This window comes from Aptenodytes patagonicus, chromosome 4 (assembly GCF_965638725.1).
Source record: "Aptenodytes patagonicus chromosome 4, bAptPat1.pri.cur, whole genome shotgun sequence".
Lineage (NCBI taxonomy): Eukaryota > Metazoa > Chordata > Aves > Sphenisciformes > Spheniscidae > Aptenodytes > Aptenodytes patagonicus.
This window is the reverse complement of record NC_134952.1, coordinates 70,108,485-70,252,663: the sequence shown is the minus strand read 5'-3', so window position 1 is coordinate 70,252,663 and position 144,179 is coordinate 70,108,485. Positions and strand designations below refer to the sequence as shown.

Here is a 144,179-nt window from a genome sequence, read left to right as displayed (position 1 = left end):
ACCAGCACAGGTTTTGCCGTCTAGTAAAGCCTTCTGCTAACCTTCCAGCTCTCGTCTGGAAGAACAGCTTTGCATTTACCATTTCTCACACTGCACATCACCCTTCTCCTTAGCCCACCCTGCAAACTTTGCTCTGCTTAGAATCAGAATTTAACAGAAAGACTTCTAAAATACCTAGTACTCATTACTAAAACCATGTACCCTAAACCAAGACCAAAATCAGTTGAGCACAGAAAATGCATAAACAGGTAAAATGAAATGCAGCACTTCCTCCACTGTCTAGCTAAGAATGGAATCTGCATGAGATGTTATTCCAATATAGATATTCTTGATTTTTCCCTCTAATCAGCAGAAGTATACAATTGAGATGAGAAAAGAGCTACCCACTGCTAAACAACAAGACAGACACATGCATAACTCATACGCCTTAGGAAACAGCTGGGAAAATTAATCTGGAGAATGAAGAAGAGAGATGATTTCAGCTATCTAGAAAAGAGTAACTTCTGAGTCTGAAGACTACTGTAACATGCAGTTTTCCAAAGGATGATTTTATTTTTCCAAAAAACAGCATTTCAGTTAGCAGTACTAGCTAATTGATCCTATAAATTTACATCACAAACCAAATCACCTTCACCTTTCATCAAAAACTATTTGATTTTTTTTCTTGAATTTGAATACCAAAAAATACAGATTTTTTCAATCTTGCATTGTAATTTCAGAGTGGAATTTTTTTTATAAAGTGTAATTTTATTAAGTTATAGGAATAGTCCAGCATAGAAGGCACTATAGGAATAAACAAAAATTACATTACTTCAAAAATATGCAAGTTATGAGTTGTATACAATATTCAGTTACAAGTATGAAGTTCTCACTGGTGAATCTCTCTTAGAAGCATACATATAAGAATGTTCATAGATCCTAAGAGACTCTGAAAGTTATGTGCCCTTACCTGTTTTCTAACTGCAACAGAACTTGAGAGTGCTGAAAGTAACTGACGGTGAGGTGTAATTTCACCGTACACTTTTCTTTCACATAAAATTTTCTGAGTTTAAATGTCTTTATTTTGTGTAGTGGAAAGTACAGTACACAATAAACCTAAGAAATTTCAATAGAAGTAGAAAAAAAGTCCAGAGAAATATAAGATAGTTACATATTAAGATTCTCTGAGAGCTGTACCACTGTGCATTTTTAACAAGACCCATATAGACCTTGAAGAATCACTTATAGACCATTTTCCCCCTCTTCTTCAAAATTAGTTGTAAGTAAAAGTAACAGTGAAGACACAGAGGAACATAACCTACCCTCCACAAAGCACTGTGTGAAACCATTTGGGACTCTAGTCCAACACATTACTGTTACAACTGTGTCTTTTCAGAAGATGTGTAAGCATGTATATATGTGAGTATGTGGATGTGCATTCTCACGTGCATCTATACATTTACCTAAGTATAGACATTTGCTTTACCAGTCAGAGATTTATGGCAGTGCACAGGTTTTTAACACAGATCCAAGACAGGCCCCGTCAGTGCTCTGTTGAACTCTTCTTGTTTATGCTTCAAGAAGGAGTAGTTTGTCCAGAGAAAACAGACTAGGTTTGATGATAACAGGGAAAACCAGGCATTTGAGAAAACATCCATGTGTTAGGATCACAGGGATGGATATTAAGCATTTGCTGAGGAAAATTAACATAAGTTAGATTTTTATCATCATGCCATCTATACTATGGTAGAGCCCAAACACTCCGTTTGAATTCCAAACAATCAGAAAAAAAAAATCCTTGCCATGCAGCCAGAGAGTCTGAAAGACTCCATTGGGTAAAAAGCCAGGCAACGCTTTCACACCCTGAAGTAAAAAGAAAACCCCCGCAAAAGAAGGTTGGTTTTGTTTGGTGACACACACCCCCAAGATACAGCATGTTCTGGGGAACAAAAATAGGCTTTGTCATTTCTTTTAAAAAATAAATTCAGATGGTTATTTTTTTCTCCTGTCTTCAGGAGTGCCTATGCACTTTTTGCCAGGACCCTAACTTGTAGATTGGAAAGGTAAAATGCTTTCACCTTAGGCAGAGGCAAATATGAATAAGATGTTCTATAATATCACGACAGCTGCAAAATTAAAATTACCCAACTAGTCTCATGAAGATTAATTTCCTTTGCTTCCAGGTTGTGAAATGGTGATTTCCTCTTCTTCTAAGAATATTCAGTGTTTTGATAAGCATAAGCAGATCCGCAGTATTTTGGAACTTCATGCATCTCAATTTTCTCCCACAAGAAGTGACACATTCCTCAAGTTTGTGAGAGCTGGAAAAAACTTCTAATCTAAAATGAAGAGCCAATTTAATGAGAAAGAATCACCAAATTAATCATCACATCTCTAATGGTTTCCCCATACACATTTGCCCTGAGTTGTCCAGTACTGTCAGTCCCCACAGTCAGCATGTGCTTTGAGAGACACATGCATGTACATTGCAGTAAACGTGGACCAGAGCATCCATTAGTAATTAACGAGGGATGAGCAAAGCAACTGGTAACAGTTAAAGCAAGCGTTCACGGACTGCTTTGAATGGGTTGCTCTGCATTCTTTTGCAATGAACAGGGAAAGCTGTGATTGGCTCCATATGACTGGCAAAGGTGATGATAACATGACTTATGAGCAACCTGCAAAAAAAGTATTTATCTAGTGATATATTATGTGTACATAACCAAAGATGCTCCTCTAGAGGCACATCACACGGTAGTTAAACACATAGTTTAGTGAGGCGATTATAAAATCACCTCGATACTCATGTAAGGAAAGAACTTTTGCAGCCACAAGGCAATCGCAGATAGCAGAACTGTGAAGAAAGTAGTGTTTACTCACTTCCCACCTTTGAAAACAAATCTCTCTTAATCTCAGACCTTGCAACCAGCGCAACATGCCAAACTAATTATGCAGGTATCATACTTAAAGAAAATGATAGAACTTTCAAGTCAAAAGGAACAATCGTGTTTGCGTCCTGCTGCGTGCCACGTTACCACAAAGCTCTCCTCTTGGCTACTTCTGATCTTTTCCAATCTACTGTAGTCTGGATTCTCTCTTAGTAGTTGCACTTTTGGTTGTTTCCTCTTTCAAGTTACTTTCCAGATGTTGCTTACCCATTTTTTCCCTGCCACACTGCATCCTTTGCCTGAACTTCTACACCATTCCCTTCTGTATTTCCCCCTGCTATTCAACTCGCAATCTAAGTCAAGATTTTGAAACCTGTTGTAAATTACATTAATTGGCAGTTCTTTCCTGCAGCTGTGTGCATTTCTTAAGACCACATACTTACAGGGCTTGGGGGGGTGTCTTTTTTACCTTCTTTGGACAAATTTTATACTGAACCAAATTGCATCTGGTTCCAACACCAGCTGAAGAGTCATGCTGGTACCTTTCAGGGGTCCTAGCAGGGTCAGGTTTATAATCATTTTGTACAGTATTCAAGTGGAAGAGAGATCCACTGGAAACTTAAAAGGAAAACTGCTTCATGCATAACATGCTTGAATACTTCATGCTATCATGGGTAGCTCACCAATTATTCCCTACTTGCTAAATGCAAAAATACATTAATGAATACAGAGCTTTAAAAAATGTGAGTCATGAGGTTGTCTGGAAAAGAAGTGAGGCTGCATGAGCATGGGCAAAGAGTTTTATTAGCCCTGCAGGAAAGTTTCTCTTTTTATTTAGAATCAACTCAACCTACATAGTTTAGAAAATAATTATTTAGAAAATAATTTAGGTTACCTTAAAATTACAGTATTAATTTCCACAGTTCCCTTTTTAATATGGCCTCATAAATTAAGAACAGAATCCTGAAAATATTAAAAAAAAATATGATTAAAACTTAGAAGTCAGACCACAGCATTGTAGCAGGCCAAAATAAAATCCCCAATCTGTTCAATATCTTTGAGTTCTAACAAAATCATTCGGGAAAAGATACTCTGTTTCTTTATATTTGCCCTACAAAATCAGTAAGAAAGTAACTGAGAAGAGAAAATTAGAGGATAACACTTTTCAGCTTAGATATTATAGTGACGTTTTCCATTTAAAACTGGGAAAAAACCCTAACTGTTGAAAAATGATAAAGTGCCATCAAAAGATTTTCATTTATACATACACCTGAACCAGAAAGCTCAAAACCACTGTGGCAGAATGTCTGTAACTAGTAAGGTTGACTGTAGAAGGCACGTTTACTCTGACCTCTAATTCATTTTCCCCAGTAAAGTTGACCAGTCTAAAATCTAGATTGCAAGTCCAAGAGACATCTATAGTCATGCAGGGAAACTAGAATTGCCTCCACCTGCTCTTTATGTCCCACATATTTTCCAAGAATGTATTCCCAGAGTAAAAATGGTTGCAGCCTTCTGTCCTATATCCCCAAACCTGAAATAGCTGAAGACAAGGAAGTAAAAGATATGGAGAAGCTAAGAGTCATACAGATAGAAGCAGAGAATAAACCTGGTGATGGACATATCTGAGGTCCCAGGCCCAAGGTAGCCTACTGTACTCAGTGATCGGTGAAGCAAATGAAGCCTTGCTCGTTGCAAGATCTGTGCCCCCTGTCCCTGCTTCCCTTCCCCTCCACTGTGTAGTACTCTGGGTCTCTCCTATAGCTTTTCTCTTCTTTCATTCATCACTTTCCCTCTTCTGATCTCTTCCCTGAACTTCTTATTCTCCTAAACATTTCAGAACATTTTCCATAGCATTTTTAAAGCTTTCTTTCCTATCCCTCTCACCCACGTAACTGGAGATACGTCACAGCTCCCACACCAACTTCCATTAGTAGCTGGTTGAACAGCAGCACATGCTACAGCTGACTTGGAGGTACGGATGTGCTGCCTGGCCTGTCAGTACATGTTTGCTGACTGATCAACCACTGGAACAAATAATACAAATGACCGTCGAGCTCAAACAAATGCTCTTCCTTCAATGAGAGCACTAATGGTGGTCTCCATCCAGTTACCATTTGCCACAGAGATTGTAGGAACATAGTATCCTTCAAACCTCTATCCTTATATCACATTTGTTAAATTGTGGAAATAGCGAAAAACATAGTATGTATAAATTGTTGTCTCCATGCATAGAAAAATACATTTCGTATACACCCTGGCTGCATTTCACATTCTGTTGGTCTTTACTATACATTTGAAGGTAAACAGGCTGACAAGTAGCTTTCTTTTCATGGCCAGTAGAAGAATGATGCCACTTACTCCAATTCTTACAGCTCTTTGAACTGTGAGACTCTATTGGCAATCTTTTCACAACTTTTACATGACAGTATACTAACCAATTTATACTTGAATACTAAAACGCATCCAAAATAAAAATAAGTTAATCTCAATTGTTTTTATCTGTTTTAACAACAGATTTTATTCACATTTCCTCCAAGAATATGTATTATAAAATTAGGCCAACCAATGCACTATCAAAATGATTACCTATGTCATTGATTTAAATTTTCCTACACACTTTTTCTTTCACTTGCTGTGCTACCAGGTTTCTAAAACAAAGTTCCTGAAAACAAGGAGCTTGGACAGGGTCTTCAGTTTAAATTGACAAATGCTTGAATGCAATGAAGTTCCACTGTTTTACACCAGCAGATCTAAGAGATGTGGTGCACAAAATATTGTGCTTTAAAAAGTAATGCTGTTACAATTAAATTAACATGTAATAATACAGAAATGATATGGCATTTTTAGGATTACATACAAAACCCTGACAAGAGCGACTTATCTGAGGCTTCTCATTGCCTCAACGTGGCTTTACAGTGATTCACCAGCCTCCTAGCCAATCTATAATAAATTAGAGAGCTTCGGTTGCATCCAGTGTTCAAAAACACTTGGGTTCAATTATCATCAAATCTACAAATAAAAAAGATAAATATTTTTATTTTTTAAAAGAACTTGCATTATCGATTAGACTGTGTGGTTTAAATCAGCTTTGGAATTTGGACAAACAAATAAGAAGCGTTCTACATAGCCAGCTGCGCATCAAAAGTAATTTTGCAACACAGAAATTTTCTGGCCAGACCTGCCTTTTAGACAGTTATAGATCCCAGTGGAGGCATGGGAAGACCAGAGTTCAAATTCAGTTTACTATGGCAGTTCTCCCAGCTCTGAATCTTAGCCATGTGACTGGCAATGCTTACTGTCACCACCGGGGAGTCTTAAAAGGGAAAAGTGGTAGCTCCGACATTCAAAGAAAAAGCAAGTACTACCATACATAACTCACATAAGAGCAGAATGTTTCTCAGTAGAATTTCAAGCTATTTCTTAGCATTGTGCAGGTATCTCATCGTTGCTTGAGAATGACAGCAGACATAGAATAAATATTATTACACAGGAAAGTGCATTTATCAGTTTATCTGCCTCACTGAGCATACCCTGAATAAACTAGATACACCATGAGGAAAAGGTAAGATACTACGACTACGTCTGCATTAGCAAGCAGTGTGGTACAATAGAAGTGGGTCTACTGAAGTAACTAACATTGAAGTAGCATTTACTGTACTGACAGCATCGAGAACCTGACATCCCTGCATATATATGCCTTTTGAGGGTTTCTGTTTCAGAATTGCTCTAGTTTGGGGTTGTAGATGGAACACCAGTAGAGTCTGAAGTATATTAGGTGCGCTCCTGGAGCACAAATTTCGCTTGAAAGGAATCCAAGTTTTTGTCTTCTGGGACTTCTTCACTCTGATACAAACCAAAAATGCAGCAAGTGGAGACCACTGTGAGGTTTGTTTCAAAAGCATGCTCATGATCTGAACTGTAATATACATGTACCTGAGGTTGAAAAGCATGAAAAAGCGTTCCAGGGTAAACAAACCAGCACCTATTACGATAATTCTCAAATCGTCGATGTATATCATCATAGTAACATACCCATGCAGTGGGTTGAATACTTCTGTGCCTATCTTAATGTCAATGCAATATTTGGCATTTGCTTGAATAAGTGGCATTTTAAATTGTTTTTTGGTGAACTTTTCAAGTCCTTTTTTCCCCAAATTCAACATTATTCAACCAGTTCTACCAGTTGCTGTTCTTTTGTATTTTTTACATTAATTATAATTTAGGGAGACTTCTTTCTTCTCTTAGCTTCTTTCAGTGAATTATTTATGCTGTATTCACCATCACGAACTTAAACATATAGACTACATGTTTATATCAATATAACTTGAATATTGGTAACTGATCTGGAGTCAAATAAGAAAAGGGAGCCCTGGCATTGCAACCTACTAGTGGTTAGATTTACCCTTATAATATATTACCTATATACCTATACACCAATAAGCAACTGTAACACAGAGGTTAGCTATAGAGAATTTTAAGGGACCAGGCAAAGATGTAGCACCTCGCCGTAACTGGAGAGTATCACAGATGAGGAATGACAATGAATCTAAATTCAGGATACTGCCATTATACTGTGCTGGCTGTTTGTGAATCAGCCAGTCTATACTAAATAAAGCAAGAGTGTCTAAATCTGGCCAGTGCACAATAAAAGCCAAGATGAGTATAAATGCTATTGTCATAGAAGCTTGTTGAGAAAGCAAAATACAGCGTAATAATGCAAATGGAGTAATGTGATTTGTGAGGAAAAACTGCACAATTCCGTAGTTGATTTCTATTTACATTTTTGAGGGAGCTAAGTATACAGCTTTCTATGCCAAAACCACACCAAATACAAGCAGATTGACAAGATACTTATTTTGTAGCAGTTTTTGGGAGCAGTCACCAGTACTGACCCAGTACGGACCCAAACAACCTCTATTTAGATTCCTCGGTTTTACTCATTCATAGAACTGGAAGTAATGACCTCTTCTCAGCTTTAGCATAATGGTGGTTAAGCATTTAATCCGAACCTCTGGCAAGCTAGTAAGCATAGTTAATCACAAATTGGAGGAACTGATGTATTCATAGGCTGACCCTGCAATAAGAAACATCATATACTACCTCTTCTGTCACTTTTGAAAATCTACAAACTCATAACTGCAAAATCATAAACTATAATAGATTACTGTTAATGAACAAGACAGATGCTTTCCATCCAACAAATTATTGAGACTTTGTACAGGTCTTTTCATAGTCAAATTTATCTAGATACTTTAAAAACAAATGGAAATAATGTCATTTGGCAGCCAATTTGTACAGCATACGAATAGACTTGGAAAACTCTCCCTGCAACAATCTTCAGCTTTGCAATTTTTTAATAACTCAACATCCTTCTCAACAACAATACAAATGCTATTGACACAGCTCCTTGTAAAAAAGTGTCTCCAACTCTGCATTGTAGAGTCAGTGACAGCTATGACAATACGGCTTTGGTATTTAAAGGTGTTTTCGCTATCAAGAGAAAAAAATGTTAAGCTGAACAGAATGTTTCAAGGATGTCAGAGAATACAGGAATTTTTCATCTTTAGGTCACTCTTCACCTCCAGCCAGGCCATCGCTGGCTGGTGTGACAGTGACTCCCATAGAACAGATTGGTGTTTTAACAGTAACTAGCAGATAACCAACCATATCAATAAAATTATTGCTATAGTTGCCAGCGTTTGTGAAAAAGCCAGCCAAGAGTTCAAAGACTGCATGGCATAAAAAACTCCCAGAGATTATATTTCTTCAAATGACTTTTATAATATATTTTAAATCTACACTGCTGACGGCTCTTACAGTTTAAGTATAAGAACATTTAAACTTGTTTCAACAAGCTAACTCCAGGACGAGAAACAATTCTGCTGAGGTATCAGCGAGCATGGTATTTGGTTAATTATCCTGCCAAAAAGCAGAGTGATTAACCTAGCTAAGTGCCAAATATGGGGAACATTGTACAAACACTGCTACGTGTATTGAACCTGTTCTGTACAATCACCAGATTACAGGGCTGTCAGTCTGCTACATGCAGAGCCTAAATTCATATGCAAAACAATGGAAAAGCTGATCTACACAAGATACATGCACAGAATAAAATAATGAATTTTGGCAGGACATAATTGTAATTGCTGAGTCAAAACTGTAGTCATATTTCTTAAAACAATTTAAGAGATATTTCTGACACATAACTTATACACAAAATCATAATTAGGCTATTGTTCCCTATGCACTACTGTTGCTTATTTTTAAAACCATTGCAAAATTTCTTTTCAAAGAGAAAAGTAGTGTGCCATTTTTACCCCTCAGATCGAGAAAGTTCACAAATCCTGAAGTTCTGAAAAAATATTACAAACATTTCAAATGGTTTCTTTGCATATTGAAAATGAAATTTTCAACATTCCCAAATTGTAAAAGTTAGAAGGCAGTAGGTTCATAAGCAAGGTTACTTCAAGTGCTTCACAACTCTAGCTATTTGGGTTCCATGCAGTACAAATTTTTATCTGTGGCGAGATTATATTTCAATGATACAACTTGGCAACTGCACTGGAAAAAGCTATAAAGATGAGAAGGTACGTCACAAGGTCATAGTCCTCAGAAAGAATAGGACTGTTACTCTACCACAGGTAGTCACCTACCAATCTGATGGCAAAATAAAGCATTTCTATCATTTTTAACATATAAAAAATGTCCCGCTAAGGAAAATGCAACTGAATTTTTTTTTTTTTTTTCATTTCTCATTAAGGAATTTTCTATAAGGAAAACATTACTGATAGAGAAACCAAATTTTTCATTCAGAAGACATAAAAAGAAGAGTAGGTCATTCTCCACATACTTTAAATTCTATTTTCAGTGGGCAAAATATAGCTTATGTATAGTGTACTTAATACTCTTTCGGATTAGGAAAATCCCTACTTGGAATCAGCTCTTCATAGTTCAGTGGCAACAGTCAAACTGAGCCTCCATGTGACCAAACAGGCTCACCAAGGTATTCATAAAGGAAAAAAGGACAAACTTGTTAAAAAGTTAGCGAAGTTAAAAGGAGGGGAACATATTTTGATTCATTCCCCTGGTTGCACCACAGCCAAAGGGACTGCTGTCCTCATGGGGAGAGTGAAAAGACACCATTTTATAAAAGCCCAGAGGGCTAGAAGTGGATAACAACCAAAAGTGATGGCTTGAAGCCATCAGTACATTGCCTTCATTTACAAAAAGAACTTCAATATGTGCTTGAAATGCTTTGTTTTAATTTGTTAGCTGTTCTGCAACGATCTCTTGATAATACAGAATGTTTCCACAATAAATGTTGGCCAGAACAAGTTTACTCTAGAGTTTTACTCTATCATTGAACGTTTACAAAATAAAATAAATTTAAATAAGTAAGGTTGGCCAGATTCAAACCACAAATCAGAAAACCACCAAGTAGGACCATCCTCCCTGCCAAAGCTTAATGTGACCTTATGGGATAACTGTAAGAGGTTAGAGTTGGTTTTTATGTAGCTTCATGTAATATTTGGCAAACCTAAGGGGCTGGGCCAGGACTCCTGATTCTTAAACAAACATTTGATGTAATTTTTTTTCACTTTTTCATCATAATAACACTCTGCATTCTGCCCTCCTATGACCTCAGCCCCTTTTCCCCAGGGTGGGTTGGATTTAGAACCTCCTTCTTCACTTACGAGTGCCATTTGAATCAGTCCCTTCCAGATGTGTTTCACCTCCACCCACAACAGGCCCTGCAGGTCCAGCAAAGTGCAAAGAGGGAAAGGACCGCAGGGAGAAGGAGCCGTGCCCTGGCAGCACATCAGTTGGCTTGCAACTTCTCACTGAGTTTATTATTCATAGCACTGGTGGGAGGGCAGGGGGCAGGGTGACTCACACAACATCTTGTCTAAATTGAAAACCAACACCAATCCACGCCCCCGCAACCGAGAAGCAGAGCTGCGGTGGGTCACTGTGGTCAGTTTTGCTTCCAGTGGATGTCTGGGCCCCAGGGACTTGCTGCTTCAGGCTAAGCAGGTCACTCGCTGTCATTAGAATGAGAGAAAACGGCAAGTTTATCTTTTCTTCCAACCCCTTCAAAGAATCAATCTCCACTGCCTGTTCTCTCTGAAGGAAGCTGGAAATAGTGAGAGTCAATGTGAAGTCTCTCGAATTATCTTTTAATTTGTATGAAACATATAGAGAACTGTATTTAAAAAAACAGCATTCCAATTCAGTGCTACTCTAATAATATGTAAAATTAAAAAAACACCTTATGAGAATTGATCCAACTAGAAAAAGGAATGTTATTTAGCCTGAACTCCACAATATTTCAAATGCAAGCGAACAAGAAAATTATGGTCCTAACTATAGATTGAAAGAGTAATGTGGTAAGGCAGAAATAAAGTGGCACTTTCTTTCAGGTACTGCCATAGAAAAAACAATAGTTTAACTGTATTGAATTTAACAGTAAAGCATTTGCCTAACTAAGAGTTAACACAATGTTCCAATCATGTTTTAAATTAAAAACTCCAGTGTTTTTGCCACCCTCAGAGAACTTCACTGCCTCAAGATATGTGTGTATCTTCAACAGCGATTATAAGACTTTTTTAACTTGTCCCACTGTCCTGGCTTTCTCTCACTGTTTAACAATTCTGTATAATCTTGTCTTCAGTTTGCCCCCCAGTGTAATTTTTGATGACCAAATACCTAATCCTGTTGACAGCACAACCTACCCTGAAGAGGGGTAAGGGCAAAGTCAAGAACTACACAACCCTGGCACCTGGAATAGGTGCTCCCAGCTGGATGGAGAACTGGGATGGGGATCTATCAGCACTAGTCCAGGGCTGCCAGGGAACCTGCTTAGTTGAGGAGTGATAGGAAGTTCCCAGGATACCCGAGGTTGTTTCAGTCACCTGGAGTGAAGCAAAGGCAATGAGGACAATAGGAAGTGGTCCTGTCTATATGCTGCTGCAACTTCTACCTCCCAAGAGCTCCTTCCTGCCTGGGATCCAACAGGGAGGAGATACTCCACGTTTCCTGCTCAAGAGTGCCACAGTGGCCTCAAGTGGTAAGTAAGGAAAACTTCAAGCAGAAACCTGCAAGTCTTCCTGTGGCAGAGCCAAATCCTAAATTGAAGGAATGTGTGACAAAGCTGCCAAAAGTGTGACACTTGGCAGCTCTCCCAGCTGCCTTCTACTACTTCCCTTCTAGCCCCTGAAGCATCTCGGATGTAAGGGGCACTCTTAAGTAGCTGCTGGCCCTTTCCCACTGCAACTGCTTGGAAGAGGACTCTTGGCTTCTTCAGGCGTCACTGGGTTAAGGTAGAGAATGTGGCTCCTGGGCCCTCTGCCCAATTCCTATTCAGATGGTGGAAAGCAGCAGAGGAGATGGCTGGCTCTTTCTGAATTGAGGAAAGCTTCTAACAAAATTAGGCTCCTTTCTTCACAAAGCTACACAGAAGAAAATAAAGCATCAGCCAAAAATCTCTGCCCTTGCTTTCTCCCAAACCTTGTGTCAATTGGAGTTAACTCCCACTGAACTATATACCAGCTAAGGACAGGGATATCTCACTCCCTTCACATCTGTTTCACAAACCAGCATCCACCCTGAGGTACTGACTGTGCCTTCACAACCTTATTTCAGTACCTTCAATCCTGACACCTTGGAAGTGAGATATGTAGGCTTTAGCTGTTTTCCCTGTAGGTAGCACACTCACTCTTCACCCAAGTCACAAAAGCCATAATTAGAGAAAAATCTCTCCCACCTCACCCTTGCTTATAAACTGTTTCCATCTGGCTAAAATTAAGTTAAAATTCTTTTTTCTCAGCTTAGATTGGTATTTCTAATATTTAATTTCCAGAGGGGGGAAAAACCAGCAAATTACCGAAGTGTTTCATATTATGTTACGCTCTCCATTGAACTGAACATCTCACCGACTCCCTTCCATGTAAGGATAATTGTGTTTTATCCACTAACATTAAAAAAGAGTAAGTATATGCCATCTTTTACCCCCAAAGTAGAGCACTGTACAAATATGCAGGTATTCAATCAACACAGCTAGCTACAAACAAATGGAAAATGACTATTTACACACACAAAAGACACCTCACAGAGGAGCAGAATAAAAATGGAAATATATCATATCTAAGTTATCAAAAGGATAATTTAATTATTAAAAATATAATTTTAGTTGGCACAGATACATACACACAATATTTATAAAATGTTCGAAATGTGTGGGCAATGTCTTCATATCTTACTAATACCATGAGGGGGCACAGGCACGCGATTACTGATCCAGAGAAAAAAAAAAATCACTGCACTATTTCATGTTAACTCTTGCAGTTCTTCGGAACATCCCATCCTGCTACCGATCTGACATTACTCCATTGAATTTGAGATATCTGACATATGAAATAGCACACCATAACAAACGGTAGCTCTTTATTTTGTAATTTTTTATAGACCAGAAGATACAGCTTGGTCTAGGGATTTAGGTTCTTGTCCCTGCTGAGTCATTGGCTAATTGTATGAAATCAGCAAAGTCTATTAATCCCTGTAGTAATCCCTAGTAGTAAAAACTACCTTTTGTGACCTCTGAGGGAAATGTAAGATATCGTTATTGCTGAGGTGACCTGAGGAATTTACAAATAAGTTTAAAATTGACAGAACTATGTTAGGGAAACAACTTCTATATTTCTAAACAATAGACAGATATTTATATAGAAGATATAGATTAGATATATTGAGACCCAAATCCATTCTTTGAGTAGCCTATTATTACAAAGACCATTCAGAAAGCTGGTAGGCCAAAGTAAGACCATTTGTTTTACCTGACAGATGTCTTTGACAAATGGGCACTTCACAGATACAATTTAAATGTATTTCAGTATGGAATTTTTAATTGCACCTTGTCAATGTATTTTTAATAGAAGTTGTCTTAACAGGGAAATGTACAGAATCTAGTTTAGTATGGAAGACAGTCATTTATCTGCTGGAAAGTCCATTGAAGAGTAACTATGGAAAACCACACATCTTCCCTTTTCTAGAATTTTGGGTCTCCATTTGGGTCTGAATGCCAGAAACCAAAGGTTTCTATTCCTGTTATCCCTAAAGAAGTAATCATACAAAGAAATTGTACAGAATTTTCATATTCCTCACAGTTCTGTAAATGCAGCCACTTTCCATCTTACCAAATTCAGAGATTTCATGCAAAAGTTAAGGCTGCTGTTTTCCAAAAGACTATCTCCCAATTAGCGACACAAGTTCCTTTGGAGCATAACTCTGCTGAAATACTCAAGCTCTATTTGTCTGCTTCTGCATCTCAGGAGCCATTCCTTTTTGAGAGGGATTTCAAAATGGAAAATTGGCCTTCTCAGTCAAGATCTGACCATTGGCCCTCCATACAGTGTTCAGAGCCTAGCAGAAAGCTGCCTCACTGGAACCTGAAATTGGAAACTGGAAATAGGGAATCACTTTGCTTATGCATCTATTTCTTTTCTTCCCTTAGTATTCTTTGAAATACTTAGTTAAAAATTATCATCTGCTTATAAATTCAGTATATTTTTTAAGGGTAGGGTTGGGTTTTTTCTTTCAGAAATGGAATTTACTCCCTTTTATAAAAATTTATAAATTTTTTGAGGGAATGGGATACTGAGGAGTAATGCTCTAATATAAAGTGAAGACTACACCGGCCTGTACTCAGGTCTCTCATGAATTGGTGTTTAAAGTTCAGTGGCCTCCAATGCAAACTTTATTGCATGGGTGAAAAGCAGCATATCAGCATACAGTAAAGATGCTTCCCATGAATTCAGTTTGTTTCAGAACCTTGAAAAACACCATAGCTGAGATTGCTACTTACACCACAAATCACCTAGGCATGGCAACCCCAAAAGAGTATGAAAGCACTGGTTATCGTTACACAGCCTGCTATTGTATCACAGCACATGAAAGACAGGGACAGAGAACAGTAATTTTTTACAAGTGTGCAGAACGTTCAAATCTGTTTGAACACAGGGATTTTGTAGAACAGGATCAGAGAATTAAAACTGCTATTCTACACACCCCAAACAAAAGTAGCTCAGCGACACAGTGGTACCATAATTGCATCAGGGGCCCTGTCAGAAAATTATTGAATAGCTGAAGCATTAGGTATTTTAAAATTTATTATATTTTGTGACCAAACTGGCAACTGCAGAGGGGTTGGGACTATATTACAGCGTAATAAAAACCTCGTAAAACATTTAAACAAACTCACACATCTGCAGAGAGATGGGAGGTATTATGTAATGTAAGTAATTGCTAAAGTCACCTCTCACCCTACTAGCTGCTGCAGGAGCAATGTTCAGTATAAAGTGCCTCTGTGGTTTCTCACTCTCTGTCTCGCTGACCCCCCACCCCCAACACACACACACACACACACACACAGTCTCTCTCTCTCTCATGCATGGATGTTATTTACAAAAGTGACACCCTGGTTTTGGGGGTGGTTTGGTGCTTTTTTTTTTAAAAAAAAAAAGGCCAAAAATAAAAAATTAACAAACCTGGAATGATTTTAGTTTCAAACAAACAAGTGTAGAGGCAAAGGAGATCCAAATCTCATTTTATCTTACTCCCCATAGTAAGGAAGTCTTGGATACAGGTCTTTCCTTTAACTTGTATCTAACATCCTCCAGAGGATTTCACTGGATTCAATAAAGAATATTCCGTGGACAAATTCTTGACCTACATCCTAGGCTGGCATTCCTATTGTGTTTGTTCTTAGAAAATTTAACTACAGCTCTACAGCATTCCTTTTGCAGAATGCCAGAAAGCTTATGTCTCAATTATATGCAAATGTAGATGATAATGTGTGAGGTAGGATCCACAATCTCACTCAAGGGACTATCTCAAAACCAGTCCAACAATCAACAGTCCTCCGTCCAAACCACAAAAGACAATGAGAGATGAGTGCTTGGAATGATTTAAAAAATTATGGCCGCCAAATTGTTTGAAGGCAGTCAGGAATGTATACTGAGGACTCATTAGAGTTCCTCCCTGGCTGCTCTCTTCACTGCAGCATATTCAGACCAGCTCCCAGAAGGCCCTTAATGAAATATTAAGTTACTGAGCTGGAAAAAACAAATATCTTCAAAGTTTCATTTCTTTCATTCTTGATTTCATACTGACCTACTCTGAGACATGACACAACATGGGATATGGAACACTCTGCAATGCAAAACAGCATAACCACCACCTTTCCTACTATTGAAAATATGGTTATTTTTGCCAGCTGGAAGCTGAGCAGAAGCTTTGTAAAACTCTGAAATCCTTTGTAGCCTGGTGGTTTATGTGAACAGATATTATCTTAGAATACTGAAAACTTCCATGCACTTTGTTGTTAATTCACTTCTTTTCTCTCCAGCTTTTATCTTCTAACTTAAAAATCACATTTTCACTTATAAAGGTGCAGACCAACAGCACCAACAGCCCAAACTCTGTAAGCAGTAAAGCCACTCTGTAAGTGGCATTATATGCTTATTCCTCCTCTCCTAGCAACATCTCGTTAGTAAGAGTATTCTAGCACAGGATAAAGAGAAGGGGATGAATGCCTGAAAAATTCTACATGCAATGGTGATTTCTAGGCTGCTAAGTTGTTCCTGAAGAATAATTCAAACATAGCAATCTCTTCCCAACTTGGAAAACATTCTTCAGAGCTATCATGAGATAAAACAAGGCATGTATTAAAAACGCTGCTGAAGACATCTAAACTCTAAATAACTTACCTATGTCTCTCCCAGCTACCAAATCAACTTGAATAATATACGAAAGGATAAACTTACACAGTACCTCTTGTTTACCAATCTACTATAAAATCATTTTGTGATCATGGATTGAAGGAATTCTGAACTTTTTAATTATATTTTGAAAGAGAGCTTGAAAGAGGAGTTCCAGGCTTTATCAGCTTATCTAATGAAACCAGATTAGCCCTTCTTTTGAGACTCTTCCTCTTAAATCCCCAATAGTTTGTTCTTTCCAAAGTCAAGTGAGCTCTGTGCTTCACTGAACAGCTCCCCATTACACCGTATAGTGTAATGGAGACACCTGGGTGCAATTGTGTTTGAGTATGAGGGGCATTCACAACATCTACGTTTGGGAGTTCTGACTGAAGACTTTTCTGCCTGTGATTGCTAAAGCTCAATTTCTCCTTCAGTGATTTTGAAAGATCAATGTACACTTCAAAATTAGAGTATAAGACCCCATAAAATAAACTTCTGGTCTTACAATTTTGGGAGCTAGCCTAGCTGGACTCTGTAGGGAATGTATCATCTCTGCTCAATCCTTTAGGCAGATCATTGCCAGTATGGTTCCCACAAGAATTTAAAACAGTTCTGGACTAGTCATAGCTTCACCAGTTTATAAAGGCATTCAGGGAACCAGTATGCTGGTTTGGGAGTACAAAAGCTTAGCAGTACTGTTGCCATCACGCCTTCTTTCCTGATCACCTCTTGGTATGGCTGCTAAGAGAGTGATTTATGTCAATATTTTACGATTGTCTCTCAGCAGTCCAGCAATTCCAAATTAAGCTTCTGTCCAAGATGAAGGCTACACGTACAAAACAATAGCTGTAAATTACCTTTGTCGACATTAAAAGATTTGAAATGCCAGTGATTAATTAGATACTTTCTAGGGTTCATATAATTTTTCTGTACTGAATATTTTAAATACATCATTGTTAGTCTTCTAATGTACAGGACAAAACAAGTCATATAGACATATATACATGCACATATATGCAGCCCAGTACCCTACCTGAAAGCAGTCATGGTGAATGTTTATGAAAAAAAAAAAACCAAACAGGCAAGCGTAAGTGATACTTCTCAGACACACTCTCCCATGTCTAGTCATGTGTGACTTAGAGAGTTTCTGGACTATTCATGTCATCCTCCTTCCCTTTCTAAAGGACCATTGAAAACAATTTGCAGCTCATATACTACTTATAGTTCTATAGAACAACTTACAGTGATCTATTTCCTGACTGGAAATAGGAGATTTATAGTTCATTATCATATATATAAAATCAAGGTCAACAGAAAATACAATACAAAAATTCCCCCTGAATTCAACGGAGATCATGAATGTATTATGGTCCTGTAAAGGAGAGAGGTTTGAATTAAATAAATAGAAAATAATTATGAGAAGTATAGTTCAAAACTTTTAACTCACAGCAATTTAATTTAAAACCTGACGTCAGCTGAGAAGTCTTGTGTTAGCTTCAGTGTGAGACGGATCAGGCTCTAAAGATTTGGGTAGCTGATGCACAACACAACTATTGCATCTCAATTAATTCTATAGTAACGTATGTTCAAGTTATCTCAAAGAATTGCTAACATTCCTAATAGACAACAATCACAGTGTTTTCTTATCTGTGGATAAACTGGTATTTTTTATTTCATTAAAATTAAGTTAAAGTAATAAGTCATTGACTTCCACTTTCTGTTGGAAAGGCCACTTTTTAAAACTTTCAGTGCAAGCTCAGTAAGTTCTTCATATTCCACATAAGTAAAATGGCATCTTTAGTAAAGCCTCTAATGGAACTGTTCATATATTTTTCTAATGTAGAAATAAGCTGCTTACATGAATTTTTCTTTTCATTTTTCATTATTGTTTCATGTTTTATCCCACTTCCTGACTCAGACCTGAATACTTAGTTTAAAAATCTTTCTCACAAGTTGCCAGTTAGAGCACACTTCAAAACATTTGCAGAATTTTTTCTACCTGCTGTCAAGTACCACATATAGACATATGATGCAAATGCCCACTCATTAGAAAGATGCACCAAATGCCATCAAAGAAACCTTTTTTTCAGCTCTAAGTTAACATTTTCTCAAAAGTGCAAAAGTACAAATAATTTGATGTTCGAGTACATTCTAAAATATGATTAACATTTATCAACAAAAGCATGTGTTCATTTTTCTAAGACAGAGTATCAATGAGTTGCGTCTTAGAGCAATGCATACTCCAATGTTTCATAGTGGCACAGTATACATTGTCACCATTTGTGTATTGAAAAATGTATAAATAGCATTTGTAATGCTAAAGTCAATCATGAAACAGCATCAGAACTGCTAGGAAAAAAATCTGAAAAGTAATGTGACATCAAAAATAAAAACATAGATATTCAAGGAAAATACATTTTACCTTAAAGGGTTTAATCTCCTTTAAGTGAGAGATTTTGCACCCTATTAAGATTGCAGAATTCCTAGCTTCTGAGCACAGACTATGTGTAGATTTCTTTCAAACTAAATAACATAAGCTACATACAGAAAATTGGTCAGCAATGGTTTTTATTGTGCATTCAAGAGCAAAGAGAGACTATGCACAAATATCAGTGTCTTACTATTAAAGTAAATGCCATTTACAAAACTGTATTTTACTAATTGTAGAAATCACACAATGTAGCTTAAAAGACATTTTACAGTATTCTTGGAGGAAATAAATCACCCTTCTCAGCAACCAGTCTTGTTCCACTGATGTGCAATAAGCAGCACAACGATGTGTGACTGTTGTACCTGATCTCCTTGGCTGCTGCAAATTATAGTAATTCTGTTGTAGTCAATGGAACCACTTCAATCAATATAATTATACGAGTATAAACCTGGTATCAACTGTGAGAAGATTAGTCTAGCTTAATGCTTCTTCAAGTAGGTATAAATTGATATTATCTAAATTAGTATATATAATATTAATATACTTCTATAGGCATATATAAGATAGAAATGAGGACTGGAGTTGATGACTTAAAAGGTGTCTCCAATCCTGTATCTCTATCATTACCCAAAAAAAAAAAGTTTCTATGACTATGATTGTCAAATGAAATTCTAAATTAATATTTAATGATGTTGGTTTATTGTGAGTTAGCAAAAATGACAAACATTAGGAACAAAATGAATTATGAATTCTAATTTAGATTCCCTCTACTCGGTTGAGAACCAGACAATTGGAGGGATTCTACAAAATATCTTTGAAATTATATTAAAATGGAAAACGTTATTCCTCCACAGGGTATGGAAGGAGGATAAGTACTCCATAGAATAATATATTAGTCTATTAAATTACAGCTTGAAAAAATGCTGTAGAATATTAGATATTTCTATTAAAGTTTGTTGGTTTTTTTAAAAAATCTCTTTCTGCCTTCTTATTGCTAAGCAGTAGAAACATTAGAAATTCTAGACTTAATGGCAGTATGTCAGCTTATATTAGTTGAGGACATGCCCTGTTGGGAGAAAATGAGTTCTGGTAGCATCACCAGCTCAGTCTCGCAGTTTCAACAACTGTTCATTACTCCAGTTAATCCAGACCCCAAATTCTGAACTGTTAGAGAACAGCACTTCACACAACTGAAGAAAGGAAGCAAATCTAGTTTTAAATAGAAAGTATTCAATCTCACTCCACCTACCACCAGTAATTGGAGCTGTTTTCAGCAGCTGGTGACTGTTGTGTTTGTATGCCACACCACCTCTCTTTTCACCAGCAACAAGTCTTAGCAGAATTTGTGAAGAGGTGATGCAGGGACCTCTCTGGTACACGCATAGGAGAACATCTGTCTAGCTTTTATACCTGCGTAAAGTATGCCACAGTAGTGTCCAGCAGCTTATCAGCAGACCTAATGTCTGCTGAGTATGTAAAGAAATTAACATTTAAAAATTCTCCAGCTATGAGTAATATTACTCCTCTATAAGATGAGAGCTTGACTAAAGCTTTGGAACAATCATGTTGAAAGTGGGAATGAGAAAAGTTTACATCTGCAGAAGCTCACCCAAATACCAATTATACGTAAAACTTTATTGATATTAAATAAACTTGCGAATGAAGAAGATGTAAGTCCATGTTCTGAATTCTTCATTCATATCAATTAGACTAAGTAGTATTGACACACCAAATTCTGTGTGAGTGATGCAGCTAAATCCCCACTGATTCAAGCGTATAATCTCAGTCAGCTGGGTCTTCTGCAGCAAGAAAGTATTTCTTAATTATTGAGAGACTTCTTGTATTTGTACATAAAAGAGCCAGGACAGATGATAAGTTGGTAAGTTCAAGCTTATTTAGCCCATATGGTCCAAGAAAAAACCTATCTGCATCAAAAACTCATATAGCAAGGGACTTAAAAGACTCTTACTTGGTGATTACATGGCTAACTGTATTCCCCCAGCCCTTTAGAAGCACAAGAAATCCAGGAAAAGAGGGTGGAGAAAGCTGAAAAGAAGTTGTCAGTTGCTCAGGAACAGTTTATGCCAATTAGAAAGAAAAATCAGAATTATTTCAAAAAAAAAAGGGAGTATAAGTGAAAGTCACAATCTGTGCTTAATCCATTTGTGTGGGATTTCACATCGAGGAATGTATTGTTTACCTTTCAGGAGAAGCAGACATCATTACAGTAATCTCAGAAATATATGAACTCTATTAAAACACATTTTAATAGCATGACCCATAAATTACCACTCCAATTCACGGCACAGTTTTGTACAGAGTCACATTATGATGGGGCTTTCCTTTTTCCCTTTTAACATATCTTTCTCCTACAAATAGGAGACCATCCCCAAGATCCATCCTTGAGAAGGATCTTCTGTGTTTAGTCTTCCACTCATTTATAGATGAGGTCTCACCTGCCACTGTAGTAACATCACCTTTCCTCAGGGCTCTAAACCAAAAAAGGGTCAAGAAAATTCAAATTGTTCTCCCTTTCCCAGCTCACCAGAGCTTGTAAGACAATGACATTGAGCCTGAGTCACAATAAACATAAAGATGCAACATCACAGAGCTTTCATAGAGAAACAGAGCTCACAGAGTATCACAGAAGGTACTCACTGAAACAGCTCCCAAAACTTTGTTGTTTTGTCACCTAGTGAAAACGACAATCCCAAGCTGGCTATCTCAGTTCCCTTGGCAATGTTTGGTGAGAGACAGGCACTTCAGAAAGGAGTCCTCATAGGGAGCAAGTTGAGCTTGGAGCTGTGTAAGACTTGTCTACAGCAAATGCCTTGGAGATGGATTTGCTTTTATTTGCTTTTCTCCTGGAACTAGAGCATGTTTACACGATGCTAACGGAAATCCAGCCAGTAAATCTATAACACCAGTATCTGTGCTGTGGTTTTCAGCACTGGTAGCTTCAGGATTGGCGTGCAGACAGAACCAGCCTAGAGTTTGAGACGGTGGTGTAGATATGCTCTTAAACACCTAACTCCGGGCTACAGTAAGGAGCACTCCTTGAGAAGGACCCTGCCCTGGGGTTTGACTGGACAGTGGAATTCCCTCTCCTTTCACCCTCACCCACGCGCAAGGCCAGAGTTCCCTAACCTTTCTGATCCAGAGTGATTTGAATCTACATCTGTCACTTGTGTGGCAGGTCAGAGAGGATACAAGAATGAGGAAAGCAAAGGAAGGAAAACAGTTTATTGATTTTTCATGTTAAACTGATGCACTTGAAGGAAACATTCATTGGGCCAGCATAGGGAAGAGAACACAGTTTTTCCCCATTCCTAGAGACATGCCCAAACAACCAGACTAGAGTATTTTTCTTTGCTTTTTCATAAACACACACCTGTGACTCGTAATAATTGCTAATGAAAATCAGATGTGGGTGATCCCATAGATAACCAGAGGAAATGAACCGGTGAAAATACAGGTCCTATGTTTTTTTGATACAGCCAGATAACAGAGTGGGCATTCTGGAGATCAGAAAAGTGTATTAGGAAATAGGATGGCTCTTAGATAGCATTTAAGCCTCTAAATTGACTTTGTGATCTAGGCCAGAGCTTTCACAGAGATATGGGAATAACTTCAGTTCCTGGGGCTTCATAGGGCTCAGATGAGCCCAGTGAAAAATCGTTGCAGGTTTTCTGGTACATGTATCTCTTGGAATTTTGCTCACCTAAACTACATTCCAAAAGATGGAGAAATTGATCCACTGTTGTTATACCTACTTTATATAGCATTTCTGCCAAGTTCTAAATTATCACCGAAGAAGAGATAGCTTTAACTAAAGTATCTGAAGGGCCATTAGAAATCTAGCAAAACAGAGCATTTTTCTGGCATTCTTAGGTTCACCTCCCATGCACGGTAAGCACACCGAGACAAAATCCTCTGATCAAATGAACAAAATTGATTTGCCACTAATAGAAATTCTGTTTTTTCCTATCTTCTGAAGCCAAAAGAGCATTGTCTCCTCTCCTCAAGAAAGACTGTTGTAAACTACACTGGTAATAGCCTGGCCTTCAGAGTATCTTACGTTAAATATGTTAATATTACTTCTCATACTACTTTTATAATCAATTATATTTTTGTATTGCAGAAGTTATTTTATTTTTCTCTTGGCTTCTGATTTCCCATATGTAACTTTCTGTAAGTGATATATAGCTTCATATGTGCTATGCACGTTCAACTAATGGAACAACAGGTGACTCCCTCTTTTTCTGTCATTAGATTAAAACTGATTAGGCATTTCATGTCAGGAAAGAAGTTGAGATGGTGCAATTTACCAGCACCAATCCCTTGTCTCACTCAGTTTCTCATCATAGTCCCTTCCTCACCTTATATCAGGATCAGGGAGATAGCAGGTATAAGAAAAGGCAGGCTTTGTTAGCTTTCTGCCACACAGAGAGTATCTTTCCCATGAAAACTCCTACTGTTGTGGTTTAACCTGGTAGGCAGCTAAACAACCACACAGCCATTCGCTCACTCCCCGCCCCCAGTGGGATGGGGGAGGGAATCGGGGGGGAAAAAAAAAGTACAGTTCATGGGTTGAGATAAAGACAGTTTAATAGGACAGAAAAGGAAGGGAAAATAATAATAATAATAATGATAAAAGAATATACAAAATAAGTGATGCACAATGCAACTGCTCATCACCCACGGATCAATACCCAGCCAGTCCCCGGGCAGCGGTCACCACCCCCCCGGCCAACTCCCCCCAGTTTCTATGCTGAGCATGACATCACACGGTAAGGAATGTCCCTTGGGCCAGTTGGGGTCAGCTGTCCTGGCTGTGCCCCCTCCCAGCTTCTTGTGCACCTCCAGCCTTCTCAGTCGGTAGAGCATGGGAAGCTGAGAAGTCCTTGACTAGTGTAAGCACTGCTTAGCAACAACTAAAACATCGGTGTGTTACCAACATTGTTCTCATCCTAAATCCAAAACACAGCACTGTACCAGCTACTAGGAGGAAAATTAACTCTATCCCAGCCGAAACCAGGACAAAGCCTCCTCACCAGAATGGAAAATATAGTCTTTGGTTTTGGTAGAGATTGATTTCTACAAGCTTTGACAAGACTGTCCATAAATGTCAAACCTATAATGTTCTGCACATTTCATACTCTCTGAACATTTTGACTTCAGAAAATCTGATGCCATTCTATGACCTGTACTCCTTATTTCCAGAGCAATAAAAAGAACTTTCTACTTGATAGCCATCTCTGCCACATGGAGTAAGTCTTGAGCGAAGGCTAGAAATTAGGTCTCTGATATGTCAATACAATATATTAAATACAGATTAATGAGACTGACCTTAGTCTTTAAGTTAAATAATTGATGCACTTGCAACAGTCCTTTAAGACGGTTCTGACAAATATCGTGTGCATTATTTAATATTAATTTTAGTTGTACTACTGACTTTCGTGAAACGGATTCTGCTAAACATGTATGAGTAAAAAAACCACAAACTGTCATTATTTAGATTAGTATGCCAAGACTCAGCAACTGTAAGCATAAGCTGAAGCATTCAGTATCACAATGCCTTCTGCATGGTCCTGCAAAGTTCTTTGGAATAATTAGACACAAAATAATCTCACAAATCCTGAAGCTGTAATTTGTAGTTAGAAGCAAAGTCCTACAGAAAAAGGAGCCTGCTTGATTTCCCCTCTCTATAATAAAATGAGGAAATGGTAAGTGTGTGTTTGGGGAAGATTGAAAAACAAAAGTCTGCTGAGTTTCTTTAACAGTCACAAATGTATTTCAACAACTATTTTACTTTCTATTATTTTATATTACAATATAAATAACCTGAAAAATACTATGTTTGGAGACTTAATGAAGAAACCACGGTAGAAAATGCAGTTCATCATCAAACATAATTTTCGTTACACACATCTCTTCTATCTTCTTACATATCAGCCAGCACATCCCTTTACTATTATTTACACAGAATTCTTTGAGAACAATAGAGCACAATGATACCATGTTGTCTCATCCACTCAGAGTTATTAAAAACGTTTACATTACAGCAGTTTTTAAAAAAACAAGTTTTGGTCCTAACCCTTTGAGTGGAGGTGTCCTCAAGCACACTATCACTGACAAAACCCCCTGATTTTGAAAGCTATTTTTTCAGCATTAGTGAAGTGTAGCCTAACAGTGCCTTTACTGTAGTCTTGCATGAAAGTAATCACTTTTCTGTACTTTTCCTATGACAAATTTATTTTTCCTATATGCTTTTACTGGCTGGTGCAGTTGGCATGGCTTGACTGACAATGAGCCAGAAAGATGTGAGTGTAGGGAAAACTCACAGCTCTCAGCTGTTGCCACAGCAGAGGGTAAGAGCATAGCAGAAGTGATGCATTCAAGCACAGCCCTGTGAGTTAGCATTACCTGCCTGCCAGCTTGTGAACACTACTGGCAATGCATGTAAAATGCAGGTTATTCAGACCCTTGTAAACTAAGAGAAGGTGTTGGAAACTAACTGCATAGAAAAATGTAACAAAATGTTGTGAGTATTCATCAACTGTAGGAGCAAGTGAGTGCTGTTATTTGATCCCAGGATTTTAAGAGGTGAAGTAAGTCGATTTGCAAACTAAAACCTGAATCATGCTTAAAACAAAAACTTTTGTTAAGGATGTTAACAACACATCTCATGTTTTACTGTGTATTGTTACCAGAAGAGAATTATAGCCCTATTAGGACACCAATCTCATGTATTATCATTTGGAACACCATCTTTGAATCATGATGCTATAGTTGAGTCTTACGGAGAACATCTTAATAATTCCACCTACCTACTCTGAAGGTGACACAATGCCAAAGGAAATATCAAAGTTGGTGGTACTGAATAATAGTCATATGACAACAACTCATTCTAAACCTCCAGAGTCCCAGTTCACTACTTGCTGGGCATTAGTGATTTGAAAGTATCACTACCTACATTTTTGAGTTTTAAGATGACATTCAAAGAAATTTTGTGAGTTTTCATTTGTGCATATGAAGCAGAAATTATAAAATATTTCTCTACTAAACCCGCTCCTCTGTTTTCTAAACAAATCCTAGTTATGCACTTGCCTTCATAACAGTAACTTAGAAAAACCTCAGGAGTACTGAAAACACACATTAAAGAATTATTCTCATACTTCATAAAGAAGGGGAGAAAATCCCATTGTCAGATGAAACAAAAAGTAGTTTTGCATCAATGAAGTTGAATAAGAATACATCCATTATTTTTATGATTTAAGAAAGCCCCGCAGATGTGATAATGACACAGGGCCACGTTATAGGAGACAGCACAAGCAAGGTAAGCTAACTATCCAGTCCAACAAATGCCCATAAAGTTGAAGTCTCTTTCTTTTTACTTCAGTGGAGCTCAGTAAGCTATAAAATCCAGGAGAAAAAGAAAAAGCTTACTGTAACCAGAAGAAGATATAATTCAAGAAGAATTTATCTCAGTAAATGCTAAAGTAGACATGGACAGAAGAATACACACATTAAGATCAAAAGCACTTTCTTTCTGGAATCAGTGATGACAAACCAAGATGAATATGACACTATCTGACTAGCCTAGGTTTAGTTGTAAGCAGTGCTGGCCAAAACCTGCATTTAATACAGTATATTTAAGATCCAGTAATGTATGTGGTTGAAAAGGAATGGCAGGAAGGAATATAAAGGGATCTTCCACAAATACAGTCAAGTAGATACCAAAGCTAGAAGTGGAAAAGCTTTAGAAACTACACTACTTGTGATATTTTTGAGAAGTGGGAAATGACAAGTAAGTTCTGTGGCAAGGAGTTTATTTTAATGGAACAGCAGTAAAAGAAATGACACAGTGGAAGCATTTTGTGTGGTCCTGTTCATATTTTCACTGGATGGACAGAGTGCTGATTCCACCATAAGCTTTTATTAACAGCCAAATCCGACAAAATGTGATTTTAAGCTAAAATATATACATATATAAATTGTTTATTATTTAAATTTCAAAACAAGCATAGCATTCAGACTAAGAACTAAGCTCTTGCCAATTTTATAGAACATAACACTATGAAGGTTATATTATCAGTCTAAACATTTTCTCAGTGTACTGTGATGAGAAAACAGTTAGGGTCTTCCCCCCCCCCATTTCTTAAACGTACTCCTCCCTCAAAAAGTTTGCTTTTTGGGGTTAGAGAAATGCAATGCTTAATTCTCAAAGCACAATGTTTCTACTCTCAGTTGGCTTCACATTCTAAGCAAATTTTGCCAACAGCCAAATGTTCAAGAACTTAAACCACAGAAGAATGTACGAATGGCAGCATCAAGTAAAACCACAAGGTCCATTTAGTTCAACAACCTGTCCCTGATAGGAGCCCCTGGGAAGTATCCACCAGGTCCTTAGATATTTTCAAGCACTTTCTAGTGCTTTGGAGGGTGCCCTGAACAGCATCCCCTCCACTTCCTTGTTTTTCCATCTTTGATACTTTGAACCTAACACCCCTTCCTTTGATCACATTTGTTGTCCCTGATAGTCACTTCATTTCTCCAAGCTTTTGTTTCCCTAATCCCTTCCTCCTTTTCCAAGCAAAAGTTCTTTGGTCTTGCTAGGGCATGACACCATTCTGTTCCTAAAAAGCAACTGGTATAGCCTAATGCCAGCAAGCAAATGCCTAGGGAAGAGTGTAAGAGGACAAGCATGTAATGGTATTTCACCCAGTACTACAGAAATCTCCAACAATTTATGGCCTGTCTCTTTTGTATTTCATGAACTTCAATGGATTTTTCTCCCACGAATTTGTTCAGTCATGTTTAGAAACTATGCAAGCTTTAAATGTCTACTACCTGCTGCAGTCAGGAGTTACACAGCTTAAATACAGCTTTGAGAACAATATTATTTATTTTGAACTTCTCATCTGCTGACATAACTTGATATCCTCTCATTCTTGTACTGAAAAAGACATCGGGGGGAAAAATAAAATCAATCCCTACTCGCTCCATGGTATTCATTATTTTAATCAGTTAATTTGACAGTGCTCAGTTTTTAGCAGACTGCTTTTTAACAGGTGTGAGAAACAAGAAATTACATTCAATGGACAGATTATCTTGAGGTAGCACTCCTCTATCCCAACTCACCCATCCAGATGGTAATAGGAGCTAACATGAAATAGATGGGGAAAGACTTCCTATGCCTTAATTATCTTCTAGGGTGAACTGACATCTTTTTTTTTGGCTGCTTTCATTTTGGTTTGAGTGCTTCAGGACCACCACAGCACAAAAAGGCTCCGTATGATCAGATTTGTCTTTGTCAAGTACTTCCTTGCCTTCAGCAGAGCTTTTGGGTTTAGGAGGTTCAGAGTTTAGAAACTCCTGATAGCCCTAATGTGCAGTATTAAGTCTTGTATTTGAAGGCCAGATAGATAAAGTACGTGAGGTTTGTACTTTGAGACAATAAAGATGGTTGGAACACCTATCTAGCAAAGAGAACCTTGCATGACAGAAGATACTGGCTTTTTAACAGTTCTGAATAGATTGGGTAGGTCACAGCCATACACCAGGAATCAAGAACCATCAATTAGCCCAAAAAGGCCTGCAGTAATGAAGGTAAGCCTGGGTTGAAACCCAGTGAAAAGCAGGGCGGGGGGGAGGCAGGGGGGTGGAAAGAAGAAAGAAAAGTTTAATAATGACACAGCTTGAAAAACAGGAGTGTGAATAAGTCTGGCTCACACAAGTAGTTAAGGAGAACGGGGCAGGAGGAGTGTACTTTGCTTCTTTTATTACCATATGGACTGCACGCTAGGGAAGCAGATTCACAGCATGGTGCTACAGACAGTGGTAGGTTAAAACTGTCTAAGAGAGGTAGCTCTGTGACAGTGCTACTCTAGCACAAATCCCTGGTGTAAGCTATAAACAAGTATAAAAGAACCAAGATATTTCCAATACAAATGCCCCTGACAGACTGTACCTATATAGAAAGCGACTTCAACTAGTCTGGGAAAGCAAATAAATTATTTTAAAAACTCTTTGACTCTATAAACCCCAAATAAAAATAGCTCTTCTACTGTACAGAAGCTTAGCTAGTTACTACAGAGAACAAATTTTAAACCAAATGGGAAGGTCCACATGAAGTGACAAAGCATATTGCCCAGAAGACGATAGTTGGTGAAACGTGAAACATTAGCCAGGGTTAATTCCCTCACAAATCTCTTCTGAGTCTCTCAAAACTTAGCCAAATTGCAACTCTTTTAGCTGAAATTTCCCATACCAGCTGTCTGCCTCAGGCTGAATTTATTTTGGAAAACTCCAGCCAAAACTATTCAGCCATTTCAGAGAAATACTCTCACAATCTTTTATTTGGAAACTTTCAGCACTCTAATGCTTTACAGTAGTTTCTGAAATTAGATGGGAAAGGAGAGAGAATAGAAGATACACCTATAACCATTTATGAAAGTGTGCCCAATTTTGGCCAAGTCTAAAAATGTGCACACCCCACAGAACAATCCTGAACATGATCTGGCGTGAAGCTATAGGGCAAAGTCAACCTTTTTGCTGTAATAGCTGCTTCCAGGTATTGTATCCTTGAGCTGGGTTGACTATTATAACCAAAAGCAGAAATATCTCTCCCCTCTGCTCTCAATAATCTCATCATCTTGCTACTTCAGCTGACAGGCAGAATATGTATTATGCAATACAGGGAGGAAGCACATGGTTTTAGTTGGGACTAGCTGGGAAAGGAAGGAAAATCTTCAGGATTGGGGGGGGAATGGGAAGATCAGGGGATTTGGGGGGAAAACTGAGGAAACAGGTATTGGGTGAGAAAAATTATGACTAAACAGGATACAAAATGCTGCAACAGTGAATCTGGGAAAGGGACAGAGTCAGATGAGCGCTCTGGGGAAGGAGAATGGGAGCAAGGGGATAACTAAAGGCTAGGGGGGGAAAGCAGTCAGACTTGGAGATGAGTCTGGGACCAGTTTGAAGTCTGGGGAGGAAACAAGCACTGCAAATGGATGAAGCAGGGTCCAGAGATGACGACTTCTAGAGCAAGAAATTTAGGGCTGCCACCAGAAGCCAGAGAAATGGACTAAGTGAATGCAAGCTTTTTTCCCCCAATATAAGTGAATTACATTGTTTTTAATTCAAAGATATTTTTTCTTTTTTTTTTTTTTTAAACAGTCAAACTCTTTAGTGCAATAGAATGGATGATGCAAGCAAACCTCTGCCTTCAGCAACATCTGAGAACACTAAGTACTTTAGAAGATCTGAACCAGGGGTTTCAGAGTAAATCCTCCAAGAAAGAGACAATTAGTGATTATCTATGAAAATATTCAAGTGACTTTGCTAGAATCATTGTGTGAGAAGCTAAATATGGAGTCTAACTTTCCAGAACAGCAATCCATCTTAATCAAAAAACCATGTCCTCCCTTTCTGCAAGACTTCACCTCATTCACGCTATACTTTTCAAATTTCCAGATGAGCCAGAGGTAACAGACTCTTTTCACTATGCTATTTTGATTCATTCCTAAAACATGGGGGGAAACGTGGGGAAAAAAGAATACATAATTAAAGACTGCATCATAATTTATGGGAACAAGAGGATTGCACAAACAATGTAGATAATCCTAATTTTTCACAACACAGATAAACCTAATTGTCATTGCAACCTTTGCAAGATACTTGTATCAATCTTTTTTTCATTTAATATGCAAGACCTAACTGTCTCCTCACTTACACTGTTCCACTGGTTTAGTGAGGTTGCCCTTGCTTTATGTTAACACGAGAGCACAATTAATTCTTTTATCTGGAAGAAATGAAAACTACAGTATCTGGAGGAAAGTAGTCTAAACAGATATTTGATGGGAATGATATACTCAGAAAATAGTATTTCTGAGAGATCCAGGGATGACACAAACACTTTGTTGGTAAATACCAAAGACAAATCATGTGTTGTTTCTTCAGGTAAACCCAGATAAACTATCTCCTTTCAGAAGTACCACTACTTGATAACAAGCTTTCATAAAATAAAAAAAAAAAGAAAAAAAAAATCGCAGACAGGGAAGAATCAAAAGCAAATTGCTACTGGAGGTAGAAAAGGGAGGTTAGGGAAGAAGGCAAAAACTAATAGAAAAAATAATTTTTGGATTACCTACATCACTGCTTTATTGTGGGGTTTTAAAAAACCCACATTGAATAAAAGTATGAAAATACAGTAGGATTGGGTATGTAGGATACAGCAAGAAGATGTGGTACATGTTCTTCCACTGAGGTTCACATGTCTACATACTAGGAAGACATAGAATAACTTCACACTTAGTTGACAAGCAACACAAAATATTCTTTCCTGGTTTTTCAATACATTGAAGGATAGAAAATCAAACATAATGAAGGTGTACATAACTCATATTGAAAGATTAGCTAGCTCTGTTAGAAGATTAACAATGGCCCGTAAGCATTTCCACACATTAAGATTTTGGTTTAAATCTTTGCCCCTTTAAACTACCGATCACATTGGTGGCTTTCCAATGGAAAAATGTACCTTTAGGAAGTGCTGTAATTCTCCACTGTCACCTGCCAAATAAGGGAAATAATATCTGCAATGGACAGAAAAGAAAGGATAGCATTTGAAACATTTAAGACTAGTCTTAATTAAAAGCAGGAGAATAAGCTTGAATACTGAGTACAAGCTATCACAAGATCCTGGCCTAGCAGTAGGTATTACATTAAACATGATTTTAGGTTTAAAGACAAAAAAGTTTTAAAAATCAAAAATCACACCAAACAGAACATGAGGATTAATGTAAAGACAATTGAAGGATTAGATTGTGTGGGCTTATTTGTTCCTAAGAATAGAAATTCTCTTCAGAGATGTGTGGTCCAAGATGAAAGATTCAACCCTGAAGCACCAGAATGAACACCTATTTATTTTCAATGACAGCAGGACAGCAACCTGAAGCAGTTGTATAGAAAAACAAACAAATAATACCTTTGTGAAAGAGCAGTAAGAGTTTGTAGTTCACCTTTTACTTGAAATCTCTAATCAGTTTAAAAAGAGTGAGAAACACATTTTTAAAGGAAATGCACAAAGGCAGAAAACAAGACAATTCCTTTCATGAGGTGTTCTCTAATTAAAATGCCTAGACATTACTTTTTCATAAATTCATTACTTGTCATAATAGTGCTTGTTCTAGGGTGAATGAGAATCAATTTTACAGACTGCTTTCTCCTCTGCTCCTTCAGATTACAGATTATATGAAACTCTGGTACAAAAATATGGTAAATATTGAAATGAAACAGCCATTAGCTATTTTGTTTGGTCAATTCTGTAAGCTAGATATTGTCCCCCAGGCAATAGTACAATCTTATACTCAAGAAACCTAGGTAACTCCTTTTGTTAAATATTCCTTTTAGTTTAGTAGCACCTTCAGTTAGAAGGACATGAGTTTTTCATTACAAATCTCATTTTTCTTGAATTGATTAATTAGCTAAATTTATAGTAGCTTTAAGTTTTTTTACTCAAGTTATAAACATTATTTCTTCTGGGGGTTGTTTCCCTTAATTACTAAAGAATAAATTGATGAAAACAATTAAATTGTTCTTACTAGCTTGGTTTCAGTAACCAAAATCAATTCAAGGAATTGCATGAAATTCTATATAGTTCTCTCTGTGAGCTTTTTACTGATATGTAACATCAGGCTCTCTGTAGAGCCTAAACCCAGTGCTTTTCCTTCTCAGCTTGTTAGTTCAACTGCCAAACTTCAGTTCAAACAAGTAGCAGTGAAAAATTTAAGCACTACTAATGCTAGAAACACACCTCCTAGCTCTATATGCAGCAACAGCAAGACTACTGCATCCATGCCCACCCTCACCTGTAAGCAAAGTCACTCATCACAACCCATCCCACCAGCAGTTACTACCCTTCAAGTATGCCAATTACATGAGTGAATCATCCCATACATCGGAGATCAATTCCTAACTCAGTCAAAAACGAATGATAGTTTATATAAATTGTGTTTGTAAATCAGCTTGTCTTGCCTGGGGGGGGGGCAGGGACAGGATGAACAAATAAAACCCACCGCCCTGTTAGCTCAGTTGCCAGATCTAAGACATCATTGGGCTTTCCTGAAGATGGGGGAAGATAACCAGTCAACAGTGTGATGATGTCTTCATCTTCTGTCAACACTAGAACTGAATCTATAGCCATAAACTGTCTCAAAACTTAAGTGTTGCTGAGCTCTGATGCTCTCGTCTTACACAAGGAATTTTTATCTTCGAATTTTAAAAGATTTCAACACATTACGTGTACAATGCTACATTGCATGTGTCTGGAATTTACCCCTAAAAGAGTTTTGTATGTTGAAAGAAGCATTTGAGAAAGGAATTTTCAAAACCGCTCCAGGTTGGCCTGTTTTTATCTACATAACTGGGAAGTCACTGATCTCATTTAATTTACTTGAGTTAAGGTATTAAATATTGGCTTAACTGTTCCCTACTATAATTAACAGTGGTAATTCACTTCAGTGAGATCAGAGTTCAGATATTTAATGCTTTCAGTGATCCCAAACTTACTTTCTCATTTCATATATAATTATGTCTGGATTATATCCTCTAGCAGCATCCAGTATTAGCATCATTTTCATTACTTGGGTTTCTTTTCCCTTTTCCATTAAACTAAACCACGCTAATACTGTTGACTGGCTGCAAGAAATGTTTATTCTTTGGTGCAAATGGAGAAACTGTCACAGGTAATTGTTAGGTTGACGTAAAACAGCTTGTTGAAATGTCAGCCTGGAACTACAGCAAATTTGTCACGTGAAGGATTACTTAAAATTTACTTCAATGAACAATGTTTAATGATGGTTTATAGAGTTTTATAAAAGCACCTTAACACCTTTCTGATCTAAAACAGAACACTTAAGTATTCCAAACCAACAGCAGACCACCCAATACCTTTGCCTGGAAGCCTCAGCAATCCTGTCTTTGGAGGGCAGTGTACATACTCTTAATACTATGAACATTTTAATTGCATTTAGATTATTATCTCATGCTCCAGCAAAAACCTATTGCATTTAATTAAAGAAGTAAAATAATGCAGTAGTTAAACATTAAACAAACAGCTATTTTTATGTATACATGCAAAGGAATGCAAAGCATTCTTGTAATCAATCGATCAGTGTTTAATAACCATTTACATATAATGACAAAATTTAGGAATAAGAGCCCAAAGGTTACCACTGATTAAACAAGTCAGGCTCTCGAAGCATAGCATTCTAGTGCATGTTATAGCCATGTACTCTTCAGAGCCCCAAACCTGCATTTCCCCCATGTAGGCAAGCATGTGCTGGTGTCAATCTGGGGTCACTCCAACGATCCCAAAGAATTCTGATGCATTCTACTTAAGCTGCAGAGCTGGATGGTAAATTCAAGAAAAATATCCACTAAAAATGATCTCCATAATTCATTCACATACCAAAACACAGTAACAGCAATGATGACCAATTATTCTTTCAGTTAGCCATGGCATAGCAACAAACTCTCAGTTTTTGTATTACTAATCCAGATCCAGCCTGAAAATAGGAGTTAGAGAAAAACCCACTGGTCATTTTGAAACAAAGACACATATTTATGGTTGACAATGTCTAAAGTTTACTACACTAGCTTCTGACTCTCCTTCTTTCTTTATAGGACGTAATGTGAGTCAGCTGTAATGACTAGGTCTAGTCTTGTCACCCTGACTTACTGCAAGTGGCGCTCTGCTCTGTAGCTAGCCCAACTTACTTCACAAGGTGGTGGTATAAATTGCCTGAGTACCTGTTTCACTTGCAGTTCTTGACTCAAGACAATTACAATTATTGCTGGCTATTGCTTTGTGAGCAGTGTGGATTTTTCAAGCAATGGCCTGCTGCCTAGAGATGCAGCTCACTTTGTATTAGGTGAAGCAATGATTTGCCTTCCCAATAACCGGTAGCTCTCCATGGTCCTTCAGTCTCTTCAATCACTTCATTTATTACACACAAGTTCATGCATTTTTGCTAATCAGTACTGGCGATCTGGACGTCTGGCTCTCTCTCTAGTGTATAAACAGATTTCAAGCCTAAATCATGTTTCAGTTACTTGTCTTAAACTATTATAACACATATGAAGAAAACAAGTCCCAAGAGTAAGACTCACTTCAGTTCTTGATCTCTCATACTTCATTCATGTCAAATTAAGCCTTTGATTCTCAGAAAACCACCTACATGCCAACTGTTGAGTAAAAACCTAGTCTGATAGTCTTCATGTTGGGTTATCAGTAACTTGAGCTTGAATCAGAGTTCCAAACATCCCACAGCCTAGTAGCATGCCTATTTGTGAAGACTAGGGCAACTACAGAAGTAGGCAGCAATCAATGCTTTAAGCAGGTCATTCATGTCTAAGTAACTGAGGGTCTGGGCGAGAGCCATCTGAAGTCTAATGTACAGAGTAGCTATACAAAAAAAAAAATTAAAAGTCAATAGAAGTCCAATACTCTACATTTACACCAAAGTGTGGAAAATGGCATGTACACAGATCATCGAGCCAGACTGCAAACTAGTATCGATCTCATGTCAAGTATCCCATATAAAATGTAAGGTAGCTTATCTCTCTTTCACTAAACAGTATGCTATGCCTTTTTGGTAAGGTAAGAGCAAGCACCAAGGCAGCAACTGAAGAGCTTCAGTTGTGCACCTATAGACACAGTGTTGGCAAAAGTATTTCCCCTACGGATTGAACTACAACAGCAAAACCCAAAATATAGTTTAAAAACTTTAAAATGAAATCACATACTGAAATTGCATCACTGCAAAATTTGTCTTTAAAACAGTATCATTATCTGAAAATCTGCTTCACAGTGAAAGAGAAGATAGACAAAGGAGATACAGCTTCAACTTCCAGCTCTGCCAGAGACTCCCTATGCAAGCTTAAGCAAAACATAAATGTTTTGCTGTTCTCCATTTTAGAAACCAGGAGCAGCAAATACCTCTTTTCTCCCTCTCCTGTCATCTGCCTTTTTTGTTTACACTGCAGTACTGAGAAGACACACAGACATGACTTAGTCAAAACACAGTTACTCTCATTCATTTCAACAGGAGTTCCTCAAGATCCTGGTCATTCAGTTACCTCCCTCTTCTTGGCGTCTACAAAGAGAATTAAGCCAAGGTTTAATTTAAAGAAAGGCTTTTTCACTTACGCTAGGAATCGAATTTCTGTTCTGCGAGGCAGAAAGGCCTAGTGTGGTATCTTCCAAAAAAAGTTTTAAAAACCCTGAATTACTGCTATTTGAAGTGATGATTCAGATCACTGCCAAGTCATGATTTCTTAGAACAAATACATCTTCCATTTTGTCTCTCATTTATTTCAATATTACCTTAATCTTATACTACTCAATATTTATCAGATGTTTCTCATACAAAGAAAAAGAGAAAGACTACTTTGCAACGACATCTTAGATGACAAAACAAAAGGTATTGAAAACACAATACAGTAATCAAGGTTTGTAAAAACAAATCGGGAAATTACTTATGGGTCTGCTACGAAAGTCTTGTGATTCGGGGTAGAGGAAAACAGCCAAAGCCTCTGAAACATCTTTCACATAGGGACATAACTATAGTATACTGCTCAGAGCATTGTTTTAGTAAAAACAGTTACTTAGGAAGCGTTTAACCTTTATTAGCCTAAATTATTGGCCATTATTGAATACAAATATACACCCTCTTCCCCTCTCTAAAACCTTCAGATCGGACATGTCACTGATTTGAACTCAATTCTAAACTTTCAATACCTTCAGTTAGTAGTCAGCTTGCTAAAAACAATGCTAGGATTATATGTTTCTATTTGTACAAATATAAAAAAAGTATTTTCTGAGCATACACCTTGTAAAATTTTTAAAGTTTTATAAACACTCTCTTTTTTCCATGGATCAAAATTATTTAAGATCACTCGTCCTTGTAACCAGTACACCTTACTCTTTCATATTTGGAGAAAAGCCAAAATACTCACATAACTACCCTAAGGTTTTAGCACAGTTATAATCATTAGCAAGCCACGTTTGTGAATATCTGATTATTTTTTCCTCATCGCTTTGAAGAAGCAGTCTTGTTTGCTCATCATTAAAAAAAAATAGGCTTTAAGCTGGCAGCAAGTTGACAACCTGCCTCTTTTTAGCATCCCCTGAAGTTAACATTTGTAAAACCACCTTGTAGGGCAAATAGGCCAATCGTTGACTTTATGGTTTTTAGAGATACAGCTCTGTATTCCTTCTACTGAGAAGCTGACAACTTGGACATGCTAAAGACTACAAACTTCCAGGACTTGTCTCCTTCCAAACAGCAGCCAAAGTGTATATGTGAGGAAAAATAAAACAAAATAGTTATGAATGTAAGACATTGTTAAAGGATGGAAAGGAAGTGTCTTTTTCAGACTGAGCAGGAAGTGAATATGAGAGACAAGTATATCAAGCTAAAATGTTATTCCTGTTTTCACTAAAAACCTGCAAATTCATGACTGACATCAAAATGGTTCTAGTATTCCATCAGCACTATTTATACATGAGTCTAAGAATGTTTATTTTTCACTCCCAAGGTAACTCATTCTGGCTTTTCTTTAGGTTTGCAATTTTGGATCTCTAGCACACATCAGCAGTTAACTGTAACTCACAGCACTTGTTGTCACCTTCCAAAGAATCATGCGGCTAAGGCAATATATAAGCTTTAACTAAATTAACATTGCAAGAACTTTCTGTTCTCAAACTCAGTCTTTGGAAAAATCTGTATGCTCAGCAATTTTGTGCTTAGCCACATAAAATTGCTCTTTCAAGTGATAAGATCCCAGACAATTGTGTGTCTGAAAAAAATGAACAAGAAAAAAAAAGTAGCAGCTAAACACAATGTATGTGCAGTAACTTCCTGCAATGGTTTGGCAGTCCAGTTTGTTTATCCCAATTCAAATACCAAGTACTATATTAATACACAAAGGCAGTAACTTGCTTTATTTTCAGACATAATCCTCTAGGATCTCATCACTTAAAAATCAGCAGCCTTATGTAACTAAGCACCAAAAATGTTAAAAACCAAACGTACTTGCACATATATTAAATACCAATGTGATGCATCTACAATTGTTATGAAACAACATAGAAAAGACTTAAGATGGATTTAGAATGGCCACTGCACTTGTTTTCAAGTAACACTGAATATCGAAGAGCAAGACAAACTGTAGTAATGAGTTTGCATTTTTATGCTGCCTTTCAGGCATGGTCATATATTATTTTGTCAGCAGCAGTTGAAGGAGTTACTAGTTGTACTGTCCCTTTTAATCTACTCCCACCCTCATCATTATGACTCACTGTTCACTCCCATGGTCTTACCACAGATTACTTGCTTCCACCCAATACTAAGAATATACTTAAAGGGCCAAGGAAGGACCAAGGATCTAACTGTTTCACAGATGCAGTTTAGTGAACAGCCATGGAAGCATCTGAAGAGGCTCAACCATGGAATGGTAATTTCTGGCAATAAAGTAGAAAGAAAACATTGGAATGTACAGGTTCAGACTGGATCTGCTGTTGATAGAAGAATAAAGGTTAAGGCTGTAGTCAGACTTTAAAGAGCCTTGTGCACCTTAACATCTACTAAAAGACTGCATTAGATTTAATTTTTAAGTACAGTTTCTCTCTGTAAAGCCTAACATCATCCAGTTTAACATAGGTATCATAGGTTCTTAAAACCACTTGAACACCATCTATGATTTCAGAGTAGCAGGATAAGTAGTCAAGCTAGGTTTCAGCTTATTCAACTACGCTGTCAGGAAAAACAATTCCAAATTTTGGAGACAAATACTGGCACCTACCCTGCATGGACATAGGAGCCCTGAAAAATCAATAAAAGCAGGAATAGCTCTCTAAAGATCCAAAAATGATGCCTACTGAGGCAGGGTAGAAATAAGCAAGAACAAGATCGCGCCAATAGGCCTGTTCCTAGTCTACTGGATAATGTTTGTCAGAGCAATATTACTTTGACATCATTAGCCTAAAGATAATGGGTGCTGCTTTGAAATATGTACCCTTAACTTGGACACATTTAATTGCTTATGCAACCCTTGAACCTTTATGCATTCTTGGGGATGGTTCATGCAGATGTATTCATGTGCATTTCAAGGACCAGTGTTCTGTGAACTGATGAGAAAATAAATGCATATATTATTGAAGTATGTAATAAATAATGTAGAGTGACATGTAAGAGAAAAGAATACTTCAAAATTTCTTTGAATAAAAATATTTTAAGTGTTACTGACCAGAGTTCAGAACTAGCACAGAATTATCTGTGGTAGAATCATTAAGTGGGGAACAGTGGCTTGACAATACAAAGCTAGGATGGATAACTGCAATCTTACTTTCTTGGAGAAAAACAGGAAAATTACATGCCTAATAATCTCCTTTCTTAAAAATCTATCAATAACTTATCAACAAAGTAACTGGATAAATCCAGGTTTTTTTGTGGTTTTGTTGGCCTTTTTTTTTTTTTGACAGAAAAATATGAAGTGGTACATCAAAAGTATAAACACTGCTTCAAGTAAGTGAATAGGAATGTACAACTCCTTGACACTATATAATAAAATCTACTGAACTGACAGACTTGGTGAAAAGCACAAGTTCAACCAGCTTCTGCTGAACAGGAATTCTGCTGTTGATGCATCCTTTACACAGAAAGGTAAAGTACCATTAAGGTCCTCCTGAAATGGTTGAATCTACATTTAAATAGAGAACTCGGGCTAGTCATGGACTTCTCTACAAGGTTCATTGTCAGGAAATGCCCATTTTAATTACCCTCCTAAAGACTGTGGAATTCAGCAAGAGGACAAAACTGTTCAGTAAACAACAGCTTACTTCATTAAGTATATAAAAGATTTCAACAGCTGAATCTTTATCCTTCTTTGACAACCTTCCCATTTTCCTCTATTTCACCTTCTTTCTCCTCTGGACAATGCTGTATCATTGTTTGATGAGCCTCCACTGTTATTAGCCTTTCCTTGCTCACAATTAAGAAGAGCATCAGAAGTTTTCCTTGGCTGAGATTAGTCTGGATTTACCATCAACTTTTATGGTGCTAGGAGGAAGAACGGGTTTGATCAGTACTGAACATTTTAAAAGAAACCCTTGTACTTCAACAGCCTCTCTTTCTAAAATCTACTTAATTTTTTTAAAAGGTGAAATAACTAGTAATTAGATTATGAGACATTAGTAGAGGTGTTAAATATTCCTACTCATAGCAAGTAGACGAAGCATACATTTTCCTTGCAATGTTCTTTATTTTAAAACACATGTAAAAGAAACTCCATGCTATGAGTCTGAGATTACCTTGTGTTACACACTTGAGTTCTCAGTACTTTAGAAGGTGCATTGGACCTTCAAATTCATTCCTACTGCTGTTGTACAATGTTGGAGCATTCCTAACTCTCCTCCTGTTCTGAGCAGCTATCACGTTTAGATGATCTATACTCAGTATATCTATATTAACATATATACTATACTGAGTAATTTGGAAAGGTTCGGTTTTCTTCACGTCATTGTCATCTTCATTATCAATCACTGGAACAGGCACCCCAGGGAAGTGGTCACGGCACCAAGCCTGTCAGAGTTCAAGAAGCATCTGGACAATGCTCTTAGTCATATGGTTTAGTTTTAGGTAGCCCTGGAAGGAGCAGGGAGTTGGACTTGATGATCTTTACAGGTCCCTTCCAACTTGAGATATTCTATGATCTACTTCACAGTTATGAAGAAGGCTTAAATCTGTGCAGACAGTCATTAAGCAGAAAAAAAACCTATGCAGAAAAGGGTACAAAACATTAACATAAGCAATGATGGAAAAATACTACTGGTAATGTCTTTAAACCTGCCTGTTCAAGAAGAACGCTCTTTAAAGGTACCTCCTTTTAGGTAAAGGAATGAACAGTAACACTATAGAATAAATATTTCCATGCATGATCATTAGGGGAAGAAACCACTCGAAAAAAGAACTGTATTATATCCAAGCAATTATTGATTCTGGGTCACAAATACATTCTTTTAAAGTGCCCAGGTTTTTTTCCTCTCAGATAGTACAAGATCACTCAAAGACTCCAAGCAAAAGTAATGCAAAATTATGGACTGCGATATACTGTAACACAAGATTATCTTTATTTCAAAATTGTACAAAGTATAAACATAAAGATATAATTACACCAAAGTAAACCCTGCTCTTTAAGTATTTGAATACTTAACCAATGATACTGCCATTAAAAAAATGCCTTTATTATTTCTTATTAAGAAATTTTATCTTATGGAGCGATACATCATGAAATCAATTGTTGTACATCTAGGAAATTTACCAATAGAGCTCTCTTCCACCGGGGTGTACACTTTGATTTGTCTCATGTGAGTGTCTCTTCCATTTTGGTGATTAGCTAGAACAGCAATCTGAATCATAAACGTGCGAATAGGCTTCTTATGAGTATCTGTTAAAGGAACATGAATCCAGCCGCTCGGTTCCACTAGTTCAAGTTGCTGCCAAAAACAAGACAAAAAAGCAAAACATTCAGAAACAGCTAACATACTTTATATAAAGTATCACATATTAAACCTGTTTAATAGAGCAGAGTTTTGCAAATCAGATTTTAGTTACTTTTTCAAATGAATTTGAAATAGTACAGTTGAATACTCACAGCTAATTTACACCTGGTGTAATTAGATACAAACTAATTTGGTTGACTACAGTTGTGTTTGCTTTTGCCTTTCAGAATCTACCCTTCATTTTGTGCCTTAACCTTAAAATAAAAAGTCAATATAAAAAATACAGACTTGAGTATAAATTCAAGAAAGTCAAAGCAGTACTATTTGGATCTTGTTACTGAAGTACACTGCTCAAAGATGACAGAAAAATATGCATCTTAAAGTTAAATTGTTTTATCTAGACACTCTGAACTAAAATATGCTAGAATGACCTATGTAGGAAACTAAATCCACACAAGGTCTGGGTTTTCAGAAATTCCTTAGAGTATTAGGGGGGCTGGGGAGGAGGAAGAGGAAGGTGACAGAGGAAAAAATACAGGATAACTCAGAGACTTCATCTCACCTATGTGTCAAGACAGATGCCTGGCCAATTAATAATTGCTGCACAGCCATTTAATCACATTCTAAGGTCCATTTTGACTTGGCTTTTATACAACAAAGTGTAATATGATTCTTTTTTCTTTTTTAATTTTAATCCTACAGAAACCAATGTCAAAGCAAGCAAAGAATTGCATTTCGTTAACTCTAAACCACATCACTGACACATCAACATGCTGAAATCAAGCTAGATGCTATGCAGAAGTGTGGTAACAGCTTTTGTTTAAAGCTAGTTGCCCAACTTCAAAGCACAGCTCAAAACACATATGGAAGAGCACACAAGTAACTGGAAGTCTTTGGGATAAAAAAAACCAACAAAAACAAAACCCAAAACAGTTGTCCACAAGCAAGTGGATTTCACACAGCTAAGCAAATAAGACTGCTGTTCTTAGCAGCACAGTTCCTCTAAGGAAGATCTATGCTTTGAGCAGCTCAAAATTCCCATCTTGCTCCTGAAAATACCTCATGACAAACATCCTGTCAAATGCCTTGCCATTGCTGATGCTTTCAAAGCACCCATCTGAGATCTACTGTTTCAGTGGCAGCAAACACCCTGAGGGAATGACCCAAGAAACAAGTAAAAAAAAAGTTTGATGACTACTTTAAGTTTAAAGAGACAAAAAAACCTCACACCTCCACCTTAAAAAAGAAAGAAAAAAAAAAAAAACCCACAACCCAAAACTGTCCACTGCTGCAGGGTCTCCAACAAATAATTTCCAAAGCATTAAATTCACTAAACCTTAGTGGCAAATCTTTTCACTCTTGGAGCTAGACACTTCCACAAACACATTCATTTATTTGTTGTAACCCTGTCCCTTTCAAAAAACCTAAAAAATCTTTTTTTGCGTAGGAAACTTCAGGTAACGGTTGGCTTTACAAAGTGATAAAAATGATGTATTGTTGAAGCAGTTTTACAAAGGGGAAATCTATCATGGTGAGGTAGTAGTCAACAGTCTGAGCAAGTATGCTTTCCATCTCCACAGTAAACAGAAAGGAGGAGGATCCCAGTAATATTTTATTCAACTAGTACTAAGGTAAAGTGGCTATGATTTAGAAGAGAATTAAAAGATTATTGCTAATTAAACTTGCATTTTAATATTATTCTCACAGTTCACAAATTTTGACTGCTGATTCGAAGTGGAAAATTTAAGTTCCAGGGCTATGATATTGGGATTTTTATGCTTGGATCACTATGAAAGTGGTTAGTTAAAACAGTAAAAAAAAAAAGTACCATTTTCTATAGGTTCACATCACTGGTTTCAGACAGATCCAATATAGTTCAGGTTTGCATGCTTTATTGGGGAAGAAATTGCAAAGAGTAAAGTAATGACTCTACCTCCAGAACCAAAAGAGCTACCAAAGGACTGGCAAAATTGGACTATTTGTACAAAAAGAAGTTGGATGCTTATTAAATTCACAGAGAAAATCACATCTTTTATTTTAAGAGAATTATTAGGGTCATAAAGGTAAGCACTGGAAAGTTAAGAGTTGCAAAGGTAATTTTACTAATGTAATAATACACTTGTAATCAAAAGTTTATTTATGTAATAAGATACATATTTATCAATGCTTTGTTTCATCCCTGATCAATGGTCATATGCTTTATTTATAGCATGTTATTTTTCAGTCCTGCTACAAAGGCAACCAATTTCTTCATGAGCCTTTCTACAGAGATGGGATAAGTAATTTCTACATCTGTAAAACAGGCAACTGAGGCATTAGGTTAATTAGATTAAAATATTCCCTAGTCCCAGATGTCAAATCTCACATACTTTGAACCTGATCTTTACTGTCCTTAGTAACATACAGTATTTTACATGAGGTTTAGCTCCCACTGAGTTCACTTGCAGTTGTAAGTGTCTGCATTTCTACGAATTGGTAAGAGTTCTCAAACCAGCCACTAGAACACACAGTATGAGCAGCCACCTAGGAACAATTATTTGAGTGCATCATGTAAAAACACCATGACTAAGCACAGATTGCACACAATTCATCAAGCAGCATTCAATTGTCTCAGCCTTTTTTTATTCCTGACATCTCTGCTTCAGTTACTCCACATGTTCTAACTTCCGTAACAGAGGAATATACATCCTTTACTGTACAAATCCTGGACTCATCCTCAGAATAGACCCCTTTCCCCATTCCAATCAAATAGTTGCCTCTTGGACAAAGCACGCAACACTTGTGATGAAGTTGGAGGCTGTACTACAATGTATTAAGTGCAAGAGGTCTGAGTTAGACTTAAACGTTTGAAAAAAGTGAGCACTTGAGTTTTGCCCTCTAAATAACATTACTGTACTGTGACATCTTTTGAGTCTAACTTTTTTTTTAAATTGATGCCTACGTAGTTCAGTAAAACGATTAAAACCTTGAGACCCACTCAACTACTGAAGTTTAAATACAACAAAACCTAACAATTATTATCTGAACATCCACTAGAAAAGGAAGTAATATTTTGCCATTATGATACACACATTTTCTTTGACCAAAGGAATGGTACAAACCAGGCACACACACACACGCTCCTAAATTCTTCTCCTCCACAGCTGTCATGCTCTTTCAGATGAGTGAGACAGTTTCTTTTTCCGGAGGGCCCAGGTCCTTCACCAGGGAGAAGGAATAGGACATGGGAATAGGCGGTGGTGGTACAAGACAAAATACTGCCCGCTCTTAGTTCAATGTCAGCACCCAGATCCAGCCATTACAATTCCTAGCAGAAGTGGGATGAAATATGCAGCTCTACTCTGCCTGGAGCATTCCCAGCGTGAACAGAATCTAAAGGAAACTTACTGTGAAGTTTTAAGAAACTCCTATTAAGCCCATGCAAATGGCAATCTTTCAAAGCCTTGTAAACCGGTCTGGAAATCTGGGTGGATTTTTACAGGGAGGCAAAAAGCACATCCTCAACACAAAGGCTGAACTATTGCCAAATTTCAAATCCTTGCTTCAGAGCTTGGGGGCACTGGAGCATCAAAGAAGGACACCAGAATATTCTCACACAAGCAAAATAGCATACTTTTCACTAGCCTTATTCTTGGAGCAAAACTGCTTTGACTGAAACTTTCAAAAAAATTCAACCCAAAGCAGACATCTGGCATGGAAAAATCTGTCTGAACTGAACTTTGGCAAAAGTTATAAAGTAACTAAGAGTTAAGCCTTAAAATGGAAAGGGTCACGCAACCCTAAGTACAGGTGGCACTAGCAGCTCTACCTATAGTAAATACTATACTTTAAATCCATTTCAGTTGACTTTGCTGTCAACCCTGTTCTTTAAAAGCACTAGCCACTGTATATACATACATATATCTATGCGTTTCACCCCAACTCTACAGCATAAGTCCACTATAAGAAAATACCAGATTAAGTTTCCTCCTGTATTTTTTCCTCCTATGTAGGTCATTAAGAATGAGTCACAATTAACTGGCTTCCAGAAAAGTTTTAAAAATCAGCTATATTATTAATTACCTGAGTGAAATTAAAAATTGGAAGTTTCTTTCTGTTATGTGTTTTACCAGAAAAGGCTAAAAAGAGGGAAACAAAGGGAAGAATCAATGCAAGTTCAATATTAGTAACTCAGGACAGTTCCTATGGCTCTAGACTAATCTTGCATACAATATACTAAAAGCCTAGGGTTTTGGGTTTTTTTTTTTAAATTTGCTATAAATTTTGTGACAATCGGTAAACAAGAGCAGCATGAAAGTCAAAATAAAGGAACAAAGGGATAAAAATTGAAATGGAAAAATCACTCACCTGTCCTTTGCTGCTGTTATATACTCTTATCTATCTCTTCTCCTGCTTTCTCTCCATTGCTTTCTTATTTTTCCTGTCCTCTGCATGCTACAGATTTACCTATGGACATATACTCCCACTCCAGTAATCCATGTTATTTTGAAAGCCAAAGCAGAAATAATGTTCTCAATGGAAATCTCCTCCCCAGCCAATTTAATAGCCCTGTTTCTTCACTGTATTGTATAGTCCAGAGGTTCTACAGAATTCCATACACACTTGGCAAGGCTACTATTGCAACTAATGGGTGTTCTACCATAGAAGATGCAAACCACACAACAAAATAAAAATAAAGTAATCAAGGCCAAAGCAACTTGAAGCTACACTTCAGAAAGATGACTGAACACAAGACCAGAGCTTTTAAAAGGAAGCTTGTTCAATGCTGGTATTGCTGGCCTCCTTATAGGATAGGAAATTATTTATCCAATGAAGGCTTTTCTATTTTACTTAATTCTACTTAAATTGAATATTGACCTCTTTTCCATACTCAAGTGATGTTCTGCTTAAATTCTGTGGTGTCTTCGAAGTGGCATATAACTCAAGCTGCTACTTCTACTAGGCTTATAAGCCCAGCCCAAATTGTTTGCTGTATTTACAGTAGACTAACATCCTTGAAACAATACGTGATTTTTTGTTGTCCTACAAAGATATCTTTTGTGAAGATACAGAAAGGAAAAAACCCACTGTAAGTAGTTTCATATTCAGGGTCATTACAAACACATCCCAGAATGTATGCTAGACAGGGCTCCCAGATTTCAGGGGAGTAAGTTTTTCTGTGCATACATAGGAAGAAAAAGCAGCCCATTTTCTTCCCCTGGAGAAAAAATCCTCTTCTGCACACATGTACTGACAGAAACCTGAGAATTACTGCTGCCATCACAGCTTCAGCATAATACATGATTCTGAGATGTTGGTACCTCATCACATTTCCATTTAATCATCTGTACTACTAGACCAAATGACAACACATATTTCTAGTGGCTGCCTCTAAAACAGGCTGTGAAACCAAACAGCATTTGATTTTACTCCTTCTACTTTTCTCATAAAAATGTTAACGCTGCTTCTTTTTATTTTAGTGACTTAGTCACCTTTGAAATTAAAAGTAGTGGCTAGACTCTTCTTCACAAACATAATTTTGCCTTTCTATGTGCTTAACTAGTTCTTACCATACAGTTACATAAAAAACCTAAGCTTTTCAAAGCAGGTGTTCTCAATAAAGTATTCTTCCAAGCAGAAGATGATTATAAAACTAAGTTCCAGAGGAAATAAATGCAGAAATGAAGTATTTATCAATACACAGACTTTCTCCAAGTTGAGTGATCAAATATGGGAAAGGCTTTTCCCTGTTTAGCCATTGTTTTTTTACAGCTATTCAAATATGTTTTCACAACAACTGGCAAGGAGAAAGAAGGCTGGCTAAATTTCCAAAATTCTCTTTCCATAACTGCCATGTCCTACCATATAGCTACCAGGATTCAGAATCAGTAGACCTCTGCATAATTCCAAGTATTGGAACTGTCAACACATGAAGTAGCAGAGCTTGGGCTTCAGCCATCACTTCACTTAGGAAGGAAGAGAACCAGTTAATAGCAGTGATGCACCAGTTCCAGCAGAAAAATGAAGCATGTCCAAAAGAAACTTCGCAAGTTCCAAGTGAGTCAAAGGAGGGACACCACATTAGCAGCTTAACAAGAAACACAGAAACATGCTCAAAGGACCCACTGTGAAAAGCACACTTCTTTGCTCTAAAGAAGCAACGACCACCTAAGGAGGCGGCTCTGTGGTCTTAATCAGTCACCTACTTAAACGGTCAAGAAATCTAACTTCAGTCCATTAGGTAACAGAAGTTTTCCATTCTTCCAAATAGCAGTTCCTGAAGAGTCTAGAGGAGCACAGTCCATCCCTCAGGAAGATTCAACTATGGGTTTGGGCAGACAGGAGACTAGCTGCAGAATAAGCTACATTAGGCAGTGAAACCTGCAAATACTAAAAATTCCTATCATATATAAGGTTTTTGGTTCAAATGAGCTGAAAGAAATTACTTTTGGGAAGACTGGGAATGTTGAAAAAGAGAAACGTCAAAAAGATCCTTGCAAAAAGTTTTACAGAAACTCCTTCTCCAGACTATTCTGCTCCAGATTAAAACAGTAAAAATTAACCAATGCCCATGTGTTAGAAAGTTGTATCCGATTAAAATGAAGACAACTAAACACACAAGCCAAGCTAGAAAGAGTAAGTAAAGTTTACTGAAACAGATTACCAAAATAAATATTTGTCACAGAATATGTATCTGAGCCTAGAAGTAGAATAGAAGTCAACTAGACCACAGAGACCCTGAAAATATACTAGAGAAGTGCTCAATCAGCTCAACGTAACAGGGAAACACTATGAAAAATGACAAAATATATTAGGCCAAATAATTGGCATTTTCATGAATGCCCTAAATTTGACTGCATTTTGTACCGATCAGTTTTCAACACATCTTGCCGAGTTTCTCTCGGAATCATTTGTACCGGTATAAATAATCAAATGCATCAAGTGCGTCAATTCAGTTTATGCAATTAAGCTGTTTGTAAGTGACAGTGTATATATGTCCGGAATCACCCATAGCTTGTCTTCATTTCACTCATTTCTGAACTGTTGAATGAATTGGTAAGAAGTCTTGCAAAAATTAAATATTCTTTAGAAAATGCTCTGTAAAGCGACACTTCTGCTTTATTATGTCAAGCAAAAGAAGCTCACCATCATCTTGAAGATCTTTCACTGATGAACTCCAGGTAAAAGGCAGACATCTAAAAACTGGAGTTATAGCCTCTGATGGGGAAGGAATCAGCTAAGACAATGTTATCCCACTATGAGGATCTCATCCTTTAAAATATGATCGGCCAAATTTTAAATACACTTGACAAGTTGTGAAAGAGCAACGGACTGAGGTGTAAAACAGATTCAAACCACAGAAGACTGGTTTTGTTGGGTTTTATTTAAAAAAAACAATACTTGGTAAATAGCATAAAACCATTAAATTCGAGGTTAGTGTAATGCTTGGAACTAAAAATATAATGCTTCTACACAGGTATCACTGAAAACTTGCAAATAGTTTTTACACATGAGACATGCAACTGGATGGAGATCTGCAGACAGATCACTGATACAATGCAAAAAAAACTATTGACAAACCTGTCTGAAGTCTGATCTGAACTTTATTCAAACCATGCCCCCCCCGCTTTCCCCCAGCTCATTGCCATCATAACCAAGCTGAGCATCAGTATGAGTTTGTCATGCCTATCCAACAGAAACTGTGATATAGAATTGCCAGTGGGCATCCCCTCTAGGCATCACCTCAGGGACACAAAAATATGTTTGAAGAACTGGAATTCCTCAAAACAGTGTTGTGTTTAAGTCCTATGCTGCCTAGTGGTCCCCTACATAAAAAACAATCTTGATCCATTCTCATTTCCTTATGATTTAACACCTAAATTCCTATGGTTTCTTAAAACACTGCAGGTTCAATCATAGCAGCTAAACTACAACACCTCCAAGAATCACAGCTACTGTACGTAAATAGCTACTCCACAAAAATGCACTGATAGGTTCCCAGTGTGGGTAACCAGTGAGCCCTGTCCTCCTTGCATGATGGGCCAAGGATTAGCATCTACGAGGCTCAAACAGAGATTCTTATACTGCCTTTCCAAATTTCATGTTTGGATTACATAAGCAGCACAACATGTTGGACAATGTCAGTGGGTTATATCATATTGCCACCTTGTAGATCACAGAAACAGGCATGTTTCTGAAGTAAGCAGATGATGTCAACTGAGCTAAGATGTAACCTAAATTTCATTTAGCAGAAGTGATTCACCAGCCAACTCATGAAATGGTTTCATTGACTGGTCCATTTTGATATTCTTTAGAATGAGGCGTCCTGGTTAGAAATTCCCCATACGGTAAAAAAGCAAGGAACCATTCAATTTGATTCTACTGATAAAACAATGCAATCTCTTCCCACATGTACTTCATTGATTCAGACAGAATTTCAATACCACAAACAACAGGAATAAACTTAGGAATAATACAGCATTGAAATTTAATCCATGAAATGTTAAACAGGGAAAGTCAGGTTTTGCATTATTATTGCCCTGATAGTTTGTCTTTGAAATCTTCTGAAATCAGACAAGGAGCATGTAAGAGGACAGCAATGGAGTCTTAGACACGAGGGGAGTCTCTGCTGAGTAAGTATGCAGATGAGACTATTGTCAAACGGGACAAAATGGGGTACAATTGCACATGCTGTGGAACACCAAGAATTTTATGACAGACTCACAGGAAAAACAGCTGTTTCAAAAGTATCAAGTGATAAAGAATCATAAGTACTGATGCCTGCAAAAAGGTCAATGCTGTGCTGAACTGCCCACATAAAAAATTCCTGACAGATGAAGTCACTTTGGTGGAAGTCCCACAGGTTGATACACGGATGGTCTGGACACCTGTGGAGGGGCCCCTGTCCGTGGTACTTAAGCAACACCACCCTGCCCATCACACTCACACTACTGCATCTGCTCGCAGTACTTGCCAGTAACACTTGTACAATCAGGTACATGCAGCCTGAGAGACAAATAAATAGTCTGCCAAATGCTCAGCTACTGTGGATTTGTCAGCCAAAACTGTCTTACTCAATTGTAATTTCAGAAAATATTGTCTACTTAACTCTGGGTGGCAGAAAAAGAGCAAGTAAAGGGAAAGAAAAAAAAAGAAAAAATAGACAACAATCTTTGAATACTTCATCCTCTAGAATTTGGCTGAAAACAACTCTTCATTCTAGAAAAATGTATCTGCAGAAACCATCAGGAATTTGTCACAGATTGTTTGCTATGAAAGTCTCTCTGGAAAGAAAGGAACACTGTTTTCACATTTGTTGTGCCATATACGCTTTTTTTTTTTTTTAATATGTTCTGTGAAGGACGATGCATAGGCAGCTCAAAATTCATTACAAAAATATGTCTCAAGATGTATATAATATTTCAGAGAAGGCCAAAAATGCTAAATAGGCTTGGACAGTTTGCTCTCGAGTCCCACATCTTTAAAATCCTATTTTTTTGTTGAGCCAGGTCACTTGAACTTTTACATAATAGAGTTTATGCTAGACACATCCATAAATTAACTCTCATTAGAGAAGGACTGCCTGTCTGTGTATGTTTTAAGTGGCAGCCATCCTATCCACTGGAACTTAAGAAAAACACAAAAACCTTCTCCCTGTCCCTTTGGAAAGCAGAGTGATCAAATCAGCAAGCACAGAGTGACACCACAGTCTAGCATGGAGTTTCATATGTGTGTGTATGGAAATAAGGCCTAAAACTCCAAAGCAAACCTTCAACCCACAGCAGGAAGTCATCTAAGTTTAGTTTGGTTTCAGCTAAAACAGATTCCATTTTAACAGGAACCTGTTGCTCCAGAAGAAATACTGTCTCCAACTGAAATCAGTCATAACAGCTGTGAAATTTTGGATCGCTGATTTAATGAAAAATGGTTTTCATAATCCATTTAAGGATCAGTCAAGAGTGGAGGAGGGGAAGGCAAACATATCCTAAGTTCATTAGCATTCTCCTGCTGGGACCTATGTCTCATTAACCAGCTGTCACAATAGACAGCAATGCCATACCTTTGCAGGTGCACTGCCGTTAAACTTTGAGAAGACTCCTGGTATCAAGGGAAATCCTTCAGACCTACAGGGACTTGGCTCCAATGTGAATCTCAGTTACTTCCCTTGAGCTTGGCAGATAGTATGCTGAAGCTGAAAAAGCAACAAAAAAAAAAAATTCTTGAGCTTATGCTCTAGAGTGGTGGCCTGGCTGACAGTGTCAAAAATAGGTAATGCAGCCCAAAACAAACTTTCTGCTTCAGTTTGCCTACTTCTGGTACCTAAGTTGTTTAAAGTCTAAGTTGCAGACATACTGGAACAGACTGCATCTGGACAGTCTGGTCCTAAAAATGAATGGTATAAAAGCTATGGTTTGCTGCAAGTGTTTAAACTTTCCAAAATTCCAGCATTCTGAAAAAGGGATGAGGGATTTTTTTTTTTTTTTTTTTTTTTTTTAAAAAACCAGGGTACTAGCCAACTAAAATTATCAGTAGCTCAGAGTATGACAGATGTGGATGGGAGAAATGAAACAGTACATTTAAAAAAAAAAAAAAAAAATTACTAGAAAATATACAGCCAACATTGCACACTTAGAAAGAAGTGCAAATCTCATTTAGTGAGATCAAACATTTTGTATCTTTTGGGAAGCACTTCAAATCATAAAAGCTTATCTCACTGCAATGTTTTTTCATTTGTCGGACAAGTAATTAAGGAGGAGGCCCCATATACACAAGGTAACAGGTAAGTATCCTACTAAGTAGGAGTCTGGCAGATGATGACCCACTGATACAAGTCATTTTTAGTATGCTGTGTGATGATACAAAATAGAACCAGAAGATTCTCTAACAATTATATGTTTAAAGGATCAACTGTTGTAAAAATGGAGCAAACGATGGCATAAACATGGCAAACATGATTCATAGCACTGTTCCTTTGAAAACCCTTCCAGTAACTTTTACCTGATCAGAAGACAAGAAAAAAACAGGGAGACTGCTTTACAAAAAAAAGTGTCAAACACAACAAAACAAAAACCCCTACAATTTCCCAAGTTCATTCCAACAAATGGCACTATATGCATTCAAACTTTCTAGTCACAACACAAAATACAAAATAGTGACAGAACTGTCAAAAAAAACATGTGGTTAAGCATGTGGACTAAGGTTTTCATAACAAAGGAAATAGAGCACAGAGTTCTTAAAAATTACTTAAGATGACACATTACTAGCCCTTCTATTTAAATTCTTATCTTAGTCATGAATTTAAGTTCCTCCCCCCCAAAGCACTGAAAAGCCCTAAGATTTTCCAATTCCCATACTAAGATCTAAAAACCTTAGTCCCTCTTCAAAGCAGCATCCATCCAAAATAAGGACAATCTCCTACAGTTTCCAGGTAAGTCAGGCTGCTCTCAGGGAAGATAGTAGCATTTCAACCGTCTACTGAAGAGAGGTAGGGGAAACCAGGAAGTAGGATAGCAGAAAGTGAAAGAGCAGACAGCTATATAAAGAGAACAGAAAACAGATTGAACAAGAGCAGTGGAACATGCTACAGCAAAGTCGTCTGAAAATATATTAAAAAACACCCTCTGAAGTTCAGGTGAATTTACATTACAAATGGAACTGCTGACCGAAGAATGGGACAAGGTGTTAATATTGGCAGCTGCCTTTTATGAAAGGTAACAGAACACCACAGAATCCTACAAGAAAGGAGAAAATAAGAAGAATTTCCTGTAAGCAAAGAAACAAGTGCTTTAAAAGAAAATCCTACAATAGTTACTTGTTAAGCGATGGCCTTATACAAGATGATCTTAAGGCAAATAGAATTAAGACATCAGAAACCAGGAGATAGAAGAGCATAAAGGAAGAGGTCCTACCAATTTTTCCAAACCAGAACTGCTGTCTACAAGCAGAAACAATATAAATGGACTGTATGGATGCACTGCACAAATTTATTGCAAATGGAAGTTAAATGACTGAAAACACTACTGGGAAATAACTAATCTTACAAAGGTGCAGAGGTTTACAAAATGGATGAAAACTGTACTTCTGATGTCTGCAGTTCCCATTTGTTCTAATGTATATAATGGAATGGTATTATGTTTGTGTGAAAGTGCAAAAAAAAAAATCAGCTCATAATTTACCTTCAAAATTGTTTAGCCATATCCAGGAAACATGTCTAGACATAGCTACAGTTAAATTATACAAAGAAAGTATTTGAAAAAAATCAGATTATGCAATGAATATTAAAGATTTAAGTGTCTGAAAACTAGCCACACTGAGTTAATCCTGTATCAAATCATCTTGAATAACTTAGCGGAGATAGCCTAGTGATTACACTTCATGCCTTGCACTTTGCATTCCAGAGAATGCTGGAATGCTTCGGAAAATTAATATGGGAAATAAATAAATATAAGAAAATGGGAATATCATGACATTTTAAAAAAAAGTCAATAGTAGTAATAGCAGACAGCTGCGAGCTCTCAAGCACCCTTTATAGGTGAGGGGAAGAAAGTACATCTAAAACAAAAGAAAAACACACCCCTCACTGAAAAGTGCTCTTATTATACATTGAAGAGAACTAGATTTCTGATCTTCTACCAGAAGACGGGCCCACAAAACTGCATGGCTCTAACATTTTATCCATTACACAAAAACATAGTTCCTGAGTGACTTTTAATTGTTAGAAAAAGGCTGCAATAAATTATACCAGAATGCTACCAAATTACAAAATCCTACTTATTCTCTACAAGCAAGAGGACAAGTTGTTGCTTTGTAAGACACAAAAAACACTGGGGTTAAGTGAAAGCATTTCTCCTGGTTCCACAGGAATTACTTGTTTCTGTAATGTTTGAGTAGAGAATGAGAGAGTTGCCTCTCCTAAAATCAAGGAATTTGAAGACCCTAAACCTATGTAAATAATCCCCAAATCCTGCAGAAATATAGTACACAAACAAGTTAAACATTTTTGCATCTGGATAAGGACTGTGTGGATGCAGATACTCAGTAGAGTGGGGCAAAACCTGATAAACTGTAACATTACTCAAGCGCGTTATAGCATGCCAGATTTCAATAAGCAAATGCAGAGTAACATTTCACAGGATCCGGAGCAGATGTATGCTCAACTCAAGGAATATTTACTCATTGGAAACAAATGCAAGAGACTGTTGTGAAAACTATTTGTGTAAATTTAAAATGCAATGCAATATCTCATCTGAGAAAGATCCCAAATTCATAAACATGTCTCACTGGAGATATATTTTCATCTGAATGAACTTTAAAAGAGAAGAAATAGGAGTATATCTGTCAGAGGTTCAGCTGGGTAGTTTTATATGAGCCAGAATACACTTTCATAAATTTGCAAAGCTGGAATCAGGACTGTTGCCCAATGGAAGCATTTAATTTTACATCTACACACAATTTCTTTTCCTTTAACATATTGGAACAAATGCAGTAGAGTGTTTACCTTTTGCTTGCGCTTTCTTACAAATCCGTATGTAAGTGTGTCCAGAAAAATGCAAGGCTATGTTTCATTGTTTAATGTGGAGGTCAGACTCCAGACTCTGCTTCTCTCAATCTAGGTGAATTCTATTTCTTGACTTCTTTCTAGGAGTCAAAGATTCCTCAAGTCACCATTCACTCAAAGAATGTACAGTTCAAGAAGATATTCGGATGGAGCTATACAGTGTTGGGCTAATGACTACCTTACTGCAACAGCATGTCTACTATAAACAGCAGTCTGGAATAGTCTTAATGCTACATTCAACAGATGTAAGAATATCAGCTCTTCAGCATAAACTGTATGAGAACCAAAATAAAATTACATCGTGTATGCTCCTGAAGAATGAGGGGGCAGCAGAAAAAACAAACCACAAGAATGACATAATTGAAAACTTGCTTACCAATAGGCCTACTAAGTTCTAAATCTAGACCTACTGTTGGATATCATCCTACTGCTTAGAGATGTGAAGTCAGTAACAAGCTGATAGAATTGGATTACAAATCTATGTGACTTACTGTATACCTTAAAGTCCTGTGGGTACTTATGCTCCTCTGCTTAATAGAATTCTGCTACGTGAGTAAATCTTTATCTCCTCATGACAGACAGTATAAATAAAAAGAAGAAACTCTAATAATTCCACAATAGAAGTTCTTACCCCAGCAGTGCTGGATTTACCCAAAGCCGATTTATGAAAACCTCTCTGTCAAACATGGTGACCATCATAATCACAACAGAGACCTGTTCAAACAGAAGGAAGCCTACTTGAAAATTTTACTAAATCATTTCTCCTGATATGGAACTGCAACTCGTTTCGCAACAACGAAAAAAACAACATATGATTTGATTTAACCTCAGTAACATCATCTTGCTAAGAAGTAACAAATGAATCTCAACATAAGAGAAACAAATTAGGATTTTCTGCGTTTGCTAGTAGAAACTATCCAAAAAATCCTTCATACACACAGTTGAATTTGACCTCTGACAGATACAGAGGGGGAAAAAATTAAAAAAAAAAGGATCATACTAAGCATTAGGAGCTAGACTCTCATGGTTCACTCAAAGACTGTGACTGAGAACAGCATTCATAAAAAGCCTCAGTAAAAACTGTATTTGTTAACATTCCTCTAACATGAGACATAAAACACTCCAGAATTCATTCTGAAATAAAATAGGAGCGTGAGATAAACCTAGTTTAGGAATTGGATGAAGAAGGCTAGAGAGCACAGGCCCTCAAGCCAGACACATATGCTACATTATTATTCTCATTCCACCCTCTCTTGTGTGTTCCTGCTGAAAATGGGAAAATCCTGGGAAAGATTTTTTCTGATTCAAATGCACGATCTTGGTTATCTTATGACAGAATAAGACAGAGAACAGTCCTCAGAAAGAAATAAATTATACTTCAGATCTATAGAAACATTTCCATGCACTACTTGAGATAAGGAACAGGATAAAATAACATTTGATTTCCCTCCCTCAACCCCCCAGAAAACTTAGCAAAGAATGTGATGTAGACACTGTCTAGCAGTGTTCTCATCAAAGCTCCTAGCAGACCCGTGATCCCTGACCAAAATAACATTTCAGCAATCAAGGGAGCAAGACCTAACTCTAGAAAGGACTGTCACAATTATAGCTCTGAAGCAATTGAATCTCTTGCTCAAGAACTCTGGATTTGTTCTAGATATCTATCACTTGCCAGGTAGCATTTTCTTCAGAATCTCAAGGATTGCTTTAACTTGTTATGTGAACAGCATTACTTTCCGTAACTACTTTCTTAATGACACTATGAATAATCTCAGTTTTCCACTAAAATGTTAAGCTTCAGGAATAAAAAAAAAAAAAAAAAAAAAAAAAAAAAAAAAGGATGATTGTAATGATAAAACCCCCTCACATACCTACATGAGATACATTTGTTCATCTACTTTTACCTGAAGAAAAAGTCTGTCTTTTCATTTTGAGAGATACAGAATAATATATTCTTACTACTGTTTATGCATGTTAACACTTCTTGTGAATTTATGGAAATTTTTGGTTGTTTGTTTTGGTGCTGGCCTGACAAAGCATGGCACATCAAGTGCATTTTATGGATTTGTTCTGGGGTTTTGTTTTGGGTTTTTTTGAAATCTTACTTAGTAGCAGCACCTGATAACTTTGCCACAAGGCAATACCTACTACAAATAGTGAAATCCGATTGAATTTGTACTCATGCAAATAAAGACACACACAACATGGAAGCCACACATAGGCCAGAAAATAGTAAGTGGTGGACCAACTGGCTCCTAATTTCCTCTACGCTGGGGCCACTTCCTCCCCCCACCCCATTGCTAAACTGTTAAAGAAGAGTGGTTAAGACAGTCACAGGATGTTCCCAGCTGCTGTTGCCTACAAATTGTTTTAAGTGAAACAGAAAATAAGGTGTGGTGTGCCAGTTGACCAGCACCAGCTGAGATGACAACACAAGACTTTCTTAGTTCTTAGGTATCCTAGAAAGTTCCCATTCCCTTTATATCTTCTTTTCTTATGCTTAACCCAAATTAAGTGTCAGCTGATGGCTTTCCTCTTTGAAGGATTTTAATGGTGTTAGTAGTAGCACCCAGAAAGATCAGAATCAATCTTTGATTTGACCTTTCTGCATGTATTTAGCACTTCTCACTGTTTGAAATTATCTAGTACTCCCTCTAAGGATTACTTTCCACAATTAAGTCTGAAGACAATCAGGTAAATCAAAGCTGATTATTTATAATTCACTGACTTTATCCTCTCAATCCTGAGCCGCAGTTTGTGGAAAAAAATAGCTCAAATGCCACTGCAAGATATTTCCAACTGGCTAGCAACCTCTCCAGAAAGAGAAAAGCAGGAGTGCGTGAGCAACATCTTACTATCATCTTTGACACAAAAGAACTCGGTTTTAAATCTTTCAAGGAAGATGCTGGCGTTCAGTATTGGACTCCCACAATGTTCTTTTACATACCAAATCCAAAACCAGAGCAGATAACTTTGGATTTCTCAGTCTGGGGAACTTCAAGGATGGGAAAGGGCATGGTTGTAGAATGTGGTAGAGGGGAAGAAAAAGACAAGGAGATAGGTAAACAGCCCTCTATTTAACAATTTCCATGCAGTATGCAGGGCCCTTTACTACAGAAAAACATCATTTCCCTTTCAAATACAGGTCTGCTTATATCAGAAAGCACTTCTCCAAGACCTTCTTCCTAGCACACTGCTCCCTAGAGATTAAAGAAGGGTCCCTTGTTCCAGACAGTTACTTCAATGGTACCTACCTTCTTGCTCTGCTAAATAACTGGTAAAGTCAGGTGTCTGGATTCCTTCCAGAATACTTATCATTTCCCCTCATACTTCCCCAAAAGCCAATAAATGATACAGCAGACAAACAAAGAAAGCAAAGATTTTCAGCTTTCCTTAGCTCAAACCGTGAAGCCTTATGTGATCAGGAGCCTCTTCAAACATCCAAGGAAAAAACCTAACTGACAATCCACACAGCAATTTCCCCGTGGGGACACACGCAATTAAAATTGTTACCAGAAGCTTCCCTTCAAATCTTTACAAGCAAGGAAAACTAAATAGATGCATGACGTTGTTACAGCAATTAACACTGTAGGGAAATTCAGAGTGCCAGCATTCCCCTTGTCAACGATTAAAAAAAAAAAAAAAAAAATCTAATTCTGTGCCCAAACAACCTGTTGACCTAATTTCTGCAATGAATTGTAGTACATTTGTTCACAAGAGGTTATAAAAACAGTAAAATAACCTCGTAAGTAATTTTCTGTTTAACATGGAAGACCATACCTGGGTGGAAAAGCATTATGCTTTAATCTGAAAAAGAAATTAAGATAACCTATACCTAAGAACTAGTCCATTACCATATTGATAACAGTAAAAAGGAAGGACAGACACTTTTGCAATTACTTCACTGAAGGAAGACGACACACATGTATATAGCTCTATGGTCATATGACACGATCTTAACTGCAGTTGAGGGGGGCAGGAACCAAAAAAAAAAAAACCCACAAGTGAAGTCAGTCTGTAATATCTTTTTAGATAGATAACCAAAAGCATAATTTCTATACTGGCAAGCATACACTGACATCATTTGCCACTGGCAATTATACTAGTAGAAGGACTTTAGCAGTGTTTATTCAGTCAGATAAATAGATAATTATCTTGAGTATCAAGGTAAACTATCACACTTTACCTAGCTTGAACCTTATAATCTGGTTTAGAATCATTTCCTTTTCTCTAAGCTTTTATGAATCTAGGAAAAGACTAGAAACTGTAATCATCTGTCCCTGCATTAAACAGTTTGCCTACCAGGGTCTCCAACAATATGCCCAAGTGCAGAGAGATTAAAAACAAATGAGAAAATAGATGTTGCTACATGCTACAGTTTGCAAGTGAATAGTATTACACATTTTGTAAACTACAGTTAAAACAAATTCTGATCAACTGGTGTGTGTGTGTGTGTGTGTGTGTGATCTGATCGAGCACCATGAAGACATTCTAGATGAGCCTGCACACTGAAATCCAATATAAGCTGTAATGCTAGATGCACTTGTACTGTTTTAAAATGTCAACTAGACAACACGGTTGCATTAAAAAGGGAGGGGGGGAGGGGGAAGGAAGGGAAGGGGTTAAAATATTGAAGTAGGGAAACTAAGTATTTGAGTGTCTTCTGTCATGGTATCATCTCCCCCTCCACCCATCCACCTTATTCCTCACTCCCATGTTCAGTCTTCAAGCAGAATGCTTAAACGAAGGGAAGAGCATCGAGCTTTTTCTTGATCTGGTTTTTATTTTGCCAAAACCAAATTTCTGCTTGCTTCTCTTACTTCTGAAGCATTAATGATTATCTGCAAGAAGTATCTAGTGAGCCTACATTGGTAAACTGTAATAAGAAATCCCTACAAACTTTGAAAAACCATTGACCAACAAATATCCCAGTGCACTCTCCAAACACAGAACCTTTATTCCAAGAGGAACTTTCAGTAAAAAATGATGTGTGAACAGCAGACACTGATGTTCACACAAGCATACTGCATACAACCCAGCAGGCGATTTTTCTGGTTGTTTTGGATTATGCCCTGGAGGTGCTGGCACAATGGAATTTCAATACCATAATTGCTTATTTCTCTGTGTGCCAGCCTCTGAAATAACAGGTAAAAAGAAAAAAAAATACACATAAAACAAACATTCTCTTTTTTAAATTACAGGAATCACAAAATAAAATGTTTTTAATTCTCTAGTTCAAACGATGTAATTTATAACCATGACACAAACAGAGAAGAAGCACAAAAGAAGGGAAAATACAGAAATAACATAACGTTCCCAAGGTTCAGTTTACAAGGACCTCACACAAAGTTTTGGGGTTTTTTTTTTTTTTTTTTGCAACTCTTACTAGAAACAGTATTATTTGCTAAAAATGCAGTAGCTGCCAAAAGCTATGATCCATCTAAAGCAAACATGTTTAAGATGGAAATAGAGTGTTAATGCTGAAGAAAGACAGAATTGAGTATACAAGTTTTCTTTTAAAAGTGTTGAAGCAACTGCAGTACAGTGTTAAGTTTGTTTTTCATCTTTCTGAGCAAAAATTGATTGCATTTGCAGATAAGCACCTAAATTAGAGAGAGAAGTACATTAAGACAATAACAGAAGTAATCAAATTTCAAAACTTTCTAATTAAACCTCTTTTTCCTGCAGAAGGTTATTGGGAATTCAACACTAGCCTTGGTTCACATGATAGAACAATGGGAAAATTTTCCGAATGGTTGAACGCTAACCCTGACAAGTGTGGAGAGCCAACTACAATACATTATATGGTAGCATAACCTGCCACCCACGTTGCTGAGAGAACAGCTTTCAAACACATGCACCGAGCTGTAAAACCACAAAATCCCTTATTACACATTGTCCCTTACTTAAGGTGAAATACACTGTGTCCCCCCGTCCCCCCCCTTTACAAATCTCGGTGCTTTTTTTAAACCTTCACCTCCAAAGTTTATTTAGCAGCTAACTAGACTGTTTTTCAGACTTTTTTTTCCAAATGCCATTTTTCCTGTTTTGTTTTCTAACCAAAATAAAATCATGTTTTTATAGTAAACAGTGAAGCCTGTTATGTCTTTCACTGTTGCTTTTTTTTTAATACTACTTCCACCTGTGTGACATTATCCAACTTTTTAAAAGGAAATTTCTGATATATGACTAAATCATTGTGAAGACTTATTTCTGGAGTGAAATATTTTCCTTTTTTTAATAAGACGACACATGACTCATCACTGGTAAAGTAAAAATGGTTCCATCATGCTTTTGACTGGAAAACCAGATATTCTGTTATTTACTGTGATTCTTTTTCATTGTTATGCAATTTGAATATATTCAAAAAGATACCCAAACTGCCACAGTATGTGTGGTTATAGACACTGGCATTCATGTAAGTCAATCATTGCTGTAGAATGGCAAACATACTCCACCCTCATTACAACACGCTGTGGTTACTAGCCAAACATCTTTGCCTTTTCTGAAAAGGGTACATTATAATAAAAGCAGACCAGCAAAACAAATAATACAAGGGGACCTGAGATATGGTAAAAGTAATAACAATTGTTAGAAAACATAACTCTGAATATGGAAAGTGAACTACTTAATGATTTTAGGAACGCATATAACCTCATGCGTACTCTTCGCTGGGTAAAAAACTGGCTGGATGGCCAGGCCCAAAGACTTGTGGTGAATGGATTTAAATCCAGATAGCAGCCAGTCACAAGTGGTGTTCCCCAGGGGCCAGTTCTGTTCAATATCTTTATCAATGATCTGGATGAGGAGATCGAGTGCACCCTCAGTAAGTTTGCAGACGACACCAAGTTGGGCGGGAGCGTTGATCTCCTTGAGGGTAGGAAGGCTCTGCAGAGGGACCTGGACAGGCTGGATCGATGGGCCCAGGCCAACTGCATGAGATTCAACAAGGCCAAGTGCCGGGTCCTGCACTTTGGCCACAACAACCCCATGCAACACTACAGGCTTGGGGAAGAGTGGCTGGAGAGCTGACTGGCAGAGAAGGACCTGGGGGTGCTGGTCGACAGCCAGATGAATATGAGCCAGCAGTGTGCACAGGCGGCCAAGGAGGCCAATGGCATCCTGGCCTGTATCAGAAATAGTGTGGCCAGCAGGAGTAGGGAAGTGATCGTGCCCCTGTACTCGGCACTGGTGAGGCCACACCTCGAATACTGTGTTCAGTTTTGGGCCCCTCACTACAAGAAGGACTTTGAGGTGCTGGAGCACATCCAAAGAGCAACGAAGCTGGTGAAGGGTCTAGAGCACAAGCCTTATGAGGAGCAGCTGAGGGAACTGGGGTTGTTTAGCCTGGAGAAAAGGAGGCTCAGGGAAGACCTTATTGCTCTCTGCAACTACCTGAAAGGAGGTTGTAGCGAGGTGGGTGTTGGTCTCTTCTCCCAAGTAACTAGCGATAGGATGCGAGGAAATGGCCTCAAGTTGCGCCAGGGGAGGTTTAGATTGGATATTAGGAAAAATTTCTTCACCGAAAGGGTTGTCAAGCATTGGAACAGGCTGCCCAGGGAAGTGGTTGAGCCACCATCCCTGGAGGTATTAAAAAGACATGTAGACATGGCACTTAGGGACATGGTTTAGTGGTAGACTTGGCAGTGCTAAGTTAAAGGTTGGACTTGATGATCTTAAAGGTCTTTTCTAACCTAAATGATTCTATGATTCTATGCTATGAAAAAAGATCACTGAAAAATGCTGGTATATAAAACTTCCTTAGTTAATGATTCCCCCCTCCTACCCCCCCACCACACATGTCTGCTGCTTGAATCATTGCATTCCAAGATAGTTAGATGATATACACAGTTTCTTCAGGGGTTTTCAGTTGCAACTTTGCTGGCAATGGGAATTCTATTTGCAAGTGTTTCTATTCTACTGACAAGGTCAATTAGTCCAACGAACTATCGGTTGTTCTGTCTGATAGCTCAGTGTATTTACTCAAGCAAGCACTTTTATAACCCACAATTGAATGCAGACAGTTACCCTTGTAAACACGACTGTCCACAGGGATTTTCACTACATTTTGGGCATGTAAAAGAAAAACATGCTTTTCTTCCCTCAGCCTGATAGCAGACAAGTTTGATTACAGCTTGAATTTCAGGGAGCGAAGGGCAGGGGGGGCTACTGTTCTAAATATGTGTGATCTATTGTACCTAAATATACATATTTGGACCAATTCCTAGGAGCTAAAGAACACAGACATTTGATTGATCTCTCTAGGAGCTCCAAAAATTTGGTAATGCTATCAAAGAGAGACAGATCAGCATCTCTGCTCTATCCAGGCATTAAAAAGAAAAAAGCCGTGGTTTGAAAGAAACAAAGAGATGCTATATGTAGCACTAAGGGTTAAAGGCTACATAAAATGCTTTCACAAAAGCACAGGGGTGGAGGGGGTGGGGGGTAGAAATCAGCTGCAGAAGTTGGTAGAGAAAAAAAAAAAAAAAAGGACTGTTCCACAGCTTCAGCTAGAATTTTTGTAGGTCAGCAGCATGGCCATGCCGCTGACAAAATGTGCGAAGAGGAAAAATGACAGACCCTGGCCTCACAGAACTTTTATTAACACATACATGCACTCCCTTCACCCTTCATATAAAAATCTTCTTTCAAAGAAGAGATTCTTCATTTTTACTAATTAGGAATGGTAAAGGGGCTAGTCTCTTAGTACACTGCTCTTCATTATTCAAGTATTCCCTGAACAAATCCTTCAGCGATATAAAGAAGGTAAGAAACTACCATGGAAAACCAGCAATCTTTCATGGCTGTATTCTACCACTTTGGGTATTATACAGATACTACAAAAAATTGAAAAGCCTACTGAAACCATGTGGGAAGTCTGTAGTACAGGGGACAATCACAGAGATAATCTGTAAGGAAATATGGATTCCATAAAGCAATAAACTTGGTGAACAACAAAGAATTATACACAGTATATTAAATCTAATAGCTATTTAATCAATATTAAAGCACCACTGAAAACAAATAGCTCTTCTGAAAAACATTACCAAGAAAAGTTGAGTCAGTATAAGAAATTAATGAACAAATGGGAACAATAGGTTTTAAAGACTGGAAGGGGGAGTGCTTTATTTTGGCTTAACTGAAGAAGGAACTTTATACACAAGTGTGTATGGTGCCTTACCTTGGTTTTGTGGTGGTTTTTTAGGTAGATGTAAATTATACCAGTACAAACCAGGCAATTCTAAACAGGACTCTAAACAGAACTAATTCATTTGAACAAAAGTGTCAAGCATTCACAATGTGGTACCAATGAACATTGCAATTACAAGTTTCAGTCAGGTATAAACTGGACACAACCAGATGTGGACTTTGACTTGGGATATTGGTTCAATAGCATAGATAATCTGCACAAGACTACAAATCTCTCAACCTTCCTACAAAATGACCTATACTACTACCATTCTACAACAGTATTATCATCCTACATACTTCAAAAGAGTGTTGGAGAATATGCTTATCTAAATTTGCAGTTGGTTTCCTATACTACTCTATACTTGCTATAAGGCCACAATTCTAGCCCTACTTTTTAAAAAAAATACTAATATATTAAAGTCCAAGTATTTGGTGCTCTCCCTCTCACACACAGAACACTATCTGCAACCTGCTCCTGCCCGCCAGAGAAAGGGCTGCAATTTGTTTATAGTATTGTAATTAGAATACACTAGTGGAGGCTTGCATCAAAGCCTATAAAAAATTCCCCCCACCATATTGGAGGACAGTTTCCCTGCGTTGATAACATTTTATTTTTTTTAATCTGAAGATTTAAGCCATCCATACCAGAAAGATTTTTACAGACGTAAAATATATAACAAACAAGCTTTTTAAGAAATCCCTTCAAATCCTCCTACTAGAACTTCATGCACTGAAAAGAGATGAAACTATGTAACAAAACACTTGCTACAAAACAGGTATTACACAGCATAACATAAATGATTAATGTCAAATTGATTAGTAAGTTACCTTGCCTTTTCTCATGGGCAGTGGAGAGAGAAGCTCTTTCACTTTTACATGAAAAGCCATACACGTTTTCTAATTCCTTTTCCATGGTGGAACTTAGATCGAATAATCATAAAAAGGTTATAATTCCAGGCGAGGCTTTCACGTATATGTAAAATTTTGTGCTTCGATCAGTTCCTAGCCTCTATATGCTTGAGTTCCCTCGAGGAAAGCTCTGTACTTCATCAAGTTCCTGCTTTCCACAGAGCTGTTGCCACTTTCTTTCACATGGCTTTCCTCTGCTTCAGAAGGTAAAGTCAGACTGACAGTATTGAAAATACAGGGCCTCTTTAATGTACCCTTGCCTAATTGAGTCCCTCTGTGGCAAGAAAAGGTTCCTTCATAGATTCATTTTTGAATGCTGGGATACAAAACAAGAAAAAATCTTTCTACATGCAACACATGCCACAGCATAAAAACAATGTTTAGTTTTCCTCTTTTTTCTCTCTAAGATCCCACAGAAGAGATGTTTATTTCTCTTAAAATACCACTTCAGAGCAAGGTAAGATAAAAATGCTTAACAATTTTATGATGTGTGGACCAAAATAATCTTCCATTCTTCAGAATTCTTCTAGATCTAATGTGGATCTCGCTATTTGTACACACATACTTCAGATGCACAAAAGGCTATTTCAATAACTGCATTTCTCATGATTGCGTAGTAAGCTCTGTTCCAATGTATTACCGTTCCAGGGCATAAAAAGCAGGAAAACTGCAATCCTGTTCATAATTTCCACAGTTTGAAGCCTATATTAGTTGATTTCCATAAGCATAGGAACGATAAGCAGGTCATATCATCTACAGTGATGATGACATTGGCAGGGAACAGTGATGTTAGCCTTTCTTTTGTAAAGAGGGGTTCGTGTGAACATCCCAGTTGGTGACTCACAAAATATCCTCTCTGCTGGAATGTGGAAATACGGAGTACCAACTGCACCAAATGAAAATAACGCTGCTTCCTAAACTTGACTCCTACCCTTGACATCAACCACAAGGCTTAATAACTAACCAATACCAGTGGATCATTCTACTCCCCTGCTTTGCAGATTTCCAGTACTAGTAAATTTTAGATGTAAGGAACAGGTACTGTCTGCATCCTGATGAACTAAATCCATACCCAACTAGCATAACAGCAAGATAACAATCAAACTGAACAAGCCGATGTGATGACCTCATCTGCAGAGCATCCTAGAGACAGACAAGAAAGCCTACAGTTTGAAATTCTATAAAACTAAAGTTTATTCACAGTCTTTTCTCAGCATCAAGTGTAGTTTGCAGAAAGCAGACTGAGTATTTTTAATTGACATTCTGAACCCAAGGAATAATTAGAAATTAGAAATGCACCTTTTCTTATATGGAAGAAAGAACACAGAGGAATGGTTTCTAACCAAAGTACTTGAAGCCTAGTCAAGAATCTAAATAGAGCAGTAAGAACTCAGTACTCTGTCTTCAGAGAAAGTATTTTAAAATGCACCTTAGAGATGTTTGATCAGAGACTCAGAAGCAGTACATTTTCTTGATTCATTAGCTTGCCACAGCCCTATGACAAGTTAGCATCTCCTTGTTCCTCAGTATCTAAGTTTACTCCACATACAGAAAACAGGTTGAGATTGCTAGCTGTTGAATTTCAGAAAACGTCTAGAAAAGTCCAGCCTCTTCGCTACAATCACTGAACACTGTAGGAGTAAAGAGATTACAACAGGGTCAGACTTCCTTAACCACCTCTCGAAGAAGCTCCCCAGTTTGGGCATTCCTCTGGTTGATAATTCCCTACTCTAGTGCAGAATCTCAGATCACTAAAGAAGTGGCCCTGTCCGTGGTGCTTGGTCACAATACCATGCCACCAGGGAGACTGCTGTGCGCGACAGCTCTGGAGCACCTGCTTACAAAACACCAAGACCAAAAGGGCTAGAAAACAAACTGAAAACAAAATAGACCGCAATTCAACAAAAGACAACAAAAAGTTGAAACAAAGGACTCGCACTGTTGCCAGCAAAGACGTATTAAGGTAACAGGGCTTTCACCTGAGGCTTCAAAGTCATCTTCAGAACTGAGTCCTGTTGAAAAGGTTAAGTAGGCTTTTGTTCCAGGTGGAAAGCGTACAGCAACTGAGTTAAAGCAGGTCTCTTCCAAAGCAATGTTTAATACTTAATATCATTCTTTGATGCAAAGGCTGCTACATAGGACCTCCAGTAACAAAGTGTCTTTTTCCTACATAAGGGCTATCCATCACTGCCCAGTGATAGACCATTGCATACCTATAAAGGTTGTTAACCAGGGAAGTTACCCTGTTCTAGCAGCACTGCTTCAGACTGAATGGCTTCCGAAAGAAGCAACGAGCAAACACCTTGCTTACCCAGGTTACGCAAAGCCATGATGCTATCTGCAGATTTGCCCTACTGCATAAAGGGAGCACATTCACAGCCAGCGGCTTCATGTCCCCTCCTACAATGGGGTATTTCTGATCGTTCCCTTTTAGGCCTGAACATTAATACACCTTATCTGCCATGCAGATTATTACTACCCTTAAGCAATTTGAAAAGCAAAGTACACATAGCAATGCCATACACCAGCAATGGTTTGGTCCTATCACAAAGCTTGCCAGTTTCTCTGAACTACACAAACAATGAACTGAAAAACATGTCCTACTCCAAATCAAAAATCATGGGAAAGTCCAAAAAGTGTGCTGGAAGAACTAACTCCTACTGGAACAGGAAGCAAATTATACCTGTCTAGCTGCATCTTACCTCGTTACAGCCATGGCATGTACGCCACATTCTGTTGTTGAGTCCTCCACAGGGCACAGCAGAATAGAAGACTGTCTCTTTCAGGAGGGGTTCTGCCTCTTAAAGCAACTTTAACTTTGGGATTAAACACCAGTGGCTTCTCAGATGTGAACTAATGTGAGAAGTGAGTAACTATTCAGAAAGTCTGACCCACACCTTCCCAGAGTGTCTTTTATATCCAAAGATGTAGAACTGGCTAATACAAGAGTTTATAGGTGTCTTGCTTTGCTGTGTAAAGTCCCCACATTATAGGCTGACAGCAGAAGCCATTGAAACTGCTAGGCAAATGTAACCTGAAATCCTACCCATACTGAGCATCATAACACTTAATCTTTTTATGGCAAGATGAACTGCTGATGACCTAAATGTCTTGAAGAGCTACAAAGGCAACAAGCAGGTGAGCATTATTTGAAGAGACCAGAAATCTCTTGCAGCCAACTTTTCACTCGCATCCTTTGCGGTGGGTTATTTTCATATCGTGAGAAAGTATAACAACTTAAATCACATACTGAAGAGTCTGGATGCTGTTCCAAAAATGCCTCTATAGACTATCTTGTCCATCCAGACTGTTTGCACCATTATGTGGGAGAACTCAGAGATTGGAAATGAGAAAATATTTGCTCTCCAAGTTTGACAGCTGTGATAAAAAAGGCACTTAAAGCAGAGGAGGCAGCTTACGGCACACATCTTAACTGTAGTTCCTCCAGCTGAGCAAGGGAATAATACTGCCAGATTATGACGGCTGTTCTCACCCATAGGATGGGGTACAAACAACTTGTTTCTCAGAGAGGGGGAAAAAAAAAAAACAAACAAACAACTTTTATTCGGAAAATAATTTCATCTTAGGTTCCAAAAAGGACATGCCTACATACTAGACCACAAACTAAAGCTAATCTTATATTAGTGATAAAACCTAGCCTAACAGCACATTGCATTGTTTTGAAAATTAGGGCATTAGGAAGAAAACACATGGAGGCATCATAGTACTTTCATTAGACACTATGAGCTGGGCAAGCATCCATGGAAAAATATAAAATGATTTAGCTGGATTTTCCACCCAGTCAATCAGTCCTGAAGCCAATGGAATCATTGTATAATTAAGCAGATTTCTCTAAAGAGCTCATAACAGTTCACACTGCTTTAATAACCCGCCTATGTGTCAGAGAAGCTGAAGAAAAGCGAAAGTTTCAGGACTGAAGGAAAATTTAAGGAACACATTCTGAGTATCAAGCAGTTTAGGAAATATGAAAATTGATGGGAATATTTAACATTACAGTGGCGACAAAGTTAGTCACTAGTATTTTACAGCATCAAAGTATTGTATCTCATTAGTAAGCAGCTTGACCATATTTTCATCTCAGTTTTAAAGTAAAAGAGCATATGAGCATGTGGTATGCATATGAATTACTGCAACATATTACAGTCATTAATATACTATAAAAGATACTAGTTAATTGTTTAATTTAGAAGTGCCTTTTTAAACTAAATACATGATGTATAGAATCCTGTGTTTAGCAAGAAAAAAGCTGAAGAAATATTGCCTGAGAAACTGCAGAAGACTAATATGCTTATACATTTTATTGTTTCTATAGATCTTTAATAACACATATACCCTCAAAAGTGGAAGTTTACTACTGTATAAGAAACTTAAGTTATTGCAGTTATATGTATAACGCTGTATTAAACATTATAACAGCAGGATAATCATTCAGTTATTGGAAGAGTAGACTACAAGCACAAAAATCAAACTGATAATTAAGGACAACAATGACATCTAGTGGACACTCAGAAAACAGACCCATAGCTTAACACAAGGAAAAGATCCAGCTGCTGTTACTGTTATACAACGTGCAACGCCCAAATTGCTACAATGCAATTAAGAAGATTAAAAGACAGAATTTGCAGCTGATGAAAGTCAAAGTAATGTGATGATTCACTTCTTTCAAAAGACTATTTAAATTAAAAAAAAAAAAAAAAAAAAAAGGAGTCAAGACCCTTCCATTTAAGATTTAGGATAAAAGTATAGGTCAAAACTTGAGAGAACATCACAAATCATTGAAAGGATGTAGATAGATACATAGTGCCAACATAATAGAGGCATACACGTTTACTACACTTTCTGTTCCCACTGCATCTACAACCTTCTACTTAAAAGTTGCTCTTGTTGGGACTTCAAACACTGAAAAACAAAGTGAAAACAATAAAAATCCCAAAAGCAAAAATTCAAACCACTATTTAGCATCTCCCTTTTCTCGTCATTCCGATCCTTCTGTTATTGTAATACCTGCTATATAAGGGAGGTAAGTTAAACCTTCCCAATATATCAGCCAGTAGCTGCTGAGCTCCAAAGAGGAATCTGAAACATGAGGCTACTGTAACTCAAACTTAGCAAAGATACCTGCTCATGAGTTACCTGAGTAGTTTACAAAGTGGACTTCTACAAAGATCATGGATTATTTTAAATCTGCTTTCACTATTTACCAAAACTCAGCAGTTAAAGCAACTCAAATCTAATCTCAGTTGTTTCAAAGAAACTTTTTGTGGCTAGAAGTGTCACCACGAAAGAAATACTGGGTTTGACTATTACACTTTTGTAAATAAAAACAATAACAAAACACTACAAATCTATGTCCTATTCAAAATCTTAGGCATCAAATGTCATATCTACAGAAATGGAAATTGGATTTTGTATCATATCATTAAAAACAAAAATACTGCCTCCCTTCCAAAAGTTCTACATCTCAGTGAGTGTCCAGTATAAAAAAAGTATTGTAAAAGATTAGAAACTATACTCAAAAGTAAAACATCATTTATGAACACATCTGATTGTAATTTACATTAGGCTTCCAAGTTAAAATGGTATCTTGCTTCCTTTGTATATGATTTTGGAAAAGTTAGTGTTGCAATTCCCCTAGCTATCACCATCAGTAGTGGCTAGAGTCAGCTATTAGCAAACATGTAACAGATTCTCGCTTATATGAAGATTCTCTAACCAGTACAATACAAAGAAACCTTCGCATAACCGATGATCAGGCCTTGTGTCCCAATTTCTTTTTGCCAGAGTCTCAAAGTGAGCTTTGAAATCAGATGCTACCAGTTAGTAAGAGTACATGCAGCCTCCCAAAAATGAAACCCAGACTCCAAACATATTTGTGCACCATACACAGCCATAACTAAAACCTGTAGTTTTAAATTCTGATTCCTAGTGAAACTCAATAGCTGAGCAACCCATTCATGAAAGAAGAAAAAAAAAGGCATGAATTCAAGTTAAGACTAAAAATGCAAGTATTTAAAAGCTAAGTGTCCCTTTTGATGTATGCAATGCATAGGGTTTGCAGATATTTTAAGTGAGATCAAAGTTTAACCAATTCTAAAACAGTCCTGTTCTGGAAAACCCCACTCTCTATTCCATCACAGGATCTATATATCAAGTCTGTTATAACCATGTTGGTAATGGAGCCCGATAAAAACAGAAACCAGCCTAGTAAATTTACAAGATAAAAACTAAAAGCAAACATTTAAATAAACCCAGCCATTTTCCCCCTCCATGCACAATGCCATATTTTAACTCCAAAAACAATTTTACTATATCAGATGTCCTAATGAGAGAGGACTATTTTAAGACAGAAAGCAAAGCATCATTGACCTACCCGGATTTCCTGGAGATTATGAAAGTTATTTCCTACTCTGACAGAGATTTTGCTCGGTGTGTAACTTTCATCAGATTTGTAGTCTGCATAAATACATAATGTCTTCACTGTTGTTTTTCTTCTGCAAGAAGCAACAAAAGCTATGTAAGCATCGTAAAGAAAAAAATTCAGGATGAGTTTGTTGCTAGTTTGTAATAACTAAGGATTTAAATGTTCTAAAACTTAATACAAGTGTGTCTACTGATTTAGAAGAACCCCGCTGTTAAAGCAACTATGTGTTTTTCCACATTAAGTTGAGCACACAGAGTCGATTTTCACTGTTCTCCTTTGTCTGCCTTCAGAAGCGTCGGTATAACAAGAAATACAACAAAAGGCCAAGATGCCAAATAAGCACTTGTATGTGATGAAGCATATGCTTAGCTTATCAAATACAGGCTCTATTACTATACCAAAGAGTTCTCCGGAAAGCAAATAAAAAGAAGTGACAAACATCTTAACCTCACCTTAAGAGTTTGGTTAAATAAAAAGGACTGAAAGCATCCTACACAGAATAGAATAGGAAAAGGTTTCTCAAACAATCAGTTGTTAAGTCATACAAGGACCACTTTAGAAACAATCATCTACCCTTCAAATTACACTCAAAGACAGAAAGTCAGGACAAAAATGTTACCTTAGGTAGGTAAATGTGAAACTGTTACAAAGACATACTATTAAACATTCCTTTGTTGCTTATTCAGACATTTAGTAACCATAACACTTGAAAGTTTCATTTTTATAAATGCTATCTAATTGGCTTCTTACCAGTTGGGTAACAGGATTAACCCAGGAGTCCTTGCACTTCCAAAATTCCTATCTTGGTGAACAGTAATCAATACAAAGTTATACAAAACACCCTAATCCATATAGAGTAATTTTTAATACCTAAATTGGATGTTCACCAAATGAGGCTGTGATCCATCTGACTGCCAGTAAGTTTCAAGATTATCATCCCGTAACTGATCCACTCCAAATCCTAAGAAAAAGAAAACGTGATAGTCTTAAATATCCCATTTCCATGATGCAGACATCACAGACATAACTTTTCTTCAGCTGTTACAAACTAAAGTATGTATCCTAAGTTATAACACATAAGGAAATCTAGATATCCAAGTTGTGCCTATGCTTTTGTGACACAAAACTGAAACGGGAATCTGTCAATCAAAGCTCAATACTTGAGTGTTTTTGCATTCGTATCTCCTATTGAAGTCTGTGGCGTTTGAAACCATTCAACATGTCTTGGAATTTCAAATGGTTAAGTAGTAATTCATACTAATTGCAAGAACAATACTTAACGGTTAGGCTTTTACACCTATTCTATAATCTAACTGCTTAACTAAAGGAAAATCATTAGCAGAGCCCATTCATTTATTATAAAATTTTAGCCAAATATAACATTTTCTTTTCAAGTAGTCTCCTGAGGTATTTTTACTTTTTCAAGTTAGTAGCTAGAACAAGCAATAGATATCAAAAACAGTATTCCTGAAAGTTAATGCTGTCACATCTAAAGAAACAACTCCAAATTGTTATCCTTCCGTTCCCTCATTATCTGTCCTTTTACTAATCACATCCTTTTATTGATTGCCCACACTAGCTGCGGTTTTAATTCAGCAGTTGAAGTTTAATCTGCAATAAAAAATTATCTTCACTCTGAAGCGACTAAACCGTATGGTATTTTTTTCCAAGTAAGATACCAAGATATCAGACCAAAGATATTCAGCCTGAGCACAATATTGTGACATAAAGGTATCGTTGACTCTGGGCTGCAGCAAGATACCAGATCAATTCCCAACAGATATTTCTGAAATAGCAACTCAACCACCTCAAATGAAAAGAATACAGATTTTCAGATATTTTGAGCAGGTATAAGCTATCATTAACTGCACCTCGGGACCATTTATGATAGTTTCATTTTACTTGCAGGATTTTAGGGAGCTACACTATCATGGCCGAGTCCACACAAAGTTTGGACAAAACATTTAGGTTGCCCAGCTGCATGTTTTTTCTAAGTTAAAAAAAAAAAATCAAAGATATCCAGGCAAAATGCCAAAGCATAGAAACAATTACACAGTGCTGAGTGTGTTTCTGCTCACATGGTTTAGTTTGTTCACTGGTGCAAGTAAAAAAAACAATTTAGTACAAAATCAGTAAAAGATCTGTTTTGTTAATATGAGGTATCTCCTCATAGTAGGATTTCTGATATAGTTATAACTTTCATATTGCATCAGACTAGGCCAAAATTATTTCTAGTGGCTACCCACACAGCTTACACTACAGCAGTTTTACTGCTACAGTCTGTATGTATGTCTTATCGAAACATAAAACATTATATATTCTAAGAAGAAAAATGTACATTCAGCTTTTTACATGATTTCTTGTGATTTTACCTGGCTTACAGGATGAAAGAGACCAAACTGCTTGTGAGCCTATTTCTCTAACAGTACCAGTCCTCTCTAACTGCTTTGGATCAGCACCAGGTGGTGTCTTGTTTGGGGTAGTCATTTCTGGTAAAAGAAAACAAATTAGTTAGTTGATACATTTTTAGCTTGATGGGAAAATTAAAGGGTTGTGTTTGTTCATATAGATGCTTTAATTCTTTGGCCTCACACTTACGTAATAGTCTACAGAATACGTGGTTTATACGTATAGACATATGTATACATTTTTGCATGTCTGTAGAATCTTTTATTTAGATATATAATAAAATAATATATATAAGTAAAAAATAAAATATATCTTTAAATAAGAGGTTCCACATACATGTAAACATCGTGTCCTTAAAAAGTCAATACACACTTGGAACATTCATAGACATATTTTGCTTGTATCATTCTAATTCACACATACAGAGTTAGTCAGGGTTTCAGGATTTGTTTTTTTACGGTTTTGTTTGTTTTTAAGAAATTAAAACAGACCCTGTTGATTTAAAGGCTAGCAATACAACTTTATTTTCCCCCCACATACACTTAAGAGTTTTCTTAATCTGCAAGTTCAGAAGCCTATTCAGAAGCTAGAGCAAGCCTGTCCTCCTGGAGATACTTCTCCTTAAAAATAGGAAATGAGTTTAAACAAATTGCATAGTCCCTCATTTGGTAGGGATTGGTTATTGCCACATTTATCCATGGTCCATTTCCTTAACTTCACAACTTCATCTGGAATCATTAACCTGTGACTTGCGCTGCTCAAGTAATAACACTCAGTCTCAACACCTAGACTACTGCCATACATACTACAACATAATCATGTTGGTTTTCATTTAGTATAGAGCACCTTATGCCTTCCTAGAAAGCAGCTTAACAGACTTTTTAAAAAAACCCAAAGATTGCAAAGAAACCTAAGTTCCATGCAAGGAACTACATTAAAGCCTAAAAATGAAACGTAAAGCACTCAAGAGTCAGGGAATTAGAGTGACTTCTAATCCTTTGCTTACATCCATGACAATATACTATGCTAAATTTTAGAAGTCTTCCAGTACCTCTCCTAGATAGCAAATGAGGTACTGAACCAAGCTGGTATCCACAGGATCCAGACCTTACCCACTACAGAAGCATTACAAGGCAGAGACAAGATTTTCTGTGTAAGAATAACTCTGCAGCTAACAACTGTCAGACACAGGAAATCTGAATTCTGTAGTGTAAATCGCTGTCCGCACCAAACATTTTCTATTGGCCCTTGCCTAAATTTTTTTTTTATTTATTTTGCAAACACAGGCTTGAGACAGACTTCCAGGTTTTTTTGCTACTTTGTCATATACAAGACTGCAGTCCTGACTACCATAAACATAGAAATAATTACATGTGTAGTAAAATCTAAGTACTGACAACAGCAAGCGTCACAAAAGGCCACAAACAGAAAGCCTTGCTCAAGCACCATCCTCTCAGAAAAGCGGGTTGAACACTACACAGCTAATCCTACAGATATCACATATATATTAATGTAATTCACAGATATACTAATCCTAACGCCATCCGATTTAAAAAAAACTCATGCACCAAGATGTTTTAAAGTCCTTGCCCATGCAGAAAAATTTTGCTCAAAAAAATATCAAACCATTAAAAAACAACCCAGGGAATCCATTTAGCCATTCCTATAACTAGACACTAGCACATAAATCTTCCCTCGTCATGTATTTAAATATTGCATTATCTGTTTTAAAACTTTTATCAGGTATTTACAATAGGCTCTTTAAAACATAGCTGTTCTCTACTGAATTGGCTATACCATAAACCTGTTAATAAGTAGAACAGATTATAGACTAGAATAGAAAATAAGTAACTTACTCTAGTTGCTACTTAATACAACTTTAAATTTACTGATAGCAACTTCAATAAAACAGAATGGCACAAGTATTCTAATCTTCTAAGTATTTAAAACAGCCTTGGAAAAAATTACAAAACACTTAGTTCACAGCTACTGGAAAACAAAAATTTTTCACAGAATCACAGAATGGTTTGGGTTGGAAGGCACCTTTAAAGATCACCTAGTCCAACCCCCATCTAACACCAAAATTCAAATTCTGTTTATTAAGCACTGGGGAGACTATTTTCCTGGACTCATGAATTTTAAAGCTCAAATCACCTACCCGTTCAAACTCTGCACTATTTTGTTGCTTTTGTGACAATAAACCAACTAAGAGAGCTTGAGTTGCATTCATTTTAATTCTCAGATTTATAGAAACCAGTAATGTTGTTCTCCCCACCTCTAAAAATATACATAGAAAATTCAACTTCACAAAGTAAAGCTAAATTATTCATTTGATACAAAACATCTCTTGAATATCATCACCAGCAAGTCTTCACACTCCTTTATTATTTTGACTTCAAGAGAAAAATAACAAAAAACTCCAAATCTGATAGTCACATCTTCATTCCTAGAAATAGCTATTGTGAGATTGATGAAAAACCCAATTGTAAGACATAAGGAGTATGCAAACATCCCATCAAAACCCACCAAAATAAGGTAAATCACAGACATTACCTTGCACACTCAGATTATCTCAGAGAGTTGATTACACGTGCTTTTTAGAAAAATTACTAGAATTTTAAAGTAAGCAGAATCCCTTAAGACAATGATGTTAAGATTTCTTACAAGCTTCAGCACACACAGGGAAGTCCTAAATAACTTAACAGTGCCAAGATTTGTATTGCACTGGTTCACAAAAGTTTGAGGCATATTTTTGGGGGTCTGAAATATACAGCAAGAAACGCCATCCAAGTTTCCCACTGTCTTAAACTGAGCTTGTTTCCTTCTATTTAACAGGCAAAGCTACTCCAGATCCAGATTTCAACTCCAAACCACTGCTGGCAAATAATTAAGCCACAAATTGTGCATTAGTGATGTGAGAGACTGAAAATCTTTAATGTTTGAACTAATGAGTTGAACTAATCAAGACAGTTTTTCATGACAGAACTTCTGTTTAACCAGCTTAGCAACAATACATTCTGGATAGCTTTGCTGAAGCTTCCCAATACTCTAAGAATTTTAAAAGCTGAAAGCTGATAGAAGTACTAAGGAAAAAATAACACAGCAACAGGCCAGCTCACTCAAGTAACATTTTTAGACATTTTACTAGCAGAAGTACAGGTACCTCATTTTGGACAAGACACAAATACTTAATATTAAAAGTAATTTAAGTCACCAAAAAAAAAACCAAACCCCAAAACATTTTCTTAGCCCAAGAAGGTAATGGAATGAGAATTGTTTTATCTTATTTTTTTCAGGCTGTGTAAAAACAAGTAATCTGTCTAGAAACCCTTCTCCTTGACACGTGCTGAAAAATGGAAAGACACACTGCGTCTATAGAAGCGTTGGCTGGAAACATCTCCAATTTTCCAATTCAGTTATTCCAAAATATCATTAATAGGCTGCTGTTCCCTTATTAACAACTTTGATCATGTCATTAAGACATTCACTTTCATTTTGCCACTTTCCACTATATGGTATGCACATCCTTTGATCAAGACAAGAAGGCAGCTAAGCTTTTCCCCTCCTCCTTGAACTCTTTATCCCTCAGCATCTTCCTTAGAGAATTTTGCTCTTTTCCAGAGAACATCCCTGTGAAGTAGCAGCCATTAAAGATGTTTTAACAAACATACAGCTCAAACAGAGTGAAATGGATTTAAATGGTTCAACAGTCTACCTTTCACAATAAAAACAGGTAGGTCATTCTCAATATACCAGTGGAAGACACCTTTAAAAGGCGTATACTCAAAAGCAAACCCTTCACTAAGCACACTGTCGTGATTTAACCTCAGCCAGCAACTGAACACCACACAGCTGCTCACTCACTCTCCCCCACCCCGCAGTGGGATGGGGGAGGGAATTGGAAGAGTAAAAGTGAGAAGACTTGTGGATTGAGATAAGAACAGTTTAATAATTGAAATGAAATAAAATAAGAAGAAGAAGAAGAATATACAAAGCAAGTGATGCACGATGCAACTGCTCACCACCTGCCAACCGATGCCCAGCCAGTCCCCGAGCAGCGGTCCCCCGGCCAGCTTTCCCCCAGTTTCTATACTGGGCATGACGTCACATGGTATGGAATATCCCTTGGGCCAGTTGGGGTCAGCTGTCCTGGCTGTGCCCCCTCCCAGCTTCTTGTGCACCTCCAGCCTTCTCAGTCGGTAGAGCATGAGAAGCTGAAAAGTCCTTGACTAGTGTAAGCACTGCTTAGCAACAACTAAAATGTTGGTGTGTTATCAACATTATTCTCATCCTAAATCCAAAACACAGCACTGTACCAGCTACTAGGGAGAAAATTAACTCTACCCCAGCCAAAACCAGGACAGTATCCACCCCTTATTCTATACCACCTACGTCATGCCCAGGTCCCCCCCCTTTCCAATACATTCCCATTAATCACCACCCCTTTTCCTGTCTTTTGATATATATATATATACACACAAATATCATTCCCTTAGTCTATGGGCCATCCTTCTAAAATGTTTGTTGAATTCATTTAGTCCATGACTTTGGGCTCCATCTGTCATAGTAACCTTTCAGGGCAGGAAAAATGGAGATGGTATGCGGTGTTGGATTGTTTCATGTTAAAGTCAGTTCTGGTTCCATCATCACTGCGCTTTGCTCTGTTTCATCATTCTTCATTAATCTGGGTGATATGGCTTATAATATTACATAGCAATTAACATCATACAGTTCAAATAATTGGCTATTCTTACCCAAAATCAAATCCCCTTGAGGTACACATCAGACTTCCCCATTCTTCTGCATTATCCACCAAGTGCACCCAGGTCCTTGAGCAAAAGCAATCCCACACATGTTTGCCTTTGCCCGAGGCAGGAATAACCCAGATTGTCTTCCCCAACGTATATTTTTATGTGTGCTACAGGGACTTTATTCCCATCTACAGCACATAAAATTTTGACTGGTCAGGGCCAGCTCAATTGGCAGATGCCCTAGTGTTAACTAACCAGGTGACCTTTCCTAAATGTGTATCCCAATGTTTGAATGTCCTGCCACCCATTGCTCTCAGTGTGGTCTTTAACAGTCCATTGTATCGTTCAATTTTCCCAGAGGCTGGTGCATGATAGGGGATGTGATACACCCACTCAATGCCGTGCTCCTTGGCCCAGGTGTCTATGAGGTTGTTTTGGAAATGAGTCCCATTGTCTGACTCAATTCTTTCTGAGGTGCCATGTCACCATAAGATTTGCTTTTCAAGGCCCAGGATAGTGTTCTGGGCGGCGGCATGGGATATGTTTCCAGCCATCCGGTGGTTGCCTCCACCATTGTAAGCACGTGGCGCTTGCCTTGGCGGGTTTGTGGGAGTGTGATATAATCGATCTGCCAGGCCTCCCCATATTTATATTTTAGCCATCGTCCTCCATACCAGAGAGGCTTTAACCGCTTGGCTTGCTTGATCGCAGCGCATGTTTCACATTCATGGATAACCTGCGCAATAGTGTCCATGGTCAAGTCCACCCCTCGATCACGAGCCCATCTATATGTTGCATCTCTTCCTTGATGGCCTGAGGTATCATGGGCCCACGGAGCTATAAGTAATTTACCCTTATGTTGCCAGTCCAGATCCACCTGAGCCACTTCAATCTTAGCAGCCTGATCCACCTGCTGGTTGTTTTGATGTTCTTCAGTAGCCCAACTCTTGGGTACGTGAGCATCTATGTGACAGACTTTTACAACCAGGTTCTCCACCCGGGCAGCAATATCTTGCCACAATGCGGCAGCCCAGATGGGTTTGCCTCTGCGCTGCCAATTGCTCCGCTTCCATTGCTGCAACCCCCACAGGGCATTTGCCACCATCCATGAGTCAGTATACAGATAGAGCACTGGCCACTTTTCTCAGTCAGCAATGTCTAAAGCCAGCTGGATGGCCTTTACTTCTGCAAATTGGCTCGATTCGCCTTCTTCAGCAGTTTCTGCGACTTGTCACATGGGACTCCATACAGCAGCTTTCCACCTCCAGTGCTTTCCCACAATACAACAGGACCCATCAGTGAACAGAGCATATTGTTTCTCATTTTCTGGTAGTTTGTTATACACTGGGGCCTCCTCAGCACACGTCATCTCCTCCTCTGGCGATATTCCAAAATCTTTGCCTTCTGGCCAATCCATGATCACTTCCAGGATCCCTGGGCGACTGGGGTTTCCTATTCGAGCCTGTTGTGTGATCAGTGTGACCCACTTACTCCATGTAGCATCAGTTGCATGATGTGTACAGGGGACCCTCTCTTTGAACATCCAGCCCAGCACCGGCAGTCGGGGTGCCAGGAGGAGCTGTGCTTCAGTGACGATCACTTCCGAAGCAGCTCGAACCCCTTCATATGCTGCCAGTATCTCTTTTTCAGTTGGAGTATAGCGGGCCTCGGATCCTCTGTATCCCCAACTCCAAAACCCCAGGAGTCAACCTTGAGTCTCCCCTGGTGCCTTCTGCCAGAGGCTCCAGGTAGAGCCATTCTGCCTGGCTGCGGTGTAGAGCACATTTTTTACATCTTGTCCTGCCCGGACTGGCCCCAGGGCTACTGCATGAACTATCTCCTCTTTAATTTGTTCAAAAGCTTGTCGTTGCTTAGGGCCCCATTTGAAGTCACTCTTCTTCCGGCTCACTTGATAAAGAGGGTTTACGATCAGACTGCAATTTGGAATACGCATTCTCCAAAAACCCATAACACCTAAAGAAAGCTTGTGTTTCCTTTTTGCTAGTTGATGGAGACATGGCTGTTAGTTTGTTGATCATATCCATTGGGATTTGACGACGTCCATCTTGCCATTTTATTCCTAAAAATTGGATCTCCCGTGCAGGTCCTTTGACCTTACTTTGTTCTGTGGCAAAACCGGCTTTCAGAAGGATTTGGACTATTTTCTTCCCTTTTTCAAAAACTTCTCCTGCTGTGTTGCCCCACACAATGATGTCATCAATGTATTGCAGGTGATCTTTCACCCTGTTCCAGTGCAGTCTGGATCAGTCCATGGCAAATGGCTGTGTTTCCACCCCTGGGGCAGTCGATTCCAGGTGTACTGGACACCCCTCCAAGTGAAAGCAAACTGTGGCCTGCACTCTGCTGCCAAAGGGATTGAGAAAAATGCATTAGCAATATCAATTGTGGCATATCACTTGGCTGCCTTTGACTGCAGTTCGTATTGAAGTTCTAGCCTGTCTGGTACGGCAGCACTCAGTGGCAGCGTGACTTCGTTCAAGCCACGATAGTCTACTGTTAGTCTCCACTCTCCATTAGACTTCCACACTGGCCATATGGGACTGTTAAAGGGTGAGCAAGTCTTGCTGATCACTCCTTGACTCTCCAGTTGATGAATCAGCTTATGGATGGGAATCAGGGAGTCTCAGTTGGTGCGATATTGCCGCCAGCGCACCATTGTGTTAGTGATTGGCACCTGTTGGTCTTCGACCTTCAGCAACCCCACAATAGAAGGGTCCTCCAAGAGACCGGGCAAGGTAGACAGCTGTTTAATTTCTTCCGTCTCCAAGGCAGCTATACCAAAAGCCCACCGGTACCCTTTTGGGTCCTTGAAATACCCTCTCCTGAGGTAGTCTATGCCAAGGATGCACGGAGCCTCTGGGCCAGTCACAATGGGGTGCTTTTGCCACTCATTCCTGGTTAGGCTCACTTCGGCTTCCAATACAGTTAGCTGTTGGGATCCCCCCATCACTCCAGAAATACAGATGGGTTCTGCCCCTTTATAGCTTGATGGCATTAGGGTACACTGTGCACTGGTGTCTACTAGAGCCTTATACTCCTGTGGGTCCAATGTGCCAGGCCACTGAATCCACACAGTCCAGTAAACATGGTTGCCCCTTTCCTCCACCTGGCTGGAGGCAGGGCCCCTCTAGTCATGGTCATAGTATTCGTTTCTCATTTCTTGTAAATACGAGTCAGAAGTTTGTTCATTAAGATCAGAAGTAAGATCGGCCCTTCTACTCTGTCTGGGGAACTGCCCGCTGGAAACTGGAGCAGCAATTTTCCTGGAAGAATCCCCTTTTGTGATTGTTTTTCCTTGCAACTCACGTACCCGTGCCTCTAGGGCTCAGGTAGGTTTTCCATCCCACTTCCTCATGTCCTCTCCGTGGTCACACAGGTAAAACCATAGGGTGCCCCGTGGCGTGTAGCCTTTACGTCCTCTCTCCTGAGCAAAAGAACGCTGACTCTAATAGCCGAGATACTGGTCCGTACAGGTGAGGAGTAGGACCTATCTTCTTTGAGTTGCTGGACCTTCCGGGACAGTTTCTCCACAGCCGAGATGAGGGAGGAAGAGAGACTTTCTTCGTATTGCCGGAGTTGACCAGCCAATTCATCCACCGTTTGTCCCTCTCCGTCTTTCCAGGTCATTACTGCCAATGAGTTGGCATATGATGATGGTGCACTCTGTACAAACTTCTGCCACATGGGTCGTGTGTACTTGACTTCATCTGGATCTTTGGATAACTGCTCGTTGTTCAGGTCACCATAAATCACCTCCAGCATGGCTAATTCCCTCAGGTACTGGATAGCTCTCATGGAGAGAGGTGGTCCATTTGCCTGGGAGACATATAACATCTTCCTTGAAGGGATACCTTTCCTTCATGCTTGACAGGAGTCACCTCCAAAGGCTGAGGGTTGTGTCCCTTTTCCAAATGCTTTGTCAATGCCCCCTTCCCTAGAAAGGGATCCCAGCTGCTTGGCTTCTTTACTCTCTAATTCCAGGCTACTGGCCCCATTATCCCAGCATCAGAGCAGCCAGGTGACTATATGCTTGCCTGGACAATGGCTGAAATCTTTTCATATATCTCGCAGCTCACTCAGGGATAGGAATCAGGTGGTTACCACCTTGTTTGTGAGTTCTTCCTCCCCGGACAGCAGCTGGCTTTCCTCTTCCTGTTCTCGTGATAGCCCTACTCTGGGGTAGTCTGCCTCGTACACTTCTTCCTTTTAGAAGAAGTTTCTTCCTCTCTTACTAAACGAGCCAACTTCCGCTTCCAAGATTTCTTCTTGTGTACAGGGGCGACTGATACCGGCACAGGCTGGTTCTTTGGTTCAGCGCAGTGCCTGTCGCCGGGATTAGAGTGGCCGCAGGGCCTGCTGTTCTATTGTCAGATCCAAAGACCTTCTCTTCCCCTTAAGGGTACTGAATAGTGTTGAACAGGACTCGGTAGGCATGGGCCAGGCCTCAGCATGTTGCAGTGATCTGTGTCTCTCTGGAGTTGCCAGGGTGACAGCATACTTTTCCAAATACCCTACTAATTTTTCAGGATTCTGCACTTGCTCAGGGGAAGTTCCAAAACACTGGGGGTGCCCACTGGCCTAGGTACTTGCCCATGCTATCCCACACACCCTGCCACTCGTAATCCAGCCTTGGGGCAGATCTCTGGATGATATTCTTAAATTGCTTATTAACCTTAGACAACACTGAAACAGCATTCCCAAGAAATACCAAGAGAAGTATCTTAACTACCCAAGGATGTTCAAGATACTGAAAAGTTACTGTAATGAAGGAGGAAACATCATAGAAGAAGGTAGCAACGCTGCCATTCTGTATTTCCTCCATAAAAAAACTCTCAGAGGAAGAATTATAATTGCTAATTGTCTCCACAAAGTGGTACCTGAAGTACAGTAATGGCTTCAGTACAAAGCTCAAATACCAGATTAAGCTCAAAGCCAGTGTTTTAATAACAAACCTCCCGGGCAAAACATCATTAATCACTGCAGAGCACAGCAAACTGCAAAAACCAACACTAATCTTTAACACGCACAGCAAAAAAAAGAGCATGATGCAGATCAGATAAACTAATATCGAGAACAGATGAATCAATATTGTGACCCACAACTGTTAATAGATATAAATTCCTTAACGCACTCTGTTTAAACTGTTATTATCTCAAACCCTTCTTGCCCCACATTGGGCACCAAAAAAGGACTGTTGTGGTTTAACCTCAGCCGGCAACTGAACACCACACAGCTGCTCACTCACTCTCCCCCACCCCGCAGTGGGATGGGGGAGGGAATTGGAAGAGTAAAAGTGAGAAGACTTGTGGATTGAGATAAGAACAGTTTAATAATTGAAATGAAATAAAATAATAAGAAGAAGAATAATAAGAAGAATATACAAAGCAAGTGATGCACGATGCAATTGCTCACCACCCGCCGACCGATGCCCAGCCAGTCCCCGAGCAGCGGTCCCCCCGGCCAGCTTTCCCCCAGTTTCTATACTGGGCATGACGTCACATGGTATGGAATATCCCTTGGGCCAGTTGGGGTCAGCTGTCCTGGCTGTGCCCCCTCCCAGCTTCTTGTGCACCTCCAGCCTTCTCAGTCGGTAGAGCACGGGAAGCTGAAAAGTCCTTGACTAGTGTAAGCACTGCTTAGCAACAACTATAACCTCGGTGTGTTACCAACATTGTTCTCATCCTAAATCCAAAACACAGCACTGTACCAGCTACTAGGAGGAAAATTAACTCTATCCCAGCTGAATCCAGGACACACACACATACTCTTCTGCAACACACTGAAAAGGAGATAGAGAAGGATACAGCATGATCCTTTCCTACTAAAGCTCCATAAAAATCCAGGCTCAAGGAAACTTTTGCAGATTCCAAAGCAGTTTTCTCCAATTAATTTCTAATTCCACCATGTTAGGATGCACAGAACTGTTTAAATGCACACCTGTACGGACCTTTGAGAGACCAGACTGTCCTCAACAGATGTCTGTCCAGCCATTTACTTCTCCAACAAAAGATATTTCACAATCTTTGTGGACAGCCAGCTTCAGTGTTTCGTCAACCTAAAAGCCAAACGTTTTGCTTTGACATCCAACCCAAGTATCACCTTCTAAAAACAAGCATGATTTCTTCTCTTGCTCCACAGAAAACTCAAAGACTAGTTAATCACTAGCCTTTACGTAGCAACCCTTTTATAGACATGAGGGCACTCAGCAAATTTGCTCTTACTTTCTTTTCTAGTGCGCCTATGCCTCCCAAGTTTCCTTCACAAACCAAGTTTTATAAACCTAATATTCTTGCAGAGTCTAGAGATCTACATACTATGGTTAAAAAAATAGCCATACCATTTTAGGTAAGGCTCTTATTCAACAGAGCAGAGTAATCACTTGCCTTGTCTTTATATTTAATCACACCTGTTAACATGCCAAAGTAACATTCATGTAGTTGAAAGGACATCATATTATCAATTGATATTTAATTTCACTACAGTGCTCACATGCTTTGTTGGGATACTGTTCGCTGTTCAGTAATACCCTTTCCACTAATTGTGCCTTTGATTTTTCCTCCCTGTGTTCTCCTCCTCCCTCAGTTCTTGTTAACTGATTAATTACACTGATTTCCAATCTGCTATCAATCTTCTCAAGATCGTTTCGAATTCTGACCCTGAGCTGTACAGTGCTTGCAATCCTTCCAACTTGGCAACATATCTATTTTGTGTTCACCATTACAGAAAACAATGAAAATACATTCAGAACCAAACTCCCCAGGAGGACACTTCATGACATCCCTGTTTAAAAAGTGAATTATTTACAAGTCAGCTTCAAAAGCAATTTTTCAACCAGCTGTACAAGATTTCACAAAAATTATTTTTAGACCACATTTCAGTAGCTTGTTTTTAACGTCAACCCAGACAATGGCAGAAACCCTGTAAAACTCAAGACAAACCACTTATATTCCTTCTTCATTAACTGCATTGGCTACTGTAAAAAAAGTTTGATCCAGACTGTTCTTAACAAACCAAACTAGTCCATTTTCTGTTTGCACATTGTTTTTAATTGTCTTCTACTTACTGACAAATTCTCCTCCCAAACCACCTCCTCAGAATCTTTCAGGGGATCAAAGCTCAGCTAGCTTTGCTCTTTTTTTTAAATTACTATTCTGATTGCATTCCCATCATATCATTTTATTCAGTTTTAGCAAGTATCTGACTACAACTTTTCCAGCAAAACTGAACAAAGGCTGCACTGACTACTCCAGCATTTTTGCAACATCCATGACTTCTACGACTGTTTTTCCTGTTCTTCCTAACAGGAGGGGATTTCATACCTTAGACTCCCTGACCGTCATCCTCGCACTACTCATTTTACCTCACAAGCTCTTTTCCCTGCTCTCACTTTCTTTGGGTGGACCCTTGTTGGTTTAAGGCCTTTAAAGATCTCAAGATATATCCAGAAACTAGTCTCTTACTATGCTTCCTATTTTTAATTCAGATGGAAAATTAAACAGTAACATTGAACATTCAAATTACTAATGTTTAATTAATATTTAATAATGATAGTAAGCGTTCAGTAACAACCTATTTCAGCTAGCTCACCTGTACATTTGATCCCTCAGATTATTCTCTCAACACGATTTTAAACACCTGTTATTTTTACTCTGCCTTCAGTATATTGCTTTAAGCCTATTAGTGAAAATGACTTAAGTCTCTCGTTGTCACAAACATAAATATATTTCACTAAAAATAAGGTAATTAGAGCAACTGCACAAGAGAATTACATTAGCAATTTTCATACATGTAGCCCTAGTCAATCAAAATAAATACATTTAAAAAAATGTATTCGTGTACAAGCCCAGATTTCCAAAGTTACCTAGTAAGGATATAAGCTGTTCTTTAAAGGATGCAAGCACTTCTTTACAAGGGCTTACATTAAGTGAAAGCAGTCTTTAAAAAACACAGTAACCAGAGGACGAAGCCAGTTTGACAAATCAAACTGCTTTCACTCAGGCCTCCTTGGTAGCCCTCCCTCCACGACGTCTTTGTAGGCCTTCTAATTACGATTTTAAGCATAATTAATTAGTTTTACAACATTGTATTTTGGCCGCGTCCCCCAGACGTACAAAACACTGAAATACTGGAAATAAACCAGCACCACCTACTCACGAAAACACATCGGCTGTACTTAATCACCAGATCACGCTCCCCTCTCCCAGCCGGGGGGGGTCAATGCAAACACACAAGCACGCACTGAGGGAGGAACCCGGAGGAGGTACCCGGTTAAGCAGCCCCCAGCCCCCCACCCGGAGCCGGTGGGCGCTCCGAACGCCGAGCGAGCACACCGCATCAGCCAGCGGAGCTTCTGCCCGGGCACGGCCACAGCCCCTGCGGCTGCCGTGACACCTGGAGGCGAGACGCGGGAGGAGCCGCCACCCTCGTCCCCCTCGGAAGAGCAGCTCCTCCTCCCCTCAGCCCCCCGGGCCGGTACCACCAGCGTCCCCACCTGATCCTCGAAGCCGCTGCAGCGGGTGAGGGGGCGGCGAAGAGGCAGCAGGGCCGGCGCCGCGCGGGTCCCCTCAGCGCGGGCAAAAGGCAGGCAGGGGCCGTCACCGGCGGGAGGCCCGCCCGGGAGGGCCCCTCCCTCGCCCTCCAAGGTTGCTGCCGGGCCGGCTCCCGCCGCCCGGCCGCGCACGCGCAGAGCCCCGCGCGCCGCGCGAGCTCCGTTTAAAAGCGAACGGCGGGGGCGGAGCCCGCCCGCAGGTACCCGCGTGCACCCGGTGGGGAGAGGCAGAGCTCGGCGCCCCCTGGGGGGCCCGCGGCGGGGTTTGCCGCCCCGGGGGCTCCCCTCAGTGCTGAGCCGGTGTGGGCCGTAACGGCCCGGTTCCCCTTCACGGAGGGCCCCGGGACGAGGGTGGGGACCCGGGACAGCCGACGCCCCTCGCCGGCGGCGTCACCCGGAGATGGCGTCACCAACAACTGTCGCGTCCCCAGCGCGCGGACTGGTACCGCCCTCGGCTCGCCCCGCCCCACCTCTCCCCTTCCCTCCTCGTGGCCGGAGGCGCCACTCTCTCTCCGAACGGACGCGTTTCCTCTATGGTGAGCCTCCCTTCCTTCCCCTCTTCTCTATGGTGCGCGCCCAGGCCCCTCCCTGCGGGGGCGGCGGCCATCTTGGCCGGGTGGCGGCGGCGGGAGCACGTTGCGTGCCGGCCCGCGGGACAGCAGACGCGCTTCCCCGCTGCGGCCCGGCCGGGGAGCGGGGTCGCCTCGCTCTCTCCCCCGTCTCCCGGTAAGCGGTCTCCGACGGGGCGGGTGGGAGTATACCAGCGTTCTTGCATGGGAGGGGTAGGGAAGGGGCCCCCTCCCCCTGCCGGGAGCCGCCGGCGGCTTCCCGTGCTGCCGGCCCTGCCGCCGCCGCTGGGCTCGGGGCCTCCTCCCGCGGCGCCGGGGCCTGGGGCTCGCCCCCACCCACCACGGGAGCGGGGCCGGCCGGCCGCTCCTCGTCCGGGCCTCAGTGCCGGCTGCTCCCGGCCTGGCCCGGCAGGTGGGCCGGCTGCGCGGCAGCGCCGAGCCTCCCTGAAGTCGTTGTCCGCCTGGCTCAAAGGGAGCCGGGCCGCACGCTCCTTTGAATGGGGGACTCGCTCCCGGCGTGGGCACGGCCCGGGCAGAAGGATCGGCCCGTGTGGGGTGGGAGGCCGTCCCTTCCCTGGCTGGCAGTGCCCGCACATGCAGCTCGTCGTCTCTGGCGAGTTGTACGTCATCTTCCAGTGCTTTGCGCTTTTGTCAGCTGTCCTGTGCCTTGCAGCAGCAGCGGGGCGAAGAGAAAACGGTTCCTTCTGCGGCGGGGTTCAGCCGCAGGAATCGCTTTCGTGTGGAGACCCTGCGCCGGCTCCTCGCGTTGTGGGGGCCGCGGTCCGGGGAGGGGAGAGCCGGTATTTTTCTCCTGTGAAAGCAGGGACTTCCTCTTCTGGAGGAAAAAAAGCCACGTTTTTCCTTATTTTGGGGAAAGTTAATATCCATGTGCGTGCTTGTGTGGTGAGGAGATCAAGACTTCTTGCGGGTTTGATAAGGTAATAGGGTAAGGCTGTTTTTTACAAGGTATGTGTGAAAACAAGAAAAACTCGGCAGGGCTTTTCTCTAGGACCATGGTAGTGTTTCCTTTCTGGAATACACTTAGTTATTTCACCTCCAAGTTTCTGTGACAGTTTTCAAGTTCTAATTTAAGTTTGTCTGCTGTGGTTTCCTAAACTCTAGTCCTAAACAAGTGGTCGTGAAGTACTTCTGTAATTTTTATGTGGTAGATTAAACCCATAAATTAGCATTCTCATGCATTTCGCTTCATGTTAATAAAGATTGAGTGTTAATTAATACTGTTCAGCACCAGCTAAACACGCCCACTCGTTATGCTGCGTCAGTATACTTGACCATATGCTTTTCATGTTAACATTGTATTTATTTTCATATTCATGTCGTGCCTTATGAGTCATATAATGAGTTAAATACAGTAAGGAGATTTGGGGCTTGTTTAAACTTCTTTTTGTACATTGTCTCAGTTTCTAAAACAAATGTCAAAACCTTAAGCATAGACTAGTTCTTAACTCAGTAGATTTTGTTTGTTCTTATAGCATTTACTATTATTTCTGCTTTGACACTTACAAATGTAGTGATATGCGGTTTGAAAATCTGTTCTTTTTCTTTCATTTAAATTTTCTTTGGGTATTCTAGTTCTTAACTTTATTGTTCATGTTATGGAGTGACTGTATGTAGTCCATTAGCAGTGGATTGGGAGATAATTCTTGAGGTTAATTATTTTCAGAGGAAAGTGCAAATGCTGCTCATCCTCACATCTTTCCACAGCATTCATCTTTGAGGTCTGATGCCATGTAATTTAATAAAATGTTAATTGTTTTTCTGCAAAGTAACTAAAGTATGGCTTAATTCTGAACACAGATGTTGCCTTCACATCATTTAATTTAATTGTCTCTGGTTATGTTTCAGGCTTCATTTACTTTTTTTTTTTCCCAATGCTTCTTCATTTAAGTCTGAATAATTCAATGCAATTACAAATCCTTCTTGGTCATAATTGACTTGACTTGGTAAATTCTAATATAACTCTAATGCCTGTGAAAGAAACAAGTATTCTTAACGCAAGTACATTACACTTGTTCTACAGATTGTACATTACTGTGCCTTTTGTGACAGGTAGCACGATCTGCTTACATGCTTGTGTGTTTTTTATTTCTTCTGATGTGTTGGAGAGAGCAGCAGCTGTGTCAGAGAGCCTAAGAATGCTGACTTACAAAACATGTTGTCACAAGCATTTTATCTTATTTTTAGACATGTTTTAGTGTTTGTATTAAGTGTCATAATTGGACTTAATGGACAGCTTTTGGCTTCAATAAATGATACTGTCAAGGTTTTTAGAATTTTTTTTTTTTTTTTTTTTTGCTAGCAGTCGTTATTCCTTCTCTCATTCTTTCACCTGTGTCATCAGTCCATCATTCTGGAAAGATTTTCTGTTGTCGCTCCATCAGAATTTACTAATTCAAAATAACACTTTACTCTTGTAGTTAGTAACAAATTAATATTTTCGTACTTTGTTTTTTGTTCTATTCTTCTTGATTTGGAAAGGAGAAATACAGACATGAATTTAAATGTTTCTGAATACCAGTTTCTCCTGCCCTTAAACTGCTGACTGTACTTAACAATTACTGGTGTGCTGTATTGTAGCGTATGCATATTGTATGTGTTGCCGACCTGTGTTCAGTGTATTGTGAGTTCTGCTGTCTGCCCCTTGAAATCGGATGATCCTATTCAGTATGTTAAATGCCACCGAAGTAACTGCATATAAATATGTAACTTGAGTTCAGTCTGGTTTTGGACAGTGTTGTTTAATTTGCTGTAAATTGTCAGTTCTAGGTAGAAAATATTATTATTATTTTCTCTTGTGGACAATTATCATCGTAGACATCAGGACAGTCCTGGAAATATTGCAGAAGTGACAGAAGTCACAAATATTTTTTCTGAAAATGGTTTAAGACCACTGGAGAGTTTTGGATAAACTGACACTTCCATCATGTAGATGGGATCAGGGAGGCACGAGTGTATGTCTACATGCCAGTTCATTAGTTCTATTCCCCCCCGCCCAGTACTTTATAAACGCTTGGTGTACTTACTTCTGTGGCCCCTTCAAAACTCTTCACTACAGATGGGCATTTTCCCATATAAGTAAGTTAGAAGAAAAAAAAAAAAAAACAACTTAGGCTGGTTTATTACGTACCAGCCACGGTCTGATTCAGCAATGAGTAGTAGTGTAAACTTTAGTCTGATTATCCCACCAAGACTGGGTGGAAAGCTTGCTGAGGTAGGTGGCAAAATCTAATTGTTTCACACCATATTTGACTTGATCTTTTAGAGCAACCCCCATCCCATTCTCCTGTTTTGGTGCTTTAAGCTAAACACCAGACTGGAAGGGTGGATGGCTGAGGGGAGAGTTCGTCTGGTCTGCTATCTGTACTGCTCAGGCAGTAACCTCGAAGAGAGGTTTGGGAGGTTGGATAGGGGAGGCAAGCTCCTGACGTACGGCAGCTTTGTCTTCTAGAGCTTGCTTTTGTAACCCCTAGAAAGAGTTTACATGCTAGCTAGAGCTAAGATAACTAGCAGGGAGAGCCCTGCCTGGAAGATAGACAGTGTGGTCTGTCTGCTCAGAGTACTCAGCCACACAGGCGTTGTTGGAGAAAGGGCTGACCCAGGTTAGGTAGTTCCCTTGGGAAACCAAAGAGTGATTCACCCTCAAATACTCGTATACACTGCGAACTACAGGACTTTGATGAAAAGCACTGGGATACATTCCCAAAGAATGTATCTTTATTTGAAGCACTGACAAAATCCAGTATCTGTCTCCTAGAAAATTACCCTTACTCAAACGTCCTTACAGTTTTTAAGAATAAGACTTTCCGTTTCTTGTTTTCTTACGTAAGAAAAATGTATTAAAATGAGAATTGCAAACCCATTATTCCATGCCTGTTGGCCTGGTCTATGGATGTAATTGCAACGTTCAGCCCTACTTTGTCAATCTGGTCTGATGATACAGAACTGTAAAATCACTTTTTTTTTTTTTTTTAAATATTCAGTCATCTATTTGAAAACATCAATTATGTTATTAGGACTTTTTGGCTTAGGAAACATTAAAAGATTAAAGAAAAAAAATTGAAATACTAAAAGTAGAAACTGCCACAATAAGGTTGGCGGCATGACTAATAATTACATTCATTTATATCGCATGAAGAGTATCTTTAGAAATTAATTTAAAAATACTTTGGAAATTGAAAAGACTACCACTTTTAAAAGGAACCATTTAAAATATTCATGACTATGGTAATAATGGATTTAAAGATACAATAACATCTTCATTTCTGATCTTTGCTCCCTGTTAGATGTCAGTCTCTTCCTTTCTTTCATACTACAGTAGTACCTGTAGGATTCCTTTCAACTAAAGTTCACAGGTGGGTTTAGGGAAGGATGGAGTTCAATGTGATAAATGTGCCATACACCTATTTTATTCTTGCTTCTTTCAGGAGATCAATAGTCACAACCTTTCTTTGTATAATAGCCGTATGTAGTAAATAGTCTCTAAACCACTGCAGGATACCATAGTTTGGTGGAGCAAAGATGAACGGGACATCTAACAGAAAATACTTTCTTTAATAAGAAATGTTGGAATCGTTTTCTTGGAAGGAAGTGCATGTGCGGACTGTGTGGAAACCTGAAGTATTTCAAGACTCCTTCCCAGTTGTGTCTTTGAACTACTGATACGTATTGCATTGAATTGAAATGACTTTGAATTTGGCATCATCTGTAGGGCTGCCATCACTTTATTTAGTGGTATTGAACTGGAAATGCTTTGTACTTTGTTTGTGGTCTTTCTTTAGACCTAAAAAAAAAATACCTGTCTGTCACCTGTTATATCTTGTAAACTTCCAAGAGCCTCGTAATTCAGTTGTCTTTATTGTTCTGGAGCAGGAGTGAGTGGAGGGAGTCGTCCTTAAGTGTGTGTTGCTCATAGGAAGATAAAGTCATTACTGTTATTTTCAGTATTATGTGTGAATATGGTAAAGGAAATACAAATGCACTTAAAATACATTCCACCTTTTTTATCAAGACTTAAATTTAAAATTCTTTGCCCTTCCCTCCCTTCTGCTACAATTGTTGACGTGAATTCCCAGTACAATCCAGTGCTTGTCCATGTGCATTACTAATATCTAAGCAAGGGAAGAGACAGTTATGTAGAGGAATACAAGCAGTAATTTCACTTCTTTGAGTGCATTTATTTGTGATTTCAGGAATATTTAATCGTCTAGTACTCCAAGACTTTTTCTCTTCTAAAAATAAAGTAATTTTATAAGGAATCTTGCTTACTTTTTGGAATATATTATAGTCATTGATACCGTATTAGGAAATGCAGAATGTAAGCGTAGGTATTAAAATACTAAGGAAGCTCAAGGTAAAAGTATCAAACATCATCATGTATGTCTGCTCACGTTGCCTGGATTGCTTTTCTGTATTCAACTACAAATTTTCACTTTGAAAACTGGTTTAAATTTACAGTATTTTAATCATTTAATATAGACTACTGGCATACAGTTTGCAAAATGAATATTATAATCAGATTCTTGGAGTAATAGTTGTAGTCACAATTTGAACAAGGTTACTTTACACAAGGCAGCTTGTGAAACTGAAATTTGCAGCAGTATAGATTCTTCTGTTCATACTACAACATGCTTTTCTTGGAAGGAAATACATTCTCAGATATCATCACAGCTTTATTTTACAGTGGAGAAATAGTAATGGAATGGAAAGCTGATGTTAAAGATTTGTGCAGTTACTTACACATCAGTACCCTTACTACTTGTATCTGAGACTTTGCCCTGTTTGCCATCTTGCTTAAAAGAGGAAAAAATCAAATAATTTTGCTTTTTTCATCTCTGAACTCTGCTAGTAATAACTTCAGATATGTATGTTCTTCGCTGTGCTGTCAGTAATTATGTTCTCTTTCGGATTTTTTTTTTTTCCTTAAGATCTGGAAGACTCCCACTACTCCTCTTCATAATTGGTGTATGTGTTTAAGCCTAAATTGTGCATTATGGCAGACAAATTAACAAGAATTGCTATTGTCAACTATGACAAGTGTAAGCCAAAGAAATGCCGTCAAGAATGCAAGAAGAGTTGTCCTGTGGTTCGAATGGGTAAGAGATGTAATTTAACAAAGTACTTAAGCAATTGGAGAAGCTTTAAATAATGTTCTACTAGAAGGAGCTAGTTTTTTATAATTGTTAGTTTTTTATCATTCATGCTTCGTTTCCTAAAGCCTTTAGAAGTATCGCTGAAAGCATGAACAGTTCATAGTAATAATGCCACTTTTCAGGTCTTCAGATGATCTGAAGCTTCAGTGAACGTTAATCAGTTACATGTTCCTCTGTGGAATTTAGTGGTACTGGCAAGAATTCTGATTCATCAGAAACTTTCCTGAGTTAATCTTATTCTTTTTCACCAGGAAAACTTTGCATAGAAGTTACATCACAGAGCAAAATAGCATGGATCTCAGAAACACTTTGTATTGGTTGTGGTATTTGCATCAAGGTAAAAGTTAGGCTGCTTTATTTAAAGTGATAAAATTTCCTTACTATGCTGTTACATTTAGTAATGCATACTGTAACTTCAGAAAGCAATTTTGTTTCCCTCAATAATCAGACCTTGTTAACTGTTATTGTTTATAGAAAGTGAAGTACCATGTCAGTTTACTGAACTGGTTGGGTTGCAGGGTGTGAGTTGTAACTTTTTGTTTGTGGCTTTGTTTTTGTTTGATTTTGTTTGGGTTTGTTTGTGGTGATAGACACCTAGCAGTAGAAAGATGTTTTTGTAAAAGAGCTGGCAAATACAGGCAGTGTGCCTTATTTGTATTGTAGACTGACAGTCTAAATTGCGAGCTGTTTAATTTGAAAAATGTGGTATAGAACTTCTTTGGGAAGTTGACTATGTAAATGAAAGTGAAGTAATTTGGTAGAAGTTCTTTTAAAAATATTTAAGTGCACAGCGGGTACAGTACAGAACATAGCATTTTGTTAATAAATTGTTTGTGTGCACTAGTAACCTATAAATTTATTTCAATTACAGAAATGTCCTTTTGCAGCCTTGTCAATTGTTAACTTACCTAGCAACCTGGAGAAAGAAACAACACACAGATATTGTGCCAATGCCTTCAAACTTCACAGGTATTTTATTTTTCAAATCAATGTAAAAGAGACAAAAAATTCAAGTTTTTGATAGTCTAAACATAGCGCACATCAAGGTGTTCTTGGTTATTACCTCAGTAGCTTCCTTTTTGAATGTTAATTACTTTTTTCTTATTAAAAAGTATTATAATGAAATAAAATTTTAGTGCTCATTTTACAGAGCGCCTGTTTAAAGACCAGACTGCTTTTAAGTCTTTCTATGATCTTCTATTTTTAAGGAATATTGATTTAATTTGAATTATATATTGGCAAGTTAACAAAGTAGGCTGAAATAATCAGAAAGTCTGAAAACAGGTTGCAACATTTACTTTACCACCAAATGTTGGTGTCTGATGGCATTAACATAATCCAAAGTTATTGATGTTGTGTACAGGCTGCCTATCCCTCGTCCAGGTGAAGTACTGGGATTGGTTGGAACCAATGGTATTGGAAAATCAACCGCCTTGAAAATTTTAGCAGGAAAACAGAAGCCAAATCTTGGAAAATATGATGTATGTATCGGCAATAAAATAGAGTTGGCATTATAGCTGTGGTTGTATTTTTTTCACTGAATTTTCGTATCTGTCAACGCAACAGAATTTGTGATGACATTGGCACTTTCCCTATTAACAGCCAGTGACCTACTCCACACAGAAACAATAGTAGAAGGATGTTGTTAACAAAGGCTTTTTTGCAAATTCTGTATATCTTTCAAGAAAGATGAGGATACTAATTATAATTGTAACTCACTAAAGATAAATATCAGAGGTAGGTTTCTGTCTTTAAGTCACACTTAAGGGGTTTTTTTTATACCAGTCTTTAAAAATGTCAGCTTTTTTTCCCTGCACAATTTACCTGTTCCCCATCAAGGGATTTAAGTAGCTCAAGTTTTGGAGTTTCTTCTAAGTTCAACATGGTTTTTATCTGAACAGCTCTAGTGTCTGAGCGCTTACCATGTATCCTTATGATCTTTTAGGCTTTTTTGTCTTTGATTCTTTTGAAGATGATCTCTTAAAATATGTCGTTATCATAAGTTGTTGTTGAAGATATTTCCCACTGTACACTCTTAATACTGAGTTCTGAAAATCCTTAGTTTCTTCATGTTGCTAGATACTCAGAAATTTTGATAGTATTTTTTGAGAACCAGACATAGAACAACTTGTAATCTGCTGGTCTTCATGGGAGATCGTAATCCATTTTCCTATGTATTTACACTAAGTCAAACTGTGCAGCCAGCCAGTGAAATAATTTACAGGGGTTTGTTTACCTAGCACTACTCCAAAGAATGAATATTATTAGAGAAAAGACATAGTAACTATTGTGACTCTTCTTATCAGACAGTATTTCAGTTATCACCTTCTCGCCTTCAAATTACATGGTGACAATTGAATTGTGATGCTCACTTTTGTCCTTCAAGAAGGACTTGTAGGAACAAGTGTGTTCAAACTTTCTTCATCAGTTTCTTTACTTGAAAATTGTAACGGTTTAATAAATTATTCATTTCATGGCTGCCACTTAAAACTACAAAGAAATAACCATTCCCCAGCTACATTTTCCATTCTCTTTCAAGTTTGGTTTATATTATTTTGTGGACTTCTTGTTTCAGGTGGTAGTATTGCAGAAATAGCAAAACTTTTGACTTTCTGAATGTGTACTTAATTGAATTACCATGCTTCCAAAATCAGACTTTCCTGTGAAGAACCAAATCATTATGACCACAGAAACACGTGGTATGAATTGAATCTTCCATGTTGCTTCTGCTCTAAAACTTATGAACCATTTCCTCTGTGTATTTGCTTGGTTTGGAAATACGGCTGTGTTGCTCTTGTTTCCGTACTGTTTACCATCAAAATAATTAACTCGGCACCATTCAGAGTAGTACGCTGTGTAAAAAGAAACTGTACGAGTTGGGACTTTTTCCTGGGTGATTGCTCTGAACAGTTCCTTTTTTTTTTTTGTCATTTTTCTTTGTGTTCTCCTTCTGTTTCCTTGGAAATCTTTGCTAGAAGCAGAGAAAATGACCAATTTTTTTTGTGCAAGTTGATTTTATCAGTCCAACCCTTTTCCTTTGTATTAGCTGGATCAGATAGTTAATAAGTGCAGTTACACTAATCCATGCTATCGTTTTCCCCATGAAGTAGTTTCACTCGTAGCTTCTTAACTGTCTAAGGACAGTTTTGGATGTCCTAGGTGCAAATTTAAAATGCTTTTTCTTGAAAGGGCTAGTGACACCTGGAAAAAAAAATCTGAACTTCTGCCCTCCATTTTGCAATTTTATAATTTTTCTTTTTTTTTTTTTTTTAATGGAAACTTTGCAGAGGCAACATAACAGTTTGGTAACTAGCTTTTATCCAGGCTGTTTTTTAAATCTTGCAAGCATATTCTATTTGCTGTATTGATCGGAATTTTAAAATTAGATATTTTTTATGATGTTTTTAGAATGGTATAAATAGACACGGGCTTTAATTTTGTCACAGGATCCACCTGACTGGCAAGAAATTTTGACTTATTTCCGAGGATCTGAATTACAAAATTATTTTACGAAGATCCTGGAAGATGACCTGAAAGCTATCATTAAACCTCAGTACGTGGACCAGATCCCTAAAGCTGCAAAGGTGAGAAATTTCAGGAGCTAATAGAAAGCTGGGAGCTTCTCCTGTAATACTTCTCTTGTGTTTAAAGATTTTATTTAGCAGCATAATTCAATGTCAAAAATCCACTACTGTCTGAAATTTTTAATGTTGAAATAATGTTGTGGGGTTTCTTTATTATTTATCATGCAGGGAACAGTGGGATCAATCCTGGATAGGAAGGATGAAACTAAGACACAAACTGTTGTATGTCAGCAGCTTGGTAAGTAATTTTGTAAAGTCAAACTTGAAAGCATTTGAGAAATTCATATTTACTGAAAAAATAAAGTTACTACTAATGTGATAGTAGATTTAAATTATATCGATTAAAAAAAAAAAGTAAAGATGCTTTAGTTTAAAGCCTAGGGCTTGCTGTAAGCATATCTGAACCAATGCAAATAATACTTTCTAGTGGCAAAGGCAAACTAATAGATACATGCTAGTTAACAGAATCTAATGCAGTTTCTGTTTAATGGTAGAAAGTATTTATTTTTAAATCTGGAAAAATTCCAGTTACCATCTGCTGCTCTTGCTTGCTTACAACTCTGGCAAAACCTAAGCATCCCCTCTTGTGAGAACCATTGCATATAGAAAAGACTATGCAAGTACAAAAAAACCTTCCCCGTCCCGTCCGTGTCCCCCCCCTCCACTGTATATAGATAATTATAATGGGATTAATACTGACTTCTGAGAATAATGCCATTAATAAGAACATCTGCATAGTCCAGCCCTGGTAATTTTTTTGTAGGTGTTTTGAATTCAGTTGTTACTAAATTTAGGTGTTAATTTAGGTGTTGCTAAATTGACAACAGGGTTCTTTGTGGTAGATCTGGGTGGTAAAGGTGGGGCTGCATTGTGCCACCAAGAGCGTGGTCTGAGTCCCACTTAACTTACTAGCGAAACAGTATATTTGTGAAATTTGCTGTTCATAAAGCTGATGAGAAAATACTGTCTTCACCCATTTGCTGTAACGTTTGGGGGACTAGATTTTCCTGAAAATCAGAACTCTTCAGCCAGCTCTAACAAGAAACACTTTTAAAACTGGTATAGTTTCTTTTTAGGGCCAGAAGTCTTTACCAAATGCGTGGTGGAAGAACAAATAGAAATGTAATCCTTCTGCATGATAAGAAGCAGCCATACAAATTAATCAGCTAATGCTGCAGAGAAGCCATAACTTGCTGTGACTTACAAACAGCATTATGATGCTTCTATATAAACTGAACGCTTATTTTACTTGTTTTTTCCTCTGTGTAGGATGTCTGCTGTGATTATACATGTTTCTGTAGGTAATAAATATGAATTGTTGTGTTGATTGTAACATATCTAAAATTAACCACTTATTTGCAGACTTAACCCATCTGAAAGAAAGAAATGTTGAGGACCTTTCAGGAGGAGAACTTCAGAGATTTGCTTGTGCAGTTGTTTGCATTCAGAAGGCTGATATGTATGTTTAATTTACTTCTGTTACACACTGCTTCTAATAATCTGTCTCAGAATATGGTTCTCTAATTTACATTTATTGTTAGAAATAATACTTTTGTTTGAAGTATTTAAATAAAAGGATTTAAAAAAAAAAAAATGGTTTTACCAACTCAGCAGCTGAGATCCATATTTACTCCATATATAATCTCTGGGTTTTTCATGCTTTAATTCATCTGACTGGAAATAGCTAATTTCAGAGGCCAGTGTTAAATTTCAGCATCACACCTTCATACCCTTTCCTTAATCCCACATAAATGTATCCTGTTTGACAGCATACCTCATTTAGCCTCTCTGCATAAGAAATGGACAGATGCTTCCCCACCTTTGGGAACTTGTGTCCCTCTTCTCCTGTCTTGCAACCAGGAAATTACTGTCTAGTCTATGCTGTTTCCTGACTCCTTGGCACCAAGAAAGCGAGATCAGCAGGGTTATGGGGGTTTGGGGTTTTTTGGTTTTTTCTGATTTTTAAAATTTTTTTTTTGTTTGGGTTGTGGTAGTTTTGTTTGGCTGAGGTTTTTTTGGTTGGTGCAGGTTTTGGGTGGGTTTTCTTGTTTGTTTTGTTGTTTTGTTTTTCTCTTTTTTGGAAGATGTCCTTCTTCCAGTCTCCTAAAGTATTTTTGCACTTTTCAGTTGATGTTAAATTTAAGCTGAATCAGAACTGAGTGCATGGGATTCCTAACTGATTGCTGATTTCTCGTAACATTTCGTAACTTTGTCAGAGCTTTTGGCAAAGTAATACTTAACTCAAACTGTTTAACAATTTCACGTGACAGTCATCAGAGATTCAAGGCAGGTGTCAGTACATAATTCTCTTTTTTTTTGTCTCTCTTTCTCAATATAAATAATAGTAGTTTTTTATTTCTGTGTATTTAATGGTTGAAATGTTAGTATTAGTTTTGAATATGTGGAAAGCTTGCATTCACTAAGACTTCATTCTTTCTTTTGGGGCTAGCTTCATGTTTGATGAACCTTCTAGCTACCTAGATGTCAAGCAGCGCTTGAAGGCTGCCATTACTATTCGATCCTTAATAAACCCTGACAGGTAAATACAAACTTTAAATGTTTTGCTAGACTGTAATTATGTGACTGTGACTGTTTACAGTGGGAAGAAACATCCAGTCCATCTCCCTAGAAGTGCTGACTTCTCAGTATGGTACACTAATAGATGTTTGAAATATTCTAAGTCAGTAATATTCTATACCTTTGCATTTTGGAAACTTATTTCCTGTAGTTTCTGTACTATTTCAGCATTTTGTAATAAGGATGTGAAAATACAGGTGGTTATTTTTCACCTGAATATTGCTGTTCCATTCCTTTCTCACAAAGATTTTTTTTTTCTCTTCTTAAAATGTGCTAAGTATTTTTCGCTCCAGTCAATCAATATCCTTCCACTTACTGTACATAAAGAAGCTGCCAGTCTACACTGAAGATGGACTTTCAACTTGTCATTCACAATGCCTGTTTATTGGACAGTTTAAAAAAAAAAATGCTTATCAGAGATTTGAACTCTGACCTTATTTAGTATAAAGCTAAGAAACCATATTAAATGAAAATCATGTTGATAGCTTTTGCTTATGCAAGACTAGAGTAAGAAAGAAAGAAAAAATGTTTTGTATTGAGGTGTAAAAGCATCTCTTCTGGCTCTGTTTTTCAGGTACATTATTGTTGTAGAGCATGATCTAAGTGTGTTAGATTATCTCTCCGACTTTATCTGCTGCCTGTATGGTGTGCCAAGCGCTTATGGTGTTGTTACTATGCCTTTCAGCGTAAGAGAAGGTAATTCTTGCCATATTTCTCTTTTTAAACATACCACAAAAATCCTATGGAAGAAAAAAAAGGTACCAAAATGCTAGTTGTCTCTTATGTGAACATGTCGTCTTCCTGTTACAGTTCAGTAACTAAAAAAACTACTGGTTTATTTTGCACAGAATTTCTGTTTTACATGATCCTAAACTTGTAAGTCAACCCAGAAGTCTTAATTATGAAATGCCCTTTGTCTCTTGCTATGGACATAATTTTGATACTTGCAGGTGTTTTTAAACAGTGGAGTTACACAAAAGACCCTATAAATAGTAGAGAAAGGGCAGGAGACAGTTTGCACAGTACAGAGGTATGTAGTGTTCAACTGAATTGACCGCACTTGTAGCACTGAGATTCAGTTATAACTGGTTTTGTGAGAATGGGTCCAAGAGCAGTAGTTTCTTTAAACCCTACACACATTACTCATACTGGGTTTTCAGGAAGAGCTTCTATAGCCTTTCTGTAATTTCAGTAAGATTTGTCTTCATTTGATTTGCGTAACGTACACACTTTCAAACAGGAGGTTTTGTGGCCTCTTTTAACATGCCATTGAAAATCCAACATTCTCCTTAACTGACTAGAATTTACAGCCAAGAATTGCAATTCATCTTGTCTTGCTTTGTTGTAGACCTTTTTTAATGATCTTTTTTCCTCCCTTCGTAGGCATAAACATTTTCTTAGATGGCTATGTTCCAACAGAAAATCTAAGGTTTCGAGATGCATCTCTGGTCTTTAAAGTGGCTGAGACGGCTAATGAAGAAGAGGTTAAAAAGATGTGTATGTACAAATATCCAGGAATGAAAAAAAAGATGGGAGAATTTGAACTATCCATAGTAGCTGGAGAATTCACTGATTCTGAAATTATGGTGATGTTAGGGGAAAACGGTAAGCGCAATTCTTGCTGGAAACTGCTTCTACAGCCCTAAATATGCTCCTGAAGCCCTTTTTCAGTCTGGGAGCCAGGCTTCAAAATGACTGGTTTTGAGTCAGGTTGAACTGCTTGTTTCCTAGTGAAGATGTCACGCCACGAGCTTGCTCTCTAAATAGCAGGAACTTGAAGTTACTGAATGTTAATGATGCCATTGTGTTTGTCTGTGACCCCATTTTAAGAACTGAGATTGGCAGGATGATGATTGACCTGGTGAGCTTGGCCCCAAGTCTAGACTATTGTAGCTTTAGAGGTCTCTTCCATTTGAAAAAGCAAGTAATAGCAAGTGCTGCTTGCTGGCAGTGAATGTAGGAATTCTCAAAGCGGTCTAATTTTAAAATGTATTCTTTATTAAGTCTGTATTTTTTTGTATCAGTGACTTAATTGTTAGAGGTCTAAGTTACTAAAAAGTCTGAAGTCATATGTAACTTGCATTTTATTTTAGGAACGGGCAAAACTACGTTTATCCGAATGCTTGCAGGAAGACTTACGCCTGATGAAGGAGGTAGCGCTTAATGCCTTAGTTGAAACCTATTTTGAAGATACTGGAAAGGCTCTTGTTTTCACTATAAATTTTATCTTTTTACAGGTGAGGTCCCGGTTCTAAATGTCAGCTACAAACCACAGAAGATCAGTCCTAAATCTACAGTACGTTTAAGCCTTAGTTATTAAGTATTGTGTTTGCTACAAAAAGCATGTTCGTAGTACACAGGTAGAATTTCTTTATGCCCAGAACAAAAAGCTCTATTAATTCTGTTTCTCCTTGTTTTCTTGTGGTGTGGTACATAAAACTGAGTGGCAACATTTTTCTTCTAATAGGGGAGTGTCCGTCAGCTGCTGCATGAGAAGATCAGAGATGCCTATACACACCCCCAGTTTGTAACTGATGTAATGAAACCTCTTCAAATAGAAAACATCATTGACCAGGAGGTATTAATTGCCTGAGACAATATCCTAACTTTTCTTCTTTAATTCTCTACCTGTACCTGAACTAAATACGGCCTTATTTCCCCCCCCTCCCTCCGCCCCAATAGGTTCAAACATTGTCTGGTGGCGAGTTGCAGCGCGTTGCATTAGCTCTTTGTCTTGGTAAACCTGCAGATGTCTACCTAATTGATGAACCTTCAGCATATTTGGACTCTGAACAACGTCTAATGGCTGCAAGAGTCATTAAACGGTAAAGTATACACAATGGGAAGAAGAACTGAAATTTTCAGTAGTTTTACAGTAAGTTTACATTCAGCTCTTTTTTAATTTCTATTTCAGTTTCATTCTCCATGCTAAAAAAACAGCTTTTGTGGTAGAACATGATTTTATCATGGCTACATATCTTGCTGATCGTGTGATTGTTTTTGATGGCATTCCTTCCAAGAACACACTTGCGAACAGGTAAGAGACTCGTTTGGATTAGTAAGCAAGATAAAGGAGGACAACGTAGAAATAAATTGTTTATCAGAAGCATCAACAAAAATAAGGAGGTGAAGCATGCCTGCCTATGGAAATTTAAGCTGCATTTAAAGTGATCCAAGAGTGTCCTGAGGGTTCTGGCTTTTGTTTTGAAGTGAGGAAAAGAAAATGGGATTGACCCACTCCTGGAGGCTGCCTATAGACACAGAGTTGGGGCACAGTTGGAGAATGTAACCAAGCCCTCAAAAACATCAGCTCCTGGCTTAAAGTAGCGTTAAGCAACTGCACACCAATTAAATTACAATCAGAGGAGAACAAATAAGTGGCATCGATTGTAAGGAATGAAAAAAAGGACCAATTGTAAACTATGCTTAGGAAAATAACTTTCAGATGTGTTAAAAGCAAGCAGGGTACTAGGGGTACATCTGCATGCAAATCTTGTGAAGTGCAAGTCTTGACAGCAACATATAATGTACACTACCTATGAGTTTTACTCTTTCAAAGCTGTCCCTTTCGATATGTCTACTTCTGTTCCTGTAAGTAATTTCATGTAAATTACAGAGACTTTGATGAGCAAACTTATTAGAAGCCAGGCTTTTAGAACAGTGTAATTACCAAGTACTTAACGCGAGCCAGATGAAGTAAACACATTGATCTAGCAGTGTGTTTACGACACGCTGCTAGCCTGGTTTTGATGGTATTCCTTCTAAGAACACGGTTTGAATTAAAAAAAATCATGATCACATAACTGTTTCTCAGCATCAGTATATGCTACGATCTTCGTTATGTCTTGCTAATAGTGCAACTGTTTTTTTCTTTGAATTTAAAGAACTAAAGTGTGCCAGCAGGTGCACACGTGTGGATACAAAGTAAAAAGAATGTAAAGGCAGCAGTCTGAAGACTTGTAGTGCCATGCCGAGATACTGCTGGAAGATGAGAGTAGTAGTTATGACTTCTTCTCTGAGATGTGATTTGACTGAAAATGCAGCATAGCCTGGTATGTCAGATACAGCTCAGGCTTGCGTTACCAGACCTGGATGAGCTCAGGATGGAGATCAAAGCTGCCTGTAATCTGCATAGTATAGAACTTCTGAAAATTTAGCTGGAATGTTCTTCTCTCTTAACAGTCCACAGACTCTTTTGGCTGGAATGAATAAGTTTTTATCTCAGCTTGAAATCACTTTTAGAAGAGACCCCAATAATTACAGACCAAGAATAAACAAACTCAATTCAATCAAGGTAAGAGAGAAGCACCTTTACAGTAAAGAAGCCATGACTGTTTAATGCGAAGCCAGGTTTTAAAGCGAGGAACAAAATGAACACTAACCTGGTAGTTTTGCTGTGCTGGAGAACAGCACGTGAAATGAGTAGTGAGAGTAATCAGGAAAGTAATCAGAAAAGAGTTTAGATAAGGGGTTTTATTTCAGCTACGTTCAAGTCTGCCAAAGGCTACTTCAAGTAACATTGACCTTTTTTCTCTTCCCAAGGATGTGGAACAAAAGAAGAGCGGAAACTACTTTTTCCTGGATGACTAAATATTGAATCTGAGCATCTTTGTAACTGGCGTCTAGAAATGCATATTGGAATTAAACATTTGTGGATGAGAAGGCTCAATCAGGTTTTAGAACACTTAATCTTTTGGAGCTTAAAATCTCTTGCTGCGTGTAACATCTGAGACCAGTAGCAGTGTAAATCCTAGTCCGAGTAAAACTGCCACTTTCTATATTTTGGTGACACAGCCCTATTTTCAGTGTAATAATTTCAAAATAGACCACCTTGAAATTGTGCAAATGAGTCTCCTGATTTTTCAAAATTGAAGGGAGGTTTTCAATCCAATATATCCTACTCATGTACCAAGTACTGACTGCACTTCCTCATTTTAAAAAGCTTTGAAGCTGTTTTCTGTGTAAGAGGGAAGCTTACCAACAATGTCAAGCTACAGACGTGACTCCTATTTTAAAAAGGTTGAATCTCTCTGGATGAGGGTTTCGTAAATAAATATCCTCCTAACTTTCATCTCTTCTGTGACACAGTCCAATTCTTGAATTGCTAATTCAAAAGTGTGTATATTTATATCATGTTGTCACGCACACCTTTTCTCACACTATAGAAAAGAACGCACAAAAGATGGAGTACAAGCAATATAAAGGAAGATACCGACACCTCTTTTAGTCATCTGTCCCTGTGCATCCTCTCAGACCTAGTTACAGGAGAATAATCAGTTAAATAAAGTCTTAAAGAAAAGACTGAAATCCTTTCAATCTTCTGTAACTTAAACCTACATAATGAAGAAAGGTTAATGGCTGTTTTTTCCAACTCACTCCTCCATCTGTAAGTGTGGGCACCTGCCATCTCTCCATGGAAAGATTAAGTTTTTACAAGGGTAAGATGCAAGAATTATTTTTGCCAAAAGCTTTGATCCTTACTATAGACAAAAATGAAGGTAAATGAAAAATAATAGCTTGTCAAAAATCAATTTCCGTATCAAGTAAGGTCCTTCAGGGAGACAGGGGGAAAAGTGCCTATATTTGAGGGTTCCTACTTACTTGTCTAAGTACGTTTTCCAGACATGTAAAAATAACTTTCAGCTATATATCTTAAAAGGAAGGGTATTTTCCATGCAGCAGTGGTCTGTTCTGCCTTCACTGGCATGTGAAAAATGTTACGAGAGATAAAAGAAAACATGGTTTTCTTCTTTATTTACATTTTTGCCTCATAAGCTACAGGAAAAGGCAGTGGTTTGTCTTTTTTTTTTTAAGCCATTATGTGTGTTAGTAACTTGGATATTTTATAACTTTGGCAGTATCAGGTGTTTTATACACTCTCTCTGTCTAACCGACAATAGAAATCCATCTGTATTTTGCCAGCAGAGGTACCTCCATGAAGAAGTACAGGTAATGAATACAGCCTTACACCACCACCACTGTGTGTTTAGACAAAAACTTCCAAAGGCTAACTAAAGCTTACAGTTAAGTCATGCGGGTGAGCATGAATCCCTCTGGACTTGAGTTCTGCATCTTCTCTTCATCAGTCCTAATTAGGGTAAGGTAAAGATGTGGTTTAGCAAATACCTGAAGCTGCATATCTCAGTCCATTGCATGCTAAATATTACATATAGTCCCCTATAAGCAGTGGGATCCTGCAACCTAAAACATCTTGCCCCGGGTAAAGGGTTTGGCCAATCACTCTACAAGTCTTCTAGCAAAAAACAGAGGAAACCATACTTCCTTCACTGTTGGTAAAGTTGGAGAAAATACTACATCTGCACATTTCAGTCCTTAACTGTCCTAGAGTTGCAAGGCAGGGCACAGGCCCAGCTTAAATACTTTAAGGCAATTTTTAAGAGTAAATTCTAAAAGCACAGCCCTACCAGTTGCGGCCATACCTATGTTTTCCATTGTTTCCCAAGAAGTTTCTGTAGAAAGTGTACTACCTTTGTTCTTGCAACAAACCTTGTGATTAAATGCCTGCTGTAGTACTGAATGATTATTTCAGTGACTGCTGGACGCATCTGGGCTACAGCTGGAGTTACATTTTAGAACCCCCCAGGAGAGATGACAAGAAGCCCCTTTTAAGTCTTTGTAAGTAGCAGAGGTAAACAGAGGACCACAACGGTATCAACTCTTACTGCTTGCTTAGTTCTCAACCTGAAAAACCGAAGATTTCCATTCAGAAATGTATTCAGGATTTCAGAAGAGGCAAAGTATTTAGATTAAAAAACCCGCAGCACAAAACCACTACCATCTGGAATAAGAACCAGAAATCCCGTTTACATCCCCTTTTAGTTTGCAGCTTGCCTACGTATTAACTAATTGTTTGTAGTTCTGCCGCTGTCTACAAGGGGCTCTATCAGAGCAAACCCATGCGTTTAATGTCACTGCAACAGCTTCAAATATGTACATACGATTTAGAAAGAAAGTGAAAAGACAAACGTTTATTTTAAGTAGGGTTTTATACATGGCATGCATCTGAAAAGAAATCCTTTATCACGTAACTATCACTCAAGTTTCCTGATCGAGGGCGTACAATCTTGGACATGAATGAAAGGGTACCATCACCTACGCTGGTATATACAGATATAAAAATATACACAACAGTTAATTTTACAGAGCAACAGAGCTGAGTGAATACTGTGCACACTGCACTCTCCGAGTTTGGACAGCTGAACGTCCAAACTGCAAAGGCAACAGGAACACTGCAGAGATCGTTATCAGAGTCAAGACGAAACGGCATCAGAACTCTGACACAGTGTAAAAATATAAGGCAGAAGCCACTTTCTTCTGAATTGTAGGGAAGAGCAGAGCACACCGAGACTCTCCATCTTGCTTTTAAAAGTAGTTCCAGCAAGGAGTTGTACATGCAAAACGTAAATTTGCATCAACAGTGCAACAACAAAAGAATACTGAACAGTAGCTCAATCATACAAACTTAAAAAACGGTAACATGTACTTTATGCATCTCTCCTCACAAAATACCTAGGATTTGTCAGTGCATTAGTGTTAAAGTGGCATTAAAAAAACTTCTGCTATTATAACAGATGCAGAATTATTTTGGAAATGCATAGCATCTACATTTTTATTGTCTTTGTAATTATTCGGTTGGCATAGGCACCATTCTAGTCACACCAGCATTAAGAATTCTTGGTGGAAACAGCCGTTCTTCTCAATTCATACACAGCTATTCTTGACTGCTTGTCTTGATTTTGATTTCAACAAATAAATGCTTTTTAAAGTTCAAAAATATACCCTATGAATATGAAAAGAACTATATACAACATACCTAAGACACAGGGTTAGCTGGCTGCCGTACGTGTAACACACTGAAGAGAAACATTCAAGTTTGACAGACTTTTTTTTTGTTTTTTGTTTTTTTTTTTTGAGATGAAAGGCCTTTGGGTTGGAAGCATATCAAAGACAACAGTGCAGTAGGCTGAGAATTCCTTTAGCTCAGATCAGAACTAAGGCATTGTATGATAAAATATACATTTATATTTGGTGCAATGTTACTGTCAATTTTAGAATCTAGATCACGTCAAACGCTATAATTTGTCACTCTAGTAAACGTACATATCCATCTTCTATCACAAACTCAAACCTTGGGGGGGGGAATTATCAAACGCTAAACCTATACTGTTTTTTTCTAATTTGACATTGAGGAAAAAATGCTAAGCCAAACAAACTATAATCCCCAAAAAAACCTTATGGTAGGAGTTCACATCCTCTTAGTCTTTACTCACCGAAAGTTAAACATATCCTTGAACTTTACTAAAAAGAAAGGTTAAGATTTTAAACTGCTACTTCAAATTACTTTTTGCATTTTAAAATTTTCAATTATCCATTCATTCTATGCTTGATGCCCCCTCTGATTATCTCCCAGCGTTGCCCGTCTCCTGTCATTCCTATATGGCCTCCCTCTAAAGTTTCGCTGGTACTGGTAGCCGTCATCTCTGCTTCTGCTGGGTGGTCCTTTCCAGGCTTCCTCGTTTCTTTGGAACTGGTATCCTCCCCTACTGGAGTAACCCCACTCGAGTCTAGGCCTTCTGCCTCCTCCGTAAGTCTGGCTGTAGAATTGCTTGGATCTGCCGCTTCTCAGCATATCGGAAACCTCACTCTCGTCTTCAGAGCTCTCTTCCCTCGTTCTCTGTGCCCTGCTTTCTGTCTGCAGATTACCAGCACCCTTGGAATCTCTACCTTTATCAGTCTTCTCCTTACGACTGGGAATGCTATTTTTCAGTTCATTTTTCGGTGGTTCTGCCAACAGTGGCGGAGTGTTGGGCACTGCCGTCTGCCTCTCAGTCCCCTGTGTTTGTGGAGAACGATTTCGCGGCCTGGCTGGTTTTTGCTTAGCGGGAGAAGCCGAAGGGCAAGTCTGCTCCAACTGAGGTGCCCTAGCTGAAGTTTCTTTCGGGGCACTGCATTCACTGCTTGCACCAGCCACAGGGAACGGTACGGTGTTCAAGGCGCTGCTGCTGTTAGTCTTCTGAAGCTGTTCTGCAGAGTTTACTACAGGAACTGGAGGGCTGCATTCTTTAGCCACATACATGTTCACAGAGGTGCTAGCTGTTGCCTCTTTGTCCTCAGGTGACATGACAACGTTAGGCCTCGCTACTGAATTTTCCATGAAACCCTGAACTGGGTACCCGTACCAAAAGTGAGGAAAGAAAGGAGGGGCTATTGGAAGAGCTCCTAGAAAGTGATTGTGTCCAAAGGGCGGCTGTGGGAACATATTTTTCCCTCTCAGGGACTCCTCATAGTTTGCATGAAGAGCTTGCACTGGATTCTCCGATTCTACACAGACCTGTCCTTGGCTTTCTGACACCTGAGCTGTAGGTATAATCAGAGGCAGTGATGGAGATCTACCATCAACCTGTGGAATTTGACCGTTGGCTCTGGCCTCGCTCTGAACAGGAAAGTGCCTGTTTGTTCGTGCAGTTTCGTTTTCATTCTGAGTCGGTGGAGCCTCCTGGAACCAGGGGTTGTGCGGATACACAGGAAGGGACACGTTTGGGTACATTCTACAAGCAGCTAAATAGGCCTGGTGCAGGGGGTACAAGTAAGAATGGGGTGCCCACATGGGACAACTGTATGCCTGCAAGACAGGAGGGGGGGGAAGTATTTGGTCTTTTGAATGTTCAGACAGACATAATAGCACACAGGTCATTTAAAATTTTGAAACAGTTAATTACAGGCAGTAAAGGTTAATTTTATTTAAAGTGACTGCCCTCCATTCCAAATATCCAGGACTCCAGGATGATGTCCTCATTTTTTGTTTTCCTTCCAAATGCAGTTGCAATGGGCAAGTTATGACCAGTAAGAAAACTTGGTAACAATTTCTATGAAGTTAATTTAAACACATGATGCTATTAAGTCAAGCTTTAGCTATGCATTTTGAAGACAGACATTTCAAATTCATTCTCCAGAATCACAATTATTAATTGGCAATTTGCCCTACTAGCTCACTTTTCAAAATTCTAAGGGATAACAGTCAAAACAACAAGAAGTCATACCACGCGCATATTTTCACTTCATAATAAAAAAAAAGGGGGGGGGGGAAGACTACACTGAGATCTGAAGTTAGATCATTTCCCCAAGGACAATTTGTAAAGATTGAAATCCATATATATACACAAAACCCACAGATCAGCTTTCTTAGAAGCCCTTTCATAAAGTAAGGGGATAGGTTTCATTAGAATACACACCACTTTCCAGCTACCGGTGGGAGTCACACAATGGACACGCCATTTTCAGCAGCAACCTTTTCTGTGCTGTTCGTGAACACAAGCTACGTTCGCAATACTGAGGTCATCCACCTCAGGTGGCAACCCCCTTCCCTCTCCTCTACCTCCATGTTAACGAACTAGCACACAGTGGCTTACGGTCACATTGCTCAGAGAGAGAGTTTATAAATGCAGACTTTGTGTTTGTACTATGGTACATAGCAACTGGCCCAAGAGCAACATTGTAGGATGTTTTTATAATACAATGTGCCAAATGCACATATTTCAGGCCATATGGAACACCATGCAAGGCTGCTGGAGGCACAAGGCTGTCTAAGAAAACACTGGAGTAGGTAAAGGGCAGAGCCCAAAACCTGGCACGGTCTTGTCTGTGCCATCTGTAGAAACAGCCCCCGGAGCAAACCATCCTGAGAAGCCTACCCAGACCTCCTCTCAACGGGAACCAGTCGGTTCACTCTGAACGAGCAGCTGGAAGGGGGTGGGTAACAGTGCGGCAGGATCTGGGCCCAAAGCAGTGGACAGGGTAACGCAGAAAGTAGTGCCCAGGTCTACCATACTATTTGGTCACCAGCTGAGGAGCACAACTACTAGAACATGGTACTTTCACCGGTAGATGGTGCTGAAGCACCAAAATGACAGACTATATCCTAAATAATACAAAGTACCAGTAAGGAGAGTCCCAAATATACGTAGGCTTATGAAACAAAAGTTGTTTAAATATATTGCAGTGACACTTGCTAATGACTTACGGATTTTCTATTAAGCAAAGAGACTTGTATTAGGCACACAGTTATGAAATCTAAATTTACTTTGTAAGTTGTGCTGAACATTCCCTCTTTCCATGCACAGACACCAAAGAAAATCATTACTTATGGCCAAAGTCATGTGGAATAAGCCCGAGAGCTCTTGGCACCTTTTCCAAAGTAGTTTGCCTGACAGAAGGAGTAAGAGAAGGTAAAAAAGGAACATTTTTATGTGCAGAAGGGAGAGACTAAGCAAACAACTAGTCCTTACCAAGAAATGGAAAATGTTGCCTTTTTGGATGAGCCTCTTCCCCAACCACACACACAGATTTGCACCACATATACACATCAACCACTATTACAGTTACTTAGAAGGTTAAAAGTAAAATACTGTTGTCCTTAACCTGAGCAGAATGGACAGACACGCAGGTTACTTAAAGGAGTGTCCTCAGGGAAAGACATACTAGGTATTTGTACTGCAATGGCTTTGCCAGTACAGACATGGTCAAAGCTGGAGGGCCTTTTCTCTTTTACTCTACACTGCTTCTGAAAGAATGCATCTTCAAACTCACAATGGTTTACCTGTGAATTTGTAAAGCACAATCTGTTGACTGTATAGCCACAGTTGGAAGCCAATAGTTCTCACTATCGCTGTTGAAATAGAATTTATTTCTGTTGACTTGGAACTGCAAATGTGGACCACTATTGGGATCCCAGTTAATAGAAGACAAAATAAGAAAAGTATTTCAAATTTAAGGATGAACTTGAAGTGTACAGCTGCAGCAACCAAACTTCTGCACTCTAAGTACTACCAAATACAAGCAAATTTTATGGTATAACAAACACAAAAACATAAGTAAGTTTGAAGAGTTACCTTCACACCAAGATTGAAGAAAAATCTAAGAATATTCTTATCTAGGAAAAAAAACAGAAAAAGATCTATGAAGACCTAAAATATTACACTTCATCTGATCCAAAAATTAGTCCCTGCATAAAGTTCCATTTCAGTAGAGAAACACTGGTATTAAGTTGCAGCTTGCATGTCTTTGATTGGGGGCAGCGGGGGGGGCTGCCACACTGAGGTATCTAGAACACAACTGCAGTTTAAATTTCAATTTTAACAGTTTGTGGAACTGAACTTCTGGTTTTTAAAGAAACAGTTCAGTAAACAAACACCACCGTGCAGTCAGACATGATTTGTTCTTTATGGGCATATTCCATATTTGTAGTATGCCAAAACCTGTATTTTCCCAGACCAGTAAGGAAATGCTCAACAACTTCCAAGCTTTTGATTACAAGAGAAAACCTGTAACTGTAAAAGGAAGCAGTTCTCCAAAGAGAATCCTTTACATTCACAAAACCTCAAGTTATGGTGGGTCAAGCTAAGAACCACAAAATGATCACAGCAGATTTCCAGGTGCAACCACTTAAAATAATCGCACTGTTAGCAACGCAAACTAAAGAGTTGCAACTCTATTCAATAGTCCCTCCCACGCCTTAAATCATGGAATGACAACAATTCAATCTTTTGACACAGACTAACAACAGGACCAAAGAAGTTGTCTTTATCTACATTTTAAGAAAAGAAAGCCTATTAGGAAAAATGGTATAAAATCCAGACCTCCTTCTAGCTTCTCACCTTTAGGCAAGTCTTCCCCAGTATTGCACAGGGAGTAAGAGGGTGCAACGGCTCTTTCTCCCTTTTCACTAAAAGGGAATCCAGGGTATAGTGGATCCTGATAAGGATTCAGAGTCTGAGGCAAAGGCATTAAAGGCTGGTTAACTGCTTGTAGCGACACAGGAACTCCAGCAACTGGAGCAGATGTTACCTGAGCCTGTGATACAATAGAGTCAGGTCCTGTTGCTGGGGCTGGCATCAATGAAGAAGCAGGTATTTGGGTTGGAATACCTAAGGGAAAAAAACATACATACATGCATACATATATATATAGCACTCAACTATATACAATCACAAAGAAAATGACAACAAGAAAGCAAGTTTCACAAGACAGAAAAAAAAAAAAAGAAAAAAGGTATTCAGGAAGACATAAGAGGACATTCTTGAGTCGGGAAGTTACAAACAAAAGATTTGGCTAAACACAGAGAATAGTTTTCAGAAAGAGTGAAACAGTTAAGCTTTCCAGAAATAGCTAAACCCTTCCCATATTTATTTTTAAAATTATGAATACCAGAAGGAAATAGGAAAGGAAAAAAAGGGGGCAACTGAAACTTACATGTGAATCTCTGCAGTTCTCATTCTGACTAGTCATTTACAGTCAACTCTGAATCTGAGCTCAGATTAACTGGGCTATGCATCTTCTGTCACAGATGTGGTCCAGTATGACAGGATTATTACCACATCATGTGAACATAGTATGCTGATTTGAAAGCTAGTTCTTGTACAGAAACACAACAGTGGGAGAGAAAATACAGCACCTGATCTAACGAGCAATATTGAATCTAAGCTAATTCCACGTATCAGAAGATATGCACAGCACAGACCATTACACCAGCTTTGCAGCTCAGGCCCAAATGGCTCTCATTAGTTCCAGACGTACCAGACCCAAGCTGAGTCCTTAGCGAATCAAGGAGCTTATTACATGGGGGACAGAGCGCAGACACGTATCAAGCTTCAACATGCTGACAATGTGTTCTACCTTAAGCAGATCCTCAGAATAAGCCCCCTCAAAACTCAATGCTATCCCACTCAGGAGAAAAACAGAGAATTGAGTACACATCCCTCTTCCACCTTCACGCAGGGAGTAAAGCAAGCTATACATATAGGCAATCAAAGACCTACTAGAACTCTCACTAGCTTTCAGCAGTAAGAAACTACATTCCTATGAATGACTGCCTTTGGAACGTGAAGTTATATGAAACAGTGTCTCCTGGAAGCATCTTCAATTTAGCAAGACAGTTAAAGTATTTTTCAGGGTTAGTAGTTTCTGATTTATGTTAATATTTCTTCAAACCTGCTGGTCCATAGGTTGTTGGCTCACTTGGCCAAGCTGGCACAATGGCTGGTACAGAAGGCACTGCTGGAGGTAAATGCACCTCAGAAAAGACTGGTGAGGGTGTTGGAGTTACGCTTGGTAAGCATTCTGTCAGGTTCTATAAAAACAAAGAGATCACATGAAACTATTCGAAGTCACCATTGTTGGTGACCCCTAATGTGTCTGACTTCTACCAAAAAAGGCTTGATGACTCAGTATTATCCAGACTACCACCATCACCATAGCAAAACATTAACTAGTAACGTACCAGGCTGTATACATAAAAGAGATCTGAGATACATTACATCACTGTGTGAAGAACTCTGCACTGAGCTCTATCCAGAACATGCCTGTACCACAGACAGCCATCAGTGTTATAACCACCTCCACGAGCATTAAATTTAAGTATCTCCCATCCAAAAGAAAAGCCACCCTCATAAACGATTACCAATAACCTTGGAGAAACCTGAAAAAGCAAAGGTAAAGAATTTAAAGTGAAAAGCATGGTTATCTTAGTAGAAAGATAAGAAATATATCCTTTCTCTTCTGAGAGAGGGGTTACTTTTACTTTTCTATCAAGGGTTGTCCTTTTACAATCTTTGTTGGACATAACAGATTCCTAACTATAAATACGAAATTTTAGCATTATCACCATATAAATGACTATGTAATTAGAAGCCAGTATTATAATACATACGTGGCTGTGACGAAGCTCCCCTTTGTCTGAAGTCTCCTGACTGGAAAACTTTGAAATCAAACAAACATTTCTTACTTGCTCAGCAAGAACCGGAGAATCTGTTTTTAGTTGTTCCAAAGGAGATGAAGCTTTTGGATAACTCTCATCTTGACTATTCTTCTAAAGCAAAGTTAGAAACAACAGACACAGCTAGTCTAATATTAAGATTTACTTTTCAAAGAGGCATTCAAAGATATTAAACCACACTACATACAAAGTGGGCTGAGCACCCAATCACTATTATACTAGTGTAACATTTTGCTCATTGAAGGACAGCAAAGGTTAAAAGCCAACAAGAGGCCACAAATCTTCACTGAACTTCAGAGATCATGGTCTGTTAGCACAGTAGCTATTAGTAAACATCAAATCTTCTGTGGTCCCATTATACTGAAAGTACAGACTACTAAGCAATTACAAATCCAGATTCGTAAGTGCTCTCGATAGCCCAGATTTGAGAACTCAGATTGCAGAGAAAGACTGTAAGTATGGGTTACGGGGGCTGAGGAAAGCTGACAGCAATACAAGCCTCCAACCTTAGAAGTATTTCACTAAAAGCTGTAAAGCAGCAGCAGCAATCACAGCTCTAAAGGCAGCTATTGCTCTGCTAATCATGTATCAGAGAAGCAATAACATTAAAAAAAAATTTGGTCTTTTCTTTAAGATTACCTCAGATGAATTTGGCTCAAGCTTCTGACTTAAGTGGATCTGCCTGGAATTTGACTCTGTAACACCAAGACATAACCTAGTAAATGAACCATTACACCATTTATGGCTATCACAACTTAAGCCACTTAAAAGTTTGTCTTTCCAAAGTTAAACCTTCAAAACAAAACCTACCTCAGCACATATTACTTCAGAAAACTTAAACTTCAATTTTTATCAAAGATCAAAGCATCCTAAAATAAACAGTTGTTAGGGCAGTAACAGAGCAGCTACTTCAACCTGGGTTTTCAAAGCTCTACAGTTCTTTACTGATGTTTGTTAACCATTTCGGTGATGCTTCAGGGAAGCAGGAAAGAAATGTGGCTGTCGCTTTAAACACATATCATTCATCCTAAATCCCTCCTAGTGACAAAGAAATAAGTTTGTACTTTAAGTGAAAATGTTTTGATCCACATTTCCATATTCAAGTGTTAAGATAACAGAAGCTTAAAAGTCTTGTCTACTTTTGACTGAGTAAAAGATAGATCAGTTTAGAAGGTTTCAATGGTTCAAAAGATCTAGAAAGTTTTCAGACTGATGCAGAAAGTTTAATTTCTCGAGCACCAGAAAACACGTGGTGGGGGAGACAGTGTTGAAAAACAGTCATGGCATAATCTTCATATAATAAGATCTGTACAAGTTCTTCACATTCTAGCTTATGTTCCAATCTGGTTACCATTGCTTGTCAATCAAATTCATGCACATAAGTTTAATAGTAGCCGCTAAATAGGTATGTCCTTTTTAAAAGCTTAGTATATGCACCATCACAACTAGACAACAATGTAAATTTAAACAATATTGATTACGAGAATTACTGCCGATTCCCCTAGCACCAACAAGAATCTCTAAATACTCAGAAGGAAGTACAGTTTATTCCCACAGGATTTTTAACCTAGTTTCAAAAGAGGCAATGCAATCCAGAGCATCACAAAAAACAGAGAAAGTTATACATGCCATGCACTTGAGCAAAATCTATCATGACACTGTAGCAACGAGCTTTCTCTACATGATCATTCTTTTTGGCATTGCTGAGGAAACAAGTTTTCAAATGAAACAAGTTTTCAAATGTTTGGAGAATGAAAAATAGTCATCAGTCCTTGTGAGACCATTCAAGAAGGCATTACATGTTTTAAGAGGGACTAAGGAGCACAAGTACCGTAAATACACAACAGCAATGCCTCTGCTGTTGCCAGAGATAAGGGAATAAAAAAAATTAAAAAAACAGAGGGAAGGAACAGCTTCTAAGAGGAGGCTAAAGAGTTTGAGTTTTATTTAGTCGGGGGGGGGGGGGGGGAAGAAGAGGTGGGAGAAGCCAAGATCAAATTCAGTGTTTAGTTATGGCAAAGCTGACAGGACAAAAAATAATTAAAAAAATAAAATAAAAAGGTACTATCAGTTGCATTTAGCAAAGATTTACTAACTACCTCCTGACAGCTACAGGTTTCATCTATTACTGCCATGTTCCACTTCCTCACAGAAGAGGAAAAGCTTAGAGTCAATGAAGAGAAGCTAAAAAGTGTTATAACAGATTGAGGGAAGGGACAAAACCCAAACAAATTTTGACCATGCAACAGCTCTTTCTACTGTGAACAGAGTTTTTTTTTCCCAACTCTTCTGTGCACCATCTTCTCCCCTCTTTCTCTACCATTGTATGCTAATCCTTAACCACGCCACATTGAATACTTTTACCTGCTTTTCTCTTAACTGACTCCAGGAAGCACTCTTAATACTCCTCCCCACTGGCACTTTCTGCCACACTCACTAGAATTTCAATAGGATCGAATTTAGGGTAGCTCTGATAGTCTTTTCTTTTCTCACTCCTCTTCCCATTTACTACAAAAATCCCAGCAAGGAGCCTGCTCTCTCAGCCACATTCACAAAGCAGGAAGACGTACTTTCTTCCCAAACCACACCTTTGGTACCTTAAGCCTAGCTTAGTTTGGCACTATTACTTATGATAATTTTCCCCTCGTTGCCTAAAAAGATGCCCCATCTTGAATAAATTCTGAGGCTGGTAATAAAAACAAGCAAACAAAAAAAGCCTTGATCTGAAAACATTTATTTTTACCTTTATCCTTCTGCTCTTCCACCTCTGCTGTCCACTTGCTGTTTCTTCTCTCATTATTTGAGAACTTTTTCTGATTTAAATTATCCACAGTCTGTGTAGCAGCCTGACAGACTGACTGATTCTGAAGAAGTTTACAAAAGCAGAAATATGAGTTTATACAAGAAGTCCAATAACACTTTGCCATCATCTGATATGATACTACTATGCCTTCGTGACACACAATACTTATCTCTGTGATAGGCAGAAAGATGGGGAGAAAAAAAAGCAGTCTTTATCAGTATCATTCAGATTCATCCACTTTTTCATTCATTGCTAAATTTTGCAAAGTGTCCTTTAAAAGCATTCATGTAATTAGTTTACATGACAAACAAGAACTGCTTCACTCAGACAATATCCACTTTAAAAATCACATCCTCCTTCTGCAGGTGAGCAAATACAGCACACTGTTAACCATAGCTCAGAGAGAGAGCGCAACCTCTGTCCGTTAGGCTTCAGTCTTAGTCTGCTCTTTGCAGCGCAGAAGAGTGGTACATTTCTTCTTGATTGTACCAATATAAGTAATTACTGCTTAAGAACTGAAAGATACAGCGCAGAAGTCACTTCCGCAAAGCAAGAGATTTAAGGCCCATCTTTCACCTACTCATTCTTCCCAACCTGGTTCTTGTTTCTATTTGCCCTAGAATTTAAATCCAAAAAGCCCCACACGTCTCTAGAATAAACCTATGTAGACAGCAGCTCTATACCCACAGGATCTGCTCACTCCCTGGATGTACTGAGACTCAATCCACTTTCTTTAAAAATTGCATCAATGGAATAAACTCTCAAAATCTAAAGGCTACATTCTTCCCTTAGACATAGACAAGACCACTGAAGCCAGCTCAGCTCCACGACAGAGAAAGAGCAAGCCTGACAAAGAATTTGCATTACTTATGATACCAGGCAAGTTCTCACACCAGTAAGTTCTCAGGCTAAAAAGAAAAGTCACTGATAAATAAAATAGGTTTTATGTGAACCAAATCAGAAACAATCACCTAGTCACCTCTCATACTAATTCAAGCACCGCAGTGCCATTTTACTGAGCTATTTCTCAGCTAAATTAAACTGTACTTCAGAGCAAGTTTTGTCCTCACCTTGAAGTTTGATCCCACCATACAAGAAAAAGACAACATCTGAGTAACTGTAAGGGAGTGCAAAGCCTTCCAAAGACAGGAGAAACATGAAGAAGCCCACAGCTTCAGAAGCTCACGTCTACTATATTTACATGCCTGAAGAACTGTGTATAGTGGACACTAATTATTCCCAGGGGAATAATTAATACATATGTGTCTTATCTTGAATAATAAAGCATTGTAGATTCACATATTTCTATGTAGAAAGTGAGTGCAAAGAAAATATCCTTAACTTTTGAATTCTATTGTAATGCAAGGACAGCAAAACAACAATTGCTAATTAAAGGTTCATGGACAAATATGAAAAATGCACTATTAATTACAATGAAAAAAACATACATTGGGAAGAGCGGGAAAAGCTTGTTCATCCCTCTGCTGGATCTCATAAAGCGAACGAGATTCTTCTATAGCCTGTTTCTCCCTGCGTTCCTCTGGAGACAGGCCAAAGTAGTTACAATCTCTGCTGCCATGGTTCAGATCCTCGGTTCTGTCCCGGTCTGGTTTTCTGTAAAGGAAAAAAATGAAACGGGATCACTTTGACAAAGAAGTTCACCAGTATCAAACACAATACAAACTCATCGTCTAGAAGGAAGAAAGAAGATATTTATATAGCACTGCTTATGTGATTCCACATATACCAGATTTCTTTCTGCCTATTGCAAGTTACCCATACACATAAAATTTAAGGAAGGGAAAGAATGGATTTTGTCCATGATTTATTCAGTTCAATACAATTTTGTAAGACTTTATAACAAATGGTAATTATTAGATCATAGTTAAAAAACAAATGGCTACATCAAGTGATCTAATCCATTTCTGTGCCAACTGAGAACTGACCACCCCCCATCTGCTATCTATGAACATGCAAGAGAAAGTTGGGGAAGAAGATTTCTGTAAATAAAACAACAAAAGGGAAAATGCATTCTATTTTTCAGTGTCTGAAGCATCACTACACAAAATTAACATCACTGTTTCAGCTTTCTGAATAACTTAACTAAACATTTTAGGATACTCATGTATTTAGGTTAAAGGTGGAAGAAAAACGCCCTTAAAATGTTGCATGTGGCAGACTCCAAAGACACCCCAGCCCCATTTATTCCACAAGGAGTTAGGATACAGAAGAGTGACAGAATAGACCATGAAGAGTTTGGGTTTGTAGCCAATTACAGAATAGTCTTTTAGACAGGATAGAAGGTGACTAGCAATGATGAAAACAGAAACTGCCGCAGCAGCACAATGAATCAAAAAAATCACTACCAACAAATGCAGGCAACATGCTGTTCTCATACTCCTTCAAGTAATCAGTCATAACATGAAGCAATCCTCTATGACAGGTTCTGCAGAAGCTGAGGGAAGATCGTAGCCATGCCCAAGAAGCACTACATGCAACACTACTTCAGCCCCAACCAGAAAAACAAAACCAACATCCACTTTCCAAGAAGAAACTGCAGTTTTGTGTACAGTGCTTCCAGGGGAGATGCTGCCATGCAAGAAAAAAAATGGGAGCTCATGATGGCAGCAATTTTGAAAAAGGTTTAAAAATAATAATAAAAAAGAATTATTTTTCCTGTGCTTGTGTGTATTCTTAAGGACTTGGAACACTTCTTAAGAATTCAATGGCAACGTATTTCAAAAGAGCATGTTGGAAGCATCTGAAGCAGGCACCTGGGCTCCAAGAAGCTCAGCTAGAGTTCAAGATAAGGAAGATGTTATTTGCAGTTTTACCTTACAGTTTGGGAAGGATTCCTGCCTGGAGCTTTTTGCTCAGTTGAGGTCTGATGAGGTTGGGGTCCAGAACATAAGAACTGATGCTGCCTGGTTCCCACAGTATGCTGAAGTCGAGGAGGTAGTGCTGACTGGGGTTTTATTGACTTGCTCTGATTCTTTGGCCCTCTGCAATCTGCATCTGTGATAAAGATGTGGAAACAGGTTTGGGGTTTTTTTAATCATTTTTTTAAGCTCTTTGGGACAAAACAGCTGACAATAAAGATTCTGCCACACAAAGACAGGTACAATCCTACCGGGCTGAGCATTCTGCCCCCATGTTGGGAAAAACTTTTTTATCTTCTTCCCTGGCACAGTGTTCCAGCCCTCCATAGGAGAGGCCTGTGGAAGAGGTTTAAGGCTCTTCAGTGAGACAGCATGCCTACAAAACAAGGAATTATGGAGGGAAAAATATCTTAAAAGACCAGACTGGGGCTTGCATAAATTAATACCTCATGTTTACTAAGACTGATGGATCTTTCCATTTTTGAGAGCATTGCATTCAAAGTCCTTTGTTCTTTATGATTACATTCAAGCAATGTGTGGAAGAACAAACCGTCCTTTTTCCTTTTTTTTTTTCTTTAAGTAAAACTCTCTGATAAGTTGATGCAAACTTATCCAGTAAAGAATGATCAGCCATTTGTGAAGCGAGTATTATAATGTCTTCAGGGCAGACAGAAAAGGAGAATGATCAGAAAAAGCAATATACTCAGATAAACTTATCACAAACACTGCAATAGATGTCAAGATTGAAAAACACTGTATTGGTGTTTTATATCCCAGAGCAATTACTGCGTTTTTAATTGAGGATGCTGTAAGGATGTCCAAGCAACTGTTTACATTATTTGAAAGAAGTATCTATAATAATATATATATAATAATATAATTCAAATCTATAATAGACAGTTCAAATCAGGTTAAATCTCAATTTGAAAAGGGAACAAACTGCAAGACAATCTTCAGATCTCGCAACATTTTCTTTTTTTTTTTTTTTTTTTTTTTTTAAACAGAAGATTGCATGAGATTAATGGGCATCTTTCTTGTTCCCTCATTTACCTTGACTGAAAGTGTTTCCTCTTCCCAAACTACACTCAACTGTGGGGTTTTTTTGCCCCAGAAGAGTTACAGAAGTTACAGCAGAGCTCAAGATGTCTCAAACCCCTCCCCCCCAAAAGAACAACAAAAAACCCCCACCCCCCCAAACAACCAAAACCATCACCCACCACTACCAGCCCAGAAAAAAAACAACAAAACCAGCCAACGAACAACACAAAAAAAACCCGCAACCCCCACCAACAACTTTAAACCCTGAGTTTGTCCCAAGGTAGGGTAAAGATGACACTGATCTAAACAGCAGCTTGGTGCACGCTGTATGAAATCAGGCAGAGCTACTCAACCAACAGAGAAGCTAGGTGCTTTGATGGACTTTTTAATATGAAAAGCTTGTCACAAACCTAGCATCTAACTATTAAGCACAACAAGCAACACTTAATTAGGATGATGTCAATATGTTTAGGATTGAATCTTGTACAAAAAAAAAAAATCTAATACTAATGTAGTTACTGTTTTACTGTGCAAGTAATATCCAGACTACTTAGCACTAAAGAAAAAAAGTCTGAAGTGACAATCAATGCAGAACCTGTTTTTTCTTCTTTTATTCAGTATGTTGTTTTCTTAACAATTCTGTGGTAGTAGTACTGCTTCAAGTAAAGAAGCAGATACACTTCAGGGCCTGAAATTAACTCTGAACTAAAGTAATGATGCCATTACCAAGGTTCAGTTTGGCACTCTTTTCCGAAAGAGATTAAGCACTTACTTTGCTCCAAGCTCTTCTACAAATACAACAACTGGCCCATTCTCTGAACAAACTTCTTGAATATGAGCATTATAAAATTTCCCATTATGGTCTAAGCGCACCTGTAAGGAAAAAGAGTAAGGAAAAAAAAAAAAAGGTGCATTAGCTTCAAAGACGACAATGAGAGGACGTAACTCTTAAAATATCAGCAATGTTAAAAATAGAACTTTTCCTCTGGGCAACAGACGACCTGAGAAATAAACATCATGTAATTCAGTAAATGTATCAAAAGCAAATCTTCAATCCGTATCGCTTCTTCAAAAAGAAATAAAAATACTATTAAAAAACCCCAAAAACAAACAAACAAACAAAAAAAAAAAACTTGCCAGGTAACACTACTTAATGAAACATGACTTTCAAAACTACATGAGAAAGTTAAAAGTAATCAGTGTATCAAGGCTTTTCAGCTTTACTGAAAACACTTTATCTTAGAATAAAACCCAAAGCTTTTACTTGTTAAAATCCATGCAAAGAAAACAAAAATTCATTACTAGCTTCAGTGAAATTTAGTTTAATTAAGAACATAATGAACACCAATTATTTCTGAAGTTATTCTTCAGAAAGTTTTTTAAAACAACCAAAAAAAGTTGTTCAGACATGATCATAGTGTTACTTGTCTGACTGACATTCCACATTCTTAAAATTCTTCTGTTAGATACAAAATAAATTTCATAATGTTCTGCTACGACATTTGGCTTTCCAGTTGTATTAATTTGGTCAGCTCCGCTTTTCACTATTTACTTCATCTTCCCTTCCCATGTTTTCATCCCATATATTTACGTCTTGCCATGTACATATAAAATTTGACAGTGTATGTTAATTACCAGAGTTTTTTCTACTAATATCTGTACCCTTCAGTAAATACTACACAAGACAGCCTTAGGGTCTTAAATACAAATTTTAAGCCTGTACTATTAAGCAATAAATAATCAACTCCACATTAGGTTTTTTTGTTTGTGTGGGGTTTTGGGGGTTTGAGGTTTTGGGGGTTTTTTTGGGGTTGGGTGGTTTTTTTGTGGGTTTTTTTTTTAAGTTTACAGCTGTGTTTTTCCTGCAATTTATTCACTATGCTTAATTCCATTACACAAATAAAAAAAGTACATACTGAAAGAGCTCCCATGCTGCATGATAAACCTAATTGAATATTTTCACATTAATATTAATAATTTTAATAGATGGTCAAATGTCCTAGAAAAAAACATATTTAGCCAAGTACCACCAGTTTAGTTAACACACCTAAGGAGATTAATCTAAAATTTGAGTACTATAGAATTTAACGGCAAATCTTATTTCTTCTTAAGCAGCAATACATACCACAAATTTTAATAGAATTTAAAGAGCAACTGTGTAACACACTTTGAATACTTCAAGAGGAAGAATCGCCCAAAACTTCAGGATCTGCAGTAACTAAAGCGAGCTGTATTCCATTACTTGAAAGTAATGAGATTAGAACAAAGCCAATTTATAAAGAGAAATCATTATCTCCAGAGTTGAACATAAATACATGGAACTATGATGTTGGTTTTGGTCTCTCCAAAGAAAAGCCTATATGACAGAAAACACTAAAATTTCATTCTTCATCATGAAACTGTATGCACGCAAACACTTCATCATGCAGCAGTATGATAAAAGCAAGTGCAGCCATCAGCAAAAGATGCAGTGGAGATAACGATCAGTTTTATAAAACAGACCTATCCCACACTTTTGCACATCATGGGAATAACTAGCGCGCTTACGGAGCCCACCAAGAGAAGAATGGAGCCTAGCCTGAACCAAGTAAACTGCCTTAAATGCACCTACTTCTCACACAGAGGCTAGCACTCTACACCACCAAGCAAGGACTCACCGTGGAGGCAAGCCTGCACAAACTTATTTGCATACTTAACGTTAAGGTCCACAGTCACCTTATTAAATATACTCTTGAAGTTAACCTTGTGACTTTTTAATGAGGTAAGATTGCACTGATTAGATGTTCTATTACATGCCTTTTCTACATGTATGCTCTAAGTCATGAACACCGCCAACAATTAAATAATGAGCGTATGCACAGTTGGAAGACACAAACGAAGAATATTTAGAAAGTAGCAATCATATATCAAAATAGTTAACACAGAGGGAAAACTGGGATCTTGAGCAAGATGTTAATGTCTCTGTAAACTATAATTCAATACTACTTACTTTACATTTATCTCCAATTGAGTATTGCATGCCAGCAGCAATAGAAAAATCTTGATTTTGCTGATCTGTAAATACATTCGCAGCAATATACTGTTAGTTTAAATACACCGAAAGAGTTACTTTCTTGATGCAGTAAAAATGCAAACCAGAAGTTCAGGCCCTAAATCTGCACACTGACCCATGTGAGGAAGACCATTGCCTAAATCCAAACTGCCATTTGCATCACTGTTCTTCAAGAGGGCTTCACTTTATGTATCAGCTTCCAAAAGTTGAAACTTTGAAGTATTCAGTTACTTACCCCATTTGGATTGGAGCCAAACATCATATTCAACATTTCTGTAAACTGATGGATTGAGTGATTTAAGAACTTTTTTAGGTAAGACCAACAAGGTAGGATTCCCATTGCTTTTAAGGTGCTGTATGAAACAAAACAAAGTGCTAAATGGTCAACTACATAAAGATGTACAGTTTTCCATTTTTCAATCACAGTGCTCAAGCTTTAAACTGAAACATAAAGCAGCTGAAAATACATAAAGCATAAAGAGCATTGAAAAAATAATTCAGTGGTGTTCTTTTAACCATACCAGAACAAAATTAAGAACTGAGCAGCATTAAAAAGGACACTATCCACTTTTTGGCACATCAAAAGCAAACGTTACTTTTCAAAGAAATAAGTAGTTTTTAAGTTATTACACATTAGAAAGACTAGAAACTCAAGATTGAACATTAAATATTAAACATCATGAACATTAAACACTGAAAAAAATATAGCAGAGTACAAGTTATTAGGAAGAAAATAAATCTTAACATATAAATACCTTGTTGCCAGAAAGAGACTTCAATCCATTCATATCACTAACTGTTGTAGCTTTACTTCTGCAAAAGGATAGAAGCAAGCTGTGGCAATATAGTATTAATAAGGCCTGGAAATCAGGTAAGAAACATCTTGGAAGTGGATAAAAATACTGAAACTACCACTCTCTATGTATTTTTCCACAATAAGCATACCACAGAACATCTTCATCTCTTAAAATGAAAAAGCTACGTCTAAAACAAGAATGACATTTCTGTATCATATAAAGCTAAAAATAAGATTTTTGTTTCTAAGTACAAGTTTTAGGAAGTCTTACTTATGTGTACTGACTTAGCCATCACTTAAGAAAAGAAAAAGGGGGGGGGCAGGCAAGGGAAACAAAAAATTCCTCTAAAATTTTTGCAACTACAGAAGGAAAACATAGCAAAAGCAGACATAAAAAACAACAAAACTCAAAACCAAAACCCACTCCATTAGTTAACTGGCATCAGGCACTCTAATTTACTATTTTCTACACCTGACATCGCTGGAAAATTACTTTCCACGGAGAAAATACACATATTTTTCCCTACAGCAGTTGTAGGCAACTGTCAGCATTAACTTCTCCCAAAAACAAAATAAACTATTACATTAAATAAAAACATAACTGAAAAGTTCACATTTATAAAATTAAAAAGATCTTCTGGAAAACTAGCTAATGAAACAAGCTGAAGTCAACTTTAAAGACAAACAAAAAATTTAAGACTTCATCAACACAGCAAAGTGTTTGTAATTCGGGTTAACTAGGTCAAGAGTTACACACACTAGCTCTTGTGTCATAAGACATATGGTTTAAACCAAAAACATTGAGTTTGATAGTCTCAAGTGAGTATATGATCTTCATCTACAAAGGTGCTATGGAGGTTAGCAGTGTATTTTCTTATGAATCCCAAAGATACAAGGTAATGCTACGGCCTATGAAGCCCAGGAAAGCTCCAAGAACAGAAAGGAATAGAGGTTTCCGCTCTCTGACGTTTAACTACAATAATTGTTCCCTGAGGCAGAAATACTTTGTATTTTAATTGGAAATGTTCCCTAGTATTTTTTTTCCATACAAGAAAGGAAGCTAATCCCTTTCCCAGAACTTGGTTTTCTTTCTGTGGTGATTTCCATCATCTTCCTTCCTGTTGTTTTCAGCTTGAGGAAAAAATCAGCTCCCAACATCTCAAAGAATTTCTTCTGCCACATGCCACACAGAATATAGCAGAGCCCCCAGAAAGGACTTTAATGACGTTCAACGGGAAGAGGGGATATGATGCACTAATATAGCATAATCTCCATGGCTTCAATGGAATTTCACACAAGCCAGGGTTTTAAGAACAGTATTAAACAGAAGAAAAACTGCCAATTTGTAAATACAAAAATGGCACTGTCAAAGACTTACCGTGCAAAAGGAATCAACAGGTCAAAAACTCAAAGCTAGCTAGAGCATCCAGGTCCAGCAAAAGGAATATAAACCCACAAATATAATCACTTCATAAAGATCAAGGAACAAAATGGAGCAAGCTACATCTGTATTTCTCCATTAGCTACATCTCAAGCAGGCATTTGAGCCCCAAGATGTGGCAGCAACACAACTTGGATTAGATTCCTGTAGCTCTACTCAGTTGCAAGAGTGAGCCAAGTGATTCTCATGGAGTTTACCAAGCCAGACTGGCACACTGACAATTATCCCAGGGGATTCTGCTATTTTAAACAGGAAGAGGGACATGTTGCAATGGCAATATTCCATTATGTAGAGACCCAAAGCTAGACTGCAGGAAAAACAGGGGAACCAGAACCCTGTCCTTAGGTACAGTGAAGACTACATATTTCACTCTTTCATAGTTCTAACCTTACCTCTTTGTGTTTCTCTTCTCAGTAATTTGTAAAGGTTTTCAACCCTAACTGTTAGATTCTACTACCCACCAGAAATTCAGAAAACCCATTTACCATATATTACTCACAGGCATCTTACATTAACTTCTACATTGCACTTACCTGTAGTTGTCATCTTCTGAATCTGAAGCAGACATTTCACTGCTACCATTACTTTCCTCTGTCACACCAACAGCACTAAGTTCTGCTATGATTTTCTTTACATCTGTATCAAATACTTTCTCATACAGCAACTCATACAGCAGAGCTGGGGAAGGAGAGGAGAAAGTGGAAGGGCGAAATCAGTTACAAGGTAAATGAGATTTTACACCACCATTACAGATGCATTTCAAATTACTTCAATCAGAGCAAGCAAGCATTTCGATGTGTTAACTGAAACAGTGAAGGCATTAGAAGCAAAACCAGCTGCAGCTACTATGGCTTAACGGGTATGCATGAAACTACTAGAAATCAGGTCTCTTAACAGGCAAATTTGGCCTTAGCCTTGTAACTCTGCGCATAGGCAGAGTTTTCACAAAGAATGAGAATCCTTGTAGGGAGTGTCATAGTGACCCATCAAACCTGATTAGGACTTTTGGGCATTTCTGTAATCTAGTAAAGAAAACAATAATCCATGAAGACAGTTATTTTTTGCACGTGCAACCCCCATGACTTCTGTGACAAGTTACACATGCAAGGATAATTTTAACATAAACAATTAGTTAACATAGTCTGAAATACAAAATTAAAACTAGAATGCTGACCAAAGACAATGCAACAGATTATAAATTAGTACACCAACATTTTCTGTTTACGTTAGACCACCCAGATTAAATGAGACAGATAAGTCTTCTCCTCTTGGTAAATAATCTGCTTTGTCAAGAATCAGGACACAATAAGAATTCATGCTCTCACAAAATCATTCAGTCATTGACAATTCAAATGGAAAACTAAGCTACTAAAGAATGACTATAATAAACTTTCATACAGAGCCTTTTCCTGAAACCTGATGGTGATCATTTTAAGATTTTTGGTAAAAATACATGCTTTCAACTAACCAACATAACACTTACACTGGCACAGAGCAGCCTTTTCCCAATATTCTATCGGATAAACAATATCATAGTGGTTTCCATTTGAGAAGCACAGTAATACCTATTAAAAAAAGCCACACAGATATTTTAGGGTTTGCATCTCACTTGATTTTTCACGAGAACTACCTTCTAAATTTAATTTAATGTACCAATGTGCTTTGTTATCTCTCAGGATCTCAAAGTATCAATAAAATGATCGAAATGTTTAGTAGATATCCTTTAAACCAAAAACAGTTTGACCAAAAGTCAAAAAGAATTTAAGACAGAGGTCGCTATGAGAGTTAGCACTTGTAAATTGATTTTTACAGAATTTTAGATTACTAGGAAGATATACCACACCCCAAATATGGACCATCTATTTAAAAAGAAGTGCTACATGTATTAACAGAATAGCTGCCTTAAATACATACAAAAGAAATTATTAAAATTGAATTCTCAGAACATTTCATTGTATTTAATAATAAAGCTCACATGAAACTATTTGCTGTTTATAAAGTAGTCTTAATTCAGCCTTTCACAACAGCCTTTTTTTTTTTTTTTTTACCTTATCAGAAAAGCCATTTTCAGTTACATGTGAAGGAGAAGCATTTGGTTCCTGGTATATTATGAAATCTTTCCTGAGAAAAAAGTAGCGGTTAAGAATTCATTTAAAAATTAATATCCATAAAAACTGGCATATTCAAGTAAACTTCAAGAAACATACACAACCACAGAAAACACCTACTGGAAAAGAATACTGAAGATGAGTACAGCTACCATTGGTCAAAAAAAGGCTTGCTTTTATGAAAGAATATACTGGAATAGTATGTGCTGGCACAACACACACAGAGCCAATGACAAGTAAAATTAATTTCCAGACACCGCTTTCTGGAGCTGTGTCTAGAAAGACGATGGTTCCCAGTCCTGGAGAAATTCATTACACTTTGCCATTTGGAAACCCAGCAGAACAAAGAGGACGTTGGTTTTATGAACAGAGACAGGAAACAGTGATAAGTTTCCACAAGATGAGCAATGGCTTAGGCTAAGTCTGTACTAGCAGATTGATTACATGCTCGCAAGAACCCTTTTGGGCACAGTGGCCAGCTAACAGAACAGCCTATGTCTGTGCTCAGAAACTCTCCTTGCCTCCCAAACCAAGTTCTCGTGCTCAGAAGGGTCCACACAACGTTTCTGCCCCCAAACAGTGGCCCAGCTGCCACAGCGTGCTAAGGAGCATGCCAAAAGCCCAACAGACCATCAGCGGGCATTGCCTGAGGATCAGATATCGTAAGCAAGTCTCCAGCACCTCTGAAAATCATGCCCTCCACACGTCTCAGCTTTTTCATGTGTAGCGAGAAGAATCTTTTCCTGCATTTTAAAATGGATAATACACTGCAAAAAAGACATTCAGAAGGCTCAGTTTCCCCTTCTCTTTGGATAAAGACTCCAGCAAGTGTGGAGTCGAACACCATGTTGTGTTCATTAGACTCAAATTGCTGGATTTAAACTGGCAAAGAAATCCCTCTGTTGTCTCTTCAACTGAGAGAACAGAAACAAACTTTTTGGGAAGCTTGGACAGAACCAGCAGATAGTGTGCTGTTGCAGTGTTGGCAGATACTCATCATCAAGGGTATCAGTCCAGCATAGTTTTTCAAACAGGTTTAGAAAATTTTTTATTGCTGCAAACTAAGTTTTGGTACCTCATTACATTTAAGAGGATTAAAAATACCATAAATGGAGAGTTGAGCTACTACAGTTAAGCAAATTTAGAATTTACACTCCACACTTATAATTCTTTTTTTATCTTGTTAGATTAAAAAGCGTAAGAAGTTGAACTGGATATAAAGTGACAAATACAGGAAAATCCACAACTAATACTGACATGACATGCTATTTGGTTTTTTATTTTCTAAAAACTGAAAGACTATCAACCTTTGCTACTTGTTTTTCTGCTATAATCAATCTCTGTCATAATCTTAAGTTTAATTATTTTCTCTCTCCTTTATCCATAATCCTCCTTTTGAATTCTGTGCTCAGCAACCTATCACTTCCTTCAACTTCTTCCTTGCTCACACAAGCAAAAGTTTAATTAGTCTTGCAAAATGATTAAGTATATTCACAGGTGCAGTTTTTGAATTAAAAAAAAGCCAAACCAACCACAACTTTCTACAACAACTCAGAAAGAGCAATTCTGAGAGGAAAAGAATTTTATAGCTCAGGGACGCACCCGCTTCAGGAAGGCAAGGAAAATTTACTAGATAACCAAATTATACTTGTGACAGATCTGCGGAGTGGAAATGAAAACAAACCTATTCACACTGCATTTCTATCCTATGCTTGAGAAGTCTGAAATTCTCTCACTTCTCCACTTGGCATAAACAGGCCATTCACAGTTCTGCTTTCCTTCAGTCTGTCAGCATGCAGGAAGGGAAGCAACTCTTTCCCCCAACCTCCATCACCATTCCCACTTTCCCAGAGTCTCTAAATTGCCTTTTTAATGGAAGCCAGTCTTCTCAAAACAACTATGGCAGTAACAATTGTTGTGTGTTCAACTCTGCAGTGAAATACTACATACAGTTGCAATTATGCCACAAGACTCCTCACACTTCCAAGGGAAATTAAAAAAATACTATTATCAACCAGGATTTGTCTCTGTATTCATTTATCAGCTGTGGTCCTGGATACCAATGTATCATGACTTCAAAATAAACTGCTTCTATTTCATGAGAATACATTTCTCATGGCCTGAAATACAACAAACAGAAGATTGCGACCATCCAGTTCCAATCAAGCATGCAATTTTGTTGGCTTAAATTGAGTTACATCCCTCTACACCCTGGCTCAATCTAACCATCAGACCTTCTCTCTAAGTCTCTTGAGACAAACCTTACTCTGACTTTCAGTTCAGTCCTCTCCCACCCATGCAGCACATGCAACTCCAAACTGTCCCATTAACCACGTAAAATGCAAAGATAGAATTTCATGCAATTTCCCACACTTAGCACTCATCTAAGTACCCGAAAATAATTTAACTAGTTTGTTTCTTTCCTCTTATCAACTGTGTCATCAAGAGTCAAAGTACAAAGAATGTCATTAATTTACAGTAAGCATTTTGAAATACTGAATTTAACTGGTTTACAAACAGCAGAAAGAGAAGATGCTGTACATTGCTCATTCCCTTACACAGTAATTAGAAAGCAGTTATAAACATTCAGCATATTGGTTCATAATCCTTTGTGAAGAAAGCTTAATATATAGGATTATATTTAATAAAAACGCATCTGCAAAACTGTTCATCACCAAGAGGAGTGTTTGTTTAGGCACAAATAACAAAACATTTCTTAAGCATAGCTCAAGCTATGGCCCTTGACAAACTCATACTATGTCATCTATACTCACACAGTGGAAAAAGGAAAATTTATACAGAAAAGAGAATAAGCTACAGCAGTACACCAGATAGTCTTATACCAGTATATACAACTTCATACCAGGGGAGGTGTGAGAACGGCTTTCTAGCATACAGCCTACAATACTCATATCACTAAGCTACATCAGAGCATTTGTACAGAGGTAATCAAGAAAGGGGTACAGCCCACAGCTTAGCAATAGGGTTAATATTAAAGCCTTGGTGAGAAATGGGAAGAAAAGCAATTTTAACAGAAAAATTAAAGATATGAAAATTAACAAAATACAAACTGTATGACTCTACTCACAATTAGATGTGGAGGTAGGATGCATGACATTATTGCAAACCTGTATTCACATCCCAGATAAAACATCATTTTCAAAGCTCACTTTTCTATTTTTATTTAATATCTTGACAGCTGCAGTTTTCAAAGCATATTTGTAATTTTCTGGAGAACTATGGTATAACATACAAGTCCATCTTTACCATTCCAACTGATAACTAACAAAACAACTGAACTGATCTCAATAAATCACGTTTAAAGGTTTTCTTACTTGTACATAAGAGAAAGGGCACTTATTTCTACTTGTCCAACCCATTCCTGTATTGAAAAACACAAAAGAAAATTAAGTTCAATCAAACACACAATTATTATACTTCTTCATCTGTAGATCAAAAGAAGCAAGAAATCATTGTTAAAAAAAAGAAAATATATCACCACTGAGTCTGGAGTTCAGCCGAGACACTTTGATTGTATTTGAAGGTTTTTTTGAAATAACAATAACTATTCCAGTAAGGTTAAGGGGTACAAGCTAGAAGGATTTTTTTTCCCCGGCGTAGAAACTGATCTGTATGAAAACTAAGAGAACTAAAAACAATCACGTAAATGCAGATCTATCATTATAGAGTGTGATTTTTGAAAGGTGATACAGTGTTTTTATTTTTTTTCTTTTGTTAAACTTAAACGACCAGCAGTCTAGCTTTTCAAAAGTGATTTTTGAAAAAAGCGTCAGATTTATCAAGTGCTTTTAAAAATGCTACTCTCTACCTTCAAAACTGTCTGGTTTAGTGGGCTTTTAGCTATAAATGAACAGGAAAAAGAACCTTGAGGCTTAACTCTCATGCCTAAAACACAGGTAACTTCCATACAAATACCCTGACATGGTCTTGTGAAGTGCTCCAACACAAAGTAGACAGACCACTTCCAAACAGCCAAAATAAACTTGTGATAGTTAGTTGCATTTCTCATGCAAGCAGCTGTATATCAATACCTGAAGAAAGACCAAAAAATCTGCCCTTTAAAACTGTTAAACAGTGAAATGTCAGTAACACCGTAATCCAGACTCAAATCATAGAAAAGTTGTTTCTTCCATTACCAGCCTAACCGCTGTACTGTGCTCCCGTATGATGTGACTAGATTTTTTTTTTCTTTTTTAAATTCTTACTAAACTAAAAATGACTGAAATTAAGTTTGGGGCAGGAATTTGTAGCAGTTCTATTTTTTTAAATCATTTTTTAAATTCTCATGACAATTTTTAAATATAGAATAACTTACTATTAATTTCTCTGATCATGTAAAAAAAGCTCTCGTATGTTTTATTTTTCAAAAAGATTTTTTAAAACATTAGTAGACAAGTATGAAAAAGACATTTTCTATACACACAGTGCAGTGCTGTAAACCATTCACATTGGCGCAGTTCAGTGTGGAATAAGTTCTACTGGAAAATGGCATGATTTACCATTTAGCATAGCATATAACCTCAGGATCTGACTAACAAAGCTTTGCGATTAAAGATCCTGGAATAAACAAAGCAAGACAGAAGCAGAATAGGCTAACACCCACTTTTTTCCTCCTTCCACCATTCATTTTGGAAACTGAAATAAAGAACCATCTGGTTAGCCATTCTAACTAGGGATGCTGCAGGCATGGCAGTAAAATAAAAAACCATGCTTTGATTTCTAGGAGAGGAAAATTTAGTAAAATTTATGTACAAGCGCTTAAGAAAAATTAACAGATTTTGCAATGTTGTACTAGATAGTCCTTCCCCCCCCAGCTTACACAAATTGTTAACTCCCTAATAAAAATACTAAAATTAAATTGGGGGGGGGGGGGGGAAATTTGCTTCAAATCAGTATCTTCGTAAGCACCTGTGGCTACTGTTCAGAATATCCCTTAAATGAGTAACTGTCTTTTCATGACCTAAACTTTTGGACCTTTGTTCAAGGCTGTCTTCAAGAAGAAGCTAGCCACGCTATGTTTTTTGGCATTTGCCAAGGCTAGAAATGTTTGGATACAATTTTGAGGAATAACAGGTTTAAGTCAAGACACAAAAAAAGGTTTCCCAAATCATTTTACAATAGAGAGTACACGCATAAAAGTATACATTCACATAATCGAAAAGACCTCTTAAGCTCAGGGAAAAACATTTGTGAGAAAAAAAAAAAAATCCAAGTACCCATCAACTTCAAAAAAAGTACTGCTTTCTATTATAAATCACATTTAACATACCTGTGGATTTTCCAAACATTTTAAATACTCTTCAAATGGCCCCTCTATGAACTGTATTTAAAAAAAAAGTAATAATTAGTTATTTTTATTAGCATAGCATATGGAATCCCCAGTCTATGACCCACTGTACCAATGGGAATGTACCATTGGAAATTTAAGACTATCCTGCCCTCAAAGAGCTTACAATCTAAGTATAAAGTGATGTAGAGATGAGGGAATAAATGGTGAAACATACAGGTCTGCATTCCAGAAAATAACCACATAAACAGCTTTTGGAGTCATCACAAAATCCAAAACAAAACAAAAAAACCCAAAAAGAAATCCAGCAGCCAAACGGGAAGTCCGAAAGAAAGCAAAGATGCTGTCAAGTAGATGTTTATGGGCAATTCATCCCAGGCGTGCATGGCATCACTGGAGAGAGCATGTGTGGGCTTATTCAAGTATCTTGTTAAAAGAAATATGCAGTAATGGACAATGAGAAATGGGAGTCACATCTCTGTAGTACCCAAGTAGCGATAAGATATAGTATAGGCAAATCATAAAGCACTTTTTCCTCTTTTCTGTATCACTTCAGACAAACCGCTTTTACTTTCAGTGAAAGGATGCAAACAATTGGGCTACACCGTAAGTGCCAGGCTAAGAAAGTAATCCTTCAGCTGCGCTCCTTAACACACATGAAGGGGCCAAATTCACATTTGTCAAGGCCAGAGAAAGATGCTGCAGTAATTGAGACATGTAACTTCAAAGTGTTTCAGCCATGCTGGGCAATAGAGAGGCTGTATTTAAAAAATGCTATTTAGACACAATCTGCTTGATTTAGTTAGAATAAAGATCCACAGAGGTCCAAACAAAGTAGTAATTCCCATTATGAACTTAAGCTACAAGCTGGATGGCTTCTTTACCCATAGTCATTAAGAAACAAGGTAATAAGGAAAACTGAGCGGAATAGCGAGATTAAAAGTTCTGCTTTAGCCATTTTGAACCTGGCTGGACAGTGGTGTTCATGAGAAGAATCAAAAAGCCTGGCCAAAATTTTTAATTTAGACAGAACTAATCAGGTATGAAGTTAAAGGTGGATCAGTAAAATGTGATCATAGACAGCAGTTGGTTTGTGTGTCAAAATTAAATGACCTAAAGATAAGGCACAGAGGAAGAAAGGAAGCGCACCAGAAAGTTCTCACAGGAAACTGAAGAGTTAAAAAAAGAGAATGAATATAAGACAGCAGCAATCAAAGATAACACTTCAAGAAAGGATGAGGACAAAAATGAAGGTGGTGGTTAGAGTCACCTGAAACTTTTGTTACAGCAGTATCAATGGAACTAAAGAGACAGAAATCCAAGCTGAAATTGTTAAAATGGACAAAGAGAAGAGGAACTTCAATAAGTACCACCAGTACATGTCAATAGAGCAAAACCACTAAGAAGGCAGATGAGTAAATAGTTGAACTAAGAGATTAGGGAAAGAGGCATTTGTTGTTTGTGGGGTTTTTGTTTTGTTTTTAAGAAAGATAAAGTTAACAATGCTACATTCCAGGTGGAAAACACAAAGTATAGCGAGAGATATGGGGAGCAAAGGAGATCAGCAGAGCTGAAGTGAGGTACCTGAGGGAGTAGGAATACTACGAGATGAGAACAGATATGAAACACCTCAACCTTGTACATGAAACACCTATTCTGAAAAATGACAAGAAACTTTTTTAAAAGAGACTTTTCAGAAGAACAGCAAAGATGGATAGAGGAGAGGTCATATCACTTGGATCAAGTCTAAGGAAAAGAAAAAACAAAACAAAACCAGTGAGACTGGGAGTTTGGAAGAGACACGAAGACAGCAAAACCAGCTGGGGTTGACAAAGCAGTTACCCGGCTGAGAAGATGCCAGAACTGCGGGGGGGGAAACAACACACGTTTAGAGTCAAGAAGGGTCATGGTATTTCCAAAATCTACACGATGCAACAAGAAAATAGAAGTAGAGCAGCAGATATTGGAGTGACTGGGGTAACTCTGGAAAGAAAGGGATTAAAAAGTCAGCAGTGAAAAGGAAAAAAAAAAAAAAAAAAAAAAGATCTAAGAGTTGATAAGTCCTCAGATGGACTGGAAACAAACAGTCCAGGCAAATAGAAATAGTCAAGTCAGAGCTGCATTCTCCTGGAGAGATTCACTATATGTTATGTCATTCATTCTTGACAACTTTCACATTACACAGTGATCAGTCACATTTGAGCACAGGGCACTTCGTCAGAAATTATAGCAAATACACACACTCTTATTCCTGCTTTCCTTCTCTTCCCTATGCCAATGTGCATCTAAAACAGCCTTTTTATTTTGGGCCTGGGTAAATTTAGAACAGAAAGAGAAAGCTGAGTAATAATCCTCTAGTAACAAATGCTTACACAAACTCCTGTTTTGGCTATCCTGGAAATTAGTAAATGGTATATACACTAGAACACATACAAACACAAACAGGAGCACCATTATTTATTATTGTTCTTTTAAAAGGAAGAACAAAAGGATTTTATAATGTTAACACTGACAAAATTGACCAAATACAGATCAATATCAAAATATTTTATGTCCATGGTTGATGGAGAACTTCATTACAGATGGGGGGGGGAGAGTGGCAATGCAAAATAAATTGTAGACCCTAAAACAAATTTCACTGATCTCATCAGTCAAATCCCTTATATACTGTAAAAGCAATTAAATAGCACAATAAGAACATTTTATGACCTTTATTAAAATATGCATTATACTACAATAAAATCCAGATTTTGGTAGCTCCACTACAGACTACTGAAGTTTAAGAAAGTTTGCTTTGTTTTTTAATGAGCATTAAAAACTCTTCCCACCCCACATGCCTCCAGTTCAAGCAGTATACAGGTCTTTCTCCAGGCTTATGAAACTGAGTACTACCACACATGTGCCAATTAATTTAAAGAGCACTCACTTTAAAAAGCATCAAGTAGTATATTGCTATGATGAATACTGTCACAACAGCAGAATATACCTTAGAAAAGTGGAAGGAATAAAGTATTTTTTTAAAAAAAGCATTTTTTTAAACGCTCACAAAGAAACCCAAAAATACTTACTGCTTCAAATTTCTCCCTATTTTTCCGAAGATAGTCTACACAAGCCATCCTAACATCAAAATGCCGAGACTGAGAGTGTAACACCTACAAAGGGAGAAACAGAAGAAAGTGACACTGGTTTTTAGGAGTTTTTATGACAGGTCACAAATAATTAATGACTGTTGTCTAAACACAGGCTTGGAAATACTCTAGCTTTATTTTTAAGAATATTTAAAATGCATATTCATTCAGTAACAACATCTTTATGCAGGTGAAACCTCAATGACTTAATAAAAAATTAAGTAACTGAAGAATTCACAGATTTATTAAATTCAAACGTTCAATTTTATGAGGATTTACTGAGCGAAAGGAATAGCATTTGTTGTCATTCGTTAACCAACTCCTTTGTAAAGGACTTCAATTAACTGAAGAAGTAAATTACCTAAGGAGTGGATGAAGAAATCAACTACCAACATGCATTCGTTCAAAGAAATCCAACCAAATGTAAGAGAGTGCAGGGTTACTTTCTCTTGACTTTAAGAGGTGTAGGTCTGTTGCCCAAATACTGATTTGGAAGCCAGGAATTCAGATCCCAATATGACACCTACATTCTACCTCCTGTTCAAATCTCGTACTGGAAAAATATTACTTTCATCATAGGTTCAGAGTTATCTCTAGTGTGCCTTTGTCTGCATCCTCACTACAACATAGGGAAGTTCCAGTCAATCTAAATTGCAGCCCTTCTTGCAATCCTTACTCTTAATTTAAAACACTTCCAAATTCAGATCAGTTCCGTTTTTCTGCATAAAGAGTACAGAGATTAGGCCAAATTTGTGGATAAACACGTACTAACTTTGAATTAAAGACCTTCCCTTTACTAAAGTAAGAATGGGATGTTAAAGATTTAATTAATAGTTGAAAAAAGTGCTATATACACTGGAGCATGGGAGAAACCTTCTATATAATAATTAAAAATATCAGAATATCAATGTATATTCATTGATTATTCCCTTGCAATAAAAAACCCCACTCACTTCAGATCAATAGTGTTTGCTTTCCTGAACTTGTAAATTCAGTGGGGAAAGTAATTTAAAAAAAAAAAAGTGCACTGTGTATAATTAGCACAGGAATCTGGGCTCCCACAATCAGAAGCACCAGAGCTCCCACTGCTGTTTGTTTGTATCTAAGACAAGATGACGCTGTCACTTTTTTCCTTTAACAGTAACATTGAAATGGGGGAGGGGAATTCAACAGGAAGAACTGAAAACAAATTACTCACTTTCTCTAATTTTATAGTAAACTAATTAACAAAACTAAGAACAAGGCTTTTCAGCTCTTTCCACTAAATTCCGTTTCCTAAATAGTCTCATACAAAGCAGTTATACCCAAAAGTTGAAATCTTACACTGAAAAAAGCTCTGAGGAGGCAGTGGAAGGTGAAAACAGGTAACAATTTCTTGATGACAGAAGGCGGCTGTACACACAAAACTCCTCTCACCCCGCAAGACAGAATTATTTTTTTTCCCCGGCACACGACTGTGTAACCTTAACCTATACTCGTCTGCATTTTAACGCTAATTATCACCCCCTAATGAGATCCACTTCGCATGCTTTCATACGAAGTAGCTTTGTCTATGTAAGCAGTTACCTGCTCGGCCACAGCCCTGAAAAGACAAGATCCATCCTTGGCAACTCTCTTTCTGTACAAGCCCTGAGATCGCAAGTAGCAGTCCATAGAAGCGTCCCCAGGGGCGTCCACGCCGCTGCCTTGATGACTCTGCTCCCCGCCGTCGGGTTTGCACGCCGCCTCCATGTTTACCGCTTCACGCTGTGGAAAATCGCTGCACCTCTCCTAGCCCCACATGGCAAGGTAAACCCACTGAGCAGCTCTAGGGCCGGGTAAAGGAAACAGCAGCAGGTGGGGGAGGAGAGCGCTGGCCCCTCAGCACTCGAGGTAGCAGCAGCAGCAAGAAAAGCAGCTGGTCTCACGTTATCAACTTGCATGTGGGAATCGCGGAGAGAAACTGCAAAGTTTTACTCCTCCGTCTGGACTTCCAGCTCCATAAAAACCGTCGCTTCTAGGCTTCTCTGGAGGGCCGGGCGGCAGCTCCTGGACGCCGCTCCGGCGGGGTCCCGATCCCACTTCTCCCTCGGGGCGGCGATTCTCGGCGGCTTCCGCAGCCCGAGCGCGCAGCCGGCCTGCCAGGCGGAAAACAAAAGAGAAAGGACATGTGCTACCGCCGCCGGGGAGAGGAGGAAAAAAACGAAGCGCAACCTGGCGTTTATTTTCACTTTCAGCCCGGGCGCTTCTGGGAGCGGTAGTCCCGGAGGAGGAGGAAGCGGGAGCCGGCGGACACAGCGCCCGGAGCCGGGCCTTCCCCGGCGGGGCCGGAGCGGCCCGGGAGCGGGGGGCGACACCCGCCGCGCCCCGCTTTCTGGGTGGTCAGGGCTTAGCTGTTAGCCCTGCACCGAGTCAGGCTCATTTCATTCCGTAATAGCTTTTTAGCTTTATAACTAACACCGGGATGTCTGACACCTAATCCATAGATATGTGGGGTTTGTGGGTTTGGTTCGGTTTTTGTTTGTTTTGGGTTTTTTTTTTCCCCCCCAACAGATTAAATTGCAAGATTATTTTTTAAATCCATCCACCTGCAGGAAAGATGGAAATAAAACTGGGATAGTAAAAGGAGGCTTAATTAAAAAGGGATAAAAAAAAGTCATAGCCATTCAATACTTTCAATATACTACTTTTTTTGTATACCACTCTTAGTGGCAAGAGGCAGCAAACATTTTTATTACAATTGCATGACTACATTTTGCTTGGCATTGTAAACAGGCTTTCGAAGATTTTGGTGCACAAAATATGACAAGAAAGGAAGCTTTCCAAACTTGTACGGCTTTTTTTCTTTACTGTGGCTGTGCAACCTACCTAGGAGAGAGCTACAAAGCTCTCGGTAGCACTAGCGATAAATAAAATGCTACCAGTTACTTCTTAGCTTAAATGAACAAATTTCGATGCAAGAAAGAGAGGTGAAGACAGAAGGAATGAAAACCCTGATTTTTACTTTCAGCCAACAATAACAAGACCAGGGAGGGCTGTGACTTGAGCTGAGATCTGTATATATAATAACAACTGATTGAATAAGCAGAAGTTACAAGCTAGGCTGAGTCAGGAGAAAGTGCTCTAGCAGCTCTGTACAAGCAGTATCAAACCCCCTTTTCCTAACAGAAGCCCAGGTTTGCCAGAAAGGAGTTGGTCTACTGGAAACAAAAGCAAATTCCCAGGGATCTCTGTAGACAAGGAGAACAGAAACTGAGAGAAGTGAAAGTAAAGCCCTAACGGCATCTGAACCTCCAAGACACGGAGAGCTGGTTAGGCAGCATGGGGATGTTTGAGACAAGGAATACGAGGTAAAAATACTAGCGAAGGGCTGGAGGAAAGCTCAAACTTCTCACCAGAAGATGGGAAAAGTCATCTGTCAAGACAGAACTATAAACAGTTGCTGCCACTGACTCTGCTACCATGTTCACTGAAGAAACTCAGACTAGCAGAGTCCCGCATGTGAGAGGTGCTGCTTCTGTACGTAAAAGTGATTTGACAAGATGCTTTTGAGACCTATCAAACTAGTGTCCAGTTACAAAGTTTCTTAGGAATATTCCATTTTTCCTCACCCTGTTTGTCACGGTTAGAGACAGAACTATCCTCTAACGTGTTCACAAATTTGTCTTCCCTCACATTTGAGCCTTTTGTCATTGTGATTCTAAAGGCCCGTTAGGGGAAGGGCAAATGCCTTTCATCACTTCTGTTAGACTCAAGAATGCCTGTACACACAAGGTCATCCAGTATGTGACTGAATGTAAATGTACTTCTGATAAATGAATACACTGAGAAAATGAAAGAATTAGTTATATCTTTGTCAGCATCCTAAAAGCCTACTCTTTTTGCAACTGACTCCTGAAGTCCATCAGGCAATGGTGATCCACAGATACTTTTTTTCTTCTATGTACTGCTATACAAGAAGCAATCTATTTCTAAAAAGGTGAAGTTCTCACTAAAGAAATCTAGCCTGTACATGCATAGTTTCTAAGGCATAAAGAGAAATGCATCCACCGAAAGACATCTGAAATACCTCAACGTTAAAATAAATGCTCCATCAAGATACGAATGGCCAAATTATAACTCTTGAGTTGTTACAGATGTTCTAATTGGCACGTAGCTTTATTAACACTTTCAACCAGCACGTCTACCACAAGCTCCAGCCACTCGTTCCTCCTCTGCACCAACCTCTGTTGCCCACACAAGCACTTCTGCTGCCCATACACTGAATCAGCTCAGGAAGCTGACTCAAGCTTAAAAAAAACCCCAAAAACAAAACCCACAACTTTATTTTTAAACTAAGATTAGTTTTATGATTCAGTTCAAGGCCTGCCTGTGCCAACACCTGGGCCAGCAAAGGGGCGGGGGGTGCAGCCGCTGCGGGTGGGGGGTTGCCTTTACTCATCAAACTGCAACCTTGGAGAGAGGAGACCAGTTTTCGCCCAGCTTCACGCCCGCTCTTTCCCGCTTCAGGCAGCGCCGGTTCACCAGAAGCCTCCTCCCAGTCCGCAAGTCTGGCCTGGGCGACTCGGCACAGGCCGGGGACGGGCACCCGGGCAGGGGCGGCCCCTCGGCCTGCAGCCCAGCGGCCTCCGGGGGCAGGAGCAGACCCACGAGGGCCCTGCTTGCTCGGCGGCCCTCCCTGCGCGGGCACGCGAGCCGCCGCCGGGGGCGGGGGCCCGGACTCCCCGCCCGGAGGGGCCGTGGCGCGGCGGGGCCCGCGCCCTTCCCCCACCCGCTGACCGGCACTTACCGGCGGAAGGGCGGGCGGCCCCTTCCTCCTCCTCTCCTCCCCCCGGGCAACAGCTACTGTAGCGGCAGCGGCGCCGCCCCCTCCTCGCCTCGCCGCGGCCCCAGCGGCGGCGCAGGCACTTCAATCTCCCGCGGCGGTCGCTCTGCTCGCGTCGCTCCCCGATGATGCGGCCGCTCCCAGCCCCAGCCCCAGCCCCAGCCCCGTCCCGATCTCGCCCTCCCGCCTCGCCGCCTCTCATCACTCTTCGCCGCACGCGCGAGCGAGCGCGCGCGCCCGCACAGCTCCCCCTCCGCCCGCTGTTGGTTTGTCCCACCGGCCACACCTGTGCGGGCTGCTGCGGCTCGTACCATTTGCCGCACAGGAGGCGGCCGGGGAGAATGCCCAGGTGCTGGAAGGAGGAGCGGCGTTTCGCGCGGGGCTGTATCTCCGGGTTCTGTCGCTGGGCGGCTTTAAGGAGCCGGATGGTGCCGAGGCGACAGGCAGTCGCCTCATGTCCCCACCTGCAGGGGGCACGCAGTGGTACAGCCGGGGAACGTCTCCCTTCTCCCTGCCCAGCAGATCCCACAGCTCGGGTCCGCCGCCGGGGAGGGAGAGGGGGATCCCGGCCCGCCCTCACACCCGCTGCCTAATAGCGCCGCGTCCTCCAGCAGTTTAGCCTGGCTGTGGGGTGCAACGGGAAGCGTTTTTAAGAGTTTTTCTGACAGGTAATTTTTTTCATGAGTTAGTGGCCCGGAAGAACAGGTGTGGGACAGGAGAGGGGGGAGCCGGCAATCACGTCGGCCGGCCTCGCTGCCAAAAGGGAGGATTGTTACACTGTGCCCTCGGTATGTGTGTGTAGTTATAGTAATAGTGCATAGAAATGAGATAACAGACATGAAATACGTAAAATGTCTGTAAATCAGTAGTGGGAAAGTTGTGAGAAGAGAAAGCAAGTGTGTAGCAAATTCAATTTCGATTTTTTTTTTTCCAAATAAAATGCTTATTCAGGTGAGGAACTGCTCACTCAAACACATGATCAAGCCAAAGTGCTTAGGGGAAATTAATTAAATAAATAAATACTTCAAGCTAGCTAGCATAAATATTAATCATAGAATCATAGAATCATTGAGGTTGGAAAAGACCTCTAAGATCATCGAGTCCAACCGTCAACCCAACACCACCATGTCCGCTAAACCATGTCCCTAAGTGCCTCATCTACTCGTCTTTTAAATACTTCCAGGGATGGGGACTCCACCACTTCCCTGGGCAGCCTGTTCCAATGTTTCACCACTCTTTCAGTAAAGAAATTTTTCCTTACATCCAATCTAAACCTCCCCTGCCGCAACTTGAGGCCATTTCCTCTCGTCCTATCGCTTGTTACTTGGGAGAAGAGACCAACACCCACCTCGCTACAACCTCCTTTCAGGTAGTTGTAGAGAGCGATGAGGTCTCCCCTCAGCCTCCTTTTCTGCAGGCTAAACAACCCCAGTTCCCTCAGCCGCTCCTCATAAGACTTGTTCTCCAGACCCCTCACCAGCCTCGTTGCCCTTCTCTGGACACGCTCCAGCACCTCAACGTCCTTCTTGTAGTGAGGGGCCCAAAACTGAACACAGTATTCGAGGTGCGGCCTCACCAGGGCCGAGTACAGGGGCACGATCACTTCCCTAGTCCTGCTGGCCACACTATTTCTGATACAAGCCAGGATGCCATTGGCCTTCTTGGCCGCCTGGGCACACTGCCGGCTCATGTTC

General features: G+C 38.6%; 3 protein-coding genes across 11 annotated transcripts; 1 reads left to right on the top strand and 2 right to left on the bottom strand.

Annotated features, from left to right (window-relative positions):
* Positions 1-41,349: 41,349 nt before the first annotated feature.
* Positions 41,350-87,541, bottom strand: ANAPC10 (anaphase promoting complex subunit 10). 2 transcript variants are annotated; one of them, XR_012995223.1, is made up of 6 exons: positions 87,381-87,541; positions 74,081-74,197; positions 72,579-72,669; positions 71,658-71,778; positions 51,668-51,799; positions 41,558-41,622 (listed from the first exon to the last, which is right to left on the bottom strand). XR_012995223.1 is itself a non-coding variant. In XM_076337129.1 (5 exons), the coding sequence occupies exons 2-5, from the start codon at positions 74,193-74,195 to the stop codon at positions 41,392-41,394; spliced, it is 558 nt and encodes a 185-aa protein (XP_076193244.1). In that variant the 5' UTR covers positions 74,196-74,197; positions 87,381-87,541; the 3' UTR covers positions 41,350-41,391. The 2 variants fall into 2 exon arrangements, 1 of the variants encoding a protein (XP_076193244.1); XM_076337129.1 differs by lacking the exon at positions 51,668-51,799 and having other exon boundaries at positions 41,350-41,622.
* Positions 87,542-87,953: 412 nt separating this feature from the next.
* Positions 87,954-105,408, top strand: ABCE1 (ATP binding cassette subfamily E member 1). 4 transcript variants are annotated; one of them, XM_076337125.1, is made up of 18 exons: positions 87,954-87,973; positions 93,952-94,119; positions 94,428-94,513; positions 95,048-95,145; positions 95,540-95,657; positions 97,623-97,760; positions 97,929-97,998; positions 99,123-99,219; positions 100,210-100,299; positions 100,912-101,033; positions 101,721-101,942; positions 102,431-102,490; positions 102,575-102,633; positions 102,805-102,915; positions 103,020-103,162; positions 103,252-103,374; positions 104,520-104,631; positions 104,880-105,408. In XM_076337125.1, the coding sequence occupies exons 2-18, from the start codon at positions 94,017-94,019 to the stop codon at positions 104,925-104,927; spliced, it is 1,800 nt and encodes a 599-aa protein (XP_076193240.1). In that variant the 5' UTR covers positions 87,954-87,973; positions 93,952-94,016; the 3' UTR covers positions 104,928-105,408. The 4 variants fall into 4 exon arrangements, with proteins under 4 accessions (XP_076193240.1, XP_076193241.1, XP_076193239.1 ...); XM_076337126.1 differs by lacking the exon at positions 87,954-87,973 and adding an exon at positions 88,056-88,163 and having other exon boundaries at positions 101,757-101,942; XM_076337124.1 differs by lacking the exon at positions 87,954-87,973 and adding an exon at positions 88,056-88,163.
* A 1,890-nt stretch (positions 105,409-107,298) lies between these two features.
* OTUD4 (OTU deubiquitinase 4) lies at positions 107,299-142,805 on the bottom strand. Of its 5 annotated transcripts, XM_076337123.1 has the most exons (23): positions 142,450-142,498; positions 139,248-139,798; positions 137,622-137,705; positions 134,536-134,586; positions 132,581-132,627; positions 129,186-129,258; positions 128,621-128,702; positions 127,671-127,815; positions 125,656-125,713; positions 125,136-125,253; positions 124,838-124,902; positions 122,621-122,721; positions 121,062-121,186; positions 120,766-120,946; positions 119,380-119,545; positions 117,872-117,992; positions 115,768-115,823; positions 115,063-115,221; positions 114,345-114,483; positions 113,202-113,281; positions 113,012-113,126; positions 112,247-112,287; positions 107,299-109,980 (listed from the first exon to the last, which is right to left on the bottom strand). In XM_076337123.1, exons 2-23 carry the CDS (start codon positions 139,410-139,412, stop codon positions 108,736-108,738), a joined length of 3,417 nt encoding a protein of 1,138 aa, XP_076193238.1. In that variant the 5' UTR covers positions 139,413-139,798; positions 142,450-142,498; the 3' UTR covers positions 107,299-108,735. The 5 variants fall into 5 exon arrangements, with proteins under 5 accessions (XP_076193238.1, XP_076193235.1, XP_076193234.1 ...); XM_076337120.1 differs by lacking the exon at positions 142,450-142,498 and adding an exon at positions 142,772-142,805 and having other exon boundaries at positions 113,012-113,281; XM_076337119.1 differs by having other exon boundaries at positions 113,012-113,281.
* Positions 142,806-144,179: the final 1,374 nt, after the last annotated feature.

Coding starts and splice junctions, on each gene's coding strand:
- OTUD4 (XM_076337120.1), bottom strand. CDS start 139,412: ATGGAGGCGGCGTGCAAACCCGACGGCGGGGAGCAGAGTCATCAAGGC. Junction 132,628..134,535: donor AATGTTTGGAAAATCCACAG/GTATGTTAAATG, acceptor TTTTCAATACAG/GAATGGGTTGGACAAGTAGA. Junction 125,714..127,670: donor TCAGAAGATGACAACTACAG/GTAAGTGCAATG, acceptor ATCCTTTTGCAG/AAGTAAAGCTACAACAGTTA.
- ANAPC10 (XM_076337129.1), bottom strand. CDS start 74,195: ATGACTACCCCAAACAAGACACCACCTGGTGCTGATCCAAAGCAGTTA. Junction 72,670..74,080: donor TCTTTCATCCTGTAAGCCAG/GTAAAATCACAA, acceptor TCTTTTTCTTAG/GATTTGGAGTGGATCAGTTA. Junction 41,623..71,657: donor ATAATCTCCAGGAAATCCGG/GTAGGTCAATGA, acceptor TGTTTTTGGCAG/CAACTTGAACTAGTGGAACC.
- ABCE1 (XM_076337125.1), top strand. CDS start 94,017: ATGGCAGACAAATTAACAAGAATTGCTATTGTCAACTATGACAAGTGT. Junction 94,514..95,047: donor GTTGTGGTATTTGCATCAAG/GTAAAAGTTAGG, acceptor TTTCAATTACAG/AAATGTCCTTTTGCAGCCTT. Junction 95,146..95,539: donor AATGCCTTCAAACTTCACAG/GTATTTTATTTT, acceptor TGTTGTGTACAG/GCTGCCTATCCCTCGTCCAG.